The following is a 122001-nucleotide window of genomic DNA, read 5'->3' as shown; positions in this document are numbered from 1 at the left end:
AATACGGTTTTACTTTTACATAACCCCGACCCTAATCCTAACCTCGAAGCTTGAAGCTATCCATAATGCATAACTCTAACAATCGAATTCTGAATTCGTGTTTTACTAGCCTGTCACGTGACCAAAACACAAAATGGTTTTTTGCCCATTATAACTATCCAGGGAAGCATTTTTTACTTTACGTCATGCATGGGGCCGGGGGTGATTCGGAATCAGCGTCCAAAAATACATCGAATTAAATTACTTTCATACCCTCATAGGGCCTTTTCACAAGCATTTTTAAAATTTGGGCGAGTGATATAGTGGGATCGAAGCGCACAATTTTTGTTGCGCGATGCATTACTGGGTCGCGCGCGCATCAAATAATGCTTCTCGCAACCACAGATCGTATGCAGATCGGCGAAATGCGAAGGATTGACATCGTGAATCAAACAATTTTGAGTTTGTCAAAGCGCAGGTTATATTTTGTATCTGGACGGGCGCAATTAGATTTTGACCGTTTTTTGTACATTTGTAAATGCTGATTTTGATTTTAATTAACGGGTGATACTCGTAAAACTAAAATATTTGTTTCAAATATTAGACGAGCGACGAGTCCAACTAGGCGTGCACTTTGGTTGGCTAAGTTATAAACCTTCAAGATTTTAATGATAAGTATAATTACAAATTAAAGTCAAGGTGCACAAATTTGTACTTCAAATCTTTATATTATCTTCACTATTATTTTAAAACCAGAACTAACTTTAATTTTAAATGCTTAAAGCATAAACAGCTCAAATATCGTTTTAAAAACTTGTCACGTGCGCGCATCTGACAAAAATGGTTATTTGCTCATAACTCGTCAAAAAATGATCTTCATGCTATTGGCTATGTAATATTTATTATTCGGAATTTAATTGACGATGTCAATTCATGGCAGCTCGGCACGGCACAGTAGCGCATTTCGCCGATCTAGCCAGGAGAAGCCTCATTGAGTGCGCGGCGCGGCACAGTAACGCATCGCGCTACAATTCGGAATCAGCATAAACGATGAAAATACATTGGTATAGCTTAATTTTACAGTCCCACTGCACAGCTTACTCGTCACTAATAAAACAGAACCGTATAAACATGTACACAGAACAGTCGAAATCTAATCTATAATCGCGCTCTATCGTATACGACTTCACTGAAATACAAATCTCCAAATTGCAAATTGCACGCATTTGTACAGTAACTTCTTTTACATTCTTACATATTTACATATTTACATATTTACTTAACTCGTCGACGTTCTTTTGATATTTGGAATAAATATTTTACGAGTATCTCAGTATCACTCGTTAATTTTTAATTTTGTAGCACAATGCACTACTGAACCGCGCCGCGCATCAAATAACGTATTTCTGATCTTGCAACCACAAAGATACACCATTGGGCCAGGCCGAGCTGCAAAGGATTGACATCGTGAATCAATCGTTGATTATAGTTTAAATTTTTAGTATGATGCACTACATCCAGTGCAGTATTGCTTTGTAGCGCGATGCACTACTGGGTCGCGCGCGCATCAAATAATGCTTCTCGGTAGATCGGCGAGACGCACCATTGTGCCTCACCGAGCTGCGAAGGATTGACATCGTGAATCAAAGTATTGCTAAAATGCTTCTGTAGCTCTCGATTGGCAAAATGCACCACTATAAGGCCACGCCGAGCTGTGAAGGATTGAAATTTGACATTGTCGATCAAAATTTAAATCATTACAATGTTTTTGTGAACATTTGTGATGATCTTATGTAGCATTATGTTTTGATTTTAAATATTTATAATTTACAATAAATGACCTGGATGATTGATACACAAAATTTAGAAGACCTGACATAAAAAGTCCAAGTTATTCTTTTGAGAGATGAGTTTGAAGGGTATATTTTATTGTAGTCCGTGTCACTGGGAATAGAAGGGCTGTTAATATTCTTTTAGTTATCTTGCAATGAGTGGAAAAAGTGTGATTCGTAGCAGCTCAAACATTAAACTTGACGGATGTTACTCGTCTAAATTTCTTCGAAGTAGCGCGCGCCGCTTTTTTCTCGAAATATTAGCAAGGCCCGATGGCAAGTGCTACGAAGTAGCGCGCGCCGGGCCAGACCATTAACAATGGTCAAAGTTCAAACCCAAATCGTATGACGAAAAATGATATCACATATCAATTTATGATTTAAATTAAACACTGTTCTCAAATGCAAAATCATACCTAGAATGAAATCGGTCGCTTGCTTTTACAATGTAAAATATTTGCTAACTTTGTGTACAAATTATGTAAGATTCTTTAACAACATGCTGTATGTCACAATCTTATTTGCTACCTGGATGTTTTATTCATGTTCAAAAATATATTCGATTTTGGCGCAGGTTAAATCTCCACAGAAAGCACATCCAATTTGATACATATGACATATGTTTATACTTTAACTTGCTTATTATATATACTCCGGCAAAAAAGAATTATTGTTTTTTTGAACGGGAAATCGTTTAGGACCACTTTCGAGGCACATAGACAAAAGCTACTCACACTGTTGTGCCTTTTACAGAGAAATTGGACAGTTGCGCTTTTGAGCTTGTTTTTATCTTTCGACAGTATTCCAAGTGATTTGTATAAGTGCATATATTGATTCTAAACACATTGCGAAAGATTCGATCTAGATTTATGAAGTTTAGAAGAAGTTACTGCAATGCGTGCAATTTCGGGAGTATGTGAAAATCAAGTTATTCATCATCAACTTTTTGCTCCTTTCATCTATTTTGACCAGCATCTGACCCCCTTCCACCCCCACCACTTAATAATAAACAGCACATACTGTTTTGTGATTGAAAGGTTGCAGAATGAACTTACTATCAATTACTGGGGTGAGCTAACGACCTCATTATCCAATGTAAGGTTTTGTTTGCCCCAAGGTCGACCCTAACGAATGTTCAACGAGAAAGCTTTATCGAGGATTAAGCGAGGGGAACGTTGGGGACTGCACTGGACTGGCCTACATGCAAAGTTACGCCTTTGACCCCTGTACCTCGTCAACCTTAGCAGAAGAATTGCAGAGTAATATTTACTAATCAGGCCAACTGACAATCGATTTATCCACATTTGTTACATTATTTCTTCTAGGAGATTCGTTTAAAAATGATACTAAATTAAGAATTCTTGTTTACTTTACATTTATTATTTTCTTGTTACCACAGGCACATTTAGAGGGAATTCCATAGATCTTCCAACTATAACATAGACATTGGACGTATGGTTTATTGGAACTCTTGCCTGTTCAGAACATAGTTGTACCCCTTTAAACTATTATACACTCTTCTATACTACAACAATCCGCCTTCAACTCTGTCTTTAAAATTATACTCTACTAGAAACTTCCTTTGTACACAAAGCATTCCTTTATTGTTTAGTTATCGTCCTCTTGCAAAACTAATATCTATTTCTAAGTTGTCTCCCTTTTTAATGTTCTGATTTAACAATGTCGACAGTGCTAATTATAAGTTTTACCTCAATTGTAGTGTAAACTTCAATTAGCACACAGTTTTTAACAGTTATTATATTGTTTAGTGAATGACTAGTCAATGTAGAAATGTGAGTTTGTAACAGAACGGTGATGAGACAGATTTTTCTGGGGCTTCTTTTGGGACTAGCCAATGCTGAGCTTGTACATGTATCCATTGGAGAAGAAGTAAGTGTTAAGTGAAATGATCAGTATAATGGTTTAGCTTTAGATCTATGTGTAGCAAATTAATCAAATTTCTAATTTTTAATGATCATTTCTATTGCACAATTTTAATGAAGATATTTTACCCCATTTTACACCTCTTCAGTTGCCCATCGGATCACTTGTTTCCAAACTCATGTTTCCTGGGGAGTACAGTCTGTATGATGTAAATGAACAATATTTTGCACTCAGTTTTGATGGTAAAATCACAACAAAGTCAAGAATTGACCGCGAGAGCGAGCCATTCAATGATCCAGAAAACCCTTATGAACTAAAAGTCAGACACGGTCAAACTCTAATTCAAGTCCTGATAAACGTTATAGACATCAATGATAACAAACCTTTGTTCAAAATTAAACAAGACACATTTGCTTTCAGAGAAAATGCTCAGATAGGTGATGAAAAAACACTGCCTGAGGCAATTGATATTGATTATGGCATTAATTCAACCCAAGGTTACCGTATTGTATCCGGCAACACTGACAACACCTTTGAGATAGTGTCATTTAAAGCTGGCAATCGCAAGTTCTACTATCTCCGACTGAAGCGGGGACTTGATCGTGAGCGCACCCCCAGCTTCACTATAACTATAGAGGCATACGATGGAGCCTACCCAGCCAAGAGGGACACACTTGAGGTTCAGATTATTGTAGAGGATGAGAACGATTGCAGCCCCGAGTTTAATCAGACTCATTATTACGCATCTGTCAGAGAGGATGCTAATATTGGATACAAGATACTCACTGTGAGTAGATTAAGACAGATATTACTAGAGAGTGAACTTTTTAATTAGCTTTTTATTGTCTGGTCAGGATATCATTAGTCTTTCACATGATTATCAAATTTATAAACATATTATCTGATATTTTCCATGATTAACTTCCCTGATAAGAGCATGTAGAAGCAGGCTGTTAAGCATATTAACATTTAGGTGAAAGCAACTGATGATGATAGCGGATCTAACTCCAAAATAGTCTACTCGATCGACAGAGACTTTTACACAGACAACAAGTTTATGATAAACAAGAAATCCGGGGACATCACTCTTCAGGTAAGCCCTTGTATTTAATAGTTTTTAATTATTTCACTTGTATTTAATTGTTTTACTTGTTATCTTGTAACACTCTAGAGGACTTGGCTTTCTAACCCGAACTAATACCTCTAGTACTGCTAGTTGACAATACTTTATTATATGACAAACTGTTTTCAGGGCCCGCTCGACTATGAACAAGAGAAGGAGATATTCCTGGCTGTAAAAGCTACAGATGAGGGTACACCTCCTAGAGAAACAAAGTGAGTTTGCTATTAAAAACTGACAAACTGACAAACTGACAAGTTATACTGAGACAAGTCATAAAGCTGGCCCTTAAGTTTCCCTAATTTATACACTTCTATGTGCACTTATTATTTGCGACATTGTCATACCATTTTCATGCTAGTTTTATCACTTATCCGCTCTGACATGGTGCCTGGTGAGTAGCACTTGTGCCTCCTGCTATCCGGCGGGTTATAAATACATTATCTTATTTCAAAATTCAGTTTAAAAACGAACCACAAAATTCGCAGCACATTTTGATATTGACAAATTACGCTTGCAACGTGAATAAAATACTGGACCTGTACTGTGTACTCAGTTAATATGACTTGTAACGGTTCAATAGAGGCGTGCACATTGAAATCTAACTTTAAGTACTATTATAGTGCTATACTACTAGTTCTGATTTCAATAGTAAGCTGTTATCAGTCTGATACAACAGTCACTACTTGTTTCATCTTGTTTTAACTTAATATCTTTAACACATCACTTGTTATTATGTTCTCTAATCACGTTGCTTAGTAGTGTTAATAAAGGATTGACACTTGTACACCTTTGTTTAACTTCACAGATAAGTCCTACAAATCTGAACTGTTAAAAAAAGTTAAATTAAAGATAATTAGTTTGTTAAAATATGTAATTATGAAAAGTACACGCAGTTATAAGAATAAGATCACTGAAATTAAGACTAAAACTAAAACTTAAACTGAACTAAAATTTATACGGAAACTGAAAACCTCAACCGTTACTACAAGTCTGACAGTGAGAATGGTGAATGGTTTAAATTATGTATGATATATAAATAATGTAAACAAAGTTTATCATATTCTCACAATATTTCATCTCACTTATATCTAGGAACTAACTCTCGTAAAAGTGTTAAAGTGATGACACTAAACGAGCAGTGTAATTATTGTACTACTTTACTCTTCTCACACTCCTAGCTTATTACTGTATAACAAGAGTAGTAACTATATACTAACCTGTATAACCATTCTCACTATACTTTTTACTGTTATTTATATATTAGTGAGAGAGGTGTAACCTTGTATTAAATAGTTAGTAATTTATACACCTATCGGAATTTAATTTCAATAGAGTTGAGACACAGTTAATAAACTGCGGAGTGACTAAAATGCTATACAGCAAAAACAGAACGCTCCAACCAAACACTCCACCTACTGATCCTAACCACCCTAACAACTCTCTAGCTCTCTCTCTTCAACCCTCATTCCCTCACTCCTCTTGGTGCACAAAACCATTCTAACCTATGTATGTCCCCCTGACGGGTTCCACAAGCCCAACGGTACATAGTTAGACGAAAAACAGAGAAGCCTTGATTGCCAGATCAAGGACTGCATCAGTAGCAGCGAAATACGGATATACCTTCTCCCTTACAGTCAGCGAGCTGACAACTATCTGACTGTGTCTTTTAGGCCTTGTCACACCACCTTCGCTATTGCATCCGCTCGCCCGTATTCACTGACACATGCCACACCTGGGTTTAGTATGAAGATGTACGCATATTCACCCAAGATGCGGAGATGCCTCAGTTTAGCGAGTTGAGATACAACAGCAAACTCACAGGAGCATGGATCAGAATCATCAGTTACCAACCTGACACCGTTTCGGGGCTTTAATCGCAATACGGTTTCCTGTCAGGCGCCCCAGCAGTCCACCCTTGAACCACCATCTGATCCGAGAGTCACTTGAGGAGACCCGTTAGAGCTCGCAATTGGCGACGAGATAACGTTTATGGTACCTCTAGATGTTATAGTGAACTCTCAAGCTCCAACCTTCCTGAACTCCCACTCCCTCTTTCTCGATAACAAGTAGATCCATCTGGAACAGTGGGCTGCCTCTTTCCCACTGTCCCGTACCAGCTTCTTCAGCTCTCTTCCCCTAAAACCAATCCTCCTCGCAGCTGTCTCCAAACTCTGCGCAACCACTCCCCTAGCTCCAACTTCGACTGCGGCATTATAACAGCACCAACCTTCCGCCTGAATCTCAGCCTGCAGACCGCTGTATCGGTCGAGCTTGTACTCGTGCGATTCAGCGATCCGCTCTTCAGATGGTACTGTTAGCTCCCACCAAATAACTGTCTTTGCCGACCTTGAGAATATCACAAGGTCCGGCCTCAGCCGTGTTTCCACAATCTCACTGGGAAACTTAAGCTGCCCCTCAAGGTCTGACAGCACTATCCAATCCCGATACCCACTCAGGATCCCAAAACCACGACTCTCCTTCCGGTCGTCTGAACCTGCTTTTCTTTTCCCAGCAGGAACAAAATCAATGAACTGCCTTCCATCGCCGGCCTTGTTCTTATAAGTGTTCACTCGGCGATCACAATGGAAGACAACCTGTTCAGAGATCTGCTTCAGAACCTTGTCGTGCCGCCATCTATACCTTCCTTGACTAAGGGCCACCTTACACCCAGCCAAAATGTGCTGAATGGTGCCCATCCTCTCCTCACATAACTTGCACTTCCCATCCTCATCTTCACTCCACTTGGAAACCATAGAGGGGGTTAAGAGGGTGCCGTACACAGCACTTAGCATGAACCCAATAAGTGAGTCACCATACTTAAAAAGTGTATGCCAGCTCAAATCCGTCTTCATTACGAGCTCTCTCCACTCACCCCACCTGCTCTGCATCTCCAGAGAACCTACTTGCACCTCCCTCTCTCTTTCAATGTTCTCCTTCACTCTCAGCATAACCTCCCTCTCTCTTTCCCGTTCATCCATCCTCTCCCAAGGTTTTTTCCAGTCACCAAAACCGATGCCAACTCTTTTTTGAGGTTGCACCATCCCTCGCACCGATTCACAGACCAAATCTCTTCTGGCCTCTTCCAGTTCTGTCTCAGGCCTCCAAACTCTACCAGAACGAACTTGGGGCTGGACTGCTTTAATCAGGTCATCCTTAGATGTCTGATAGGATTGCAACAGTCGACACTTCTCTATCTTCCATGTATCTGTCAAACTGCTCACCGGTAAGGCCACACTGGATGATTGACTGAACAGACAAAGACCACTCAGAGTGTGCCCCACCCCTAACCACTTCCTGAGGAAACTATTGGTATTCTGTTCCCATCTGGTAACTGTTGTGATCGGAATATCATAGATGGCAAGAGGCCACTTCAGTTTTGGAAGGACCATGTACTGATATCCCCAGCACTTCTGGAGTCCAGTAAGGGAACTTTCATCGAGTCTCCGAAGAAAAGTGTTAAGGTCGACCTTGGTTGAGTCGATGACTGATTTGTCATTTCCTTCCACTCTTATCCATCTCCCAAGGAATTTTATCGGCTTCTCTGACACATTCGGAATCACCTCACCACCCAACTGCAAACACACCTCTTCTCTCTCCACCTCCTCCTCTCCTACCACTACCTCCTCAACCCACCTCACAGCCACTCCCTTCTTCAACACCAGTGCTCTGGACTTGGAGGACTTTAACTTAAATCTGGACCAGTCCACGTACTTCTGAAACACATTGAGTAACGTTTGCATATCCTCTGCACGTGCGGTCGTCAGACAGCTATCGTCCATAAACAGCTTCAGAGTTGGTATCGGTGTGTCATCCTTGATGTACTCAATGCTTCTCGGAACCTTAGACTTTAGGTGTTCATGCCCAAGGTTCATGCACAAGACAAACAAGATGACTGATATCACACACCCCATGAAGATTCCTATCTCAAACTGCTGCCAGTCTGATGTCACCGTTCTTGAGGAGAACCTTCCGAATACCCCGGAGAAGTACCGTAGGATAATATTGATAACCTTCTCGGGGACGTTGTAGAAACGGAGGGCCCTGGCAATCAGAACATGGGGTACCGCTCCGTAAGCGTTAGCCAGGTCAAGCCATACCACACTCAGATCCTTCTTCTTGACCTTTGCCTCCTTCAGTACCTCCCACATGGCACCAAAATGCTCCGTGCACCCACGGACGCCTGGCACACCACCCTTCTGTATAGAGAGGTCTACATATCCATTCGAGACAACAAAGCTGGTCAACCTCTTCGCCAGGATCGCCAAATAAATCTTCCCTTGAATGTTACCCAGGGAAATAGGCCGTCCTGAACTTGGTGAAAAGTCGCCATCCGCCTTTGGGATGTAGACACCCTCGAAATACCTACAATTGTCAGGATATTCTTCTAACTTATATCCAGTTCTTAACAGGTCCCAGAGATTCTTGGCAATACCAGGACATCTCTTGTACACTGTGTACGGGATCCCGTTGTTACCCGGGGCACTCTTGCTCCTTGCCTTCTTTACAACCTCCTCAAACTCCTTCTTGGATACCGTTGTGAGGTCAAAGGCAACAGAGGGTTCAGGAGCACACTCAGGCAGACCCTCAAGTATACCAAGGGGCTGCTGCCGGGCTGGATCTCCGTACGTTCTGGCCAAGTGATCATCTAGCTCCTCCTTTGAACACTTAAGCTCCCCCACTGGACTTGGATTTAGCACTCCCTTGACTGTCTTGAAAGGGTCGCGTCCAAAATCCCCTCTAACTCTCCTTATCTCTCTCTGCTTCTGTCTCCTTTTCTCAGCCCTCCTCAACTTCATCAAACGACCAGCCAACACTCTCAATAATGCCTCATAACCATCCTTCTCTATCTCACTCCTTGCCTTCCTTTTCTTCCTCCTCAACTGCTTCCTCTTTTCAATCAGGCTGTCAATCTCCTCCTTTCGCCTGTTCTTAAAGCTCATGGACTTCTTTCCACTACCAGCACCTACTTCAACAATACCAAACAACTTGACACCCTCGTCGTACACTACATCACAATGACTCACCATCTTCTCTTGAAATGGTTTCCGCTTGAGAACCACTGCAAACTTCTCTACCACACACTCATCAAACTTACTCCATCGACCATCATTGGACGCCGGCCACTTCACCTTGTCTCTTTTGCAATAAAACTTAATTTATTATAATACGTAAGTATATAAGTTAAATTATATAAGTTAGTTTATTTTAATATGGTGTAATGTGAGTGTTAAGGAGTACCTAGTCTGCAGTTTGCTAATAATCCTCGTAATTACAGGGCTTTAACTTTTAATTTGTAAATAACGACCTCTGTCACAGACTTGTTTTACAAAGGAGCACTATCATGTTTCTTAGTGCTATCAAGTTTCTCTGTGCAGCTTGCATGGTTTACAATGTAGTAGCTGTACTGTACGCATTTTGTTAAACTCAACTTCATAAACGCTGTTTTTTATGTTTTGAAGAAATAACTTCACTTAAAATAAACACATCCTATTTACAGACTGTCCAGTACATAATAATATAATTGTATTTTCTCTCACTAAGTGCTTGTTGCACATTGTTTGTGGTATCAAGTACAAGGTTATACACATTTTATAACCCTTGTCAACAAGCTATCTTGTAGTCATTTGCTCGATTATATATATGCTCTTCTTATAGTTGTATACTTCTACTATCTTGTTGCATACTTTGATCTTGTTCGTTTTTATCGTTATTTTCCAGTTTTACCCTCTTATTATAACTAAGGTTGAAATGCTTTTGTTTGTAAGAAGCACGTTGTTTTACTATGTACTATGTTGGTAAGTCTTGGTAAATATTTAGAGCTGTTAATATTATAAAGTACCTAAAGTTAGTAAGTAATATTAAACATGATAGCATAATATTCAATATTCATCTTGTACACTGTACAGTACACTTCATGTTCAGTTGATTAAAGTAGACTATAATATATAGTAGATAATAGTATATGATTGTATTATATAATACTATTAACAGTGGGCGATATCATGATATATTTGTAGAGTAGATGTTTTTCTTGCTTTAGTGGTCGCAAAGTTCAATCACATTATTTCGACTTAGTTTGACAGACCACACTCAAAAACTAAATTTCCAATGAAATACTGAGTTTATTTTTGCTCAGTTAAAAAAGTAGTTCAAGTAGACGAAAATATATTTAAAATCAAACGATTAATAGTTTGAAGTTAAACCCTGTCTTATTTTGGTAGTTAATATCAAAATTAAGCTAAAAAACAAACATTTTGCAGGGTGTTTGTGAGTATAACAGTGATAGACGTTAACGATAACCAGCCTCAAATAGAGATTATCTACAAGTCCGCTTCTGATACCGGTTAGTTTTATGAAGGAGCATTGTTATGTTTGTTTACTAGCTACCATTTATAAATTCTTACGTAGCCAAAGTACCAAATAAACCGCTCCCTCCTAACTAAACCTTCCCTCCTAACTAAATCCACCCTTCCAAAATAAACCCATCCTAACACAAACCCCTCCTTACTAAACCCCTCCTAACTAAACCCCTCCTAACTAAACCCCTCTCCGCCCCACAGAAGCACAAGTAGACGAGGACGCGTCACCAGACTCACCAGTAGTTACAATAAGAGTGACTGATGATGATGACGGGGAGGCAGGCCGGGTTATTTGTGAGATGGACAGTGAGAATGGAATGGAGTACTTCAAGCTGGTACATAATGATGATGTCATCAATATGTGGTCAGTATAATTTATATACATTATACATTATACATTATACATTATACATTATCCATTTTACATTATACATTATACATTATACATTATACATTATACATTATACATTATACATTATACATAAGACTCAGCTGAATAATAGGAAACTCGATTGAGGGTTAATTGAGGAGGGGTAAGTGCTAAAAGATGAAGAGTACCCCTTCAGTAAATCTGCACTGTAGTGAGCTGTAAACATAGTAAACAGGGATTGGCTAGTTAGAGGCGGTCCGTGTAGGCCTTACACTGTGCTTTCAGCAATACTCATAGTACTATTACTATAAATTACTATAATTAATAATTACTATAAATTACTATAAATTACTATAAGTATTATAAGACGGTACACCAAACAGACAAAGAAACTTTAAATTTCCTGGAGATCAATCTCGGAAAGAAGAACATAGTACGTATTTCATTTAATCTGTAAACTATCCCCAATGTTTAATGTTATCTATAACCAGGTCTAAAGTAACTACCTCGTAATATCAGGAACGTGCGAGTAAAAAGACCACCAAGGAGGGATTTAGTGCAGGAGTTTACCTTGTCAATAACATGCAGAGATAACGGCAGTCCTGAGCAGAAAATATCTCATATGGACTTCAAGGTAAGTCCTGAACAGAGCAATGCCTTGACTTTAAACTAAGTTTTATTAACTTAATAAACTAAAATAATAACTTGATTAGTTAATTATCTGATTACTCTCTCCTACAGGTGAAGATAATGGATATAAACGACCACTACCCTCTGTTTGAGTCAGTATCGTACGAGATATCTATCCCTGAAAACACTTCACCCGGTACTGATATAATCAGTGTATCTGCTACTGACGCTGATGATGGGGACTTCGGGGACATCACTTACAAGATAGCGTAAGTAACAGAGCTACTAAGAGAGTTAAGGGGAGGGAGGGGCGCGGCCGGGGGGGGGGGGAGGGAGGGGTGCGGCCGGGGGGGGGGGGGGGGGGGGGGGAGGAGGGCCGGAGGGGTGCGGCTGGGGGGAAGGTTTGTGAATAACACAGTTTCACTGTGAGTCTACTTTGGAGGGTTTCAGAGATTTGTCAAGAACAAACCTTGGTACACACTAAACACCATTTCCTTCCTTCGCACGATGTATACTTATATAATTAAGTAGGCTTTAATATTTAAATGACATGGAATGGGAATAAGACCTCACTGAGTAAATGGTTTTCATGTGGACCAGAAAGAAGATTTCAATTCTTTTAGATTTTAATATTTTAGTTTATGTTTAGAATGTCTTGAAGCGCAGGTTGATGTCGCTAAACGGCCCAATTAATGTATAATTAAGGACACGTGCAGTAATATAACTAAAATAACCCCTGGTCACAACATCCTGCCCACTCCACAGACTGCACAAGTTTGGAAATCAATTAGTGGTTTCCTGATCTGCTTGTGCTGTCGTTGGTTCAATGTCACGTGATACAGTTTGTATGGTCACGTGACTACATATATGTAGTGTTTACAACTTGCAACTTAAACATGTTCGCTACAATGCGTTAAAAGACCTGTAATTCTTCAAAACAGAGCGTGTTTCAGTAGAACTCTCTTATTTAACCTAGCAAACATTTAATATAATATGTTTAACATATTTCGTAAACATTTCAGCGCCTCAAAATTGAGATAAATGTGGGTTATTTAGTAGAGTTGAGAAGAAAGCAGCAGTTTAGTGTTGTGTTGTGAGACAGTTAGTATCATATAATGAGAGGAATAATCAAGTCTGGCAGTACTGGGAACTTTATTAGAATGAGGGGATTTACATTAATTGTTATTACCATTTAAAATTAATAAAACTAGAATTAAAGATCACAGTAATTATATAATGAATGTTATTCATCTGCTACTATATTGATCTGGTATATATACCATATAATATATGTAATAATATTCGCATATTATTTGTAATAATATTGGCATATTATTTCAGGTCGGTTTCAGTACAGGACACAGGAGCAGATCCCATGACCTGGTTTAGTATAACTCCTAAAGGTGGGGTCATCAGGAACCTAGTTAAACTGGACAGAGAGAGAACACCTCATATCAACATGGTTCGTTATTATTCACAGTTATTTGAGGGATCCCTTACCTAATTATGTGCCCACATATTATTATCTTGTGATTTGCAGTAGTTTTATTTGTTCTTGCTGAAATTTTATAGTTGTGGCGTACACAGGTTAGTAGACAAATACAACCTTGTCAACTGTGTTAAGTCATTATATTAAAATATACTGAGCTATCTAGTTATAAATATAATGAAATTTATTTATTTCAATCAGTCAATTACCTAATTACCTAATTAACTTATAACCTGGTTAACTAATTAACTCCCTCTTACCAGATAATACAAGCACTAGACGGAGGCACGCCCCCTAACGGGCCCCACATAGCTACAGCTACAGTGACTATTAACCTGCTGGATGAGAATGATAACATTCCATTGTTTAGTCAGGACCTAGTTGAGACCAGTGTTAAGAATAACGTCGTGGTGAGTACTTAGCTTAGATATATCCAGTATAATTACTTAATCAGCGTATAATTATATTATTATCATGATTATTATTATGTGATTAGTATGATTTAAATCTGGTTTACATAATCATATTTTGATGTTGTTAATCTTCGACTTTTTAAAACAATATTTAAAATCACGGTAGAAAGAAGCTATGATTCAAGAAATATCACACTCCCCTCTTGTACTGTAAAACCCCTATCTACCCGGCTTCTTCCGTTCCCCAACTCCGCGAGAAATTGGGGTTTTACTGTATCCTACCGTTGCTCCCACCTTATATCTATTAAACCCCAGGTTAACCCCCATTAATCCCAGGGCCCAGGTTAAACCCAATTAACCCCAGGTTAACCCAGGTTAACCCCAGGATAACCCCCATTAACCCCAGGTTAACCCCCATTAACCCCAGGTTAACCCCCATTTAACCCCAGGATAACCCCATTAACCCCAGGATAACCCCCATTAACCCCAGGATAACCCCCATTAACCCCAGGATAACCCCCATTAACCCCAGGATAACCCCCATTAACCCCAGGTTAACCCCCATTAACCCCAGGATAACCCCATTAACCCCAGGATAACCCCCATTAACCCGAGGATAACCCCCATTAACTCCAGGTTAACCCCCATTAACCCCAGGATAACCCCATTAACCCCAGGTTGGATACGAGGTTACGCAGGTCCGAGCACGTGACTTTGACGACGGAATTTACGGAGCGGTTGAATATTCTCTAGACACAAATACCAACACAGTGAGACTATTCAAGATACACAGAACCACAGGGACTATAACTGTAGCTCTGCCTCTGCCTGATACTGACTATCAAGTTATCTCTCTAACCGTGCTCGCTACTGATGGAGGTTATTAACTAATTAAATAATTAACTAATTAACTAATTATAATACGGGGAGTGGGCACTATACTGTATAACTGTAGCTCTGCCTCTGCCTGATACTGACTATCAAGTTATCTCTCTAACTGTGCTCGCTACTGATGGAGGTTATTAACTAATTAAATAATTAACTAATTAACTAATTATAATACGGGGAGTGGGCACTATACTGTATAACTGTAGCTCTGCCTCTGCCTGATACCGACTATCAAGTTATCTCGCTAACTGTGCTCGCTACTGATGGAGGTTATTAACTAATTAACTTATTAACTAATTAACTAATTATAATACGGGGAGTGGGCACTATTATACTGTATAACTGTAGCTCTGCCTCTGCCTGATACTGACTATCAAGTTATCTCTCTAACTGTGCTCGCTACTGATGGAGGTTATTAACTAATTAAATAATTAACTAATTAACTAATTATAATACGGGGAGTGGGCACTATTATACTGTATAACTGTAGCTCTGCCTCTGCCTGATACTGACTATCAAGTTATCTCTCTAACTGTGCTCGCTACTGATGGAGGTTATTAACTAATTAAATAATTAACTAATTAACTAATTATAATACGGGGAGTGGGCACTATAACTGTAGCTCTGCCTCTGCCTGATACTGACTATCAAGTTATCTCTCTAACTGTGCTCGCTACTGATGGAGGTTATTAACTAATTAAATAATTAACTAATTAACTAATTATAATACGGGGAGTGGGCACTATTATACTGTATAACTGTAGCTCTGCCTCTGCCTGATACTGACTATCAAGTTATCTCTCTAACTGTGCTCGCTACTGATGGAGGTTATTAACTAATTAAATAATTAACTAATTAACTAATTATAATACGGGGAGTGGGCACTATTATACTGTATAACTGTAGCTCTGCCTCTGCCTGATACTGACTATCAAGTTATCTCTCTAACTGTGCTCGCTACTGATGGAGGTTATTAACTAATTAAATAATTAACTAATTAACTAATTATAATACGGGGAGTGGGCACTATACTGTATAACTGTAGCTCTGCCTCTGCCTGATACCGACTATCAAGTTATCTCTCTAACTGTGCTCGCTACTGATGGAGGTTATTAACTAATTAAATAATTAACTAATTAACTAATTATAATACGGGGAGTGGGCACTATAACTGTAGCTCTGCCTCTGCCTGATACTGACTATCAAGTTATCTCTCTAACTGTGCTCGCTACTGATGGAGGTTATTAACTAATTAAATAATTAACTAATTAACTAATTATAATACGGGGAGTGGGCACTATTATACTGTATAACTGTAGCTCTGCCTCTGCCTGATACCGACTATCAAGTTATCTCTCTAACTGTGCTCGCTACTGATGGAGGTTATTAACTAATTAAATAATTAACTAATTAACTAATTATAATACGGGGAGTGGGCACTATAACTGTAGCTCTGCCTCTGCCTGATACTGACTATCAAGTTATCTCTCTAACTGTGCTCGCTACTGATGGAGGTTATTAACTAATTAACTAATTAACTAATTAACTAATTATAATACGGGGAGTGGGCACTATAACTGTAGCTCTGCCTCTGCCTGATACTGACTATCAAGTTATCTCTCTAACTGTGCTCGCTACTGATGGAGGTTATTAACTAATTAACTAATTAACTAATTAACTAATTATAATACGGGGAGTGGGCACTATTATACTGTATAACTGTAGCTCTGCCTCTGCCTGATACTGACTATCAAGTTATCTCTCTAACTGTGCTCGCTACTGATGGAGGTTATTAACTAATTAACTAATTAACTAATTAACTAATTATAATACGGGGAGTGGGCACTATTATACTGTATAACTGTAGCTCTGCCTCTGCCTGATACTGACTATCAAGTTATCTCTCTAACTGTGCTCGCTACTGATGGAGGTTATTAACTAATTAAATAATTAACTAATTAACTAATTATAATACGGGGAGTGGGCACTATACTGTATAACTGTAGCTCTGCCTCTGCCTGATACTGACTATCAAGTTATCTCTCTAACTGTGCTCGCTACTGATGGAGGTTATTAACTAATTAACTAATTAACTAATTAACTAATTATAATACGGGGAGTGGGCACTATACTGTATTATAACTGTAGCTCTGCCTCTGCCTGATACTGACTATCAAGTTATCTCTCTAACTGTGCTCGCTACTGATGGAGGTTATTAACTAATTAAATAATTAACTAATTAACTAATTATAATACGGGGAGTGGGCACTATTATACTGTATAACTGTAGCTCTGCCTCTGCCTGATACTGACTATCAAGTTATCTCTCTAACTGTGCTCGCTACTGATGGAGGTTATTAACTAATTAAATAATTAACTAATTAACTAATTATAATACGGGGAGTGGGCACTATACTGTATAACTGTAGCTCTGCCTCTGCCTGATACTGACTATCAAGTTATATCTCTAACTGTGCTCGCTACTGATGGAGGTTATTAACTAATTAAATAATTAACTAATTAACTAATTATAATACGGGGAGTGGGCACTATTATACTGTATAACTGTAGCTCTGCCTCTGCCTGATACTGACTATCAAGTTATCTCTCTAACTGTGCTCGCTACTGATGGAGGTTATTAACTAATTAAATAATTAACTAATTAACTAATTATAATACGGGGAGTGGGCACTATTATACTGTATAACTGTAGCTCTGCCTCTGCCTGATACTGACTATCAAGTTATCTCGCTAACTGTGCTCGCTACTGATGGAGGTTATTTACTGATTAAATAATTAACTAATTAACTAATTATAATACGGGGAGTGGGCACTATTATACTGTATAACTGTAGCTCTGCCTCTGCCTGATACCGACTATCAAGTTATCTCTCTAACTGTGCTCGCTACTGATGGAGGTTATTAACTAATTAAATAATTAAATAATTAACTAATTATAATACGGGGAGTGGGCACTATTATACTGTATAACTGTAGCTCTGCCTCTGCCTGATACTGACTATCAAGTTATCTCTCTAACTGTGCTCGCTACTGATGGAGGTTATTAACTAATTAAATAATTAACTAATTAACTAATTATAATACGGGGAGTGGGCACTATTATACTGTATAACTGTAGCTCTGCCTCTGCCTGATACTGACTATCAAGTTATCTCGCTAACTGTGCTCGCTACTGATGGAGGTTATTTACTGATTAAATAATTAACTAATTAACTAATTATAATACGGGGAGTGGGCACTATTATACTGTATAACTGTAGCTCTGCCTCTGCCTGATACTGACTATCAAGTTATCTCTCTAACTGTGCTCGCTACTGATGGAGGTTATTAACTAATTAAATAATTAACTAATTAACTAATTATAATACGGGGAGTGGGCACTATACTGTATAACTGTAGCTCTGCCTCTGCCTGATACTGACTATCAAGTTATCTCTCTAACTGTGCTCGCTACTGATGGAGGTTATTAACTAATTAAATAATTAACTAATTAACTAATTATAATACGGGGAGTGGGCACTATTATACTGTATAACTGTAGCTCTGCCTGATACTGACTATCAAGTTATCTCTCTAACTGTGCTCGCTACTGATGGAGGTTATTAACTAATTAAATAATTAACTAATTAACTAATTATAATACGGGGAGTGGGCACTATTATACTGTATCCAGTGAAAGCAGGATTAATGAACGAATAGTGTGACATTGGGTTCTCAACCATGGAAATTTAGAAGTCCCTACATGCTGTTCTTTCTGGCTCCATGTGCTAGTTAGGGGTCTGAGGTATCCGAAAAATCATGTTTTGAGTACCCAAAGTGTTCTGGGTGCCAGGAATGAGGTTATTAAAGCGGCGAAAATGACCGATTTTGGACTATTTATGAGCTTTTTTGCCCATTTTCATGAGATAAAGAATCAGGAAAGCTGCTCTAGATGATTGAAATGGTTGATACCAATGAGGATACACCCAATACACATAAATATTCGTGATATATGTGATTTTAATGAGAAAAATATGATCTCAGGGCCCATTTTATACCAAAATTTGCCAAAACCACTCGCACTTGTCAAAGCTTCCTCATTTTAGACACATTTAATGATTATTATGGTATCTAACTTATGGTGGATCTGATAGGAGTATGTCTTAGCTTCATTTTAAGCCATCAATGAGCATGCTGGTGTGTATGAAAGTACTTTTATCCTTCCGTGGCCGTCCATTGATATAGTCTGGGCCATGCGCGCGCGCGCGCGCGCGCGCTTTTACAAACATGAATTTTCTCCCTCAGTATCTATCTAAATCTTTTAAAGACATGATTTGAATGCTATCCTACTCAGCACATGAGTGCTACAGGATGGTGAAAGAATTTCTATAAAAAATCGTTAAATGTGGAAGATATGAGGTTATTATATGTGTGCGCGCGCGCGCGCGCGCGCGCTTTTACAAACTTGATATCCTCAGTCCTTTCACATATACTGAGATTTTGTTTCAAACTTAATTGACTCTGAACCGAAATTGCCAAAGGAAACAGATAGTGTAACTCAGAAAGACCACAAATGTATAGTTTGTGAGATATTGAGGTTATACTCCAAATAATTTACAATGATGTCACACCAGAAAACCTTTATTTTTGGTATATTTAACCTCATATCTTGAACGCGCAGTACTGGATTGAGCTAAACTTGGTCAGGTTTTGTAGCCCTGACTATCCTCGATCATATGGAACAGGAATAAAACTGTTTAGATGTTCTATCTTAATTATATTAGGCACTTAGTTCTGAAAAGTGAGAATGTCATTAATACTGCTTTCACTGTATAACTGTAGCTCTGCCTCTGCCTGATACCGACTATCAAGTTATCTCTCTAACTGTGCTCGCTACTGATGGAGGTTATTAACTAATTAACTAATTAACTAATTAACTAATTATAATACGGGGAGTGGGCACTATACTGTATAACTGTAGCTCTGCCTCTGCCTGATACTGACTATCAAGTTATCTCTCTAACTGTGCTCGCTACTGATGGAGGTTATTAACTAATTAAATAATTAACTAATTAACTAATTATAATACGGGGAGTGGGCACTATACTGTATAACTGTAGCTCTGCCTCTGCCTGATACCGACTATCAAGTTATCTCTCTAACTGTGCTCGCTACTGATGGAGGTTATTAACTAATTAAATAATTAACTAATTAACTAATTATAATACGGGGAGTGGGCACTATACTGTATAACTGTAGCTCTGCCTCTGCCTGATACTGACTATCAAGTTATCTCTCTAACTGTGCTCGCTACTGATGGAGGTTATTAACTAATTAAATAATTAACTAATTAACTAATTATAATACGGGGAGTGGGCACTATACTGTATAACTGTAGCTCTGCCTCTGCCTGATACTGACTATCAAGTTATATCTCTAACTGTGCTCGCTACTGATGGAGGTTATTAACTAATTAAATAATTAACTAATTAACTAATTATAATACGGGGAGTGGGCACTATAACTGTAGCTCTGCCTCTGCCTGATACTGACTATCAAGTTATCTCTCTAACTGTGCTCGCTACTGATGGAGGTTATTAACTAATTAAATAATTAACTAATTAACTAATTATAATACGGGGAGTGGGCACTATTATACTGTATAACTGTAGCTCTGCCTCTGCCTGATACTGACTATCAAGTTATCTCTCTAACTGTGCTCGCTACTGATGGAGGTTATTAACTAATTAAATAATTAACTAATTAACTAATTATAATACGGGGAGTGGGCACTATACTGTATAACTGTAGCTCTGCCTCTGCCTGATACTGACTATCAAGTTATCTCTCTAACTGTGCTCGCTACTGATGGAGGTTATTAACTAATTAAATAATTAACTAATTAACTAATTATAATACGGGGAGTGGGCACTATACTGTATAACTGTAGCTCTGCCTCTGCCTGATACTGACTATCAAGTTATATCTCTAACTGTGCTCGCTACTGATGGAGGTTATTAACTAATTAAATAATTAACTAATTAACTAATTATAATACGGGGAGTGGGCACTATAACTGTAGCTCTGCCTCTGCCTGATACTGACTATCAAGTTATCTCTCTAACTGTGCTCGCTACTGATGGAGGTTATTAACTAATTAAATAATTAACTAATTAACTAATTATAATACGGGGAGTGGGCACTATTATACTGTATAACTGTAGCTCTGCCTCTGCCTGATACTGACTATCAAGTTATCTCTCTAACTGTGCTCGCTACTGATGGAGGTTATTAACTAATTAAATAATTAACTAATCAACTAATTATAATACGGGGAGTGGGCACTATTATACTGTATAACTGTAGCTCTGCCTCTGCCTGATACTGACTATCAAGTTATCTCGCTAACTGTGCTCGCTACTGATGGAGGTTATTAACTAATTAACTAATTAACTAATTAACTAATTATAATACGGGGAGTGGGCACTATACTGTATAACTGTAGCTCTGCCTCTGCCTGATACTGACTATCAAGTTATCTCTCTAACTGTGCTCGCTACTGATGGAGGTTATTAACTAATTAAATAATTAACTAATCAACTAATTATAATACGGGGAGTGGGCACTATTATACTGTATAACTGTAGCTCTGCCTCTGCCTGATACTGACTATCAAGTTATCTCTCTAACTGTGCTCGCTACTGATGGAGGTTATTAACTAATTAAATAATTAACTAATTAACTAATTATAATACGGGGAGTCGAGTGGGCACTATACTGTATAACTGTAGCTCTGCCTCTGCCTGATACCGACTATCAAGTTATCTCTCTAACTGTGCTCGCTACTGATGGAGGTTATTAACTAATTAACTAATTAACTAATTAACTAATTATAATACGGGGAGTGGGCACTATTATACTGTATAACTGTAGCTCTGCCTCTGCCTGATACCGACTATCAAGTTATCTCTCTAACTGTGCTCGCTACTGATGGAGGTTATTAACTGATTAAATAATTAACTAATTAACTAATTATAATACGGGGAGTGGGCACTATTATACTGTATAACTGTAGCTCTGCCTCTGCCTGATACCGACTATCAAGTTATCTCTCTAACTGTGCTCGCTACTGATGGAGGTTATTAACTAATTAAATAATTAACTAATTAACTAATTATAATACGGGGAGTGGGCACTATTATACTGTATAACTGTAGCTCTGCCTCTGCCTGATACCGACTATCAAGTTATCTCTCTAACTGTGCTCGCTACTGATGGAGGTTATTAACTAATTATCTAATTAACTAATTAACTAATTATAATACGGGGAGTGGGCACTATACTGTATAACTGTAGCTCTGCCTCTGCCTGATACCGACTATCAAGTTATCTCTCTAACTGTGCTCGCTACTGATGGAGGTTATTAACTAATTAAATAATTAACTAATTAACTAATTATAATACGGGGAGTGGGCACTATTATACTGTATAACTGTAGCTCTGCCTCTGCCTGATACTGACTATCAAGTTATCTCTCTAACTGTGCTCGCTACTGATGGAGGTTATTAACTAATTAACTAATTAACTAATTAACTAATTATAATACGGGGAGTGGGCACTATTATACTGTATAACTGTAGCTCTGCCTCTGCCTGATACTGACTATCAAGTTATCTCTCTAACTGTGCTCGCTACTGATGGAGGTTATTAACTAATTATCTAATTAACTAATTAACTAATTATAATACGGGGAGTGGGCACTATACTGTATAACTGTAGCTCTGCCTCTGCCTGATACTGACTATCAAGTTATCTCTCTAACTGTGCTCGCTACTGATGGAGGTTATTAACTAATTAAATAATTAACTAATCAACTAATTATAATACGGGGAGTGGGCACTATACTGTATAACTGTAGCTCTGCCTCTGCCTGATACTGACTATCAAGTTATCTCGCTAACTGTGCTCGCTACTGATGGAGGTTATTAACTAATTAAATAATTAACTAATTAACTAATTATAATACGGGGAGTGGGCACTATACTGTATAACTGTAGCTCTGCCTCTGCCTGATACTGACTATCAAGTTATCTCGCTAACTGTGCTCGCTACTGATGGAGGTTATTAACTAATTAAATAATTAACTAATTAACTAATTATAATACGGGGAGTGGGCACTATACTGTATAACTGTAGCTCTGCCTCTGCCTGATACTGACTATCAAGTTATCTCGCTAACTGTGCTCGCTACTGATGGAGGTTATTAACTAATTAACTAATTAACTAATTAACTAATTATAATACGGGGAGTGGGCACTATACTGTATAACTGTAGCTCTGCCTCTGCCTGATACTGACTATCAAGTTATCTCGCTAACTGTGCTCGCTACTGATGGAGGTTATTTACTAATTATCAAATTAATTATTAAATACTAATTTATTAATTGGAAATTCTTAGCGGATAGGTATATAATTGGAACGAAGAATTGTTTAAATTTAATTGGCTTTAAGCAGACACTCCCCACCTCTTGTTTACACACGGCTTGCACGTAGAGGTAGAGGAACTGTGTAATATGATATGTAATGTAGATAAAGGTAGTGTTTACAGAGCAGTGGTTTTAGAGGAAATGGTTTTTATTAAACAGCAGATATTAGCCAATCAGAACGTCTCATCTAAGTCACGTGACTGCTATTAACCAATCAGAGTCCAGGGATGTGAAGGTATTGTTTGTGGTCGTGGGAACATTCCTTGTAATGTGTGATGTACATCAACTGTAGATTAGATAGATTTACAGTACAAGTTAACAGATAGCGGATAGTGGTTCTTACTAGCTACTGTATAAATAACTTCAGAGAATAGATAAGTTAGTTATTCTCCTCTTTTCCGTCCTATTACAAAGTGATTAAGAGAAAAAGAAAGTACACATGATCTGACAGCAGCTATTCAACTCACTGCAGTCTTATTGGCTCTCAGCTAGGTCTAACACAACACTCTAACCCTAGTACACAACACTCAAACCTCAATACACACTAACACGGTGTGGAAACGTGGAGTGAGTCCTCTAACTCAGTACACTCTAACCTAATGTTATATAATGTAGTAACTAACCTGCCTAGTATTATAGTAACCCTGTCACGTGACCTGCACATTAGATTAGAGTACATTATATAATGTTTTACAGTAGGCCGGGTTACCAGGAATAATTAAACTAGTTGAGATGAGGGGGTCCTGCTGGGGAGGAACAAGTAGAAACAAAAACCCGATCTAAATCAGACTTTGCGTTCTGAGATATCGCGCGCGAAAGTTTGAGGTTTACCTTTAATAAAAAGTAGCACTGTAACCTTAAACAGGGTTAACCTCCTCGGACTCCACCCCTCTAGCCTTTAAGATATTTAGTGATTAAATACCCGCTCTACTATCTCCTACCTTATACCTTAGAGTATAGAGCTGACTTGTTTGGTTGTTTTAGATCACGTGATCCTACGTGTTGTAGCACGTGTTGTACCACGTGTTGTAGCACGTGTTGTAGCACGTGTTGAAGCACGTGTTGTAGCACGTGTTGTAGCACGTGTTGTAGCACGTGTTGTAGCACGTGTTGTAGCACGTGTTGTAGCACGTGTTGTAGCACGTGTTGTAGCACGTGTTGTACAACGTGTTGTACCACGTGTTGTACCACGTGTTATGACAGTGTGGAGAGGCGTGCTCTGTTTAACCTTGCACAGGTTGTCAGTTCATTAATGTGTGGTTCATTTTATATCATTAATCTGGTATATTACAAGAGTTATGTTGGTTATTAATGAATCTAGCTGTAAGTAAGATCCTGGTAGTAGTAGAGGGGTCATTAATACATAAATACTATTGCAGGGTTTAGTTTATTATAAATAAAAATAAGGTACAATGAAACGGATGCTCCCTAGTCCTCAGCTAAGTGTGGTTATCAAAAATACAGCTGGAGAATACACGACATCTAAAACTAACTCCTTTTGATTCCAAAAATGGGGGGGGGGGGGGGGGGGGGGGAAGGTAGATCCCCATTGCTCATTTATTCCTCAACTTTTGGTCAAATGGGGATGGACGGGGTGTCTGAATGTCTGTATAATTTCAGGTGGACAGCAAGGTAGATGTGACGTAGAGGTCTCAATATTCGGAGAGAACCAGTACCCTCCTGTGCTGGATGAGGAAGAGTATACTATCTCTGTTAACGAGAACGCCATCCCTCCCAAATCTCTGCTAACTGTTTCTGCTACAGATCAAGATACTATGTACTTTGGGGAGGTTAGTTTCACTCTTACTACCAGCGAGGTGAGGTAGTAGTGAGAGAGTAGTGAGAGAGTAGTGAGGTAGTCTTACTCTCACCTTATTATTTTACCATGTTTTTACCTGATGTTAGTATGAAACTGGTAATTGATTTATTAGTCAGTCCCTTAGCACTAAAACTTAGGAAAACTATTGAACAAATTATTCCATCTTGTTTACTACTCCCTCTCATATTGCAGGTCCACTACGAGCTAGCAGGTAGTTACGATAACAAGTTCTCAATAGATAAAGACACGGGAGAATTGAAACTGATAAACTCCCTGGACTACGAGACCAAGAGAATGTTTAAGTTCGAAGTGAGGGCAGTCAACAACTACGACGGTAGGTGTTACCAGGTGTTACTAGGTGTTACATACTAGGTGCAGTTACTAGGTGTTGCTATGTGTTACTAGGTGCCATCAGGTATAAGGTGTTACTAGGTGTTACATACTAGGTGCAGTTACTAGGTGTTGCTAGGTGTTACTAGGTGTTATCAGGTGTAAGGTGTTACTAGGTGTTATCAGGTGTAAGGTGTTAGGTGTTACTAGGTGTTACTATGTGTTATTATATGTAAATAGGTGTCACTGTTAATCCCCGACTTGTTTCAGGAACTACAGACAAGAAGGAAGACCGCGCTAAAGTTATTGTTATTGTTAACGATATTAACGACGAGTCTCCTCAGTTCGCTTTCGACAGGTTAACTAAATTCTTGTTTCATTATCATAAACATGGTTCTATATTCTTTAGTATCCCATTTACATACTCTATTCTCAGATAAGTAATTATTATCTCCCTATATTTGCAGATACAATCTGACTGCCTTCTCTGAAGATAGTAATGGAACTGTTATCGGTATTATCAAAGCTGTAGATCCTGACAGTGCTGACACAGGCATGGTAAGTAACCATGGTAACTAGTAGTGTTAAGAGGGAGAGTGAGGGGGGAGGGGTAAGTAGAGTAGTGACATATTACCATGGCCCATTTGTATTGGTGATCATATTTGGCGCCTTTTTTGTTCAATTTCACTATTTCACTCATATTTTTATAATATTTGCCACAAATTGTCTCGAATAAAGGGTGGTTTTATTGTCAGTATCTCATCAGAACTAAATTATTCGTATTGAGAAAAGGGGTCATATTTAGTATGTCTGTTTTGACAGCTCACGTTATTGTGGGTGTTACTAGGTGTTACTAGGTGTTACTAGGTGTAACTAGGTGTTACTAGGTGTTACTAGGTGTTACTAGTATAGGTGTTACTTGTATAGGTGTCACAGTGGTATTATGTCTTCATGTCAGGTATTTATTTTTCTTATTGATTTGTAACATCTTGAAAACTCATTAGTAAACTGGTTTATACTGTAAATAGTCCAGCTAATAGCTAAAGCGACGTTACTGATGTGACTGTACTGATAATATCCAGCCTAACATCTCTTGATAGTAACATATTACCATGACAACGCCTTGACATAAACAGTAAACACAATACATAAGACTAGTTGTTAGAAAGATAAACACATGTAATTTTATAAGATAATGAGACAATGAGATAAGTATATTTATATATAGAATAGTATTTCTCCTCTGTAAAAACTAAATAGTTATATCTTGGGCAGGTTGGCTGCCTATGTTTTGTTCACCATGTTGAGGGGGAAAAGGTGCAGGAGACCACCTACTCCACGATAGCATCTGATACAATATAATACAATATATCTTGAGCGCATAATCAGTACCTTCACACTAACACTCCTTCATCAATACATTCACACAAACGCTCCTTCATCAAAGCCCAATCATAATTTTTTAGTGAGTAACCTTAAAAATACACTATGTTTTAGTGCTCCTTCATAAAGCTCTCTGTTTCAGGTAACTTACAGGATAGTAGGAGGTAACGAACAGAAGCTCTTCAAACTCTCGTCAACCCCTCAGGGTGCTGAAATCAGAATAAATGGTAAATGCTCCTTCATAAATATTATAACTATATGAGTTTCTCGAGATTAATTGTCCTGATCTTTTGTTGGTGGCAAAGGTAATCGGCCATCATTTCCTTTATGTACTGCAATCAGAGCGTTTTGTTAAAAACTCCAAAAATCACAGCAGAGAGCTCTCCAAAATAGAATGGGGAGTTTAATTATCAGAATTCTCAACAATAAAAAAGAGAGAGCTCCAAAATAGAATGGAGAATTCTGTCCTCAGACTTCTCCAAAATAGAATCTCAGCCCTCAATGACCCCCAACAATATGTCGACGCTACCATTGCCGAAGAGAGCAATAATTGTGGAGATCTCAGAATTTAGAACTCTCCAAAATGTCCTTATATGGGCATCACGTATAAATATGTCTAAATTTCCAACTCTTATCTTGAGTAACGCTCCATTTGAACTATCTCTTTTATTTCCGCGTACCCAGCCCTCTCAAAAGTGGAAATGTAGGAAGTCAGGAAGTGGATTATAGAGTTACTTTCTGACTTATTTATCAAACTATAGAAAGAACATCTTAGTTAGATTAAGGAATTGATTAGAGGAAACTTAGATGAACTAACAAAAGAGCAGCCCTACTAACAACAAACCCCATCCTCTTCAGTTCACTTATTGTTAATTAATTAGCTAATTAGCTAACAACATAATCCTCCTGACAGGTAATCTACTGTACATGATAGGGAAGGATGTTAACGTAATATTGGAAGCTCAAGATAACAACCAAGACTTCTTTAACGGACACAGAGTGAGTAACTTGTAGTCTGGAGGGCCAGGGAGGAGGGGGGAGGGGGAGCCGGGGGGATCCATCGCACATTCCATTCTCTCTATATTTTAACTGATAAGGACTATCACAGATGATCCTTCCTGCTTGTTTATATCGTTATTCTTACATGGAATGTGCGATGTATCATGGTGAATAGAATTGGTAAAACATAAATAAATCGGTGGTTTTTTAATTTTTTTACCCAGGATTTTTTTTTGTGGTTTCTATTAACCAATGTAAACAGTTCTGGGTGAGAAATTAAAGCTAGCACACTCAGGAGCTAACTTTTTCAGACAAGCTCAGACTCACACAAAACTTAGCACGAAGTTGTGTTTAATTATGATTAACATTCTCTAAAAATTTGAATCAAAAATATTAATCAGAACGTAAGTTATGGCGCTTTTCCATTCTGAAATAAAATAATTAGTGAGATCTCAGCGAGCTGTTACAATTTTAAGAGATAAGGATGGGTAGACTTTTGAGGCCCACCCTGTATAACAACAAAGTCGGTGCGATTATAAACTAATTACACTGGTTATAACATCAGAGGCATGGAGTTATACGCGAATCTAACTGCATGTATAATACGATTACACCAGTTATTGCACTCGGCTGCGCCTCGTGAAATAACTGCAATAATCGAACTCGGCTTCGCCTCGTGCGATTATTGTATCAATTTCCACTCGGCTGCGCCTCGTGCAATTAATAGTGTAATCGCATTATACGCAGTTAGATTAGCGTATAGTATTTAGTAGCACTTAAAAGGTTTTAGAGGCCCCTTAAAATTCCTAACTTATTTGTAGTATCAGTAACTAGTAGTGTTAGTACAATAGTAATATCTATTATTATTTATCAGTATTCAGTGGAAATTATAGCTTATACTTTGTTGAATAGCTTTATCAGATCCTTTCTCAGGGAGTTTAAACTCAGAACTTAAATCCTACCGCCTAAAACCTGCTCCCTCATTTGCCCCTCTAAAACCTGCTCCCTCATTTGCCCCTCTAAAACCTGCTCCCTCATTTGCCCCTCTAAAACCTGCTCCCTCACTTGCCCCTCTAAAACCTGCTCCCTCATTTGCCCCTCTAAAACCTGCTCCCTCATTTGCCCCTCTAAAACCTACTCCCTCATTTGCCCCTCTAAAACCTACTCCCTCATTTGCCCCTCTAAAACCTGCTCCCTCACTTGCCCCTCTAAAACCTGCTCCCTCATTTTCCCCTCTAAAACCTGCTCCCTCATTTGCCCCTCTAAAACCTGCTCCCTCATTTGCCCCTCTAAAACCTACTCCCTCATTTGCCCCTCTAAAACCTGCTCCCTCATTTGCCCCTCTAAAACCTACTCCCTCATTTGCCCCTCTAAAACCTACTCCCTCATTTGCCCCTCTAAAACCTGCTCCCTCACTTGCCCCTCTAAAACCTGCTCCCTCACTTGCCCCTCTAAAACCTACTCCCTCATTTTCCCCTCTAAAACCTGCTCCCTCATTTGCCCCTCTAAAACTTGCTCCCTCACTTGCCCCTCTAAAACCTACTCCCTCATTTTCCCCTCTAAAACCTGCTCCCTCATTTTCCCCTCTAAAACCTACTCCCTCATTTCCCCCTCTAAAAACTGTGTAACAGGATATGTCACTGTATAATCCAGAGATCCAGCCTGTAATCTATTGTCACATTATTACGTCATGTTCCTATTCAGCCTGTGTAATCTATTGTCACATTATTACGTCATGTTCCCATTCTCCAACATGTTATCTGATACTGACCCTATAATCTGATTAACCAGGTCGGTGTGTTGTGACTTTATTAAATAACAGGGAGCTTTATATAGAGTGTGAGAGTGGACTGTAGCCTAAAAAGGTAGATTTAGGTTGTGCAAGGCTTCTTACTCGTTCACTAGATTCTCAAAATACAGTGTGATTTCATTTCACTTATCACTTCCCGTGTTTCTGAATCATTATCGTTATATTACTATACCGTATTATGTACAGTATACTCAAAACAGTGCAGTGTGCATCAGAACATACATAATTCCATATAAGGTAATGTTAAAGATCACGTGTATACTGTATCTCTATTACTGTATTATATTTCAAAGGACAAAGGGATTTGTTTTCTGTACGACCGCCCACGTGCAAATTTAACAAAAAAATAGTAAGTTGCATTTTAACAGTGTTGGGACGCGCACGTGCACGTGCACATATTATTATTAAAGCAACATTATAATATGTTTTGTTGTGATGTCCAAATAAGGTAATGTTCAATTAAACCTCATCTGAAAGGCCATTACAAGCGTGTAACTAATTAGACTTATTATCACTACAAATACCGTGTAATGTGAGTTCAAATACCGTGTAGTGTGAGTTCAAATACCGTGTAGTGTGAGTTCAAATACCGTGTAGTGTGAGTTCAAATACCGTGTAGTGTGAACCTTGTGTAGTGTGTAACTCTCAGGTCTGAAAATGTTAGGAATGTTTAGACATCGTCTCCGGTGAGAATGATTTGAACAGTAAACAGAAACATGAAGAAGTAATGTTGTGTGTTACTACACTGTATAACACACACTACGTATTATACAGTGTAGTTACTTCAGACCACCACTGTCCACTAAGGAACCTGTATAGGTCTGAGAGTGTATGATAATATGTATTACACTATGTTAGTATAGTGTACTGTGCTTGTGAAGTATTTAGTGAAGTTAGTGTGAACTGTTACACTGTATTATCTGAGTTTAGGAGTAATTTCTCAGTAAGTTGTAGGGGTTTCTAGTTATCTATCTACTGTTACCATGACAACTATCCACTGTTACCATGCCAACTAGTAATCTATATGAAAAACTCTATCAGTCTAACATCTACATCAAATTAACTTGTACACAAATTTGATCTACCAATAATGGTGCTAGATCAGGACACTTTCCAGTATGAACAACACTAGCCCAGGTTAAGATGATGTAGTACACTTTAATAACAACTCCCCCTGGCCCTGCTCCCCCTGCTCCCCAGCCTACTAACCAGTCAGCCTGCTCCCCCTGCTCCCTTACCTAGCCTGCTACCCAGTCAGCCTGCTCCCCCTGCTCCCTTACCTAGCCTACTAACCAGTCAGCCTGCTCCCCCTGCTCCCTTACCTAGCCTACTAACCAGTCAGCCTGCTCCCCCTGCTCCCTAGCCTACTAACCAGTCAGCCTGCTCCCCCTGCTCCCTTACCTAGCCTACTAACCAGTCAGCCTGCTCCCCCTGCTCCCTAGCCTACTAACCAGTCAGCCTGCTCCCCCTGCTCCCTTACCCAGCCTACTACCCAGTCAGCCTGCTCCCTTACCTAGCCTACTAACCAGTCAGCCTGCTCCCCCTGCTCCCTTACCCAGCCTACTAACCAGTCAGCCTGCTCCCCCTGCTCCCTTACCTAGCCTACTAACCAGTCAGCCTGCTCCCCCTGCTCCCTTACCTAGCCTACTACTTCTTAGTAGTACGTTTACATTTTGCATCGATTTTAATAGCTCTGATATATCTACCGATATAAGCAATATTTGCTTGTAACGTGTGTAAGAGCTTAACCTTCTTATTACACCTGTTATACACGGTGTGTATACAAGTGTGCAACACAGTTGTTTTCGAAGGATTATACATATTACTGGATCGATGAGTGTACACGACTTCTCTAGCGATGAACTGCTCATCGGGAAGATTAAAGCTTTAACTCCAGAAACTGAGATTAAGGTCCTCTTAGATGCATACCAAAGCAACAAGTCCCTTGAGCAAAATGTGGACCTGCTAGGTAACTCTAGAACTATCCTTCAGAAACACCTAGCTAATGCGGTAAAGCTTCTCCAGTCTATGGATAGCGACTATCCAGTTCTTGCGGAACGAATTTCTACCCTAAAAAGCGGAAACCACCTAACCAAGGCGGTAGCTGCTACGGCGATTGTGCAGTTTATCCAAGACGCACGTGCAATTCGCTGTCTGAAGTGCAAGGCCGACTTTACCCCCTACTCCTCGGACAACTCGCCCAGCGAAGTAATATGCTGTCGTTGTAAGAGACCCGGTCACCGTGGTTGTTATACTGACACGCATGTTGACGAGGAAATAGGAGTTGTATTTCTGTGCGGCGAGTGTCTCTCCAGCTGGAGTCAACCGTCACCACAGCAAACGGAGCAAATTCTCCCTGTTACTGACCAGAAGGATGTGATAAGCAACAACATATGGTCAAGTTCGGAGACAACCTGTACATAAAATCAGTCACTAATTACACTCATTTCACTGCCATAAACGGTAAAATTAATTATAATTCCTCTGAAAGTTCAAGGGGTACATGCTCTTCAGATATTATACTCCTAACCTTTCTATAATGATATCTGGGTTCAAAATTTAAATAACTCAACCTTGGTGGAGACAGTGGCCACCTGAAAATTACAAAAATAAAGGAGCTGTAAATCACTTATGAAAAAAATATTTACTCCAAATTTCACAATTTAAAGTTACGTAAGACAGGTGGGTACTCAAAAAGTGCCGGTTGAGCAGGTTTGTCTGCTCAACACAGGTGGAGCAGCTCACTGACTACATGAGCTAATATAAGTGACTAGAACCAACCCTCTCATGCTTTTTAATTGCTCCAAAGTCCTAATATTTAATATTATGGGTTATACCAATCATATTTCATAGAATAGGATCCTCAGAATCGGCTCAACCGAGGTGGAGACAGCATAACATGCAGTTCAAAATCTGTTATTCTGTAGTTTAGGAGCTGTAGAGTGACTGTGGCAGTCCATTTGCAATACCAATGATTCTAAATCATCTACCAACTCATATTACAAGGCATCCTTGCTGAAAAGTACACTCAACATAGGTGGAGACTCAAATTTGGCAAATTTTGGCGTAAATTTGACCTCAGAAGTCAAGGTTCTCCACCGCGGTTGAGTGGTTGATGGCTAGTTTGATGAGTTGTATACATGCTAAAGGGTCACCCAATGTTATTTCTTCCTGAAATCAACTGCCAAAGCTCAACTCAACCCGGTGGGGCCAGTTTTAATGCATTTTTTAATGTTTTAATGTTTAATCAACAATTTCTCCACCTTGTTGAGCACTTTTTCACAACTTTGATAGTTTTTTCATTTGCTAGAACACTTTGTTTTAAGACAGAAGGGGTAACAGTTTTATGATCCCCTACAGTAGCAGTTAACAGAGCAGATTAGAATTAGTGGTAAAACCAATGAATTTAGGCATGTTTGACAGGCTTTTTACTGTTTCTTAATGAAAGATCTCCACCCTGTTGAGCGTCAATGGAAAAAACAAAATTTAACGGGAAGTAGAAAAGGCCGAGACGCAACTTTCTAGCTAACCTAGAACTCTCTAAAGCTTTCTCCACCCCTGGTTGAGCAGCTTTGAAAAGTGCATTTAATTTCTCCACTTCGGTTGAGCACTTAAATAAAATATTGATAAAACCATCAGATTGCAAATTTGATGTAGTTTGTGTTACCAATAACCTTTTCCACCTTAATCAAAAGTTTCTTCAACCAGAGCCAGTCTCCACCTTAAATCTCCACCTTTTAAGGGTTTGTTTAATACCACCTGTATCTGCTCAACCGTTCAACCTTTTAATTTTTTTTTTAAACTCAGAGAAAGTCCTGAAAAATGTCTTGTCAGCCATATAATCAGGGAGTTTCATTCTGTGTTGAGCTGGCTCCACCACACACTTCTAAAAAAGTAAAAAATGTACAGGTTGTCTCCGAACTTGACCATATCTATTAAGTCCGATGTGCAGGCTGAATCTGATTCTACCATCAATGCAGAAACCACTGCTAACGATCTGAAAACTAACACGGAGGACAAAGAGATCAAGTCTCCAATCAACGAAGTTTACGATCGCAACATACCAGTTTGTCCTCTACTCTTGAAACAGGAATGCCCGCATGGCATTACTGGACTTACTGATGGCAAGTGCCAACACTACCATCCCACGTGGTGCAAGCGATTTATGCGGAACGGTCCCGGAGGCAAAGATCGTCGCCGCGGTTGCAATCGTGGAGATAGCTGCCGCTACTTCCATACCCAACTTTGCCAAAATGGGCTTGTCTCTAACTTGTGCCTAAACAATGAATGCAAGCTCATTCATATTAGAGGTGTAAAGCGCATCAGCAGCGACAAACCACCCACTAAACCTGTTCCAACAGGAAAGAAAGGGGATGTCCCTCCTGCTCAAGACAATCACAAGCGCAGCAGGAAGAATACATCAACTTCGAAGCCGCCTCAAGAGAAAAATACTTCGAAATATTTTAGCAACAAGGATTTTCTCCAGCATTTGGACCAATTGAAAGCGGATTGGTCGAAAGAGATGTCGTGCATGATTCAGAAATCACTCGAATCAATGATGGCCTCTCATCTACCTCCGCAAACAAGCCCGAACCCCCAGTTATATCTTCGTCCGGGTGTTCAGTACTCAACTGCAGTTCAGCAACCCTACCAACAAGCCCCTCATCTTCCCCAGGGCTACCCTGCACAGCACCTGCAACAGCCTGCTCTCTACCAACCGCTGCTGGGAAAGTAGACCTCAAATCAATACTCCCGATCTCCTCAACATTTCTTCTTAACATACAAGGAATGAATCCTGGGATAAAGAACCAGCAATGGAAGTTGAAATCTCTCCACGAGAATTTAGCAACCAGTCCGCTCCACACTCCCTTCTTTATTCTGACTGAGACTCATCTGAAGCCATACCATGTTGAAGCAGAGACGTGTATCCCTGGCTACAGTACCATCAGAGCTGATCGAGACAAACGTGCTCAAGGCGGTGTAGCTATCTTCCTACACCACTCTATACCTGCTGACACGACAAAAGTGTACTCTAACTCCTATTGTGAAGTTGCAATGGTTCACATCGCTAGCAGTAACTTTCTCCTTGTTGGCGTGTACCGCCCTCCACAGGCACCATTCGACAAATTTGATGACTGTCTGTGTGTGATCCAAGACTTTATAGACCACCTCCCTGGCTCTCCTGAACTCTACATTGCAGGCGACTTTAATTTGCCGTTTGTAGACTGGTCCAGTAAGTCGATCAAACCAAACTCCAGCAAATCGGCTTCCGACACGAACTCGGGACTAGCCTTTATGGAGTTCATATCTTCAAACTTCCTAGAGCAGCTAGTCGATGAACCCACTAGGAAGGACCAAAACATCCTTGACCTGATCCTATCCAACAACTCCGACTTAATCCACGGTTTATCAGTGTCAAAGACGGAGAAATCAGACCACGACATAGTGACCTGTACTCTCCTCCACCCGCAGTTCCTACTTGAGCAACCAGCAAGGAAAGAGTACAGTCCTGCCACAGCACTTGATGACATCAACTTCAATGCTGCTGACTGGGCCTTGATTAACAAGGAACTCACTACTGTAGACTGGTCGACAGTAACCAACCCTTCAACTAGCCAAGATGCTGCATGGGATATGTTTGAAGGGATCCTTGTGCAGATCTGCAAGAAACACGCACCTTCTCATAGCCACAATCGTCAAGCCGCAGCATCTTCAAAAATCCCAAGGTCAAGGGTGGCTCTCCTTAGAAAGAAAAAGCGCCTTAATGCCAGGATCAACTGTATTAAATACAGATTTTGTGGCCCTTCTCCGCCTCGCAAAAATGTCAAGCTTCGCAAGCTGGATGAAGAGAGGGCTGCTGTCGAGATGCTCCTTAAAGCGGACATTAAACAGCAGCGAGCCAGAGAAGAACTTGTTGCTCTTAGTAAGATCAAGACTAATCCTAAGGCGTTTTATACCTTCGCAAAGAGGTTTAAAACCCCTGCTGCATCTGTCGGACCCCTATTGGATAGTGATGACAAGCTCCAGTCTGATCCAGCCACTATGGGTAATATCTTACAGGATCAAAGAAAAAGCGCCTTAATGCCAGGATCAACTGTATTAAATACAGATTTTGTGGCCCTTCTCCGCCTCGCAAAAATGTCAAGCTTCGCAAGCTGGATGAAGAGAGGGCTGCTGTCGAGATGCTCCTTAAAGCGGACATTAAACAGCAGCGAGCCAGAGAAGAACTTGTTGCTCTTAGTAAGATCAAGACTAATCCTAAGGCGTTTTATACCTTCGCAAAGAGGTTTAAAACCCCTGCTGCATCTGTCGGACCCCTATTGGATAGTGATGACAAGCTCCAGTCTGATCCAGCCACTATGGGTAATATCTTACAGGATCAATATGCGAGTGCTTTCAGTGACCCTAAAAAGGCAAATCTAGCCGAAGTCCGGACGTCCAAGGTCATTGAGCAACCTCATTCTATCACAGACATCGACTTTAATGAGCAAGATATCCTCGACGCCATCAAAGCGATGAATCGTTTCTCAGCAGTCGGACCTGACAAGTTCCCAGTCCTAATCCTCAAGGAATGTGGAATTGTCCTAGCTCCTGTGATAACCAAGCTTTGGAAAGCTTCGCTAAGCTCTGGTGAAATAGCTACAAAATTCAAGAACCAGAGTATTATCCCCCTTTTTAAAAAGGGGAAAAGGTCGATTGCTGCCAACTATCGACCGGTATCTCTAACATCCAACCTCATAAAGATGTTCGAGAGGGTCGTCCGCGCTAAGCTGGTTGACTACATTGTAGCTCAAGACATCATCAACCACGATCAACACGGCTTTCAAGCTGGAAGAAGCTGTCTTACTCAACTTCTTCACCACGTCCAAGACATCATGGATGACTTAGATGGTGACGAAAATGCTGATATTCTGTATCTTGATTTCAGCAAAGCCTTCGATAAGGTAGATCACGCTATACTATTGAAGAAGCTCCATATGTACGGTATCCAGGGCAACGCCCACCGCTGGCTGGAAAGCTTCCTCAGTGGAAGAACCCAACATGTCGTTGTCGATGGTATTGAATCTCTCGTCATAATGGTGCTAAGTGGGGTACCACAGGGCACTGTGTTAGGCCCACTGCTATTTATTTTGTATATCAACGACCTGTTCCTAGTTGTAAGACATTGCAAAGTAAAAGTGTTTGCTGATGACTCCAAGCTCCACAAAAACATCAGCTCCCCGTCCGACTGCAAATGTCTCCAGGAAGGTCTCTGTGCAGTATTGCGATGGGCAGTAGCAAACAACATGGAGCTAAACGAAAGTAAGTTCCAACTTCTCCAGCATGGTAAGAACCCTGAGCTAAAGAAACCCTACATTTTACCATCTGGTGCATCGATATCTTCTGATGATGTCGTGAAAGATCTCGGTGTGTATGTTGACAGTGATCTCTCCTGGCGTCAACACATCACAAGAAAGTCTTCTGAGGCAGCGAGCAAAGCTGGATGGGTACTGAGAACTTTCTCTACCAGAGACAAAGACACGATGATGATGCTCTTCAAGACATACGTCCGCTCTATTACCGAGTATTGTTGTGCTCTCTGGTCGCCTCACCTGCAGTGTGACATAATCATGATTGAGTCGATCCAACGCTCATTCACTGCGAAAATAGCAGGATACAAGCATCTTAGCTACTGGGAGCGCCTGAAGCAGCTTGATCTCTACTCCCTACAGCGCCGCCGCGAGAGGTACATGATCATCCTTGTCTGGAAAATTTACTACGGTGAGATTCCCAACAGTGTAAACATTTCTTTCCAACACTCTCAAAGAAGAGGAGTTACATGTCTTCGTCCTCTTGGCGGATCAAAATACAAAAGCATCAACACCATGAGGTTTCATTCTTTCCCTTCAGTGGCCTCTGCTTTGTATAACGTTGTGCCTCACGACATCAAGTCTATCCCAACCTTGCCAAAATTCAAGGCAGCACTTGATCGCTTTCTCCATACCGTCCCCGACACCCCTCCTACCCCTGGATATACAGGGGCAAATGGCAATTCAATCTTGGAATGGGCTGTGAGCAAGACATGATAACGGAGACACCGGTGGTGGAGACGCAAGATGTCTTGGCCTGGGCGTGCTAGCCCGAAACGAACCCAAGGTAAGGTACTAACCAGTCAGCCTGCTCCCCTGCTCCCTTACCTAGCCTACTAACCAGTCAGCCTGCTCCCCCTGCTCCCTTACCTAGCCTACTAACCAGTCAGCCTGCTCCCCCTGCTCCCTTACCTAGCCTGCTAACCAGTCAGCCTGCTCCCCCTGCTCCCCAGCCTACTAACCAGTCAGCCTGCTCCCCCTGCTCCCTTACCTAGCCTACTAACCAGTCAGCCTGCTCCCCCTGCTCCCTTACCTAGCCTACTAACCAGTCAGCCTGCTCCCCCTGCTCCCTTACCTAGCCTGCTACCCAGTCAGCCTGCTCCCTTACCTAGCCTACTAACCAGTCAGCCTGCTCCCCCTGCTCCCTTACCTAGCCTACTAACCAGTCAGCCTGCTCCCCCTGCTCCCTTACCTAGCCTACTAACCAGTCAGCCTGCTCCCCCTGCTCCCCAGCCTACTAACCAGTCAGCCTGCTCCCCCTGCTCCCTTACCTAGCCTACTAACCAGTCAGCCTGCTCCCCCTGCTCCCTTACCTAGCCTACTAACCAGTCAGCCTGCTCCCCCTGCTCCCTTACCTAGCCTACTAACCAGTCAGCCTGCTCCCCCTGCTCCCCAGCCTACTAACCAGTCAGCCTGCTCCTTGTTTCACCCCTCATATGTCATAATATCACTTAGAGCTGGTAATTAATCAGGTATTAATGACATTACTCCACTGCTACCATGACAACTAGTGACCTTGTAACCATGACAACTAGTAAACCTGTAACTCCATGAAACTGTATCCTTGATATGTAAGTAGTGGGGATTATACTGGGACAGTGAGGAGACACAACTAGTACACAACTAGTACACAACTAGTACACAACTAGTACACAACTAGTACCACTTGCACTGTTACCATGACAACTAGTACCACTTGCACTGTTACCATGACAACTAGTACACAACTAGTACACAACTAGTACACAACTAGTACACAACTAGTACACAACTAGTACCACTTGCACTGTTACCATGACAACTAGTACCACTTGCACTGTTACCATGACAACTAGTACCACTGTTACCATGACAACTAGTACCACTGTTACCATGACAACTAGTACCACTGTTACCATGACAACTAGTACCACTGTTACCATGACAACTAGTACCACTGTTACCATGACAACTAGTACCACTGTTACCATGACAACTAGTACCACTTGCACTGTTACCATGACAACTAGTACCACTTGCACTGTTACCATGACAACTAGTACCACTTGCACTGTTACCATGACAACTAGTACACAACTAGTACACAACTAGTACACAACTATAACTAGTACCACTGTTACCATGACAACTAGTACCACTGTTACCATGACAACTAGTACCACTTGCACTGTTACCATGACAACTAGTGACCTTGTAACCATGACAACTAGTACCACTTGCACTGTTACCATGACAACTAGTGACCTTGTAACCATGACAACTAGTACCACTTGCACTGTTACCATGACACCTAGTGACCTTGTAACCATGACAACTAGTACCACTTGCACTGTTACCATGACAACTAGTGACCGTGTTACCATGACAACTAGTACCACTTGCACTGTTACCATGACAACTAGTACCACTTGCACTGTTACCATGACAACTAGTACCACTGTTACCATGACACACAGTCTGAGAACCACTGTACTAATGTGGTTCTAGTGATTCTAGTGGACTGTGTGGTGTAAATAACAAGGCTGGCTGGTATCACTTTCTAGCTTATTTAAAGGCACATTTAGCTTGTAATAAATCAGAGGAGGATTTTTAGTGTGTAGTATTTGAGTGATATTAACGACTAAAGAACGCTCTAAGTGACAAGACTAAGGGACTAAGGGACACACTGTTAGTGACACACTGTTAGTGACATAAATAGTGTGTCATAGTGTGTCACTTAGTCATGTCACTCAATAGTGGACCGTGAGCTGACTTGTAGGTAACACAGTAACCGTTACTAGGTGTTACTCTCAATAAGTGTGACATTGAGCACGTTTGTAATGTATCTCAACTTACCTGTGTCATATTATAACATCATCAGCAATGTTACATCACATATAATATCATCTAGTTCCACTCCTTTCAGGGGGTGTGAGTGTGTGACCTCAGTAACTAAGATAACAGATTACAAATGTTTACCGCTGTAACCCTGAAGCGTGGTAATTACCAGGGACTAGTTGATCTGATATTAGGACTTTGTAATGTAAGCAAGGGGCGGGGACAGGGCAATCTAGTGTGTAACCTTGTGACATGTAGACATGGTAACCTGGTCACACAGAGTGACAGGGGGCACATATCAGGTTAACTGTGGGTTAGATCATCTCCTCGTATAGAGGGGCAGAGGGACTGTCGGCTCTAGGTAACAAAGTAAACACTGTAGTGGTAGTATTGTGTACACTAATACAACGTGAGGTGTCATGTTGTTATGTTGTACCTGAAATACAGTTGTTAACACAATCTAATGCTATTATAAGTTATCAGCTTTCAGTAGAATCTTATCTCAGAACACGAAATATTCGCTAACGCACAGGGCTCTAACCCATGTAATTGTATCATGTACTGGATTCCTCTACAGGTCCACACTGGCCAGGTCTGATTCCTCTACAGTAATCACAGTACTCCACTCAAGTGCTCAATAAATTGACAAGCAATTTGGGGAATTGTTCTAGGCTGACATTTTCAATTAGCAGGGTAAATCTAGTACTGAACTAACCCTACTACTGTAGCCATGACAACAGACCTAGCACTGAACTTAGCACTTACCTCACGTCAAGACACGGAAGAGAGAGAACATTCCTGAATAGCTCTCTCTCTCTCTGAATATCCGTCATCTACTAAAATACTAGCTTGCCAAATACTGCATGCAAATTAAATACTCGTGTATCCGTGATATTAAGAGTACACTATTACCATCCTGCTCTAGTCTCTTCTTAGACCGCAAGTTTAGAACGTGCAGGTTAATAATATTATATATACCTAATATTATATTACTAGTGTAACCCTGACCTCCCTCACCCTCACCCTCACCCTCTCCCTCTCCCTCTCCTCTCCCTCTCCCTCTCCCTCTCCCTCTCCCTCTCCCTCTCCCTCTCCCTCTCCCTCTCCCTCTCCCTCTCCCTCTCCCTCTCCCTCTCCCTCTCCCTCTCCCTCTCCCTCTCCCTCTCCCTCTCCCTCTCCCTCTCCCTCTCCCTCTCCCTCTCCCTCTCCCTCACCCTCTCCCTCTCCCTCTCCCTCACCCTCTCCCTCACCTTACACGTGTAACACCCATACTAACACCCTACGCGCGTGGGGTGGACTCCTGGGGTGGACTTTTATTCAGCGCGTATTTTGTAGCCTGTTCAACTTGACGTTTTGAATCGTTACTATCTCAATGTCACAGATACACAGAATGTGAGGTGATCATCTTAAAGAGAAACGTCTCAGCTTTCACCTGGTGTAAAGTTTATCTTTGTTCTCAAAATATAGCTCGCTCAGTGTGCAACAGAAGTTGACATTACAATAACCACGTCCGCGATCGGTCGTCAGATACCGGAGTCTTGCACAAAATTGGGTCCCTAAATTAAAATTTTATGACACAGTTACGATGAACTAGTGTCTAGGGAAACATTTGGTGAAAATTTGAAGGGTCTACTGTTAATATTGCAAAAGTTATTGAAAACAAACTAGCTTAATCAGAAGTTTTTGGGAAAATTTCAAATTTTGTACGTAGTGGGGTCTACTGGGGTGGACTCTCGCAACGCGCATCTGATGGCGTGGCTTTTTCAACAGCAGTCAGTACGGCCAATATCAGAGCACAAATTATTGTGAGTAAGACCTTAATGGTCAGCTATGAACCCCTCACTAGAATAGTAACCGTATCTAAAAACAAGGAAATGTTATTCCGTCAAAGCTCAAATTTTTTACTCTTCTCAGTGCAGTTACTATGAATGTACTAGCTAAGTATCGTTGATCGTAGCTGCATTACACAGTAGAAGGTAACCAATACAAGGAACAATATACAAGGAAGACTGCTGATTAACGAAGCAATTTCAACGTGAACAGTTCCAAAATACATAATCATGGCGACGATAGTTCAACTTGAACCTTTATAGTTTTTACAGTCTAAGATCACAATAAAATCACGTGAACTGCGAATCACAAAATCAAATCACTCAAATCTGATACAGTCCCGTTACAGTACGCTTTCGTGACAACCTCAACGCTTAAAAAATAAATATTCTGCAGTCTTGTGACCACCGATGGCCCTAACTCTCCCTTGTCCGCGAGGAGCATCGTTGCGACCATGGGTTTCAGTTCTTTGTTCTTCCCACTCGGCTTCGATAGATCGAATTGGCTGGAAGTCAATCTATCAGAAAGACCTTTGTCGATCTCAGGGGCGTGGTAAATTGTGGATGTCGGAGTATAAAGCTTCCTGAAAAGATTGAGACATTCACTCGGTCTGTTGTAAATATCGAATAGTCCTTGTAGGCAGAGATTTAATTTATGTTGGGTTTGATAACTAGAGAAGGCGATTTGATATTCATTGATAGTATAAGAGTATAAGCATATAAGCATAAGTGATAAGTTTATTATATACCCTTTTTATGGTACCTCGATATCAGTATTGAGTAATCATCACTCAAAATCTACTTATTAAATTTATTAACTAAACAAGTTAATGTATTACCGTCCTAGAGAGGTTTTCCTGAGAATTTGAAGTCTTTGTAGGTTGCTGACATGTCTACTAAGCTCTTCGATTGAGGAGTTTTGGACCCCTCGGCGGTCCAAATGATTTATAATGCTGTGGGCATTTTCAACATCTATCGAGCTAAACGCCCTCGCAGCATAACCTGTAGAGAATGAACATGTCAACAATGCAAAGTTCAATGATAAAAATCAGAGTGGCCGATTTCAACGGGCAGAATTCGAATATCATGGCCTTGGGGAATGGACTATTTTTTGTCGATTTTACTAACCAAACTGGCAAACGATTGTTGATTTTCGTCACAGTCTAAAATGAAAGCAAACGTTCGGCCGAACATTTACATGATTAAAAACTTACCGCTTTCTTTCGTTATTATGTACAGACATAGCCGGGCTTGGGTTCCGCATAGATATCTTCTATCAGATTAAAGTTGAACCCACACTTTGCACTGCTCGTGGGAGGGGGAAAGCAAACTGATACCTTTTCCATGAGCATCTCGTGTAGTACCATCATCATTTCGATTCTGATATCAGCTGCAAAATTCGTCTATTACTAAATGCAAGCTTTTCGAACTTCGTATCTTGGAAATAACAACTTCTATGAAAGAACACACACACACACACACACACACACACACACACACACACACACACACACACACACACACACACACACACACACACACACACACACACACACACACACACACACACGCGCGCGCGCGCGCGCGCGCGCACACACACACACACACACACACACACACACACACACACACACACACACACACACACACACACACACACACACACACACACACACACACACACACACACACACACACACACACACACACACACACACACACACACACACACACACACACACACACACACACACACACACACACACACACACACACACACACACACACACACACACACACACACACACACACACACACACACACACACACACACACACACACACACACACACACACACACACACACACAGACAGACAGACAGATACACACACCCACAAACACATACAGACATAGACACACAGACACAGCATAAACACAGACACACACAGACACAGACGGACACACAGACAGACACAGATACACACAGACATACACACACACCCACAAACACACCCACAAACACACACAGACACATACACACACAGACACATACACACACAGACACACACACATAAACACACATAGTTCACTTCAGTACACTACATTACAATTACAGACACACGCAGTACAATCAGAGACACACACTCGATACAAAGACAGACACAGGCACAAACACACAGAGTACACTTCAGTACAATCACAGACGCAGGCACAAAGACACATACAAGAAGAGCAGATTGAAGTACCTTCATTTGCAGATATTGACGCATTGATCTGTGGGATATGTTCTTCAGTCTGTAACTGATCATCTGCTAGAACTGTCTCATCTGGATCAACCGGAGGAGTATCTTCCGGCAGGAGTCTGAGTGGGTCTATCGGGACAGCCATGGATCACTCTCCGTACCTTGCTGAAATAAAGACAAAGGTCAACGACGGATGTCGCATGTCAGTCCTGTAACTAAATGTAATGCAAAATAGTGAATAAATAATTTTTACATCTGAACGATTGTTCATTGATTCTTTGAATCTGTTCATTGATTCAAAGAATCAATGAACAAAAGTTCAGGATTTTACCTTCTGTTAAGCTGTTAGCACTGACTCTAGCCCCCTCTCCCTACAAAACGACCATATCTCGGGCTGGAGCTTTCAACCGTCTTGCCTCAGCAGCCATCTAGCACAGTCGACCTGTCCTGTTAATTATGTGATCATCAAGTTACCAAATTTAATCCTTCAATATTCAAATAATTGATTATCAGACAAAACAGAGTTTAGAGCTCGACGTATGCTTCAGGGTTTCACACTGTGCTGTAATCAAACACATGACTAAAACCTCTTGCTACTATTACCAATGTTAGATAAACCCATATTGTTAAGGCGGTCAAATGATTTACCTGAGTTGATCGCGTCCATGAAAGGGTTCAACTGCGCTCTGTCCAGCTTGTTAATGTCAGCTCCAGCAGCCAACAGTGCCTCCGCCTCCGTCACTCTCCCTGCTTTGCATGGCCAGTGAAGCGTAGAGCTCCCCTCTAAGCTCTGTGACGATCCGACGAAGGATCCAGATTCCCTTCTTTTCTCTTGAGATTGCTTCAATTCTTCCTGGAGTATGCGGATTACCATTACCAAGCCTCCTTAAAGTTTATTTGGGTTAGAAACGACATCTGGGTCCCTACCCTCGCACAAGATTATTCTCAATTTTCTTGTTGTGTTCCACAACTATACTTCTGTATACTTCAGTGATTGGGCTGATGACTCCAGTGAAAGGGCTGGTGACTCTAGTGAAAGTGCTGGTGACGATGAGAAAGACCATAAACCAGGGATTCCTTCGGGAGCATGTAAGATTATATCCAAAGTTTGTTCGCCAATGGGGTGTGTCTGGGTGTCAAAGATCTTCAAGGTGGGTGCTACTTGTGATGAACTCTAGAAGGATGGGGTGGTAATACTCGGTCTGGCCGTCTGGAAGCCCATAGAATTCCAGTTCAGAAACCGAGTAAGGAGGTGCGGCTACTGATGAGAAGCCTCCTTAAAGTTTATTTGGGTTAGAAACGACATCTGGGTCCCTACCCTCGCACAAGATTATTCTCAATTTTCTTGTTGTGTTCCACAACTATACTTCTGTATACTTCAGTGATTGGGCTGATGACTCCAGTGAAAGGGCTGGTGACTCTAGTGAAAGTGCTGGTGACGATGAGAAAGACCATAAACCAGGGATTCCTTCGGGAGCATGTAAGATTATATCCAAAGTTTGTTCGCCAATGGGGTGTGTCTGGGTGTCAAAGATCTTCAAGGTGGGTGCTACTTGTGATGAACTCTAGAAGGATGGGGTGGTAATACTCGGTCTGGCCGTCTGGAAGCCCATAGAATTCCAGTTCAGAAACCGAGTAAGGAGGTGCGGCTACTGATGAGAAGCCTCCTTAAAGTTTATTTGGGTTAGAAACGACATCTGGGTCCCTACCCTCGCACAAGATTATTCTCAATTTTCTTGTTGTGTTCCACAACTATACTTCTGTATACTTCAGTGATTGGGCTGATGACTCCAGTGAAAGGGCTGGTGACTCTAGTGAAAGTGCTGGTGACGATGAGAAAGACCATAAACCAGGGATTCCTTCGGGAGCATGTAAGATTATATCCAAAGTTTGTTCGCCAATGGGGTGTGTCTGGGTGTCAAAGATCTTCAAGGTGGGTGCTACTTGTGATGAACTCTAGAAGGATGGGGTGGTAATACTCGGTCTGGCCGTCTGGAAGCCCATAGAATTCCAGTTCAGAAACCGAGTAAGGAGGTGCGGCTACTGATGAGAAGCCTCCTTAAAGTTTATTTGGGTTAGAAACGACATCTGGGTCCCTACCCTCGCACAAGATTATTCTCAATTTTCTTGTTGTGTTCCACAACTATACTTCTGTATACTTCAGTGATTGGGCTGATGACTCCAGTGAAAGGGCTGGTGACTCTAGTGAAAGTGCTGGTGACGATGAGAAAGACCATAAACCAGGGATTCCTTCGGGAGCATGTAAGATTATATCCAAAGTTTGTTCGCCAATGGGGTGTGTCTGGGTGTCAAAGATCTTCAAGGTGGGTGCTACTTGTGATGAACTCTAGAAGGATGGGGTGGTAATACTCGGTCTGGCCGTCTGGAAGCCCATAGAATTCCAGTTCAGAAACCGAGTAAGGAGGTGCGGCTACTGATGAGAAGCCTCCTTAAAGTTTATTTGGGTTAGAAACGACATCTGGGTCCCTACCCTCGCACAAGATTATTCTCAATTTTCTTGTTGTGTTCCACAACTATACTTCCATACAGGGCGCGTGAACAATCAGCAATGAATTATCAATTAATCAATCTAGTTTTTGAGTAAAAAGTCCACAGATTGTGATACATTGGATTTGATATTGGAAAAGACATGGCTTACCAAGTACCTTTTCATGTGCTTTTTGGAGGACAGGGATGACTTATTCCTGCGTGCCATTTCACCATAACTATCTGCTGTAACAGCAAAAATTAGAATTATGTCGGACATAATTCTAAAAAATTGGAACATTGTAGTTAATCAGTGTGGTGCTAACAACAGAGAGCGATTTGAACGGTAGGCAATTTCATAAATTTCATTAACTCGATATAAGGATGATTGGAACAGGCTAAAATCTACAATGTGGCATTAATAACTGGCTATATCGCTGCATTAAACGATTAAAGTATTGCTAACTATGGATATTCTAAGTGATCTAGGCAGAGGGGAACCGGCACAGCCAGATTGCGTTGTCTTCACTTTCAGTGACTAAGTTTCACGATAGAAAAATTGACCTTATGTATTTTAAAAAAAGGATGCACAGTTCAAGCAATAAATCGATCGGCTGCTCATATGATATTTGCATTTAAAGGAGGGCCTAGTGCAGTGACCAGTAAGTCTGTTAAGGCAACATTTAGATCTGAGACTAGCTGAGTCTTGACAAAGATAAGTGAGTTTCGAGAAAGTGCACACGGATAAAGTTATCAAGTGACAATGATAAGACTAAGTTAGGGTCAAGTCAACAGAATGGCAGCTGTAACAGAAACAGTTCATTGGATAGGGGAGTAGGGGATTATGACGGAGTGAAATTTATTTAGCAGGGCAAACAAAAAACAACTGACAGCACTGAGCAAGTGAACTGGAAAATTGAGGAACGAAAATAACAGTGGTTGTCAGCCCTTTCCGTAGCAATCAGGATTTCCCACCAGATCGATCAGGCAATCAGGATTTCCCACGAGAATGTTCGAGCCAACGCGCGCACTTGTGTCACGTGACGCTCTAATCGTTGTCACGTGGTACAGAAGGGAGGTTCCTAGAGCGTTGATCTCGACAAGAGGGAGTTTCTCACGGTTTATCTTCAATAACTATCGCTATTTTTATAGTAGAGAGTTGAAACTTTCACCAAATGTTTCCCTAGACACTAGTTCATCGTAACTGTGTCATAAAATTTTAATTTAGGGACCCAATTTTGTGCAAGACTCCGGTATCTGACGACCGGTCGCGGACGTGGTTATTGTAATGTCAACTTCTGTTGCACACTGAGCGAGCTATATTTTGAGAACAAAGATAAACTTTACACCAGGTGAAAGCTGAGACGTTTCTCTTTCAGATGATCACCTCACATTCTATGTATCTGTGACATTGAGATAGTAACGATTCAAAACGTCAAGTTGAACAGGCTACAAAATACGCGCTGAATAAAAGTCCACCCCAGGAGTCCACCCCACGCGCGTAGGGTGACTAAGTACCAGTTCTGTATTCACACATAAAAACCACTGCTACAGAGTACAGCAGGGTGTCATAATTATTGGCGCGTAGACAATTTTGCGTGAAATTTTAGCTTACCCAAGCTTTTAGAAACTGTATCACGGGTATTTTACTATCTAGTGTACACTAGACCACTAGTAGTGTACTATACTACTACATAGGCTATGTAACATAGCACTATACTGTACTAAACTACTAAACTACTAGAGCTGAGGTAGCAGGTGGTTTGACACTAAAAACAGTGTAATCCTGATTATAAAATATCGTGGTTATTATTAAGATTACAAAGTTTAGGGAGTAAGGATATTATGCTCCTTCATAAATCCTTTGTGTGTGTTACAGTGAGTCTTTATGAAGATCAGCCTATGCTTTATTACACTTCTTTTCAAGAATCATGACCAAATAAGGTCAAATCTAGTAGCTAGAAATGTAGTCACAGTTATAGAACTTATTGAAGCTACGTGAACTCATTGAATAACATCTCTATTTTTAATAATTATAACTCGTGCAAGTCCGAAATGGGCCGTGTGCTGCTTCTAGGAAGTACATATGACAGTGCATATCAGCACACTGTTGGCTTTCTTAGAGACCTGATGAGTACCAAGCGGAAATCATGATTGCCTGGTAAGCAAGTTCACACTCATTCCGAATGGCGGTAGACTTTACAGCTACACTGCAGCTTACACTGTAGTGGGAATCGCGTCACTGATATCCTCCGAGCATAATTACCAGGATAAATCCTGTACCAATCACAGCTTGGTGACCTGGCCTGCCTGCCTCAGACGGGGTTTGAACCCCGGTCTTCCGCTTGGGAGGCGAGTGAATTACCACTACACCACCCGGCCGACGAAAAATCTCTATATTATCTCTACATCTCTATATTTTAATATTTGTTATTTTCAGAACTTAGTGACAAGTACTAGAGTAATCCTATATTCCATATTTTTATAACGTGCTGTTAATTTTCATTATATATTTCAAAACACTGTCAACTCTCATTATCCAGATCACAATGTTATATATAGGATAGAATTTCCATAATTAGTTACTGATTAGCGCAGACTAACTCTAGCGCAGACTATAAAATATGTAGATATATAGGAAATAATATGTAGAAATATAAGAAATATGTATGATATTTAGTTCAATCTGTCTCAAACAGGACAGTCAAACTGATTTTATGATTTAATATCAAATTTACTGCGCATCCTTACAATGACATGAGCAAATATAATATCAGTATTATTGATTATTATACAAAATAATAATAATAAATAATTAATTAAATATGACCCGGCATCAGGTAACACATAAGCCCTGATCCCTAGCACAACATATTTTGTTTGTTTGTTTGTGGAAACTATATATATTATATAACATTGATTCTATAATATATTTTCAGACGCTGTTATGGATTTCTATAATGGCAGGTAAAGGTCCAGGAGATTACGAGAAAACTTCCTCTGAGAAAACTTGGCTGGACAGATACCTTCCTTTCTTGATAGGTAATTATCACGTTAATTAGTAGCTTAACCACTTTAGATTGAGTTTGACTAAGCCAATAAATAATATTGATTGATCTTCTATCAATTTCAAATAAACCAATTGTCTAAACATATCCATGTACTTGATCACCCAATTAACTAATCAACGAATTAACGAATTAGCTAATTAACTAATCACTGTATCTCTCTCAGGAGCAGTAGTGTTGATATCACTAGTGTTTATAGTAATTATAGTAGTGATCTGTAACAGAGCCAACAACCAGCACAAACTGAACTACGCTCCCACTAAACTACCCGCCTACGAGTACGAGTACGCCGACCTAGACGAACAGTACGGACTAGAACCGGACACTGTTAAAGCGTACAATATAGACGGAGGTAATTAGTTAATCACTTAATTAGTTAATTAGTAACCGAACAGTACGGACTAGAAGTTAGAACCGGACACTGTTAAAGCGTACAATATAGACGGAGGTAATTAGTTAATCACTTAATTAGTTAATTAGTAACCGAACAGTACGGACTAGAACCGGACACTGTTAAAGCGTACAATATAGACGGAGGTAATTAGTTAATCACTTAATTAGTTAATTAGTAACCGAACAGTACGGACTAGAACCGGACACTGTTAAAGCGTACAATATAGACGGAGGTAATTAGTTAATCACTTAATTAGTTAATTAGTAACCGAACAGTACGGACTAGAACCGGACACTGTTAAAGCGTACAATATTGACGGAGGTAATTAGTTAATCACTTAATTAGTTAATTAGTAACCGAACAGTACGGAATAGAACCGGACACTGTTAAAGCGTACAATATTGACGGAGGTAATTAGTTAATCACTTAATTAGTTAATTAGTAACCGAACAGTACGGACTAGAACCGGACACTGTTAAAGCGTACAATATAGACGGAGGTAATTAGTTAATCACTTAATTAGTTAATTAGTAACCGAACAGTACGGACTAGAACCGGACACTGTTAAAGCGTACAATATTGACGGAGGTAATTAGTTAATCACTTAATTAGTTAATTAGTAACCGAACAGTACGGACTAGAACCGGACACTGTTAAAGCGTACAATATAGACGGAGGTAATTAGTTAATCACTTAATTAGTTAATTAGTAACTGGACAGTACGGACTAGAACCGTATTTACAGTAGTCTATATTAATTAGAGTATTATACTGTTATTAAAGAATATCTCCCAGCCGCTTATCAAGTATAGAGAGATCACTACTTGATATTATTTTTGAAGCTTATTGTTGCCTTGAGAACTAAAACCACAGTTAGTTTTACACAGTAAATATTACACATAGACTACAGTCTATTCTTTTGGCGATGTTATCAACTTGTAACATATTTGTATGTATAGTAATGAGATAATTAATTAGAATCAATCAGCTACTAATTAGATAATTAATTAACTCTAATTACAGGAGGAGAGTGTGATAGACTGTCTGCTTTTGAAGCGCTGACGAACCAACTACAAAACTTACAACAGGACTACATTTCTGAGAAAGGATATAGGTAACTGGGCTAATTAGATTATTAGTTAACTAATTAGATAATTAACTTTATCATTTACTAATGTGTTTATAGATTTATCGATTATTTAACTAATAAATCTACTTAATAATTGATAAGTTTGTTCATTAATAACTAACAGGATATGTATGGATTTTGCTTTGGTACCAAATAATTACTAAACTAGCTAATCTTATCAAATTACTAAACCAATTACTCCCCAGTAACTACTACTAATTACTAAACCAATTACTCCCCAGTAACTACTACTAATTACTAAACTAATTACTCCCCAGTAACTACTACGGTTATAACGAGAAGAAGATGAAGTCTCATATCGACAGTGAAGGTTACTTTTCACTCAGTGATCCTGCTTTTAACGAGCCTGACAAGGTGCAGTGTGGAGACATTCCTGGGGGAGATACTGGTAATTATACAATTAGTTAATTAGTTAATTAGTTAATCCACTAACTACCCCCTCCCCCCCGGCCCCTCAGTCCCTCACTAACAAGTAACTGTACCCCCCCCCCCCCCCCCCCACTAACTCCCACTATAACAGGAGACAGGAGTCTAACTCTGAACACGCTGCTCAACAGTCAGAATATCTACAGTAACATGCCGCAAGCAGACCCTGTCAAGTGCGACAGTAGCAAATACGTTCCTCTTTCTCCTCCTCCTGATCCGCACGAGATATACAGGAGACATCAGGAGGAGCAGGAATATCTGGGCAGACCTGATGTAGGGGAGCAAGACTTCTTAGGTTAGTAGCTAATTAATTAGTTAATTTGTTAATTGGGAGAACAGCTGCATTGGGAAACTTGCTAAGTTAGCAGTAGGGACATAGAACAGATATATTATCTTGAGTCAATCAATTTCACAAACCTATATCAGTAATTATATAACTAGCTTATTAATTATAACTAATCTCAGGACGTCCCACCCCCGACTGTGGTGAGTTTGTGAGGAGCCTCCCCCCGCTAGATAACAACTTCCTGCCCATGTCCCCTGAACTCTCCCCGCCCCCTCTCAACAGCGACCCTCCGTCACGTGATGAGATCCCCACACGTGCAGAACACATCGCCTCTCTGTCGTCTCTTATCTCATCACAGAGCCGACCTAGTGAGATTAGAGGACTACCCACCTCCCTCATGGGGCCCAATCAGGACGCTCTATTATTGTCACGTGACTTTGACAATGAGAATCCCAGAACTGAGACTATTTCTTTAAATTCCGAACATTCCGTGGATTTTTAGCGTCTTGATTTACTGTCGATCTAAGTTGTAAAACACACGTGATTTTATCTAACACGTTTAATTTATTAATTAAACAGGTTTGATAAAATCGTAATAAATATTGAAATTGAGGATTTATAAGGAAATAAAAAGTTGTGTTTTACAACTTATATATTATCAGGATGCGAGTCGTATTATTAGTGTAATTTATTGATGATATTGATTATATATTTGTACAGAAAAGACTTAAACGAAAAATAATCGTTCAAAGGAGCATTTCCGTTTATAAATTATTTGATTTTTAGGTTGAACAGTTTCACATTTACAGGATGTTGCCTTTATAACGAGAAAAAACAAAATTGTCAGCCTGCCGACTGAAACAAGTTTATATTTACAGCACAATTGATTAAATCAGACACTGTTTTCCTTTTTTCACGGAGGTTGTCACCACTATTGACTAGGTTATTAAAGATTAATATTAAATTAAGTAAATAATAGAATATTTTTTAACGCGAATTTGGTTACAACCCTCATTTAACTGTCCGTGATAGTAGTGAATTAGAAAGTTGGTTATAATACGTTTTTATGTTAAGTTTATTCTTCATCGCTTTACAGGACGTGTTAATCAACACAATTAGTATAATTAATTTAATTATCCGCATAATTATTAGAATAATAATTAGTATAATAATTGACCTTGACATAATTAGTGAATAAAGCTCAGAACAGTTTGCTCTGAAGCAGCTCGTTTAAATGTCGAGATGATTATTTGTTTTAGTTTACAGTTGATTGGTTAAATTATCATTTAGTTGTTTACTGGCGTCGTTGCTCTTCTAACATATTGGTTATCAAGAATTCAAGCTGGCTGGATTATACTGGGTTTTAAGTTAATATCATGACTACTGGTTACTGGTTACTGGCTAATATTATTATTTAGAGAGTTAATGGAAGGGTTAACTAGAATATTAGATCGATAATTTACTAATTTAATAGTATAACGGTTGCTATAGTAACGATCCAATTTGAAGGAGACTTGACACTTTTCTACTATTCCATTATGATGCATTATAAGTAATGTGCTCCCATTAACTTTAACAACGAGGGAAGCAACATTTCTACTTTTACAGTAGTAATGTACAGTAAGTACAGTAAAGTACAGTGTGTTAGTCTCAGGTTTTATATGTTTAGCGGGCAGAAGAGCGTATTATAGATCATTATACCTCTTACACTGTAGCATATTATTATCATTACACTGGGAGACCGAGGTTACTAATTGGTTTACACTGAACATATTATGGAGAATCAGACTGAAATAAACTATAATCTACCCTGGATACAAAGTATCCTGGTATCCTGGCCTGGGTAGTGGATACAAGCTGACAGACTGCTGAATTGAGAGAATATTATATTATTATGATACCACATTCAAATGTCAATTTAAATTATTGGTTTTCAAGCGAGAGAAAACAAGACGTGTTTCATGTTGGTCCGATCGTTTTGTTTGCGCCAAATGTTATGTTTATGAAGCATAAACATGCGAATATGTTATTATACGTTTCAGTCTTTTCAGTAAAATGTTTTAAAACACCTTAATAATTGTATTCATTTTATTTCTCTTACATAAATTATAACATTGCTCAAAAAACACAGACAAGGTAATTCAGAACATTTATAATTTCTTCACTCCACAGTCGTTAACAGTTAGTAACGGTTAGTAACGGTTAGTAACGGTTCAGAGCACACAGTCTATAACCAGGAACCTTATTATTACCCAACCAGGAACCTTATATTACAGCTCGTCTCATTACACAGCTATCTTGAGAAACTCTATCAATTACAGGAAGTTTCAATCAATACCTGTTAGTAAAACGTCTGCCAGATGAGTTGACACCATTAATCTGATTGAGCAAAGTTAACACTGTTTAAAAGTTGATTGAGCAAAGTTAACACTGTTTAAAAGTTGATTGAGCAAAGTTAACACTGTTTAAAAGTTGATTGAGCAAAGTTAACACTGTTTAAAAGTTGATTGAGCAAAGTTAACACTGTTTAAAAGTTGATTGAGCAAAGTTAACACTGTTTAAAAGTTGATTGAGCAAAGTTAACACTGTTTAAAAGTTGATTGAGCAAAGTTAACACTGTTCTGATTGAGTGCAGTAAGGTTGCTTGCTAACCTGTTACCATGGTAACTGGGAGTAACCTGTTACCAATTACCATGGTAACAGTCACTGAAATACTAATAGTAGGGTGGCACTGTGTAGTAATAGAGGGTAACACGCTCTTTAAATAGGGGCTGTTTAAACTGGGAGTGTCTCAGTTAATGCATGGTAATGATATGGTAGTCTATACAGTACATACTGTTACACTTCTAGTAACATGTACAATTTGTACATTGTACATGTTAAATATAAAGTAAGTGTACTGCTCTAGTAAAAGTATTATTTGAAACCTGTGTGTGCTTGTCAAACTTATTATAGTTCATGTTACTCACTACCCCGTGCAAGGTTTACACTCTTCAAGTATATCGTACAGTACCTTAACTCTTCAATACTGTAAACAAATCCCTTTTTAGGTTGTCCTGGTCATTTGGTAAAAAATACACTTCACTAGAGTTAAAGAGAATTAAGCTGCTTTATGACCGGAGATAAAGGCTTAGTTTAAAACTACTGTTCTTACTGTATTCTGATTAAATACAATTTAAAACTGGTAACATTAGCCCTGATAAGATTGTTTTTGTCCTCTTACACTGATAATACTCTACTTTCATACTGATAATATGTGTTAAAACTGTGTTCCAGAGGGTTACACAAGAAAGTACAATTAATCCTATATAATGTAACAAAACATGGACCATTAATACACATATTTGATACAAGAGAAACGCCATTTTCGGACGTGAGGAGAGTTAGGACTCCTCCAACTACATTAAATCAATTCCTTCTGTAACGTCCTCAATAAATGTAATAGATTTGTAGTCTTTACTTGTAATTAGTTTAAATTGAACATATAACACTGCACAATTCACATGATAGTGGGTCACAATATAGCAGTGGTTATGTTTTGATTTGCTGCCAAGTGAGAACAGTAAAGAGCTCCCCAGCCAGCTGCCAAGTGAGAATAATGCCTCACATCTCTAGTCCCTGTACACAAACATAACCTCCCTCTGTAATAATATCCCGTATAATAACGTCATGTAACATTACTAGCCCCACTACTGCACTGCATGCTCCCTCAGCTCTATTCCCTCTATTGTCTCGTATTGTGTTATAACAATACTCAAACCAGGAAACGCTCCTGGATTGTTTAGAGTCGGTATTTGGGGTTCTCACTGACCAATCAGAGAGCTGCATTTGCTGTGGAGGACCAATGAGAGCTAGGTGTAGTATCACGTGATATTAGGCGTGTTCAGGAACATTAGTGTAGCTGCTGCATGTGTAGCGGCTTTAATTGGCAGAATTGTAAAATAATTGGGTCATTATTCCGTTATTCTGTTACACCCAGATAATATAAGGTACACTGGTTACATACTAGATGAGAGATTTATAGTCCTTTTTATTTTATAAAATTCATTACAGCTTCTATGGTTTACTAATACACATTTTACTAATTGCATTGATATAATTCAAAATATAATGGGGTCATGGAAAATCTCTTTAGAAGATCATAAAACGTGTTGTAGTAGTTCAAATAATGGTAACTTTAGTTGATGATTGCGTGGTTATCATTCTATTGCATGTTAGAACCAAACAAAGAGAAAACCACATTCTTATCAACAAAGGAAGATACTGACTTGTTACTAATATCTAGTGTGTTGTTATTTACTACTAGTGAATCAATGCTAAGCCCTACAATCTTGCTTGTCTATACTGCACGCCCCTACTCTGTACTCTGTACTCTGTACTGTATATAAATTATAACCATTCAACTACACATGATGCAGACCACATTCAGTGATCCATTAATACTGCCGGCTGCTCCCCCCCCCGGCCCCCACTATTGGCCCTACGGCCTAAAGTTTAAACAGCTCCGTGGAATAAGAGTCAGACTAGTGACAGTATGAGATTGACAGTTTAGTGAGATTTGCTGTGTGTCAGTGTACACTGTACAGGGAAATGTGGCGATGAAGAAGATAACCTCACATAGTTTTAAGAGACGTGGTGATTAGAGAATATGAGACAAGTTGAGACTTGAGACAAGTTGAGAGAAGTGGTAATGTTATAGTGGTAATGTTATAGTGGTAATGTTATAGTTATAGTGGTAATGTTATAGTGGTAATGTTATAGTTATAGTGGTAATGTTAAAGTGGTAATGTTAAAGTGGTGATGTTATAGTGGTGATGTTAAAGTGGTGATGTTAAAGTGGCGATGAGTGGTAATGTTGTTAAGTGAGCTGGTATTTTGTTGAGAGGAGAGTTTTAAACCTATAACATAAAGTTAGAAGTGTTAATGGTTGTTAGTTATGTTATTAGGTGGTGACGCGTGTTACATACATGTTACATGACGCGTGACCTTGTTATATTATTATGTTATGTTATATTATATTATAGGGAATATACTAAGGTTAACTAAGCAACTTCTTCAAGCGGATTAACATTGGGTATTGGGTAACTTATTGCCTTTTTTAGCTATATCGAACTGCCTGTTTAAGGGGGAGGGGGGTTAGATTTACCCCATTGATCTAAATAATGATCCTAATGTACGCCTGACTACAGGGGTTTAGATTACCTCTATAGGACTACTAATTACTAATTACTAATTAGTAGTTTAAATTGTGTACTCTAACTACAATCCTTAACCGGACTCAAACTAAAAAGATAGATTTGCTATATTGCCAATGAACTGCTCCCTGCTTAAATAGTAGTATATACTTGAGGAAAATACTGTTGGTCCTTGGTAAATCCCCAAATCTCAGCTAATACTCTACTTTGTAATCTAGTGTAGTCTACAAAATACCCATCTTTAGTGGCAAGTAAATACTTAATTACTTAATTGACCTTGGTTTAAGAGTCCACATTCCAGGTGACTATAATATTAGTCAGATCTACCTCAAATTCTGAGGATATAATTCACTGAATAGAATATGACCTGCATAATAAATTTACCTAGTATCTGAAAATATATTCTAATTTAATCCTGCTATCCACTGATATTGTCTGATTTAAAAACCATTATACACCTGCAGGTGGTTATCAGCCTGTTAATAGTACAATCGTTAGTATTACCTCTATACTACTAGTAGTAGTTAGGAGTTATAGTAGTTAGTATTACCTCTATACTACTAGTAGTAGTTAGGAGTTATAGTAGTTAGTATTACCTCTATACTACTAGTAGTAGTTAGGAGTTATAGTAGTTAGTATTACCTCTATACTACTACTAGTAGTTAGGAGTTATAGTAGTTAGTATTACCTCTATACTACTACTAGTAGTAGTTAGGAGTTATAGTAGTTAGGAGTAGGAACCTGGGAAAATGACGTCTATATCGTGCAGATACCTACAATCCTAACTTTACTAACGTTAATGGTATTGTTCAGTATTAACCAATCAGAACACAGTGCTCACACCACGTCATATACTGATATAACTCAGCTAATAGGCCACTAGGATAGCTGCTTATATACTGTTGACATTAACTACAGACTCTCTGTCAGAGTCTCTGCGTGTGTAGAAATACGGCATGTCAGATACGCACTGCTATCTGTGTCACGTGACAGATACTGTTATCTGTATTGTGTCACGTGTGACGCCGCGCAGCACGTGTCAGAGCACGTGTTGTGTCACGTGGTAGGTAGAGTGTGGGATGTGATGTAACCAGGTCGGGTAAGGCCGGGTAATGACTTCCCCTTGTTGGGCCGGACGCTGTCAGTAGTGTACTCTACTGAGCTACTAGGTTCACTGTCAAGTGTCAGTAGTGTACTCTACTGAGCTACTAGGTTCACTGTCAAGTGTCAGTAGTGTACTCTACTGAGCTACTAGGTTCACTGTCAAGTGTCAGTAGTGTACTCTTTTATCTCAAAAAGATAATTATTTGACGGTTAGCTGTCCGTGACGGTAGAGAGGAAGAGGGACGAGAAACATTGAGTTAACACTAACTCTTAACTAACTGACTAAGGGGTCCTTCATATATTACGTAATCACTTTTTGGACAACTTTTAACGCCACCTACCCCTCTGTAATCAGTTTTACACATACGCTATTGTGTCAAAATTACACTAGCGTAATCATTTGGAAACCCCCTCCGCCCTCGGCTGATTACGTAATATGTGAACAACCCCTAAACTTCTTTATTTCTCAATAAACTCTCCACTGTACGCAGATTAAGTGCTAAATATTAAGAGCTGGTATTACAGCGACGACACTTTACTCAGCTAGAACAGTAGTACAGCTGCTAATACAGCTACTAGTACAGTGACATATCTTATTTTAGCGTGTTTTCTAAATTCTCTGTTATAACAAGTTAATGACAGCCGAGCAGGGTTACTAATTACTAATTCTCTTGGGGTTCATTCCCTTACAGCAGTATCTTGAGGTTTGTTATTATTAGTTAGAGGAACCTGCCTAATATAGGATATGTTTAGTATAACACCTGTACTGATTAATACAGTAAAATCCCGATTTACCGCGGAGTTTTGGGGAAAGGAAACATCCGCGGTAAATCGGGGTTTGCGGTAAATCGGGTTTATGTTTGTTTACATTATACATGTTAAGCCCTATTTGGGGGAAAGAAGAAGATGGAGGCGGTAAATCGGAGCGCGGTAAATCGGAGCGCGGTAAATTGGGGTTTGCAGTAAATCGGAGCGCGGTAAATCGGGGTTTGCAGTAAATCGGAGCGCGGTAAATCGGGGTTTGCAGTAAATCGGAGCGCGGTAAATCGGAGCGCGGTAAATCGGGGTTTGCAGTAAATCGGAGCGCGGTAAATCGGGGTTTTACTGGGTATTTAACCTGAACCTACATGACACTATTAATTATTAATTACAAGTTTACTCCTTTGTTTCTCCTAGTAGGTACACACTTGTCTTATCATTCTACATAGAAGAAGACATTTTAATGAATAATAATCCCAGTAGATTGTCTCATCTTATTGTTCTGATATTAAACGTTACAATACTATCTATTATCTGCTTTAATGCACTTGCTCAAATCAAAACTGAGAAGATAATAGAATATGTAGACAGTACTATTACCAGACATAATCTACAAGTCACAACTGAGAAGATAATAGAAATTGTAGACAGCACTATTACGACATATATTCAACAATTTCGTACCTGTCTGCGTATCTGGGACATAATCAGATAATACTCTATCTTCACTCTCTAGTCTCTAATAGTCTCTACTGTTAAACACTCTATCCTCACTGGTATACTATTTCCCTTAGTAACATAGTAACATAATCTGCGGTCGTGTACAGTTTCACAGTGTCTCGCCAGATGGCAGCTCTAAGTTTCAATTTAAAGGTCAATTTGTTTTACATTAGAGATGTGGTGTAACTAAGAAAGAGTGCTGTCGCAACAGAGTGTACTAAGTCTGAGGTTTTGTAAAATTAACTTCTCGCATTTAAGAGATTTAGAAGAGATTATTCAAGTCTTGTAGTCTACTTAAACAACCCCTCCAGGCTTATAGTCTACTTCTTCTCTACTTCATCTCTACTTCATCTCTACTTCATCTCTACTTCATCTCTACTTCATCTCTACTTCATCTCTACTTCATCTCTCTTTAGAGTAGAGCTGTGTAATCAGACATGAGACCTGATTGGATCTCTGCAGTGTGTAAACTTGACTCACAAACACTAAGCTAGATGTAATTCTCCCCATCTTGGGTAATATATAAACTGTACAGGTAGGTACTATGTACAAGTAATCGTATAATTATTAATTGGCGATTATCAAGTTTTTCTCACGAGCGCGAGCAGGTCATTGATTTTAATTCCTTTTTCACAAAGATTTTGAAATTAATCACTTCACATTCTAAAGAGATAAGAAAACTAATTAGTACTAATTAGTACGCTATTCTACTAACACAGAGCACAGTCCAACTAGTAGAAACTGTAATCTCTAATTCAGTAAACACCAACAGAGCTATTACCTGTTTATTGTCACGTACAAATACATAATACAACCTCGTATTAAAGTCTTACTGTAGAACACCTGAACACTTTAACATGTTTAAGCCATGTTTGTATTTGCACTAAAATGGGGAAACTTGGTAAGCGTGCCAACTATTCAGATCAGCGGTAACTTTAAACGTTCTAAAACCAACCAATCAGAACTGCTTGTAGCACCAAATGACACAAACCAACCAATCAGAACAAGGCACTAAGCCCACGTGACAGGAACAGTGTGGACTGGTTTCTAACACTTAATAAAGGTGACAGGTATGAGAGGAGCTAGCTGCTCTGCTCTGCTAGCCGCCCTGCTCTGCTAGCTGCTCTGCTAGCTGCCCTGCTCTCCCCTGTTGGTGAGTGGTGTTGGTATGTGCGGCACGTGAAGGAAACTTGGTGGGTTCCTAGTGTGTACTGTGGGCACTGAGCCGTGTGTAGTTAGGTAGTTAGGTGGTACTGTTTACTGAACTTAGTTGTGTATAACTACAGGCACAGTTTTTGGAGCAATACTGTTAAACGCATTGTGAGTCTGATATGTGATTCTTGGGGGAGAGGAGGGGGTCTTTATGGAAATTAACAAACTTATTTAACATTTAAGTAAATTTGAGATAATACCATCTGTGAGGTTCTACCTGTTTGTGTTTTTATATCTGATAAGTAACACTATTGAAGTATTGACATGCTTCACGATAAAAAGAGAGCGGATTATATTTTAAAATAGCTCCTCCACTATTGCACACAGCCATGACACTGTACAATAACAATTATACAGTCCCACACACATTGTTGGTGTGTTGCTTGATCTTCCGATATTCTTCTATTATTGCTCTGTCACGTGATGGCTATATAAGGACATTATTCTACTAGAACTGCTTATTAACATGTCGCCTTACAAGTACCACTATTGACGGAGCGTTTTAACGTTTTATTGGTTAAATTCTCGCTATTCAGTATAGAAAGTAGTTAAAACTGTAGACAAGTAGAACGATGGGAGTTGTTTTAAAATACGCTATAAGAAATCAGTGTAGCATTTTAATGAAATCAATATTACGACAAGAAGTGTGTCCCGGAGAAGTTGTATTTAGCGTCACAGTGACAAGTAAGCTACTTGAACTCTTTGTAATAATGTAATCCATAAAATATTGAGTAGGAAAACAAGCAACTGTAATTTTAGTCTAGTTACCAAACACCCTAGATTGTTCCATGTTTTAATTAATATGATACTAAATGATAGCTAGATTAGCACATAATGTAGTGATATTCCGCACCATATCTCACATTAACCTCCTACACAGACCAGAGCAACTAATTAGCTAGTTACTAATGGTGTTCTGTAGTCTCACTGTAATTAGTGGAGCAGTATTATTATTAGTAGTGTCCAGATATTAACTGGAGTAGCAGGGTGTACTGCTACTGTAGATATTGGGCGTTTTAAAACAAAATACCAATCACTAATTAACACTTTAATTACAACCTATCAATGTTAATTCTTTCAGAAGTGTGCTGGAAACAGCACCTAACTGTTGTATTGTATTTGTAATGAATTTCTCTGACAAAAGGCCCGTGGGTCCGCTGGTTAATTAGTAAACTCTTTTCCTTAGGAAGCAACAATTCCAGGCCTATGATTGGCTTAGCTGTATCACGTGACTTATTGAGTGAGTCTGATTGGATAGGAACTAGTTGTTACTCGCTCCGCCTTTTATTCATTAAGTAAGATACATATATTTATACTTTGTGTCTCAGAATGATTGTATAAAGTCTAGGAATGTTATCTTTTTGAGAATCTGTGAAAAGAGAGAAACTCCAAAATTACCAGGTGTGAAAAGTTTTTGGAGTTGAATTTCTCATCCAAAATATTTGCAATAACATGTGTGTTCAGCAAACTGCTCTCATATTTCTATTTAAACGTACTAGAGAATAATTCTGTAGTCGCTAATATGTAACCTGCAATGTAAATGAGATTACAGATTGCAATCCTTCATCGCAGCTAATTGTTGACATGTAACGCTATTTAATACAGGGAATATTAACTACAGGTTCGGATAATGTTGAAGTGCTGATAATGAGATGATAACGATTTGAAATGTAGTTCTAAACCTCATGAGACGTATTAGTATTACACGCTCGCATCGTCGCGTGGTAATGTAATCGTCGTGACTTCATTGATGATCCGTACTTCTAGGCCTTATTCTAAAGTTGGGGCAGTATCATTGATATTAGAATACTGCATCCGAACAATAACTACAACTTACTGGAATTATAGCTGTGAAAGTTCTCTGATAGTTGTTATGTGGTGAGTATTGGAAGTGATTTAAGTTTATCCTGGGAGTTGCTGATCTCTGCTCGAAGTTTAATTCACCTGGGAATAAAGTCAGTTCAGGACTGAAACAATGTCTTTCTTTATTGCTGTTTAATGTAAGGCGCGGAGCTCTAGACTTCATACAAAAAGGACACACCAGCCGACCTAGAGCCGCGCAATATTAGGGTCAGCGCGCGGCAGATAGGCGCGGCCAATTTCTGTCATGGTGAGTGCTGAAAAAGCATATATTGTCTATATTATACGTTGCGTCGCCCACTAACTACGATAGAGTAGTGTGACCATTCGATAAATTGAGACCGAAAATTAAAAAAGCACACAAATTCGAGGGAATAAACTTTGACATAAGAAAATACAGTCATGGATTTAAACAGGTATTCAACTTGTTTTTCTCGGAAATTTCAATTCGAATTCAATAATTTAACAGTAACAGTTGTGAGTTCACACCTAATCTTAAATCTAATTTAATATTATATTAATTTAATTAATACAATTGATTCATTTCGGATGATCGATTATCAATATAAATATCAAAAACATCTTTCCAACAAATAACCTATTTTTCAAAAACATTAAATGCATATTTCTATTTACTTTTTTAATAATACCATTTTACTTATGGTAAAAACTTCAAAGTATTGATTCGATTGATAACACAGAAATATTTGACACTTTAAACTGAAATATTGAAAATCAGAGAGCTATGAATTAAGAACAGAATAATTTATAGATTAATCCACAAAAGTAAATACAAGGTCAATCATGTTTAAACAAAATCTGAAATTGTATAAATTAAATGTCGATATAAACAGATTGTATATTTATACTGAACACAAAAATTGAAATCCCCATTCTTACAACAGAACAGATATCATTCATCACCTTCAATTATATTGACAAATATAACACGAAAATATCAAACCATAAAATATTTTCCGTTAAAAAGCAGCCTAGTAACAACTCCCATTATACCTTTTAAAATGAAGGTGACGAATTAATATATTTTGGTTTCAGTTTCAACTCCGTACATTATGCACCATCAAATATTGATGATAGACAATGTTTGACTCATTAAGTAAAACCATGTGTATTCACAGTAATATTGCTTTGAAAATGACGTCATTAAATTTACTAACATAACATTGGAGAGATAATCCCATACCAAACCTAAACTTTCACGATCTAATTGTTCGATTCTAATTGTTCAGGTCCACATTCATTTCCTAACCTTGACCAGTGACATTAAATACAACTTTAACCACTTCCATTATCCTCCCCACACCCGTCACCCCCACTAGAGTGCACCCGTCACCCCCACTAGAGTGCACCCGTCACCCCCATTAGAGTTCACCCCTCACCCCCACTAGAGTGCACCCCTCACCCCCACTAAAGCGCACCCCTCACCCCCACTAGAGCCAGTGGCGTAACGAAAGGCCCTGCTGACCCCGCTGTGCAGGGGGGCGCCGTCTTAGGGGGGCGCCAAATCGTCGTTTGAATGTGGGACAATTTCGAAAACTTAACTAAAGTACTAGCAAAACTGCGCGTTTTGCTCTAGATACACACATTTTTAGAGATTTTACCGGCGTATTCTCTAAAATCACCTAATTTGTTCAATTTTAGGGAGGGGCACCAAAAGGCAACGTTACGCCACTGACTAGAGCGCACCCCTCACCCCCACTAGAGTGCACCCCTCACCCCCACTAGAGTGCTCCCCTCACCCCCACTAGAGTGCACCCCTCACCCCCACTAGAGTGCACCCCTCACCCCCACTAGAGCGCACCCCTCACCCCCACTAGAGTGCACCCGTCACCCCCATTAGAGTTCACCCCTCACCCCCACTAGAGTGCACCCCTCACCCCCACTAGAGCGCACCCCTCACCCCCACTAGAGCGCACCCCTCACCCCCACTAGAGTGCACCCCTCACCCCCACTAAAGTGCACCTCTCACCCCCACTAGAGTGCACCTCTCACCCCCACTAGAGTTCACCCCTCACCCCCACTAGAGTGCACCCCTCACCCCCACTAGAGTTCACCCCTCACCCCCACTAGAGTGCACCCCTCACCCCCACTAGAGTGCACCCCTCACCCCCACTAGAGTTCACCCCTCACCCCCACTAGAGTACACCCCTCACCCCCACTAGAGTGCACCCGTCACCCCCATTAGAGTTCACCCCTCACCCCCACTAGAGTGCACCCCTCACCCCCACTAGAGTGCACCCCTCACCCCCACTAGAGTGCACCCCTCACTCCCACTAGAGTGCACCCCTCACCCCCACTAGAGTGCACCTCTCACCCCCACTAGAGTGCACCTCTCACCCCCACTAGAGTTCACCCCTCACCCCCACTAGAGTTCACCCCTCACCCCCACTAGAGTGCACCCCTCACCCCCACTAGAGTGCACCCCTCACCCCCACTAGAGTGCACCCCTCACCCCCACTAGAGTTCACCCCTCACCCCCACTAGAGTGCACCCCTCACCCCCACTAGAGTGCACCTCTCACCCCCACTAGAGTTCACCCCTCACCCCCACTAGAGTGCACCCCTCACCCCCACTAGAGTGCACCCCTCACCCCCACTAGAGTGCACCCATCACCCCCACTAGAGTGCACCCCTTACCCCCACTCCCTCCCCCACTTCCACCCCCTCCCTTCCTCACCCCCACTCCTTCTTTGGAAATCTTTAGCATTGTTTAGCATTATTGTCGTCTTTGTGGTCCAATGAAACTGGTTACCCCCCAGAAACCTCAACACTTTCAAATAAAGTTCTCAAGAAAACTGCAACTTAACTCAGAGTCACCATCTCAATTCCAAAAGCAGAATCCACAAAATATAATGATAAATAATCCCAATAATCATCTGACCAATTAATAGCTTATTATCTAACTAATTATTCCTCGTTGACGTGAATGTTCCTGATTATATAGGGATGTAAAGATAACCGTGTGGATCTGCGTGTTAAACCTCTTCTCTTTGTGACTGGTGCGTCTGGTATTGGGATGGGAACAACTGAGGAGAAGATGCATTGTTACTCAGTGTATATTATTATATTCTTACATTTTGATTACAATATTTTTACCAATGTTTTTTAATTAGTTCTACGTTTGACTGATATTTCTGCTATAATCAGGGGTGTAGAAAAAGGGGGAGGGGGGGTCTGTAAACAAAACTAATTATTAAACAATAAATTCATCTAATTACTATTTGATGTGTACCTTTTAAAAAATCATTACAACTAAAAAGAGATCTCACTTTTAGAGATAGGGGGAGGGTAAGATGGAAACCCAGAAGCTAAGAGTCCTGTCTCCCTGAACATCTTCTGAACTAGCTCCGGGGAGTTTATTGGAATTCCTTCATCTCCTCTATCAGCTCCTGATTCTGCTCCTGAATTTAACTCAATCAAAATGTCAGTAACACCTTGCAACACCTTCACTGGTACACCATGCACATGGTTACACTTAGTAACACATAGTGACCAACAGCGTAAAGTATCTCGGAGGCGCATACATTTTGACCTAAAAGAGGGGCATTTAGAGGGGCGTCTAGCTCTAAATGAAGCTCCAGTTGCATTTAAATTCTACCCAATGGGACTTGTCAAATTGAAGTATAATGACATGGTCGGCAGTGTAGGGCCGGGGCCCCACATCCAGAAAGTTTAAAATTTCCTCCCAGATACAAATATTCTGTTTTCTGTGGCCTCCCAGGGCCGGGCTAGCACGGTGAGAGAAGCAAGCGCATAGCAAGATGGCCATGATAAATAAAAGTTACCATTTTGAATGTACAGGGTGGCCCAAAAGTGACTACCCACACGCAACCTCTTAATAACTCACGTAATTTGGAGACGAATTACGTGAGTTATTAAGAGGTTGCGTGTGGGTAGTCACTTTTGGGCCACCCTGTACCTTACTCACTATGTTCACCAAAAGTTACTAGTTTTGATATACCTTACTCACTATGTTCACCAAAAGTTACTAGTTTTGATATACCTTACTCGCCATGTTCACCAAAAGTTACTAGTTTTGATATACCTTACTCGCCATGTTCACCAAAAGTTACTAGTTTTGATATACCTTACTCGCCATGTTCACCAAAAGTTACTAGTTTTGATGTAACATTTTCGCCATGTTCACCAAAAGTTACTAGTTTTGATGTACCTCACTCGCCATGTTCATTGTTCACTAAAAGTTACTAGTTCCAATGTATCTTTCTCACCATGTTTACTAGTTTTGATGAAAAATGGTGATTGATTGTTTTGGTGAATCGAGTTTCTGAATTTTAAAACCTATATACTAAAATTTTAAATATAACGAAACACATGTTTAAATCTGAGTTATAATAACCAAATATTGTTGTAGAATTATAACACAAGGTCAAAACTAAAACTAGAAGGCAAATATGCTCGTCGAAAAAATGGTGAAAAATGGTGAAATTTTACAATTTTGATACTCAATTCACAATACAAATCATTTGCCATTTCACACCATTTTTCACCATTGGAATCCCCCCCCCCCCCCCCCCTGTGAATCTTTTTAAAAACAAAGGTTTTCAATGTAACGTTTTATTTCACTGATCATGCTAGTATTTGTCCTATTTAGCAACCATATAATCAGTAACATTATAAGCTATAGACCACTCTACAAACACCCAGTCTGTAATGTCAGGTAACCATATCTCCCGCCACTTCCACGCACCTACCACGGTTACTTTGTTACCAGCAGCTGTGTGTCCTGACATAGTATTATACATGAACATGTCATGTGCGGAGATAATATCGTGGAAATGTACTCCAGTGTCTGTATAATCCTCGCTGTCTGTACACAGTTCAAATGTCCATTTATTGTCTGACACAGCTTCTCTCAAGATAAAACCACATTTACCTGTCTCTGTGCAGGTTCCTGTACCAGGGTGTTTAAAGGTATACAGGTGTTTCCTCTCCTTATCTTCTGTTACTATAATGTACTTATCACGTTTTATGATAACGCTCTGATGACTTGTGGTGAGCTTATCATTACTCTTTATATCATTTAGCAGAGCTATTAGCTGATCAGACTGCTCAAGATTAGAATAATCCACAGCATCAGTGATGATATCAAGATATTCCTTCGATATCTTTTGAAGCATATTATTGCCGGGATTGGTACAAATGTTCTCAAGTGTGGTAATAAATGTTTGTCTCTCCTCCTCGTTTGGTGTTTTAACGTGGCAAACCTTGAGCAGTAGGTCAACTACCTCGTACATTGATTTAACACAGTCCTCATTTACAGATTTAATGATATCATTCGATGTTTTACAGGTATTCAATAAATCTTCATATTTCTTCCAATCACGCACCACCGTTGTCCCTTGTTTTAATTTTCGTTTCCTAGAACTCATTTCTCTTATAGTCCCGGATGTCAAGTTGTAAATAAACTTCAAATTAGCATTTGAAATTTCCGATAAGTTTGATATTGTGTCAAAAACTTCGAGATACAGTTTCTCATTCCGTTCACAACACAATGCTAAATCCATTTTCCGAAGGAGATGTTGAAGTTTATCGCTCATATCTTTCTTGCGGACTAGATTGTACAGCATAACACTTAGGAAAACATCAGAATCCCCTCCACCTAATTTTAACATCATATCAATCTGCTTTAGCTCTAGTTTCCTCAAGTCTGACATATACTTGGAGATAAATGATGAATTGTTTTTAGGTGAGAGACATGAAATCAGGGCGTCCATTGCATCTCTGTCTTCCCATTTTTGCAGCATATACCAACACTCATCAAATAAGAATGACTTGACATGATCTTCTGTTGCCAAGCTCATTTTGCTTCGTAACCATCTGTGGCAGTCGTTTTTCAGCCACATAACTTCAAAGACAACCGCCATCTTGTGAAGTTCTCTGAACATATCATTTCTTATCTCGCCAAGATTTTTGTCTTCCAGAATGGTCAAGAACAAAGTTACCGCTGCAGTTGAAAAGTCGCTCATGTCAATCTCCTCAAAATTGCACTCATCAATAAGGTTTCTGAATATACGACTGTCAGATGTAAGTCTTTGTTTCGAGACAAGTAGTGGGTCCCCTTCTTTTATCTTGATAACAACTGTTGTTTCCTCCATCACTGGATAAGTTTTAAGATGTGAAATCAATTATTACATTGTCAAACCCCTATTTACCGAACTTCAAGAGGAAGGTAGAAATACTCTGTAGTATTAGTTAGGGAAAGTAATAGGCATGGTTTATCGATAGTTGACTAGGATGGTTATTACTGTTTAATATAAAATACATGTAAAATACATGTAAAACAAATACTTATCAGAAGAACATGTTTGCTTACAAAAGCAAGGCTGAGCAAACAAGAAGTTTATTCTTACTCTTGAGACTTGGATTTTATAAAATTTGTTCTTTAAAAAGCCTGCAAACATTGTTTCACAGTTGATTGGCAGCCGGCAGGCAAATTTGATATCAGAAGATGCTGCTTTGACTTTTTCTTTTGTTTCTTGCACAAAAACACTCTGGCTCCTGCGATTTCGTCTAGTAGCCAAATTCGCTTAAGTGGGTTGGTTAAACACGAATTGAATGTAATATTGATCAATTCAATTACCCTAGATGCTGGGCCTGGGGAGCCAAATTTGTAATTAATTTGATATCAAAATTACAATTAACAAAATTATTTAAAAAAACCTTTTCTGTGCAAAACAATCTATTATTAGGAGATACAATAAAATATCGAAGAATCGTCGAGAAAGAAATTACTTCCATTCGTGCAGCAGACTGCACACAACAGAAGCACACAATAAAACGGTGATCTCATAGAGTGGGGAGTAAAGACTGTGCGGACCGTGTGTAATTCAATACTCACAGCTTCAGTGAGGCTCCGTATTAGGATGTAGAATGAACACGTCGATTACATTTATAGATTTATTATGTGCATATTCAATAGCGTGAAGAAGATAATTTGAAAATAAAAATTCAATAATTATCAGACTAAATAATCTGGTAGAGTTTGTGATGACTTAATAAACCAAAGTTCCATCGACAGGTTAATAAATTCAATAAGAGAATAAGGGTAAAACTGGGTTATTACTATTTTTAGACCTAGTAAGCATGGTTGTCATGTTATATTTTTGTCGCAACTTTAAGTCAGGTGTGATAATCTCTTCATTTCAGAGTCCAGTGTCGTTTACTGCGCTGTTATAGGAGAGTGGCCCCAACAGGGCCAACACTACCCGGCTCCTTACCATGGTTAGTTACTTAATTTATTGTTATTCAATTATTTAATTGATTTAATTGATTTAGGTTGTCTGCTCTGATTTCACTTAAACGCCCCCTTTTTACTTTACTTTACAACAAGATACAAGGGCAGGTCTCTCCCACAAGTTGGGATGGCCTGAGGTGCTTATCTCCTTTTCAGTAACCCTAAGCCACTCTGTGCTGAGGCACTATACTAGCTGTAGGGGGTTAGTCCTACGAGCCAGGGAGTGTGTATCACCAGCCGAAGCTGTACCAAATCACAGCTTGGTAACTGGCCGACTTGCATCCAACTGGGTTTGAACCCGGGCCTTCTGCTCCGTCGGCCGGTTGGTGTAGTGGTAACACGATCGCCTCCCCCTTTTTACTTTAGGAACATTTAATTTAATTTTCCTCATAAAATATATGTCACAGGTACGGTAAGCCGTATTACTTTTAATTCTGATAAAATGTATGTCACAGGTTACCCCCTGACACATGGTATCACCTGGCAACACCTGGCAATACCTAGTAACACCTAGTAACACCTGCACTGGAAACACCTGGTAACACCTGACAACAACTGCTGTTAACAGAGCTACTCACTTGCTCTCTTGTAGATTCTGTTCTCTGGATCAAATGTTTGTTTGTGGACTAGAGGTCGTTTACAGCTGAAACATATTTCGGTAAAACTTAAGTTTAAGGAACGCTAAGGCAAAGATAACACACAGGGAAAATAATAAAAATAGTTTTTGGAACATTTTGTTCAAATACTGAATATTCTAGCTACGAAGAATTTCCAGGAAACCAACCTCAACTGATTGTTTAAACCAGCGACAGCCGATAACTTCTTCTCCGGACAATCTTCACTTTTCATCTTCTTGTCTTGATAAAAGTAGTCCGAAACTTTCTCCACCTCTAAACACTCAGGTAACATTGTCACTACGTTATCAGAGTGACTGTGTTCATCTGTGGCGACATTCTCTTTAGCAGGAGAAGAAACAATAGCCTCATTTGTCTGCACACTCTTGATAGTGGTTGCGTTAGAGGTTAAATCAGTTACAATAACGTTATCAACTGACTGCAAGGCACAAGAAACTGGTTCCAACTTTTCATCGCTGACAATCTCTTGAAAACTAGTAAAGTCAACTGTTTCGGCTGGTTTACAGTCCGTAGAAACACTAGATACTGTTCCTCCTTCACGCTCTTCTACCAAATACACAGTATCTTCTACAGTGCACACAGTCTCTTCTACAACCATTGAAGGAACATCAATATCACAGATGTCAAGTGGGGTCTCCCCCTGCAACTTAACAATCTGTTTATTCGGAGTTTTGAGAGAATTAGCCACATTAAAGGGACCATTTGACTTGTCTCCACTTTCTCTGTTAGTAGCAGATACTCCATCTGTTTTTGCGGTGCTCTTAACTCGTACTGCAGAGTTTGGTTTCAGAACAGAGACTTTAGCCCACTCTTCTTCAAACGACTCCAATTTGTAATCATAATCTCCCAGTTCAGTAGCCTCCACTACCTCCTCCTCTTTCTCTTCCCTTCTCTCCAATACCTCCTCTTTCTCTCCCTCCTTCTCGTTAAATAGTTTCCTTCTTAGTGGTCTCACAGTAGTAGAATTACTCTTATCACAAGTCTTACCATACAAAACTTTCTTACGCTCCTCTGAGAGTAGTTTGTAATGTTTAGTCAGGTTGAAGTAAGTCTGAGTACTGTTAAGAGGTTCAGGTTCTAGTTCAACTCTTAAACACTTCCTCTTGATAGGAGAAAGGTTCTTCTTCAGTAGACTCATGAAGGACTGAGTAGAGTCCACAGATGGAGTGACTATGTTCAGCGCATTAAGGTTATCAAACCCCATACTATCCTCATTAACAAACATGTTGGGTTCTGGGGTTTCTGGAGATTTTAGTACTGATGTTTCCAGATCAGTAATCTCCATCTCATCTTCATCTGCTTCAAGAGTAGGAACTGAGGAATGCGACTCCTGGTCCTTTACACAATCCCCCTCCTCCTCTTCTTCCTCCTCCTCCAAGTTATTAACAATGTTATCTGGAGACTTGTATGGAACACAAGAAGAGAACAAGTCTTGTGATACTATGGGTGTTGATAATGAAGGGCTGTAGAATTTCTTTTCAGCGATATGATCCTCTTCCGTGGCCATTCTTGTGAGTACTCCTGAAATTAAATATCATACAAGTTATCAGTTTAAATTTCATTGAATTGATATATTATATATATATATATTTGAGACATTCAGTGAAACAGTAAAACACGAAATTCACATATATATAAACACAAAATTCATATATATATATATATATATATATACAAATTGAAACAACCGGTTGAGTCAGACAAATGTTTCAATCATGATACAAAACCATGATATCATCAGTGACAACTGTATATATATTATGCAAGGTGGCACAGAAGTAACTGCCCACATTTTTCTTAAATAACTCATGTTATTCGTATTGAAATTGCACAAATTTTCAGAAAATATAAATATGGGCAGTTACTTCCGAGCCACACTGTACAAATTTCATGAATTGAGTCTCAAATATTAGTGGTTATATTCATGGGAGGTGGGAGCAAAGGATAAACATTAAGTTGCAGCAGAGATGATTTATTATATTAACTTGGTAAAACCTGATTAAAAGTTATTGCGTAAGGGGTAGTCCACATATTGTGCAATCACATTTTGGCGGGGGGGGGGGGGGGGGGGGGCCAATGGCATAAATGGAGCATTTTATGCCATTTTATGCCATGGAAAACCTAAAAAATTTAGAATTTCGAGAAAAATTATTTAAAAAAAAGATATTTTCGGCCAATAATGAACAGAGTATCATAAAACATGGAGAAAAATGGTTTTCAGAAAAACTTTGAAAAATGTTGACTTAAAAAATGTTCGGTCCGAGTCATTTACGAAACGTACCTCCCGTATCGAGAGCTCCCGATTCCGAGCTCGTGTTGCAAAGGGGAGGCCTGCCTTCCGAGATCGCATTACCTCGAGTCCAAAATTGTGTATCGAGGGGAAGGTGTGGACTTCGAAAAACCGAAAAAATATTTTCGGCCAATAATGAACAGGGTATCATAAAACATGGAGAAAAGTGGTTTTCAGAAAAACTTTGAAAAATGTTGACTTAGAAAATTTTCGGTCCGAGTCATTTTCGATACGTACCTCCCGTATCGAGAGCTCCCGATTCCGAGCTCGTGTTGCAAAGGGGAGGCCTGCCTTCCGAGATCGCATTACCTCGAGTCCAAAATTGTGTATCGAGGGGAAGGTGTGGACTTCGAAAAACCGAAAAAATATTTTCGGCCAATAATGAACAGGGTATCATAAAACATGGAGAAAAGTGGTTTTCAGAAAAACTTTGAAAAATGTTGACTTAGAAAATTTTCGGTCCGAGTCATTTTCGATACGTACCTCCCGTATCGAGAGCTCCCGATTCCGAGCTCGTGTTGCAAAGGGGAGGCCTGCCTTCCGAGATCGCATTACCTCGAGTCCAAAATTGTGTATCGAGGGGAAGGTGTGGACTTCGAAAAACCGAAAAAATATTTTCGGCAAATAATGAACAGGGTAGCATGAAACGTGGAGAAAAGCGGTTTTCAGAAAAAATTTGAAAAATGTTGACTTAGAAATTTACCCCTCGGTACACAATTTTGGACTCTAGGCTTCCCCCTGGTAATGCGATCTCGGAAGGCAGGCCTCCCCTATGCAGTGCAAGCTTGTTTCGACTTTCGAGGATGTAGGTCTCACTTCTCAGTGCCTATTACTCTCCCCTATTACTCACTCCTGCTGTAGCCTGTAGAAATAACTTTACACTAGGCTTGAGTAATTATGAGTTTGCCTGAAGTGTGCCTCTACTAACCTAGTATAAGCATCTAGTAGCCTACTATGAGCTTTCATAAGCTTGTTACGCCCCTAGTAAGCGTAAATAAACATGTAAGGATGTCCAATTTAGGTGTTAAATGGTGTTAAAGATGAAATTTCGAAGACAAAATTCATGGCATAAAATGGAGAAAATGGAGAATTACTCATGGGTTTTTCCATTTTCTTCATAGAAAAAGTCTCCATTTTATGCCATTTTATGCCATTGGCCCCCCCCCCCCCCCCCCCCCCCCCCCCCCCCCATTTTGGCTAACCTTCCCCCTCTCCCCTCTCAGTGGCGCAACAAAGGGCCCCGCTGACCCCGCACAGCGGGGGGCGCCTTCTTAGGGGGGCGCCAAATCGTCGTTTGAATGTGGGACAATTTCGAAAACTTAACTAAAGTACTAGCAAAACTGCGCGTTTCCTCTAAAATCACCTAATTTGTTCAATTTTAGGGAGGAGCACCAAAAGGGGAAGGGGCGCCAACAGGGGGGCGCTTTTTCGGCGGGAGGGGGGGGGGGGGGGCGCCAACAGGCAACATTACGCCACTGTCCCCTCTGTAAGCAGTTTTACATATAATACTATTGTGTTACAATTGAAAGTTAGCGTAATCCCCTCAGCTTCAGTGATCATGTAATATGTGAACGAGAACTATAAGTGTTAAGTATTTATATATTACCTTTATTGAGGGTCCTAGAAATTTGAACTTCCATTGAAAGTTATCTCTTTGTTACCCTGTCTTTATGTAAGCTAGCTGTGGCAGAAACTTTTAGTTTAGTCACAATGTCTGCAATTCATGGTTAGCACATAAAAATAATCACAGTAAAAAGGTATGCTGTTTAGAAAGGCATGCACAATGGTTTTATGTTAACAACATTTCAGTTAACGTGATTCATTGTTTGCACTTCATTGGCAACTATCACTGCCTATGAAAGGTCGTGAGTCCATACCTTACAACATGACATGACTCAATATTACAATGGAAGGACTTTGTATATGCACCCGGCAGTCAAGTCAGGACTCAGGGCAATAATGTTATTCGTATTTAGTTCGCAAACAGTCAATCTTATCTATGTCGATATTACACTTTTACATTCGTTGCTAAATTGTAGCTCTCTTATCAGTAGTACTGTGTGCGCGTTGAATTATCTCTCTGGCTTTGTAGATTTGTATACATTGTTTGTACATTTTCTGTACAACGTGTACGATGCCTCTTCCGCTACAGAATGAACATATGGATATATTAGATGATGATATGGTCGTGAATGGCCAGTTTCTTACGGAATATGTGAATCAGATACAAATGGCGACTGAAAGTATTTTCAAGGAGATTAGAAGTAAAATCGGAGTTGAACACAACGATGATGTGGAGTTTGATAAACTGAACCAGAGAAGTGTGCTAGAGAAAGGTTATCAGAATGGTTAGAGACAGTTTGCTGTTTGCTGAACGATTATTGTGGTCCATTGTTACAATCCGCCACAGAAACAGCTAACGACAACAGAATTTTCAGGAAAGAAAAAATAGAAGATGCGACTAAAATCATTGAACTACAAGAGAAGTTGCTCTCTAAGCAAGAAGCAGATATGGCTAAAATCAGTGATTTGCAGGAGAAGTTAGCTTTGAAGAAGGATGATGAGATTGGAACTGTGAAAAGTGCAGCTCAGAAAGAGATCAAAACCTTTTCGTCTCTTTTGAAAAACACATGCAAAAACGCCTTTGCACCGAAGAAGATTCAAGCTGCAGTGAAAAGAATTTCCCTAGAAGAAGATCGAAGTAAAAGTCTGATTATCTTTGGGCTTCCAGAGACTGAGGCCGTGGAGAACCTGGATGCTAAGGTATCTGGTATTTTGTTGGACCATCTCAACGAAAAACCGAAAATTTTGAGATGTAAACGAGTTGGAAAGGACACAACTACAAGTGAACGAGTCAGGCCAGTGAAATTCCTTTTGTCAAGCTCAGATCAAGCTCGTACCATCTTGAGCAAGACTAAGCTACTAAGACATGTAGACGGGTTTAGTTCAGTTTACATTACTCCAGATAGATCAGCTGCAGACAGGATGGCCTACAAGAAAGTTGTCGACTAACTACTCAATAAAAGGACAGCAGAGCCTGACAAAGTTCATGTTATCAGGAACTTTAGAGTCATTAGCTCGGAGAAGGAGCCTTTAGAGTGATATATTTTCTATAAGTACAATATTATAATAAAACAAAAGTTAATAAAACAAAAGTTAAATTTATTACCAATTATTCAATCAATACATATCATAAATTCTAATATTGGAAACACAATGCAGAATGGATGTCTTAAACTATAATTTTGTTGTCACTAATAATCTATTTACTTTCAAAGTTGAAATTTAGTATTAATGCCACCACATCATAGTTAGGGTAAAACATAATTCTTAAAAATTTTAAAATTGAGAAGATTGCTCTATGACTTAAAATTTAAAATTTAGCAAAAGATATCTAATTTTTAAATAGTTGGTTACAGTTTATGACAGTACTGGCATGATCAATTTTATTGTGGCTGGTAAAAGGACCCAGTTGCCTGTGAGGGCTTTACCGAACCCCTGGGGACCACAATGTGATAGGATCAGGCCAGATGTTTCTATGTAGAGCAATTTATTTATTTCGGAGCTATGGTTACGTGGTATAGCTGGTGGTCATGTTTAAAGGTCAGTTTATTTTTGTGTGCTAATTATCCATCCAGATGCTTAGTGATGTGAGTAAATCATGCCCTTCTACAATATATAACGTTTAACTATAAATTTGTTTTTACCACAGAAACTGTGGCACTAAGGTCAAGAATTAAAAATTTGTACTCTCATTGATAGTTAAAGCGTTTTTTTCCCCAGCACTACTACACAACAAAAACCTGTCGGCCCACCGAGGAAACACAGTCGCAGAACAAGGAACCCAATTGTGCTCCTCTATTCTGCGATCGTGTGTATTTACTATAAACTAGCTAAATGCAGTTAGTAAAATTTTCTGGAATCATTAAAGTCGTTTGATTAGTTTATGTGTCAAAGTAATGTCCATGATAAACATATATTTGGATCCCCGGTGGGCAAACACTCGTCCCAAAGGCTAAGGCAAACCTTTCAATGTTTCACCATACGAAGTAAGGAGATTTGAACACATACTCAGCCTACAACTCCACCCATGGGACGAGACGTCGTGAGCCTCAAAATATATATGTTTTAATTCATTGATTAATTAATTTTTTGCTAGGGCCCAATGTTATTGCGGGTGTGGTATTTCTTACTGCACACTACTGTGTTTTGGTCACCCCTCTTTCAATACATAATTTGGGTTTCATACTGGGATAGTGGATATTAGGGCTATATCGGTTTTCTCCTTTTATAACTGGGTTTATTTAGAAGCATTCAATTCTGTATAATTATGTATTGTTTGAAAAGATTTAGATTTTTTAAAAAATTACCAATTACTATTTAGCCAGTCAGTTAAAAATTGCTATGCTTTTCCAACTCCAATAAATATAAAAGCTTCGTGTCACATTGACTAAGTTACATTGACCAAGTCATTTAGGCAGAAAGCGCAAAGTAATTATAAGAAGAACTAAGTAAAACAAAATTTTTAAGTAAAACAAAATTTAAATTTTATTGCCATTACAATGAATAATGATATCATAATAAATATAAGTAGACATCCGATAATAAACTTGTTACATCCAGTACAACCCAAGATGTCAGCCGACGCGACTTACAAAAATAAAGAAAGCTAGCATGTTATGTTATCAGCCACAGAAACCTGGACCACATTCTGCTACTATCCCCAAAGACTTACAAGTACACCAAGGGAATGATACAGCAATTCACAGAGCTACTTTGGCAAGAAAGTTTACAAAACCTACTACTTATGGAAGGATGGTCTGATATTCCAAGAGTCTCCTGCAACCCCCTTCCCATCCCCTTTGGAGTGAGCCGCGAAGTGGAAGTATTGGTTATGAGTCTCATGTACAAGAACAATCTACTGAACTCGTTTCTCTTCAGAGTTGACAGAGCAGCGGCCTCTCCGCTGTGCATCTGTGGCTCGGATGAGCAAACAGCAATCTTATCTCTAGTTATTTGTCTAATTGGAAACAATTTGTAAACGTTTTGGATACCAAATCTGATGAATTACCGGTCGAATTCGGGGTCCCTCAGGGTAGTGTATTAGGACCTCTACTTTTCCTACTGTACATCAATGACATATGCAATATAACTAAAAATGGTAAATTTGTCTTATTTGCAGACGATACTAATATATTTGTCGCTGCCGATTCGAGAAATAAAGCATATGAATTAGCTAATGAAGTACTACAGGCCGTAAACAAGTATATGGGAGTTAACCTACTGCACATTAATGTAAAGAAGTGTTGTTACATGTATTTTTCTCCCTCTAAACGTAATAATAACGAATTAGATGCCGATATAGATAGCCAAAACTTGTCCATTAATAACAAAATAATTAAACGTGTAAGTCAGACAAAATTTCTTGAAGTAATCATGGATGATAAATTGAGCTGGAAACCACATATATCATCCCTCAACAAGAAACTAAGAAGTGCTTGTGGACGTATCTACCGTATTAAGAAATGCTTACCAGAATCACTATATAAGCAAATATATCATTCCCTCTTTGAATCACACCTAGGTTATGCTATTTCTGTCTGGGGAGGTATTCCCAATAATCAGTTAAAACCGCTATTTATTACTCAAAAGAAGTGTATCAGGATTCTATTTGGAGACTATGAAGCTTATGTAGACAAGTTCAAGACATGTGCTAGAGCAAGACCAATTAATTCTCAACGTCTAGGATCTGAATTCTATGTTAAAGAGTCCACTAAGCCTCTATTCACAAAACATGAATTACTTGTTACAGAGAACCTGTACAGATACCGTTGTTTAATGGAACTTTTTAAGATCATTAAGTCACGAGTACCAATTTCGTTATACTACTTATTCAACATATCAAATAGGAAAGATAATCTGTTCATTACGCCCTCTCCAACTAATCAATTTGTTTATAAATCTGCATGGCTGTGGAATGAATTCCGTAAAGTTGGCCCGTTAAATTTCACCTCCACATGCAGATCTATCAAGAATTTACTTAAACAGTCACTTCTAAGAGCTCAAAACCGGTATGGAACTGAGTGGTGTGACAAAAATTTCACTGAATTCTGATTAAGAAGTGATATTTATTTGCCTGTGATCTGATGGGACATATAGTTCTAGGGGGTACCCGGGGTACGAGTTAACGAATAGTGTTCGTGTCCTTCCACAATCCCCTCTCATTGTGTTTTTGACGGAGGAGGAGCCTAGTTCATCCGTCTGCATCGCTTAATCGAGTTAAAAATTTAGCCAATAACAAACTAAATTACATGTTATACTGATATCAGATGTAGAGTTTATAACATACAAATTCTAAATTTTTGACGGCTGACGATGGTAAGTCGCTACGTTTAACTCGGGACTTTTATAGTCGTAAGTCTTGGAGCTCAAAATGTCTCGTGCTGTGGGCCGTATAAACGGCGCACACCACCGCCCCGCCTTACTGCTTACATTACTTCATGGTTGCAGGGCGGAGCCGGTGCCGTTTGTCTCGGCCTCGAGTGGCGAGTGCTTGCCCATCGAATACACGATTGAAACACAAATTATAATTATTTACTGGCATTCTACAGTTTCCAAAACGAAGTACGAAGGTATATTAACTTTGAGCTTTGTTTTGGCGACTGCTTCATCGATGGGCGAGTAGGTATTTGTTGTTTAGCAGTGTTGAATATTGGAGCAATTATATAATGTATATCTCCATCATAATATAGGCTAGTGTAAACATATATAATCAATAATACAAACAAATAGTATTATATTATTGGTAACTCGCTAGATTATAAATGTTATTTAAACACATATGTTTACGTCAATTATTACTAAAATTAATATTCTTTTTGCTTTAATATAATTACATGTCACATAATTGATTAGTTGAATGAAACGTGTGCTACAAATGTCTACGCCTCACGCAGAACTGCGTACCGCTTAGTACTTCATGCTTGAGCGGTACTGCTGTTCACAGAGGCGCGCATATAATAGCACTCAATTTAATCACAAATAACGAGCGCGCGGTTTTTGGAATTTCTCCATTATTATTTTTCGATCTATTAATTAGATCGCAGTGCTCACGGCCTGTACTGCGTGAACGACAGAAATATGTTTTAAATTATTTTGCTTCTGAAATTTTGGCTCTAGTAATTAAGAAATGCGACATGTAATTGTAAGATAACAATTAAATAGATCCTGTGCGCGGCGCCTACAGGGTTCCAATTAGATTTAGACCTCTTCAGGGAAACACAGTATTCCAGTATATTTATTTCTAGTTCCTGGCATCCAATAATTTAATTTTATTCCCCTTGATGGTTCCAATTAGATTAAGACCTCTTCAGGGAAACACAGTATTCCAGTATATTTATTTCTAGTTCCTGGCATCCAATAATTTTATTTTATTCACCTTGATGGTTCCAATTAGATTTAGACCTCTTCAGGGAAACACAGTATTCCAGAATATTTATTTCTAGTTCCTGGCATCCAATAATTTAATTTTATTCCCCTTGATGGTTCCAATTAGATTAAGACCTCTTCAGGGTAACACAGTATTCCAGTATATTTATTTCTAGTTCCTGGCATCCAATAATTTAATTTTATTCCCCTTGATGGTTCCAATTAGATTAAGACCTCTTCAGGGAAACACAGTATTCCAGAATATTTATTTCTAGTTCCTGGCATCCAATAATTTAATTTTATTCCCCTTGATGGTTCCAATTAGATTAAGACCTCTTCAGGGTAACACAGTATTCCAGTATATTTATTTCTAGTTCCTGGCATCCAATAATTTAATTTTATTCACCTTGATGGTTCCAATTAGATTAAGACCTCTTCAGGGAAACACAGTATTCCAGAATATTTATTTCTAGTTCCTGGCATCCAATAATTTAATTTTATTCCCCTTGATGGTTCCAATTAGATTTAGACCTCTTCAGGGAAACACAGTATTCCAGTATATTTATTTCTAGTTCCTGGCATCCAATAATTTTATTTTATTCCCCTTGATGGTTCCAATTAGATTAAGACCTCTTCAGGGAAACACAGTATTCCAGTATATTTATTTCTAGTTCCTGGCATCCAATAATTTTATTTTATTCCCCTTGATGGTTCCAATTAGATTAAGACCTCTTCAGGGAAACACAGTATTCCAGAATATTTATTTCTAGTTCCTGGCATCCAATAATTTAATTTTATTCCCCTTGATGGTTCCAATTAGATTTAGACCTCTTCAGGGAAACACAGTATTCCAGTATATTTATTTCTAGTTCCTGGCATCCAATAATTTTATTTTATTCCCCTTGATGGTTCCAATTAGATTAAGACCTCTTCAGGGAAACACAGTATTCCAGTATATTTATTTCTAGTTCCTGGCATCCAATAATTTTATTTTATTCCCCTTGATGGTTCCAATTAGATTTAGACCTCTTCAGGGAAACACAGTATTCCAGTATATTTATTTCTAGTTCCTGGCATCCAATAATTTAATTTTATTCCCCTTGATGGTTCCAATTAGATTAAGACCTCTTCAGGGTAACACAGTATTCCAGTATATTTATTTCTAGTTCCTGGCATCCAATAATTTAATTTTATTCCCCTTGATGGTTCCAATTAGATTAAGACCTCTTCAGGGAAACACAGTATTCCAGAATATTTATTTCTAGTTCCTGGCATCCAATAATTTAATTTTATTCCCCTTGATGGTTCCAATTAGATTAAGACCTCTTCAGGGTAACACAGTATTCCAGTATATTTATTTCTAGTTCCTGGCATCCAATAATTTAATTTTATTCCCCTTGATGGTTCCAATTAGATTAAGACCTCTTCAGGGAAACACAGTATTCCAGAATATTTATTTCTAGTTCCTGGCATCCAATAATTTAATTTTATTCCCCTTGATGGTTCCAATTAGATTAAGACCTCTTCAGGGAAACACAGTATTCCAGAATATTTATTTCTAGTTCCTGGCATCCAATAATTTAATTTTATTCCCCTTGATGGTTCCAATTAGATTTAGACCTCTTCAGGGAAACACAGTATTCCAGTATATTTATTTCTAGTTCCTGGCATCCAATAATTTTATTTTATTCCCCTTGATGGTTCCAATTAGATTAAGACCTCTTCAGGGAAACACAGTATTCCAGTATATTTATTTCTAGTTCCTGGCATCCAATAATTTTATTTTATTCCCCTTGATGGTTCCAATTAGATTAAGACCTCTTCAGGGAAACACAGTATTCCAGAATATTTATTTCTAGTTCCTGGCATCCAATAATTTAATTTTATTCCCCTTGATGGTTCCAATTAGATTAAGACCTCTTCAGGGTAACACAGTATTCCAGTATATTTATTTCTAGTTCCTGGCATCCAATAATTTAATTTTATTCCCCTTGATGGTTCCAATTAGATTAAGACCTCTTCAGGGAAACACAGTATTCCAGAATATTTATTTCTAGTTCCTGGCATCCAATAATTTAATTTTATTCCCCTTGATGGTTCCAATTAGATTAAGACCTCTTCAGGGTAACACAGTATTCCAGTATATTTATTTCTAGTTCCTGGCATCCAATAATTTAATTTTATTCACCTTGATGGTTCCAATTAGATTAAGACCTCTTCAGGGAAACACAGTATTCCAGAATATTTATTTCTAGTTCCTGGCATCCAATAATTTAATTTTATTCCCCTTGATGGTTCCAATTAGATTTAGACCTCTTCAGGGAAACACAGTATTCCAGTATATTTATTTCTAGTTCCTGGCATCCAATAATTTTATTTTATTCCCCTTGATGGTTCCAATTAGATTAAGACCTCTTCAGGGAAACACAGTATTCCAGTATATTTATTTCTAGTTCCTGGCATCCAATAATTTTATTTTATTCCCCTTGATGGTTCCAATTAGATTAAGACCTCTTCAGGGAAACACAGTATTCCAGAATATTTATTTCTAGTTCCTGGCATCCAATAATTTAATTTTATTCCCCTTGATGGTTCCAATTAGATTTAGACCTCTTCAGGGAAACACAGTATTCCAGTATATTTATTTCTAGTTCCTGGCATCCAATAATTTTATTTTATTCCCCTTGATGGTTCCAATTAGATTAAGACCTCTTCAGGGAAACACAGTATTCCAGTATATTTATTTCTAGTTCCTGGCATCCAATAATTTTATTTTATTCCCCTTGATGGTTCCAATTAGATTTAGACCTCTTCAGGGAAACACAGTATTCCAGTATATTTATTTCTAGTTCCTGGCATCCAATAATTTAATTTTATTCCCCTTGATGGTTCCAATTAGATTAAGACCTCTTCAGGGTAACACAGTATTCCAGTATATTTATTTCTAGTTCCTGGCATCCAATAATTTAATTTTATTCCCCTTGATGGTTCCAATTAGATTAAGACCTCTTCAGGGAAACACAGTATTCCAGAATATTTATTTCTAGTTCCTGGCATCCAATAATTTAATTTTATTCCCCTTGATGGTTCCAATTAGATTAAGACCTCTTCAGGGTAACACAGTATTCCAGTATATTTATTTCTAGTTCCTGGCATCCAATAATTTAATTTTATTCCCCTTGATGGTTCCAATTAGATTAAGACCTCTTCAGGGAAACACAGTATTCCAGAATATTTATTTCTAGTTCCTGGCATCCAATAATTTAATTTTATTCCCCTTGATGGTTCCAATTAGATTAAGACCTCTTCAGGGAAACACAGTATTCCAGAATATTTATTTCTAGTTCCTGGCATCCAATAATTTAATTTTATTCCCCTTGATGGTTCCAATTAGATTTAGACCTCTTCAGGGAAACACAGTATTCCAGTATATTTATTTCTAGTTCCTGGCATCCAATAATTTTATTTTATTCCCCTTGATGGTTCCAATTAGATTAAGACCTCTTCAGGGAAACACAGTATTCCAGTATATTTATTTCTAGTTCCTGGCATCCAATAATTTTATTTTATTCCCCTTGATGGTTCCAATTAGATTAAGACCTCTTCAGGGAAACACAGTATTCCAGAATATTTATTTCTAGTTCCTGGCATCCAATAATTTAATTTTATTCCCCTTGATGGTTCCAATTAGATTTAGACCTCTTCAGGGAAACACAGTATTCCAGTATATTTATTTCTAGTTCCTGGCATCCAATAATTTTATTTTATTCTCCTTGATGGTTCCAATTAGATTAAGACCTCTTCAGGGAAACACAGTATTCCAGAATATTTATTTCTAGTTCCTGGCATCTAATAATTTAATTTTATTCCCCTTGATGGTTCCAATTAGATTTAGACCTCTTCAGGGAAACACAGTATTCCAGTATATTTATTTCTAGTTCCTGGCATCCAATAATTTAATTTTATTCCCCTTGATGGTTCCAATTAGATTAAGACCTCTTCAGGGAAACACAGTATTCCAGTATATTTATTTCTAGTTCCTGGCATCCAATAATTTTATTTTATTCCCCTTGATGGTTCCAATTAGATTAAGACCTCTTCAGGGAAACACAGTATTCCAGTATATTTATTTCTAGTTCCTGGCATCCAATAATTTTATTTTATTCTCCTTGATGGTTCCAATTAGATTAAGACCTCTTCAGGGAAACACAGTATTCCAGAATATTTATTTCTAGTTCCTGGCATCTAATAATTTAATTTTATTCCCCTTGATGGTTCCAATTAGATTTAGACCTCTTCAGGGAAACACAGTATTCCAGTATATTTATTTCTAGTTCCTGGCATCCAATAATTTAATTTTATTCCCCTTGATGGTTCCAATTAGATTAAGACCTCTTCAGGGAAACACAGTATTCCAGTATATTTATTTCTAGTTCCTGGCATCCAATAATTTTATTTTATTCCCCTTGATGGTTCCAATTAGATTAAGACCTCTTCAGGGAAACACAGTATTCCAGTATATTTATTTCTAGTTCCTGGCATCCAATAATTTTATTTTAATTTTTTCGGACAGATGTCGCCCAATCAATTGGAACCATCAAGGGGAATAAAATAAAATTATTGGATGCCAGGAACTAGAAATAAATATACTGGAATACTGTGTTTCCCTGAAGAGGTCTTAATCTAATTGGAACCATCAAGGGGAATAAAATAAAATTATTGGATGCCAGGAACTAGAAATAAATATACTGGAATACTGTGTTTCCCTGAAGAGGTCTAAATCTAATTGGAACCATCAGATTGGGCGACATCTGTCCGACAGCGACATCTGTCCGACTCAGAAAATAGGTTATTTGGACAATAGTTTATGTCGGATCCTACCGTACGATTTTCTTAAAACTTTCCACAAAGTATGTTGGTTATAGGACGAATAATCTGTGTAAGTTTGAGCGAGTTTCTATGTGCCAAGTTTAAGATATTACCTTAAACACAAAAAATATATGCAATTCGGTTGTTTCAGTGGTTCCAAAGCATATATCTGGAGATCCAACGATACAATTTTCTTGAAACTTTCTAGATAGTAAGATAGCTTAAAGACAAATAACTTGTGCAAGTTTGGATAAATTTCTATGTGCCAAATTTGAGATATCACTTCAAATACACGAAAATAGTGCTGTCGGACAGATGTCGCTGTCGGACAGATGTCGTGTTACCAAACTGGGATTTATTGTTATTTAATTTTGGATCTATTAAAATTATTATATTAACTGAATTACATTGTATAGACTGCATAGCAAAAGTTTGGAGCTTTGTCTGCTGAAAGTCAGTTTTTAAACGATTGAATGAATGAGTTACTGACTGATATCATAAGCTACAGTAGGGAACGTAGTGGTGAGTCTTTGTCAAGTTATGCAATTAAAATATTGTAACAAGTTAAGTTAGGAAGATTGTTTGTGATTGATATCATCGATTTTAATTTTAAAGGGTCTAAATTTCAGGAACTTGGACTCGACAGAATGATGACGTGGTGACCATTATATCTGATATAACAAACGTGAAAAGTTACATGTTTTTTTACGTAAAGGTATGAACCAAAAGTGTTGCTTTTATTGGTGTTTCTTAAAACAAGATTTTAGTGGGGCCAAACTATTTCCTAATACTTTAACTATCACGATAGATTTTGATTGAAGCTAATGGGACAAATCTAACCACAGAGTAAACCTTTAGCCGATGTAGTAGAGACGAAATCCATACCTCAGAGGTTGCCAGCTAAACCAGTTAATCATTAAAATTGTTATTGTTAAAAGTGCAACGACCTGAGCCTTTGCGCCGTGACATGGTCGGTAAGTCGGTAACACGACTCGTGTCCGACAGCGAGATCTGTCCGACTCAAGGTACCAGAAAAAAAACGACATCTGTCCGAAATTATCATCTGATTTCAACACATTTCCACACATTTCCATTTAGAGACATGATCTGAACTCATGAACTGTTACTCACTAATTTGTATACGTAACATTTCCAATTTGAGATATGATCTACCCAATGCTCCGCGTCCGCCATATAATATATGATCTGCTTTCTTAGCAGTCCCTTAAAGGAAAGATCGTCGAGTATTTTCGTCCCATCCAGAGTCCCAGAGCATCACTGGTTCATTGTCAGTAGAGAGCATATAGTTTGCAGGAATGGAGAGTGTTTCCAGATTAGAAGGGTTGGAAGGGTGTCTGTTTGCTGCTTTTCTGCAGCTCTGTACCATTCTGTTGAGGGGTGATAGCTGGAAACCAAGCTTTGCTCTAGATTCATAACCCAATCCACCAACTGATTCAGATACGAGGTATTTCGTCGGTTGATCTCCACCAGAAGCTTTTCTTTTCAAGTTCTGTTTGCTGACGTGGACGGTCATTTCAGCATGGTGGGCAGTAGTACTGTAGTAGGAGTGATCAGTTGTTTGTCCACGGTAGAGATGCGGGCTCTGCAACCCTTTCGGAAATCCGAATATTTCTAGTGGGTGGATTACACAGTTACACAGGATTACACAGGATTACACAGGATTACACAGGATTACACAGGATTACACAGGATTACACAGGATTAAAATTAAATTATAGATCCATTATCATGGACCGTCATAATTGTGGGTGGTGTCGTCTCTTCGTTTGTCGAAGACGTATCGGAAGCCATTCAGGACAGGGTTCTCCGAGCCTTGTTTGGGTCCAGGGATAAACTGAAGATTAGTTGCAATTGTGGATTGCGATAACTAATCTCCATACCGCTGTCTTATATGTACTGTGATGTGATCGCCAGCTTGTTAGTTTACGGCTAGCACGATCTGACGTTCCTGTTCTCAACTAGTCAATCATGTATCGAATCATCGATGGATCATATCTCAATGGATCACATCAGCATTAGAACAATGGGAGCAAAGTCACAAGATTTGAAGATTACCCGTGAGCTTCTGAAATACGAATGTGAACCGAAATTACAATATGATCCGAAATTCGGACAGATGTCGCCAAAAACGACTCCTGTCCGACAGCGATATCTGTCCGAAATCCCTAATTCGGCTGTCGGACAGATGTCGTTGTCGGACAGATGTCGCCCAATCGACATGGACACGGTTGGACACCACCTATGCCATTATTTGGTTGATCAACTTAATAGATTTACATGGTTTTGACTTACATTCCAAAACTTATTTAATTTAACTGTTACCTGCCCAGGAACAATATTTCATCACAAATGAACAAATTGCTCCAAGAAACATACAGTTCGAGCTAGGATGATTTTCTCCCTGTAAGTATATCTTGTCAAATGTCAAAGAATCGATGTAACATAGCTATAGTATGAATGTTGTAACGTACGCTTCATAACTTATCGCAGCAATGTGTACTATCCTACATTCGTTTTCATTTGGTATAAACATTCATTGAAATAACTATTGTTTTTCAGCCAAAGAGTAGTCCGAAGATTGAGAGCATTCCTGCTATCAAGAAACCTGTTATCAAGAAACCTGATATCAAAAAACCTGCTATCAAGACATGCAGCACTGTCAAATCGGTTAGTACAAGTGGAAAAACTGTTCGTGAACACGTGTCGGCCATCGGGCTACTTGGATATTGCCGGGCTTATGTGTGATCTCGAGTTACATATGTCGTCACTCGTCATGCTCAAATCCATCTAAATAACTTGTTTCCAGGCTTGATAATCAGCTGTTACCCGGGTGAAACTTCAGTTTATCTTCTATGCAACGTTTATAATTGATCTCACAAATGCTTGATGTTTGAATTACATTTTATCGTACATTTTGATCTTAACGTTCAAAATGTACGATACAAATTAAAAACTTTACCAAGCCGAGTTTTACCGAGGTTTTGCAAACATGTCGACAGTAAGAATCCATCTACTGTTCATGATCCTACCCTGAATCAGGTTGAGACTGAGTTATCTGCCTCGGGGCTGCCCCTACAATATCCACCAAGGGGTGATTCAACTGTAGAGCGTATGCTAAAACATGCGATGGAAAACAAACGCATTCCACTGAGTGGAATCCACTCGTGTGTAAGACGGAATGTCAGTCAAGTCCCTGTCAAAACTTATTCCCTCCAAGAAAATCTGCACCCACTGTAACCAGGGCAGGTGGTTACAGAAGGAGGCAGTGACGACTGTTGACATACATGTTAAGTTCTGTTTCACCTGTCAGACTCCATATCGATACACATACACAGATGTCTCGGAAGGGGTGTTCACTGTTCAATAACAACAACCATACAATTGTAGACTATCAGCTTCTGGAAACCATCTTCACCACCTTTGGACACCCCATATCCAAGACACTAGTCGATACTTTCCGAATGGAGTCTGACAGCCCCCACCTTACCACCAACACCCTAAGGGATGCCTTCCTCCTCTTTAATCTACCTTACAAGACATATTTATAACGTACGAAATGTGGCGGTTTTCCGAAAATTTCGCCATATTTTCGGACCGCCAAAATTTCGGTCGTCATAATAGAATCCGTCGCATTATCTTTTATTTTAGCTTATTTCAATGACTGTGCCTTCACTGCTTTATTTTGTTTCTAAAAAGTAATATCAAGTAAAATAAATAAATTCTGGCATCTTGGGACAAATTATCACCACACCAATGACGAATTGAATGTCAAGCAATACAGTTTAAATTTGCATTAAAATACATGTATGTGCTAACATGAAAGTCTTACAGTCTTAATACAGACTAAGTTTGAACATGATTTTACCGATTTCAGAAATTTCCTTACTGCTTACTGTCACAAAAAATGATGAAAAATACCCTTATTTTCTGTGACGTCCGAAATTTGACGGTTTTTGTTCAATTTCGCCATATTTTCGGACCGCCAAAATTTCGGTCGTCGCAAATTAGGCCGCCATAAATATGTCTTGTAAGGTATATGGGCATGAAGGAGACACCTCTAGACTTTCTGTCCTGTAGAGAGTGTGGGAGACATTCCCCTGTCATCCTCTTTGATGTGAAAGCAATAGATAAAGGCTCTGACGGCAAACCTGATGTCTACCCCATACAATTTGATGACTTGTGGAACATCACCAAGCAGAAACCCGGATCTAACGTCATATACGGGATGATTGACATGCTTAAATTAAACAAGAAGGGGACACTGAGACAACGGGTGGAGAGAATAATAGAACTCGACTGACTTACTGACTTGACTGACCTAAGGCCCCACAGCCAGAAACCATAGCAGATAATCTGCAAGGAAATTTTCGATTTCGGAGGAAATTTTTGGTGCCAAAGAGGAAATTTATAAAGTCTACGATCTGAATTTTTTACCATGAATTTTCTGGGGTAAAGAGGAGATTTTCTAAAAACAATCCAAAATTGTTGACAAATGAAAGAGGAAAAAACTAACAGTTCTTTGAATCGTTCTTGAAACTGTGTTTGAAAATGATCTCTATTGCCAAATTGCTTCTAGGCCTTCTGTGTGGGAAAAATCATCAAGAATTTTTGCCTGCGGCGAACATATCTTCAATTCCTGTCTGTGCGAAAGTTTAAGTTGTATGCACTCTATATTTCTCAGGACATGGTTGCCTCTACTCTGCAAGGCACATTACACATATAATAATAATTTGTGATAACTACGACAGATGGTGCAAGCTGGCCATGTTTTACTTGTGGGTTGTAGGAGAAAGCCGTTTTGTAATACACTATTTTGAAGGACTTCAGATATTTTGTTATTGTAGATTTTAATGTGGCCAAGCAAAAACGCAAAAAAATGTTCTGGGGCCTAGCTCCGAATGCTTAAGACTGTCTTGCTTCACTCGCCGACATTGCAAAAAAGGAAAATTTGCGAGCGAAGCGAGCGGGCCACAGAAAACAGAAAATGTGTATCTGCGAGGAAATTTTTAACTTTCTGGATGTGGGCTTAAGGCGGCTTCAGCGTCCGAGTATTGATGCGCTGTCTCTGGATAGAACTCTATCCGCCATAAGTCTGCTCATTTCTCCAGTGTCGTTGAGACCCGTGTCAGCTCGTGGGCTATCAACATAAGTCATGGCTGGTCTCCCCCTACTCCGTACCCCATGAGTTGGTTCCTAGAGTAGCAAGCGGTTTGCGACTAGTTCTGGGTGCCGGTGGATATGGCCTGCTAGTCGCATCCTGCGCTCTTGGATCTTCATGGTTGCTCTCGGTAGGTTGCCATAGACTTCTTTGTTGGTTTTGCGCTGCTTCCAATCCACATTTAGTGCCATCCTTATCATTCTAGTGTTGCAGCCATCAATGCGTTTCTTCAATTGCTCTGTCAACGTCCACGTTTCAGAACCATAAAGAAGTATTGACTCCACAGTAGCAACAAACAATGCCAGTCTGGTGAAGATGGTTTCCAGAAGCTGACAGTCTACAATTGTATGGTTGTTGTTATTGAACAGTGAACACCCTTCCGAGACATCTGTGTAATGTGTATCGATATGGAGTCTGACAGGTGAAACAGAACTTAACATGTATGTCAACAGTCGTCACTGCCTCCTTCTGTAACCAACTGCCCTGGTTACAGTGGGTGCAGATTTTCTTCGATGGAATACGTTTTAACAGGGATTTGACTGACATTCCGTCTTACACACGAGTGGATTACACTCAGTGGAATGCGTTTGTTTTCCATCGCATGTTTTAGCATAGTTGAATCACCCCTTGGTGGATATTGTAGGGGCAGCCCCGAGGCAGATAACTCAGTCTCAACCTGATTCATGGTAAGATCATGAACACAACACAGATCACTATTCGTTCACTAAAAAGTTTGTACAGATTGCTGGGAAGAGTGGTGGACTTCTCACAGTTATGTGTCCACATGAATATGTGTAGGGTTTAAGGTCCTCTACCTGCATGAAGGGGCATCGGATTACGTTCAGTTCCTTAGATCATGGCAGCATATTCCGTCAATATCTGTTGTGGACTTTGCTCCCCAAGTGGCCCGCTATGCCGAGAAGCAGTTCCCTGGTATGCTGCCACCATACGGAGGAAAGCTGGCAGACTCTTCAAAACCGGAGATCCCGCAATTCATCAAATCCGGCGGCCTCATAAGCTTCGATGAGCTGTGGCACCACAAAGCTTAAACTGTGAAATCCAACCCTAGAGACCATCCTGTAACCAAGTTAAGCCACAAGTTACCTGGGGACCTCAGGCTATTATATTTATGTCCATAATCATAGATAGAGATTCGGTGGAATGACAGTGCTGGCTGAGCGTCGCCCAGTAAGCCATAAGTACATCTTATTTGACAGATATCATGAGGTGACTTTTAAAAATCCATTAGATATATTTCATCTGTTGGATATTTGCGCACAGCTGCTACGGAATAGAATAAACACATCAATTTGTGAGCAAAATCACAAGGAATGAGCTTAATAGGTACAGATATTCATTATATAACATGTCGGGGATGAAATTCCTGCTGTTACATTCATATATCTTATGAGAAACAGGTCTACTATAGAAAAGAAAAAGAAGTTTGAGAAAAACCTGGGGTATGAGCTAGATGTGTTTGAGGAGACCGTTCAGTGGGTGGAATAGGGAGTGAAGCCTGTTACCATTTCTCCACTCTTTAGGAAAATAGAGCCAGCATCGAAGATTAATAATCGCCTGCCAGTTAGTTCCTGTAGCAACTAAATCATCTAGTGAGTGCGTGAGGATGGTGACCGGATTTTTTGAAGAGAAGAACATCCAACAGCAAGGAATGTGAAATATATCAGTGTCTTGCCGTGCCAACAGCAGTCTCAGCAGACGGATAACTTCTCATGTGGACCTCTATGCTTTCTCTCCTAGCTCCAACTACAACCGAAATACTGTAATATAAGACCATCACCCTCTTCATCAGCCTCTGGAAAGCCACTTGAAGTACCTACAGGTGTATCTATACTAGTATACTCATTCCACTAGCATGTAACATGTGCACGTAATCATTATAATGAGCTTTCTTCACTTCTTCACTTATCACTCAACCCAGCTCTCTCTTCCAGTGCTCTGGATTTGGAGGACTTAATTAATGATACACTCAATTAATATACTTGTTAATTGATCTTTGATGTAATTTCTATTCGGTCTATTATTTTAATTTTGTTCGTGCATGGAGCGAGTCATATGTGTATTAAATTTCGTAATGAAGACTGCTTTCAATTCCTAATTGAATTTGTTTTAGTTCTTAGTACAATATTTTAAGAGATCTAGAGAAAAGGAAGTTTTGATATTATGGTTTCGTACACGCTGCTTTGCCTTTAAAGCTTTAATAACTTAACTTCCTGGGTTGATTTTATACAGGTGGGCTGTGTAGAATAATTTTAAATTTGCTTTTAAGTTGTAAAACTTTTACTTAGCAGTGTGAGAACAACTGCAAAAGAGCAAACTGATATAAGTGCCACAATAACTCTATCCTAAATTAACAGCCTTCCCAGCAATGCACGATAAATTAATATAAAAATAGTGTATAGTACGAATAGAACACACTACACCGTATTATGTACTATATTAATGCTAATGGTACACAGGCACATTCAATCATTTAGTAACCTGAAATGTTTAGCCAGTGAATTATTTTAATGTTATATTTTACACACTGTTCCGCATGATGAGTGGTATATTAAAGCTTCGTTACCGGGACTACTGTATTTCGTTTACTTGTTAATCCGACCGACTGGTTTAAACTTTTTAAAAAGTGTGTTATCTTCAAATTAATTCTGAGACCCACTCAATTAAATCAATACGATGCTGTATTCCATGTTTACATTGTTCCTAATTACATTGTTATCTTCATCCATGATCACTAATAAGCTTAATGACATTGTTTGTAATTTAGTACTTCTTTTTCACTTGTTTACAAAAGAAATATGACTCTGAATTTTTCAGCTCCAGTACCTTGGTCGAGTGAAATCGTTTCTGCTCAGATGTCCGCTGGAGTGCTTCGTCCGCTGGAGTACTTCGTGATGTAATTGTTCTAAGGATGAACAAAGGTAGTACAAAGTTTTAGATTGTAAATCTTTAGAATCATACTGTCTAGCGCCTAATCGTTCAAAATCTGGCGAGTAACTGAGATAATTAAAACCTGATTGAGATTTGAAAAGTCTCAATTATACCATTGTAGAGTCACGAATTGTATTTTTTAAATTTCAGCATAATGATGAGAGAGGGCTATCAATGTCTGGGATTTCTGCTGCTTTGTTACAGTCATCTGACTTTTTACTCGGTGACTTTCCGAGGAAAGAGTTCTGCTAAAAAAGATAAAGAAGATATGCACGCGAGACATGTTTACTCTGAGATTATGCTGATACCGGATGCGTCACAAGCACATACTATTCAAACTGCAAATCGGAGAACTTTTTTCTAATCCTGAACTTGATTTAAAATCCTTACTTAAAATCAGTTCTCGTCCAATACTTTACAGAGATTGCATCTAAGAGAGTAACAGGACGCTCGCAATATCTTGTATATATATATATATATATTTCGTTGCTGTACTCCTACACATTAAAAGTCGGTGTTGATAATATATACAAGATATTATATAATATATATTGTTAGTCAGCCACAACTGTCAGTAAAACAACGCCTTGACTTCAAATGTCGGTAAAATGTACCTTTACAGTCATCCTCAATAAATGTAATAGATTTGTAGTGTTGTAATTAGTTTAAAACTATATATATATATACTTTCTTGTGTTTTAAGTCATATCTTAAGTTTGGCACATATAAATACTCCAATACTCTCACACATTATCCGCCATATAACGATGTAACTATCTGGAAAGTTTAAAGAAAATCTATCAGTCAGACCGTGAGAAAATCATTAGAAATATATTCTAAGTTATTCACAAAAACACTGTATTTTCGAACTTTTTAACTTTTCATTTTGAACAGATTTGTCGTTCTGGTACCAAAATGCTTTACCATAATAAACGTACGGCGCGAGAACATTTCCTTGTCCAAAGTCTGACAGTTAACAACATGCGTAGGATTCCCTCAAGAGGTGAAATCGTAATCGCCACCCGCCTACAGCTGACCTACGAATTTCTGAACAATTGAAAATTGTGGCTGTGTGCGCGGCGTACTGTATATGTGTTTGAAATTGAAATTTGAATTTATTTATGAATATAACATTATGTATTGATTGTTTTGTGGTAAATAAAAAATTTTTCTTTCCTAAAAAAAAAAAATTTTTCTTTCCTAGCACTGCACCTACTATCAAGTTGTGAGCTTGTGGACACAAATCTACAATTTCAAGCGGAACGAATCATCACCCTGTGCAACAGCGGTAGGCCCATAGTCGATCTAGCAACTGAGCAGGGCTCCATCATATTGAACTGTTCAAGTGAAACAAATTTTAGTGAAACAAATTTAAAATTTTATCCTTTATTTTACAATCATAATATAATAATATTTATAAGCCTCCGTTTTGAAAGTTTTAAATTATAATATATTCACATTTCTATTTAAAATTCAATTTAATGTATAAGTCAATAACTGGCCGCCAAAGCCGCGCATTCTTAAAAACATGATTAAATTGTTTATGATTATACGACAAATAGAAATAAATTTAAAATTATCCGTGGTTTTTTAAAAAAACAAATTATAATCTTACCTAAATCCAAAGCCAGCTTTGTATAATTTACTTTTAGATCAAAATATATCGTCAATTCTAAATATTTACAATGCAACATTTCATTAATTTACATACAAGCGTACTCCAGCCCCTGCACGCATCCGTTCTTATGCGGCGCGGCTCAGGCCGCGCACGCACGTATTATTTTATACTTTTTGCTTTCTAATAAATATTGTGTCAATGTGTACGTCTAAATGTTCATGCTTTGTGTAAACCGAATCCAATTGAGATTAGTGACAAGGATAAGGACCCAAGTGCCTGTACGGCTTTTTCGGACCCCTGTGGACCACTACTCTTGAAGTCGCTCTACAACTATTGAACATTTATAACTGTTATATAATATATAACGACATTTGACAATTATTATCATTAATCTATAATCTAGCTGTCTTGCTGAGGGGGAGGAGTAAACGCTTCACAAACTAAAGTGCTTACAACATACAAAATTTAAAACCATCAAAACGGTTATAGTTCATATGGGGGGGGGGGGGGGGGGGGGGGGGGGGGGGTACCAATGGCATAAATGGCATAATGGAGAATTGGCCAAGCAAAATTTCCATTTATGCCATGAAATTTCTATGCCATTTGACGATTTTTATGCCATTTGTCTCCATTTTATGCCATTCGAAATATGAAATTTTAAAACTTTGAACTGAGAATTTAATAACGAATAGTCTGCACCCCACTAGTACTGTCCACCTTTATCTCTATTTGTTGTACTGACCCTGGTCATTAGAAACACCCCTAAAAGTTCGTTTTTTGACAAAAATTTAAAACTTCTGTAATTTCATTTCTGTTTTAGTTACGCATTTGATTTTTGGTATGCGTATAGAAAATCGATACGGCTTTAAAATGAGATGTTCGGCGACCTCCAAGCTCACTCACTAGACTCAGTAGGAGTGATTTAACTGCGAGGGACAATTGAGGCTAACAAATTAGCCTCACCACTTTCAAAAAAGAACTTTCTCATGTTACGTCCATGATATCCAAGTTGCAAGTATAATCCATAGTGATTATACTTGATCGAGATCTAAGCTTTGGGGGTCGTTGACGTTCAGCTAAGGATCCTGAGTGGTCTATGCAGCCCCCCGGTCTACTCAGCCGAATACTCGAGAAATCGGGTGTGAGGGTTAAATGAGGAGCTGCACATTGCAGCAAAGTCTCGGGCGAAGAAAGTATGGTACACACTACCTTAACCGTCACTGGCTAAAAAAAACAAATCCTTCGGCTTCCTGTAATTGGCTGGTTGCACTTGTGTAACAATGTGGCTGTTGGAATACTCCGAAGTAAAATAAGTGTCTTGATAAAAAATAAAAAAAAGGTGAAAATGAGGCTAACCACCTTTTGAGAGGGTGAAATGAGGCTAACAAGTATACTTTTGTTTATATTTTCGAGTTGGTTCGGTATTGTGACTATCTAATATGTCAACAATAAAGATTGATTCATCCTCTTCAAACTCAACATTTCAGAAATCGCTGAGTCTACTTGTAGGAGGCCAAAATGAGGCTAATAAATAATTCGACCGCATTTTAACTTTAATGTACGGAAACAGGTTAACAGCTCACACGTTACTTGATATCCATGTTGCACATGCAATTCCTTGGGATTATATTTAATCGGTATTTAAGCTTCAAATATTCGAGGTGAAAATGAGGCTAATCACCTTTTGAGAGGGTGAAATGAGGCTAAAAAGTATACTTTTGTATATATTTTCGAGTTGGTTCGGTATTGTGACTATCTAACACGTCAACAATAAAGATTGCGATTCATCCTCTTCAAACTCAACATTTCAGAAATCGCCGAGTCTACTTGTAGGAGACCAAAATGAGGCTAATAAAAAATTCGACCGCATTTTAACTTTAATGTACGGAAACAGGTTAACAACTCACAAGTTACTTGATATCTATGTTGCACATGAAATTCCGTCGGATTATAGCTTCAAATTTTTGAGGTGAAAATGAGGCTAACCACCTTGTGAGAGGGTGAAATGAGGCTAACAAGTATACTTTTGTGTATATTTTCGAGCATGTTCGGTATTGTGACTATCTAATGTGTCAACACCGCATTTTAAGTTTTAACTTTAATGTACGGAAAAATGTTATAGACCCACTATAAAACTTGTAATTGTAGCCCGAAGGTTATTGAGACTTTATCGAAACTTATGTGAGGTTGGATTGAGGCTACCTTCCCTCCTTGAGGCAAAATTGAGGCTAACAGATACACTACGCAGACAATTGTCACTGTGCCAGCTGTCAAGTAGTTGCTGAGCAGCAGCAGCAGTTAGATGAAGAAAATGAAGTTGAGGAAGGAAATGTATTAGAGCTGTTGGCTAGAGTAGGCCCCTTACTTCTATGGAGCTCTCTGGCCAACTGCTCTGGCAATGCTCTCCATGGGGATTGGGCCATGTAATATCACATGATCTGATATCATGCCAAATTAGACTCTAAACTATAAAGTATAATAAAAATGGAACAGTTTGAGAAAAAACATTTTTCGTTACTTGGAAAGAGAATACTTACTCAGCTGTCAGCATAACGAATCAGACGTACCTTGATCTTATATGTACTTGTGACGGTCTTGTTTTGTATTTAACTCTGCTGAAGAAGCAATTCCCTAATGCTGAAATCGTCACTTATTACCTTGGAAGTGATCAGAATGAGCAACTGTTTGCATTTATTCGGGTTTCTTTTTCATCTGGTCGCTCAAGAAATATGGATGCGATAACTATGGCCCATGGAATGGAGAGAAAGAATGTGTACAGTGCTTTATCATTACATGAAGACACATCTGCAATTGCACATGCCGGGGAAGTACAGTTTTGCATCCTACAGTTCACCTCAAAAAGGTTAAATCTACAGGCCAGAAAGCAGAACGAGTGAATTGTGAAATGGACTGGTGGTATGATAAGCCTAGGCAAGTTGGCAAAAACGCTGGACAGGGCATCGAGGGACTGCATTCGAGAAGGGAAAAGAAACAATTTCCCTGTGTTCGCCGCAGTCGCAGATCCTGAAGAACGGAGTGGGAAGCCAATCGTCCATGGCCAAGAACTTTCTTGGGAAGCTGTAGATGATGAAGCTGGATGCCTCGAGTATGAGGACGACTTAGCTTATGAGGTAGAACCTGGAGTTGATGATTGTGATGATGGAGAAACAATATCAACAGATAAATATGGAACACTATCCTTCCGGTCTTTTGAGACACTCACGCTCAATGGAGGAAGAAGCACTTTATCAACAAAATCTCGTCTTTCAAGATTCAAGGGGGACGCGTTTGGAGTGTCTTCTGATGTTCGCATATATACAATCAACCTGAATGCGGATGTTCAACAGTTTTGAAAGCTGGCAGTACAGAAACTCTTAAAGTCTTCAAATCTCAGCAGAACTTTGCAACAGGAGTGGTTAGATTTATTTCTTATAATCATGCCCGATGAAGTAATACTGCCAGGAACATAGCCTAATCAATGGATCTCCTAATGTATGGCTACTCGTCGAAGACAAATACATCAGATGCATTGTTCCTTGATGACATTCAAAATCGTTGTGTTGTCAATGTTTGTATTCTTGAATAGTGAAATGTTTGGTATATATTTGATATAATACATTTCTATTTTCTTTATTTAGTTATTTGTCATATGAATCTTTGACGTTAACGATCATTCCAAGCGTTATAAAGCATGAAACATGTCTCTTATTCAAGTACTAATAGTATTTGCGAATCTAAAGTCATCCTAAAGGTCAAATATGAAGACCTAAATTAATGGCATAAATTGGCATAAATGGAGAATTGGCCAAGCTAAATTTCCATTTATGCCATGAAATTTCTATGCCATTTGACGATTTTTATGCCATTTGTCTCCATTTTATGCCATTGGTACCCCCCCGTTCATATCAAGGGCCAATTTGGTATACCTCTATTTCGTTGTAATATCTAGTATATTTTACATCTTAATACTATAATGAAATACAATAGGATACATGTTTCGAGAAAGAAAGGTTGGTCCGATTATTAACAAAAGTAAACAAAAGTCCATCAGGGACTCCACGGAGTCGAAAAAGGTACACGGCTGCTGTTTGGTGCTGCTAGGCATTTATTGATCAAGATGTTTTATTGTATTGGTTTTTGATGATTCTATTGTTCGTGACTAATCAAGTTCTAAGTGGGGGTATAAAGTGCTGCTTAAGATACTTCGTCATCTCATGTCCAGTATAATGAATAAGATAGTAAACAATATAGTTTCAGTAGTTGACCCATACAGTTAAGTCCGTCATAACTCACAATTGTTTAGTCATCTGTCAATTGTCAAAGTCGTTGTGTGTTTAGTCGCTGAGTTAGCAGTAAGATAAGTTGTTACGCGCGCGCGTGTTTAATCCCGTCGACGTGAGATGTGACAATGAAAACGCTACAGAATTATTGTTTTCGCGCGTTACGTAGAATTTACTAGTGTGTAATACTGGTTAACACTGGGTGTACACTGAGTGTAAGTCGCTAAGTTTCATATACGAGCCGAATATTTCTAATTTTGAGTGTATCGTGAGCATGTTTTACAGTGCAATTGTTCGGTACTAGTGTGTTTGTGTGTATATATAAATATATCATCTGTGGAGTATGGTGTGTGGACTGTGGTAAATAATGTGTTTAGTTGGAGTGCAGTGGTTGCATGTATGAGGAAAGATAAGTGGTTATTTTAGTAACTCACATTAATCAAAACTTGAGCTTATTCGTGGCAAAATTAAGCTCACACCAATCAAGTGTATCATGCTTGAATTGCAATTCTTGTAAAGCAATTTTCAATGTATTCTTAAACCCGTTTGTCGGAGTATTAAAACTTATCTTACTTGATGTTTGTCGACAGCTGTTCCACATGTAGGATGATTGGTAGATGAATTGTGAGGATGGTTGTGATGTGATGAAATAATCCTCTCGTCGTGGTGACCTGTTAAATGATGAGTACAGTGATAATGGTTCCTCTAACTTATTAATTTTGAATAGTTCTAAGAGACAAGTGTACTTGTACAGGTTGTGAACAGTTAACAATTTCTGATTCTTAAACAATGAAACTAATAAATCAATGAAACTAATAAATCAATGTTTTAGCTCATTTTACAAAGTCAAATATTTAAAACAATTAAAATTGTATAGTGCTCAATTTGTAAATGACTAGTTGATCTTTGCTATTGGAAGTTTGTCAAGGACTGGCAGCTAGCGGGGCAAGGAATGCACGGGCTTAGGGGCTTTTGTGCACACCAGAACACTAGCTCGGTAGATTTTTGGAAACTAGAGAAAAGACAATTTTTTGAGAAAAGACAATTTTATTATTTATCACCAATTCAATACATAATCAATAAATATATATCCGAATAAATTTGATTAAAAATTAAATGATACAAGTATGCTAGCAGCTAGCGCGCTTATATTTGAGAAATATTCACGCTGTTAAAATGGGTTTTACCATTTACCACACCGCCACTCACATTAGCACAGTTGGTGAACGGACCCAGGCGCTGTTAAGCTTTTATGAGCCCTGGTTGACTGCTGAGAGTGGCGAAGGGGCTGATATTAATTTTATCTTAGTTTAACCTAGATTCCAATAAAATTTTAGTTTTGTGTTATAATTATATGATTTTTATGCGATATTTAAGTTACAGCTGCTCGCAATACATTATTGCTTAAAAATTGTTAAATATGCTCGCTATACGCTTAATTTTAGATACCGTATGTATATATACATATCAGCTCATAATACCAAATAACAATAATAAATAAATTAAAAGCATTGAAGAGGTCCAAAACCAATTCAAGCATGACACAAAGTTGAATACATTTTCATCGGAAGCTGCAAGCTTATTAACGTTTGATTCCGTACGTAGAAGGACTGAAAACTAAAATTGTTTTTGATGGAGGCTGAGGCATGTTTTTGAGAGGGACGGTATAATAGCTTGTGGTAACAACTGGCCTTTACTTTAATAGGATGAAGTTTTAGTTTTAGGACAGGAAGAAGGCATTAAGAAGATTTGCTCTTTGTTTACAAGGCAGAATATAAGCAATGTTGGTTATAATATGTATCAATATCTAGATCTTCGTTTATCAATTTTCACTAAATGGGTTTAAAATTTTAATAGGGAGGGAAATTCATCAACTTTATTAAGTACCTATCAAAAATAAATCTTATATCAATGTAATATATTAAAAATCATAATCCTAAGTCTAATAATAAATCTGTTAAAAACACTTTCTCACTACACTGCGCTCACACACGTTAGTAAGACAAAGGAAAATGCACACCCAGCTAATTTTCAATTTCAAGATAATCATTTTGGATGTGTGGACCCTAGGGTGGACTTAATGTCAAAATTTATATTAGAGCATTCGAAATCTTTGTTTGTCCAATCAAGATCAGCATGGTTATGCTGGTTGACGAGCAGTGATTGCTTCATCCTAGACTTCAGGCAGGCCACACTTAGACAGTAGTCACGTATACCAAGCTTAGGCACAATTACGTTCCAAATACGAGTCGTTCTGCTATTGAAGTTGTCAGGGGGGTCTGCTTGGCTTAGTATAAGGGTGGGTTTCCTACTTGAGCAGGTGAAATTTTCATGGAGGGAAATCGGAGCACGGAATTTCATGATTTTATAGAGCTCAAGGAAACAATGGTAAGTGTACAGGTTTTGGACGGCAAGTATTCCGTGTTCCTTGAACAAAGGTTTCGTGTGCTCTTTCAAGAAAAATTTTTTGTTCAGATTTTGGTTGCCAAACGGTCGAGCACGAGCACAGGTCTTAAATTTATCTAGGTATGCCTCCCTGTCGCCAAACAGTACCCTGAGACAATATTTTTGTGCTTTGAATACAGAACTTATACGAGTTTTGGCTGCCCCACCCCAAACCGTGATACAATAGGAGAGGTGTGATTCAAATAGAGTGTAATACAACTGGCGGTGTAAGAAATCTGGGAGGGAGCAGCGTAGGCGGCAGAGAGTTGATGTTGCATGGCTGAGAGAACGCCTAAGTGATTTTATATGTTCTTCCCAGGTTAGCTTTTCATCGATGACGACTCCCAGAAACTTAGCAGATGCAACTTGTTTTATTGGAAAGTTATCAATGGTTAGAGTATATTCAGAATTATTGTCAGTCTGGGAGGACGATGCTGGTTTAAAGTGAATGAAACAGCATTTAGACAAGTTGACATGGAGTTTGTTTGCTCGCATGTAGGAATATAAACTAGCTAAAAGAGAATTACCACGCATATATGCCTCCTTTTTAGATTTCCCAGTCACAAATATATTGGTGTCATCAGCGAAGGTGACAAATGATCCCAAACTGGAGCTGTTGGCGATATCATTAATATATAGGAGAAATAAGAGAGGTCCAAGAATCGAACCCTGAGGGACTCCAAACTGTATTTTCAAGGCGTCAGATTTCTCACCAACAACTTCAGTATATTGTGATCTATTTGTTAAGTAACTTTTTATAAGATCATTTGCCACCCCACGTATCCCATAGCCCTGTAATTTGACAAGTAATGTACCATGATCTATTGTATCAAAAGCTTTGCTAAGGTCTATGAATATGCCTAAGACATGATGCTTAAGTTTTAGAGATTCAGTTATAAGGTTTACTGAGTGATTAACTGCATGTGAAGTAGAGTGTGACTGCCTGAAGCCAAATTGTGTTTTAGATATTATACCCTGTGAGCTAGCAAACGAATATATTCTTGAGTAAATGATCTTTTCAAAGATTTTACCAAATATAGAGAGAGTAGAGATTGGGCGGTAGTTTTCTATCTCTTCAGGGTTTCCCTCTTAAATACAGGAGTTATTCTACAGTCTTTAGAACGTCGGGGAACGTGCCATTAGACATTAAGATGTTGATGTATCGACTAAGGATCGGTGTAATTACGTGAGATGATCTTTTGATTACACTAACAGGAATATCACTTGCTTTTCCATTTTCAAATCCTTTTATTATTTCCGTTATCTCATAAGGTGTACAGTCTTCTAACATAATCGATTTTTCATTAGTCTTTCCAAGGAAATCATAGAATGTTTTTATAGGGAGAATTGGTAAACCAGAGGCCTCACTGCTACTAAGTGTTTCATTGAGCTTAGGGGCAATAGAAACAAAGTAAGAGTTGAATCCATTGGCTATGACTCTACGATTCATGATTCGTTCGTTGTTTATGATAAAGGGAGGCTTAGTTTGCTTCTTTTTCTTGCCCCTGAGCTCATTGATTATCTGCCACGTTTTTTTGCTGTTTTCTATATTTTTATGGATTTCATTGCAGTAGTACGATCGTTTGGCGACCTTGATAATACTTTTAAGCATTCTTCGGTAGTCACTGAAGACTTTATATAGCAGTACATTACCCTCAGGGTTTCTATTTGTTACAGTGCTTGACCAGTCTCTACAGAGTTCATGTTTTCTTTCAACTGAGACAATGATTCCATCGGTAATCCACGGGTTGAGTTTGGGAGTCCTTTTGGTAACTTTTGGTACATCAAGCTTACAGTGTTTATCAAGTGTTTCATTGAAGCAGTCCAAGAACTCATTGAAGTTTACCGAGGGAGTCAAGTCATTCACCTTCACCTCGAGTTCATTAACAAAATTAGTGAGTTTGGAACTTGAATAATCATAGTAGCGAACATGTTTAAGTTTTTCAGTACTGTTTTCGGTAGGAATTGACGTGAAGGTGAATATAAAGGCATGGTCACCAATCCTATCATTCAATACACCGGAGAGAAGTACATGATCTATCTCTGATGTGAGGATATTGTCAATACATGAGTTTTTACAGTTAGGACGGAAGTGGGTAGCAAGTGATATAGTAGGATACATATTGTTACGAAGTAACGTGTCCTCAAATAGCTGGCTGGAGGTTTGTACATTGAGGAGGTTAGAGTTAAAATCGCCAAGAATATGGAACTTTTTACCAGCCAACTGCTTAGATATATCCTCAAGAGTTTGACAAAAGGTCTCACTACAGCCATTTGGAGGACGATAAGCAACCCCATATGTCAGTTTATCACCCGAGCTAAGAGTAATTTCAACAAATAAGCACTCAATATCTTTTGTACAGTGAGATAGATTTTCGATTACTACAGCATTCAGGCGATCAGAGACATATAAGGATACTCCTGTTCCTTTTTTCTTATCAGGGAATGGTACTTGACAAAATGTTGTATAGGAGGGGATTTGTATAAGCCTTGTTGGCTTGGATCGATGTTGGTCTCAGCCAATCCAATGACATCAAAATTACACGGGAGGGTCTTATGTTCTATTAAAAAGCTGTCAAAATTACTAGCAAACCCATCTATATTGCAAAACAGAGCGGGCAGATAAGCAGAATTTTTATTTTTCTCAGGAAAAAGTTTGCTGATTGAGTTTGCTAGTTCTTGTTTTGTGTAACGCTTACAGTCTTCAAGTATTGAAGAGAATTTAGCTATGGTGACATCTTCCTGGTTGTTTGTATCATAGAATTTATCTGAATCATCATATCTTTGGCTGCTTGGAAATGGGCAATACCTATCTTCTATTGTACTACAGCAATCACTGCACATCCATAGACCGTTTTTGCTTGTAAATTTCGCGGATCTGAAGCACTTAGTATGAACAACTTTGCTGCAATTTTCACATTCTAAGAGTGGCTGGCCAATATTAATGTATTTACTACAGGGGTCGCACACATCTTTAATAAGTTTCATAATCATGATAGACTAAGTGGGATAAACTCCCACTGGTCGGGTGGCCTTCCTTTGTCTTACTCTCTCCTGTCTCTCCCTCACATACACCCACTGTTTCAGACATCTCACAAATTTAGCAATACCAAGCTCTCCGAGATGGATTTCATCACCATTTCTCGTGAGTTTCATAGCAAGCAACCCTTTACCGTCTAAAAAGTGGCCACACCAAGGTGCCATACAGTCTGGTTAAAGCTAGAGTACAACATTTCATCAACCAAGCTGTTGAATGCCATAATGTTTTTATTCATCTTAGGGAGTCTAGACGGTAAAACTGCTGTGACAAACAACTTCGCCTTAGGGCACAGTTGCTGGATTTTCAGGTGGAGAATGTCTACCAGCTGGTGTATATCACCAGGTGACTGCACATTTTCAACTCGTAGATCGTTGGTCCCACAAACTAAGATGACGTTGCTATAACCAATGCAGAGCTTAGGGTCTATTGCACTGACCTTGTTGGCTTTAACACGTTCACCTGGGAAGGACTGTCCAAGGGTTCCAGTACCGACACCGAACTTGATGGGCTTGGTGTTAGAGTCGCCCATGATGATGCAGCTCCGGCTAAACTGTTTGCTCACAGTTCTCAGTGTGATGGAGAACCTTCCTGTCTGCACAGAAGACTGAGTTTCAGCTGGACCTGTTTCATCAATACCGTGACGATACCAGGCTTGTGACGATCGTGTCATCACATACACTGAGTTAGATTCTGGACTCACACTATGAACATACTCAGTTGAGGCTTCGTTTCCGGTCTCATAGATGCACTTAAAGCACACCTTCCTGACGTCGCCTATGCTGATAGTAGCAATTTCTGAGTTAGCAATAATCTCAGACTCATCGTCAGAGTGAAAAGGGAGCTTGCTACTAGTGGTGGTATCAACTGAGGGAGGGTAGTAGTTTATTAGGATGGAGTTGGGCTTATGGGTCAGTCTGCACTTTGATGTAACTGCGTCTATGGCTGAGGCAAGGGGTGCTGGGATTGTGGGGGATAGGGGTGGGTCTGAATCACCAGTATAAGAGTAGTCTTCCCCAAACTTAAGGACCTGTCTTCCATTCTTCGGGATGAACTTATTACTAGCTTGGCTCTCCAGGAGAAACTCTGTAACTTCTTTGAGGATCTCAGCACTTAGCACATCGACCAGGTAATCACACACTGGAGGTTCTGTGCATTTAGGGAGGGGATTTCTGTAGCAGGTGGTGCTTCAGATGGACTTCTGGACTGCTGAAATTCATGAATCTCTTGACTCAGCTTCTTCAGTCTTGTCTCCAGGGATACAATCTCCACAGTAGGCATACTGTTACCAAAAGCATTAGAAATAGCATCTGATATAGCCTGTATGTTCTGGCTGTAGTCTACAGAGCTCTTTAGGTTGTTGTCCATCTTGGCTGACATGCTGGAGCCTGGTCTGGGGAATGATGTATCGAAACACCATGGACATAGCCATTCTGAGAGAATCATATTCAGAGAAGCTTCAAGAGGTGTATCGTGCTGAATGTTGTTAGCACCCTTGAGATTGCAACAGGAAGCATGCCAGTGCTGAAAACATCTGGTACACTTGAACTTCCATTCCTTACCATCTGATGTTGATCGGCAAGGACAATCACTCTTTGAAGCCCGTTGTTTTACTGTAGGTTTATCCTGGATTTCAAGTTCTTCAGCAGACTCTTCAGCACGGGAGAATGGAGGAAAGGACAAGGGCTTAGAGTGTTCTTTTTTGTAAAAGTCCACACCTAGTCTTTGCTCACCAAATGGTCGTGTCCGGGCACAAGTTCTAAATTTTCTAAGTAAGCTTCTCTATCCCCAAATAGAATTCCTATACACTTTTTCTGTGTTTTAAAGAGAGGTTCGAGTCGGTTGTTGCTGATACCACCCCATACAGATATTCCAAATCCCAAATGTGATTCGAATAAAGTATGGTATAAATCCTTATAATACTGTTTAGGGACAATGTGTCGTATTCTGCATAACTTACCTACTTCACATTTAAGTTTTGAGTTAAGTGACCGTGTGTGAGTTTTCCAATTAAGTTGATCATCGATAATGACACCTAGAAATTTAGCTTCTTGGACTTTTTTAATGACAACATTGTTCAAAGTTAATATGTTCTCGTCATTTTCTACTTCCTCTTTGGCACGTGACGGTCTAAAGTGGATAAAACAGCATTTCTTAATGTTAATATGTAATAAGTTTAGTTTCATATACTTATAAACAGATGCTAAAACTTCATTTCCCTTTTCGTACAGTCTTCTGACACATGTTTCTTCAATAAATATGTTAGTGTCATCGGCAAATAGTATAAACGTTCCTATAATTGATGAGTTTCGGATGTCATTTATGTAGATGATAAACAGCTGGGGACCTAAACAGGACCCTTGGGGCACTCCGTAGACAACGGGCAGTTTCTCAGAGTCTTCACCTAATACTGAGACATACTGGTATCTATTCGACAGGTAACTTGCTATAAGGTTGTTTGCATTTCCACGGATCCCATAATTTTCTAACTTATGCAGTAACTTTTCATGTGAGATTGTATCAAAAGCTTTGCTAAGAGTAATTTAAAGCATAACTAGTCGAATGATTTTTACGGAATCCATACTGGTTTTCATACAAGGAATTCTGTGAATGAAAGAAGCTATATAATCTGTTGAATATAATTTTTTCAAATATTTTACCAAATACTGCAAGTGTCGACACAGGTCTATAATTTTCAAGGAGTTCCTGGTTATCTTTCTTGTGAATTGGACTAATCCTTCCAATCTTAAGGTCATCAGGGAATATGCCATCTTTCATACATTCATTGTACAGTACAGTAAGTAGAGGAGTGACTATTTTTGAGGACTGTTTTACAACATGAATAGGAATATCACTTGCCTTACCGTTCTTAAGTTCAGATATGATTTTGCTAACCTCGTCTGTTGTGCAGTCATGCATGTAAATGCTGGAGGTGTTTGAGAGCGGTAAATAGTCATAGAAACTAGGTAGATTGTTTATGTTCATTTGACCAAGTTCATTGTAAGCAGTATTTAGGTCAGAGGCCAATGATACGAAATACTTATTGAATTCGTTTGCTATGATCCTCCTGTTCGTTATCTTAACGTTGTCTATGGTGAACAGCGGCTTTATTTCACGCCGCCGTTTTCCTCTTATACTATTAATTAGTTCCCAGGTCTTTTTACTATTCCCGCTATTTTCTGCAAATTTACCAGAGAAGTAATCTGTTTTCACTGTTTTGACGTGTTTTCTTTAGGACTTTTCTGTATTCTTTGTAGATAAGGTAGCGACTACGTTTTAGTGAGCATTCAGGGCACTGGCAAATCCCGCCCTTGTTATCAGTTTCCCCGAGTTTACATTTTCTATTTCTTATCTCAACCTAATTTTCGTACAGTTTATGCTGATTATTAATTGAGCAAATGAGACCGGGAGTTATCCAAGGGTTAACCTTAACAGTTCTCTTAGAGGTTTTCGGGGTTTCTAGTTTAAACGATTTTTCGATGCAGTTTTTGTAAGTGTCATGCAATAGAATTCAGTAAAGTTATGGATTATTTTAGTTTTAAGCTCATCTTCAAGATCCACTAGGAAGCCGTTAACATTTGATTGACAGAAATCGTAATACTGTTTAATAGGAGTTTTTCCAGAGTTGACTTCAACATTCCAGTTAAATATGTTAAAAATAGGCGAGTGGTGAGTTATTCGTTCTTTTAGGGTGCCTGAAGTAATAACATTCTCAATGTCGTTGGTAATTATGTTGTCTATGCAAGATGCTTTACAGCCTGGTTTTTCGTGAGTTACATACATGTTACATGGTAAGGTCTCCTCCTAGTCGTTGGAGTGGCCTGCATCACACACATCGCGTTGGCGGCGTAACATATGTCTCCACTGTACTCGGTTGGTAGCCAAAGCTTCTGTTGTGTCGTTGTCGATGTTTTCAACACCTGTAAACCTAGCAGCATCTTCGAGTACGCAGGACTTCCAGTTCTTACGGGGTCTGCCCCTTGACCTCTTTCCATAGTTTGGCTTCCAGTTCAACAGAAACCTCGGTAGTCTAGAGTCTGCATTCTAACTACATGTCCATACCTACTTCGTGAGTAGCAATAGATATTAACGGACAAAATCCTTTACTGAACAATATTTCTTCATATTTTTGTACATTTTGTTATCTTTATCATGAAGATCGATATTAAAGTCTCCAGCTAGATAACTAAACTTCGGCATGTGATCAAGAAGGTTAGAAAGTTCAACTAGAGCTTGGGAAATACAGCCACTTGGTGGACGATACAAAACACCTACATTAACAGGTTGATCTTCGTTACTTAATGATAAGACAAGTATTTCTAGATGTTCTCTGACTTGTGATATATTTTCAATTACTGTAGCATTTAATCTATCGTCAACATAAAGGGCTACTCCAGTGCCCTTTTGTTTGTTAGGTGCTGTGTCCTGATAGTAACTATTATAACCGTCGAGCTGAAATAGGTTGCTTAATTCTTTCCCAGTGTTGGTTTCAGCAAGGCCTATTACGGAGAATTTTGTTTTGTACCTACAGGTTTCAATGGCAAGGTTGTCAAAATTTGATTTATTTCCATCAATATTTTGAAAGAGAATAGATGATTGTTTCTTTACTTGGTTGCAGAGAATATTGGTAAGGTCAGATGCAGTGTATGAGTTACAATTATTTAAAGTATTCGAGATTTTGGTTGTGTATTCGTCTAGGTTGTTGTCGTCGTTGTCATTGTCAGTGAGTAGTTTAAATGGGTTGTATTTAACCTTGTCTAAATGGATACAACGAGTACAGTAAAACTCATTAGATTGGCTATTTGTATTGGATTTGCGATAGCATTTATGGTGCATTATGCAGTCACAGTGGAAACATTCAACTATTGTTTGGCCGATGACTATGTTCTTAGAACAGACAAGACATACCTCCTTAATGAGGGGAGTCATGTGGTTGGTAGCCATCCACGTGACCCTGACTAGCAGCAGCAGGAACAACAGGACCAGTTTCTCTTCCAGCAGTCACATCCCTGAAGGATCTACTGTCTACTTTGTGGACCTCCTCTTCCTTTTGTCGATACCACCGTTAATCCTGAGAAGAACAGTGTTACGAATAAATTGACCTAACTTTGCTAGTCCCCTCCAGTTGAGGTGAAGGAAGTCTGGTTTTTGGTGTTTGTTGAGGTCGCGAGAGAGAGAGAGCGGTCAAGTAGACCATCTCTATCACAGAACTCATCAAATCCATCCACATAACTGACACCAAAATTGGACGGGAGCAGCCTACGTCGAATCAAACTGTTAAAATATATAAGTTTTCTATTTAAGTCAGCACGTTTAGAGGGAATTGCTGGACAAACAAAAACATGTATACACGGATTGACAGATTGTATCTGTGCAATCTTTGAAGCTAATGCGTTATAAATAATTTCAATATCATGTTGGTTCTTGACGTCTTCGTTTTTGAGGTCGTTGACCCCGCACAATATTACACAGTTTCTATACCCCAACGTGACATAAGGATCTATATTATCAATGACCGGAGCGAAGATGCGTTTGCCAGGTAACCACTTGCCGAATGACTTAGCAGGATCAGTACCAAATTTCAAGCCTCCAGTGTTTGAATCCCCGATGATGCATGTGGCATTTCTGTTCAACGAATTCACGGATCTAAGTGTGATGCTGTAACGTAGCCCTTCTATATCACCTGCATCAATACGATGGTCGAACAGTGCTTGGCTATGACGTGTCATAACATACAAGGACCGTGGGTCACATTGCTGCTTGTGCTTATCAGTGCCTGTGTGAGAGTCAGAGAAAGAAACCTGACATGCAGAACCAAGCGAGACAGTGAATATTTTAGACTCTGGATGGATGGTAGCCTCGTCATCAGAGTGTCTAGGTAGCTTGCTGTCTGTTCCTTCAAACCGATTTACTAAGCAGCTGTTGATCTGAGGTAGATCACCCTGGCAGAACTCATTATTGATTTTGTCAATGAGTTCCTTGAGAACCGATGGTATTTGCCTGTGGCTTTTCAGATGACTTGGAACCTGGGTAATCATACCTTTCCCCATATGTTAGGCAGGAGCGGTCGTTCTCAACTTTGAAGTGACTGCTGTCCTTAACAAAAAGTTCTCCTAAATCATTTGCTGTTTGCTGATCAATGTAGTCATCTTTGAACATTTCCACAGGTTTCTGCTCATGATTGGGTAGCTGCACAGGGACTGTAGGGACTGGAGAACGAAGGTGCTGAGTAGGAGGTCCTGGATGCAATGGGGTGGGAGGAATGCAGTGGCCAGGATTATGCAATGGCTGTAATGAGTCTAAGGATTGTTTCAATTCACTTATGCCTGCAGCTGCAGTGTGCTCATTGGCACAGAGTACAGTGAGCTGTTCAGAGATGTCCTTCAGAAACTGCTCAGATGAAGCTGAGGGTGAGGATGGTTCTGTAGATGGTCTGGATGACAGAAGTTTCAGGTCCTTCTGAAGTTCGGCAATATTAGTATTGATTGATTCTAATGATTTGTCATGAAGCTTTATTTCATTATTTAGCCCATTAAGGGAGTTCTCCTTAAGAAGCAGGTGTTGAAGGTGAACGTCGAACTGGGAGAGAGTGTCAAGGTTCCTAGAGAACTGTTCGAAGTCAAATTTTTCAAGAGCTGAGCCTGCTGAGCTTGCTGATGCCACGAGTGCACTGACAGTTTCAAGATTCTTAACAGCTGTAGATGCTTCAAAATCTGAGTTGGCCTGTTGCAAAGCCCTTGTGTTCCTGCAGCTGTAACAAAATTCACCTCTCTGTTTCTTCAGTGTTGATACTGGTGCCACGAAGCAGTATGGGCACAGCCATTCTACCATGGAGTTGATAGCTGACCTCGTTATACCCTTCATAGACAGGCAGTCCACATGCCACTCTTGATGACACTTAGAACAGTCAATGAGGTAAACTTTACCGTTAAAAGAGCGTTGACATGGACATTTCTTCTTGTCCCTATGTTTCCTGTTTTCCTGATCTTCATTGTCCACTGTAGATTCAGCTAAAATGTTGCGAGACAAGCTATTAGATGTTTTAGGAGTACCTGAATTCTTCCTAGTATTTGTCGCCATTCTCAAATCAAATATAAGTAATACTGACCAAATAGATCCGACTTGGGGTCGGCTCCCGTTAAGTGTTTTGTTTTGGAGGGGATTAGGACTTCAGAGTTGATGACCCTAGTAAAGTGTAGATGACCCTAATAGAGTGTAGATGACCCTTAGCTTAGTACGCCCCTTCGGGGGAGTTGTAACATACCATTCCTCAAATTATTTGTTATATAGTAGTGTTGAAAGTATTACGATATTGTGATGGAGTACTAGTTTGGGTTTTTTCTTCAGTTTGGTCAGCTCTGTTGGGAGGAATTTCTTTATTTTCCGGCTGTTGTTCAATATTGTTAGCTGTAGCCCTACAAGTGGTAGATCTCTGGTTTGGCGAGGGCGCTTCTCTGATCATAAGGATGGTCTGGGTTTCTTTGCTTTCAATCAGAGATGGTGATGTATTATAAGCTGGTTGATCTGTTTGACATGATGTTTCGGTATGAGTCCCTCTGTCATTTATTTTGTGATCATGGGGGTTTGTAGTTTGGGTTTCTCTGTTCATCATTTGTTTGGGTGGATTTGTAAGTAGAGCTTTGGAAGTCCCAACTTGTTGCTCTTGAGTCGATCTTTGATTAACAAGGTTGTCAAGGGTGCTTTGCTGAATCTTTATCATCTCTAAGAGAGATAGCACTTTGCTTTTCAGGTCTGACAACTCTGCGTCGACGCTTTTGGCTATTTGGTCTTTCTTGAAAAGTTCCAGCTGAGCTTGTTGATTGCTCGTTGTTTCTTGGAGCTTGAGAATACTATTCTCAAGTATTTTGAGGGGTTTTTCAAATGCTGGATTGCTCATTCCAAGGCTTCCAGTAGCTTGATTTGTTGGGTCTGGTTTTTTTTCCTCTGTTCTTCCGATTTTTGGTTTGCCTTTCTTGGGGACAAGTTCATGTGGTTCAGCAGATTCTTCTGGTGTGGTAGGAAAACACCTAGCAGTCTTTGAGTCTTGTGCAGACGGTTCATCGGTGTTTTCAGTGATTTTATCATCCTCTCCGTTCTGCTGAGTGGCATGTAATATAGCATTGCTATCCGAAGTGACATTAGCACAATTTCTCGTTTCTGCGGTAGTGTTAGCTGCATTGTCGTTAGTTTTCTTGGTTGCCCTAGTCTTTTTGTTGCTCTTGTTTTTTTTTCCCTTTGGGTTTTGTTTTTTTGTCTTAGGGCTTCCGATTCTACTTTTTTTCCAAGCAACAGGTTTCATTGAAGTCACTTGAGTTAAGAGTACTGAATTCATTATTGAGGTAGGTTTCAAGGGCGTTTTTACGCATTCTAGCACTTTGAGGCACCTCAAGACCCATGTTCATCAGTTCGGCAGTGACTGCTTCATCATTAAGTCTCTTGACAAGTTTATCGATTAGACTCGGCTGGAGTTTCACTTTTCCTTGCGAAGCATCCAACAGGTGGTCAAGAACCATCTTCCTGTTTTGTTCTGAAGTATGCGCTACTCTCATGTGGCACAGCTTCACCAGCTCGATGATTTTAGATTTCGAGTTTCGGTCAGCAAGTTGCACCAATGTTTCTTTACTCAGAAACAGTTTAAGAGTTTTGGTATCAATGAATGCCGCGTCCGGTGCCGACTCTTTCGAGGGGTCGATGGTGCTCTGTGTCTCCACACTCGGTGGGGCAGGAGCTGTCGTCTCCTCAGGATGAGAAGTATTTGAGGCAGTCTTTATAGTTTGTTCTGCTTTATTGGAGTCAGTAACTGTCGCCTTCTCAGGGGTAGACGAATTTATGACAGTCATAGCGTGATCTGCTTCTGCGGACTCAATTGCTGTCGTCTTCTCAGGAGTAGAAGTATTTGAGGCGGTCTTAGTTTGTTCTGCTTTATTGGAGTCAGGAACTGTCGCCTTCTCTACGGGGTCATTTGCTGTCGTCTTCTCAGGGGTAGAAGTATTTGAGACACTTTTAGTTTTTTCTGCTTCTGCGGGATCAGTGTCTGTTGTCTTCTCAGGGGTAGAAGTATTTTGGACAGTCATAGCGTGCTCTACTTCTATGGGGTCATTTGCTGACGTCTCCACAGGGACACAAGAATTCGAGACAGTCTTAGTTTGTTCTGCCTCATTAGGATCAGTAGGTGTCGTCTTCTCAGGGGTAGAGGAGGAATTTGAAACAGTCTCTTCAGGGGTAGACGAATTTGGGACAATTTCGGTGTGTTCTACTGAACAATTGAGGACTTCGGTTTGTTGCTTTTCAATCGCAAGATCCAGAGTGTTCTCTGTTTTGACAAAGCAAGGTGTTATGATAATACTAAAATCTCCTTTGCCCTTTGGATGAATCCCTTCGCTAGGCAAGCTGATGTTCATATGCTGGTAGGTGTCTGGGAAGATTGTTAGGAGAGAGTTGTTCTCCAGTTCGATGTCATAAACACTTAGGCGCTTCTGGTCGAGTTTTTTTGCAATGATGTTGACGTTGACGTAGGTTTAAAAGAAGTAGAGCCTGGGAGCACTACAAATCAGTAAGGGATGGCAACAAATCTACGGCCATCGGGAAGCACTACCTAGAGGAGCATGCAGACATTTCAATGCCAAACATACCGTTTCGGTTTACAGTTCGAAAAAGATGTAAAGACTATGTGGACCGTCAATTGTGGCAGTCGGTTCTAATAAAACGTGAAAACCCAGAAATAAATACTCAATTGTCTGAGTCCGTAAATGAAGGTGATTGGATAAAATATACTTGGAAGTTAATGTAATATTGAACTTATAAACCTATATAATTTTTGATTAATCAGTTTTATGAAGGAGCTATCTTGGTAAAATGTTTGTAGTACTATGAGGAATTGTTCACGGCTTGTTGCGGTGTGGATTCTTTTAGCCGTTATATTTTATGTTTCTTTTGGAAAAATTTGTGGTTGTTGTTGTGTTTCAAGATGTTATTTGTTGTTGTTATATTTCGTAGTATTAATAGATTATTTTAACATTGTATCTTTGCAGCTATGTAAGTTTTCAGTACGTCCTGTTTATGACAAAGGCATGTAGCCGAAACGTCGACAAAGAATTATGTTTTAACACACTGAGTGGAGACTCTCATTTCGTCAACTACAATTAAAAATAAATGATTGATCCACTCATAAGAGCAAAACAAGATTACCAATATTTCATATGTATCAAATTATATGTGCTCTTGTGTTTTGGTGGATCACTGGAGATGTAACACGCGCCAACCTATAAAATCCACTTAAAAATGATAAATTATGAAACTATTAAGTCCACTTAAAATCCATTCAAAAATCTCGGAGTTGAGACACAGTTAATAAACTGCGGAGTGACTGAAATGCTATACAGCAAAACAGAAGGCTCCAACCAAACACCATATGATGTTTTCAAGGGTCACTTGGCGGAAAAAGTCAACGAAATTATGGCACTCAACAACATAGTTCATGAGCTAGTCCCCGCTAATACGGTAAATCGTGTTGCCAATGACATTGTCCGACGCTGTTATAGTTCATATTACTCAGGGGAGATAATGAAACAGTGCTAGGAAAGCTCCACGTGATGTTAATTGTTAAGGTTAACCTAAAGTTGTCTAAGATAAAAACCACTTCACGCAGAAATTTGAATGGCTTGTAAAAGTAAAACTATAAAAGTTAACACTGAAATGCAGGACCGGGGTAGTTTGATAAAAAAAGGTTTCCATAAAGCTTGAAAATACTGATGCTTTAAGCAGCATGGACTATTAGATGTTAAGTGAACTCTCAAGCTCCAACCTTCCTGAACTCCCACTCCCTCTTCCTTGATAACAAGTAGATCCATCTGGAACAGTGAGCTGCTTCTTTCCCACTATCCCGTACCAGCTTCTTCAGCTCTCTTCCTTTAAAACCAATCCTCCTCGCAGCTCTCTCCAAACTCTGCGCAACCACTCCCCTAGCTCCAACTTCGTCTGCAGCATTATAACACCAACCTTTCGCTTGAATCTCAGTCTGAAGGCTACTGTACCGGTCGAGTTTGTACTCATGCGTTTCAACGATCCGCTCTTCAGATGGTACCGTTAGCTCCCACCAAATAACCGTCTTTGCCGACCCTGAGAATATCACAAGGTCCGGCCTCAGCCGTGTTTCCACAATCTCACTGGGAAACTTAAGCTGACCCTCAATGTCTGACAGCACTATGTGGGATCCTGGGTGGGTCTCGGGATTGGATATATCCAATCCCGAGACCCACCCAGGATCCCAAAACCACGACTCTCCTTCCGCCTTCCGGTCGTCTGTACCTGCTTTTCTCCTCCCAGCAGGAACAAATTCAATGAACTGTCTTCCGTCGCCGGCCTTGTTCTTATAACTATAAGTGTTAACTCGGCGATCACAATGGAAGACAACCTGTTCAGAGATCTGCTTCAGAACCTTGTCGTACCTTCCTTGACTAAGGGCCACCTTACACCCAGCCAAAATTTGCTCTCCTCACATAACTTGCACTTCCCATCCTCATCTTCACTCCACTTGGAGACCATGATAGAGGGGGTTAAGAGGGTGCCGTACACAGCACTTAGCATGAACCCAATAAGTGAGTCACCATACTTAAAAAGTGTATGCCAGCTCAAATCCGTCTTCATTACGAGTTCTCTCCACTCACCCCACCTGCTCTGCATCTCCAGAGAACCTACTTGCACATCCCTCTCTCTCTTTCAATGTTCTCCTTCACTCTCAGAATAACATCCCTCTCTCTTTCCCGCTCATCCATCCTCTCTCTCCCAAGGTTTTTTCCAGGCACCAAAACCGATTCCAACTCTTTTTTGGGCACTATCCGTCGCGGAGTCGAGTCCGCGGCGGAGCCGCCGGACTCCGGGCGGACTCCGAGCGGACTCCGGCGGAGCCGCCGGACTCCGAGCGGACTCCGGCGGTGCTCCGCCAAAATGTATTTACAGTGGACTCGAGTACATTTTGGCGGACTCCGAGCGGAGCCGAGCGGACTCCGAGCGGACTTTAAAGTCCGCCGCGGACTCCGAGCGGCTCCGCGGCGGCTCGGCGGAGTGTCCGCCGCGGACTAAGCTACTAGGCGGACTCCGGTCCGCCGCGGACTCCGGCGGAGTGCTTGGCGGACTCCGCCGGACCTCTCCGCCAGACTTGAATCCGGCGGAGTCCGGCGGAGCTTGGCGGAGTCCGCCAGCTCGGCGGACTCCGCTCGGAGTCCGCCGGACTCCAACAGAGTCCACTGACTTCCGACCTCCGTCTTCCGACCCTCGGCTAAATTTGTCACGTGACATACAACATAGCATTTTGCAATATTGTGGTCAGATGAAAAGGTCGCTAGTGATAAACCTTAACCATTACCCTCACAATGTCAATAGTGTACAACTCTAGTCTTAACTTTGACCCTATAATGTATAAACGTTGACCCTAACCCTCCACCAAACCGTCCGCAGCGAAATATCAATGTCATTGACTGGTCACGTGACCAAAACAATTTTTGTCATATTATCTCATATGGGGAAGCGTTTTTAGCAAGCAAAAATACGTCGACCATCACAGGACGACGCCAGCCAGCACTCTCTACGCTCTTCGAGCTCCGATCGTCCTGTGACGAAGTAAGGACGAAGCCTGAGGTCCTCAGGTAACATCGACCACCGATTGAAAATTCAAAGATTTTTTGACATAAAGGTCAAATGTAAAACTAAAATCTTGATGTTGATTGATTGACGACGTCAATTTTTGAGCACAGCGCGAGCGCATATTGCGGAAAAGGACCGCGTAGCTAGTCAAGATGTTGATAAATATTTGGCTTGTGGCGCGATGTGTTGCTCTAACTATAGCCCTCTCGCTTGCAGTAGCGCGCGACCGCCGGAGGCAGAAATGACCTGGTTAGCTAGGTAAACGCGATGTGCCTTGTAGGATGAAATCCTACTAGCTGACGCCATTCGCAGCTGTGCTGCTCGCTGTACGTCAGCGATCGAAATTCATACGCGTATCCCCCGTTAAGATGTGCCACTCGACGCGCCACACAATTTTTTTCGTTGCTCGTCGCACGTCGACGAACAACGAAGCTCGTTGCGACGCGCCGCGCAATGAGCTGCCAGGCTAGGACATCGTCCTGGTCCAACAAATTTTGGCGAGCGATTTTCTCCAAAAATTTAATGAGGTCGTCGACGTGCGACGAGCAACGAGAAAAATTGCGTGGCGCGTCGGGTGGCACATCTTAACGGATGATACGCGTATAAATTTCGATCGCTGACGTACAGCGAACATCACAGCTGCGAGTGGCGTCAGCTAGTAGGATTTCATCCTACAATGCAAGGCACATCGCGTTCATTTAGCTAACCAGGTGCTTTCGTGTTTCGCGCCGCTGCGGGCGCACTTGTTCATTGTTCCACAAGTCATTTCCGGCGGTCGCGCGCTACTGCAAGCGAGAGGGCTATAGTTAAAGCAACACATCGCGCCACAAGCCAAATATTTATCAACATCTTGACTAGCTACGCGGTCCTTTTCCGCATGCGCTCGCGCTGTGCTCAAAAATTGACGTCGTCAATCAATCAGCATCAAGATTTTAGTTTTACATTTGACTTTTATGTCAAAAAATCTTTGAATTTTCAATCGGTGGTCGATGTTACCTGAGGACCTCAGGCTTCGTCCTTACTTCGTCACAGGACGATCGGAGCTCGAAAAGCGTAGAGAGTGCTGGCTGGCGTCGTCCTGTGATGGTCGACGTATTTTTGCTTGCTGGGATCCGGCCGAATGACGCCACATGCAACGTGTAGGGTAAAACTAAAAACGCTTCCCCATATGAGATAATATGACAAAAATTGTTTTGGTCACGTGACCAGTCAATGACATTGATATTTCGCTGCGGACGGTTTGGTGGAGGGTTAGGGTCAACGTTTATACATTATAGGGTCAAAGTTAGGACTAGAGTTGTACACTATTGACATTGTGAGGGTAATGGTTAAGGTTTATCACTAGCGACCTTTTCATCTGACCACAATATTGCAAAATGCTATGTTGTATGTCACGTGACAAATTTAGCCGAGGGTCGGAAGACGGAGGTCGGAAGTCAGTGGACTCTGTTGGAGTCCGGCGGACTCCGAGCGGAGTCCGCCGAGCTGGCGGACGTGACTCCGCCAAGCTCCGCCGGACTCCGCCGGATTCAAGTCTGGCGGAGAGGTCCGGCGGAGTCCGCCAAGCACTCCGCCGGAGTCCGCGGCGGACCGGAGTCCGCCTAGTGGCTTAGTCCGCGGCGGACACTCCGCCGAGCCGCCGCGGAGCCGCTCGGAGTCCGCGGCGGACTTTAAAGTCCGCTCGGCTCCGCTCGGAGTCCGCCAAAATGTACTCGAGTCCACTGTAAATACATTTTGGCGGAGCACCGCCGGAGTCCGCTCGGAGTCCGCTCGAAGTCCGGCGGCTCCGCCGCGGACTCGACTCCGCGACGGATAGTGCCCTTTTTTGCAGTTTTATTGATTCTTTACTACTGACAGACTGGGTCCCATCAAGAATGCAAAGAATTATAACATTCTTGAAAACACTCCTATTTTTCTCCATTTTTTCCTTTTCACCCTTTTGAAAAAAGGCAATAGTGAAAGGTTACAAATGGTTACCTGAGGACCCCAGGCTATTATGTTCATTAACATACGAATAAAGATTTGGCGGAATGACAGGCTGAGCGCGGCCCAGTAAACAAATGGAGGTTTTTCCAGAAAAACGTGGATTTTGGAGAACGAGATAGGTGGGTTTAAATATGTCGTGTGTCCTTCCTTCCGTTCGTTACCATGCAACGAAAAAGTTGGGCGCGCGCGAGGATTGCTTGCGGAGATGTGATGTATAGATAGCCTGTGATCTATGATGTATGAATGCGCGGCGCGACTGTGTTTTAATGTATATGATGCATGTAATGTATAATATTACTATTAGGTAATACGCCCAATTTGTACGTGGCACGCGTAGTGGATTACACAGGATTACACAGGATTAAGGATTTTACACAGGATTAAAATTAAATTATAGATCCATTATCATGGACCGTCATAATTGTTTACAGAAGTTAATGAAAACAATCATCTTTGCTTGAAGTCAGGGCCAGGGTTATCCTTAAGTCTTAATTATGACTAATTCGCGAGGTTCTTACCAAATTGATAGTAAAATTGTTTAAGTTTCGTGCATTTGAAATACGCTGACGCATATCTTCGGTGAAGCTATTTCGCTCTTCGGAGCAGCGAAGGAAATAAGTGCACACACAGTTGACAGCATAGGAGCGCCTTTCTCTTTTAAAAAAAAAAAAAAAAAAAAAAAAAAAGGAAGCAACTCACGGTATCACTCTCATAGGAGACATGTTTCATCATTTACCGGAGTTGCAACCAAATATACACAATAAGGTTTGGTACTTTATCTGTACCTCCCCTTTCATAGAAATAATAGCAAAAATATACACCTATCTTTAAGAAATCAACATCTGATATAAAACATTCGATCAACCAAAATTAAGACAATTTTCCTGTTAATAATTTAACGGCACTCATAAGAGGTCATATTAGGTATAAGTCCAAATGCTGTGTCAGCAACCGTTTTTGTTACTTTCTTTTCTTCTTGACTCCTCACACCATGAACTGATACCACTATGCTTTTAAGCATAGCAAAGCATATCTTGGTCCTGATGTAGTTGTAGGAGCGCCTTTCTTGAAATTGAATATACTGTGGGGTGTTTGGTTGAATATCAAGTGAGCGGTGGCAGTGAATATGGAGGCTCTGGTGATTTTGAGGAATTACAGTTGAGTAAGGAGACAAAATTTCCATGAGATGATCTTTGAGATTTGTTTCATTGATATTGCTGGAGTCGGTGATTTCATTGCTTATTTCAATGATTGGCATTTGAGAAAGATTTTTGACTAATTTCGACCTCTGTTTTGAATACAAGTCACATATGTAAAGAGCATGCAACAGTAGTGTAAGGGGAGTTTTTCGAGCTGTATTCACCCCAAAAATTGAGGTACATTTAGCTTTAGCACAGTTGACTAATCTGCCAGATTTTTTAGCCGGAGATTACAAGTTCGAATCCCAGTTGAAGCCATTCTTTTCTGCTTGATTGGTGCAGCGGTTTCAGGTCATCATCTTCGCCTGTCACATGACTTATCTAATCACGTGACTTGTGTAATTGAAGATGAAGCTGTACATTTATTTAATTTGATGATTCGTATTCTATTACAGATAGTCTCTAGATATAAATGAAACACCAAGTATCACTATCAACAGCGTTAACATCTGGCACGCGGCGACCTTTTATTTGTAAAGTGTGCTGATAAAGTGAGATAATGAATAATGTGCTTTCTAAATTTAACTAGGGACAGAGTGTACCGTTTCAGGACAACACCTGCAACTTTGCTTACACTATCATTCAGCGTTCAACTGTGTGTTGCGTAAATTTTGACTCTGCTTCAGCTTTAATTGTTATTATCTTTAACTTTAAGGTTAAGTTTTTAATTGTTTTACCGTAGTCGGTCACGTAACACTGACTGTTTGATATGAAATCTAATTTATAAAGAGCACTTTCAGGATGCGGATGGTTACTCTACAGCAGCTCAAGAATACTACGTCATTGTATAGCCATAAGCCTTGTACAGCATAGTTACAGTAACATCTGTGCAATGTATTTGACACAAATCTCTTGTCAAGAACTGGTCTAGATATTTTCTACTTTCTAAAATTATATCATATGAATGAATACTGAATGATAATTATAATGTATTATTTAAATAAGTTATAATGTAGACAAGGAAACACACGTTTAGATTTTTGAAGATAACTTTAACAAAACTATATTCAATAACTCTATATCATATATATTATATATGTCCAAATACTTATCAATAGTTAACAACGTTTTGGTTATAAAGTTCATGAATCTTCCTAACGATATTTTTGTTCTCGTTCATTAGTTTGTTGACATCAGATAGACTAGTAGTCGTGATAACTGCATCCAATAGAGCTCGCTCTTCCATACTTAAAATTGTGGTGATATCTTGTCCACAGTCAACGAGAAGCTGCTCCAATGTCTCAAAAATTTCAGTTTTCATTATGTAAGAGAATAAAAAGTCGAAACATGTGTCTTCCTCTTTACATAATTTTCTTTGTAACAGGACGTCTAGAGTTTTGAGTAATTTCGACATCTTCACCTTTTTATTTATTTGCTTGATTACTACACCTTTTCGCTTGCCTTTGCGTTGTCGAACAATACTAGATTCTGTTTTTGACTCATCATCACCGCTTGTTTCCTCAGAGTTAGAACCGTC

General features: G+C 39.4%; 3 protein-coding genes across 4 annotated transcripts; 2 read left to right on the top strand and 1 right to left on the bottom strand.

Annotated features, from left to right (window-relative positions):
* Window positions 1–3565: 3565 nt before the first annotated feature.
* LOC134813693 (protocadherin gamma-A4-like) lies at window positions 3566–53919 on the top strand. The gene is made up of 23 exons (XM_063821538.1): window positions 3566–3701; window positions 3844–4482; window positions 4669–4788; window positions 4948–5030; window positions 11079–11161; window positions 11379–11541; window positions 12067–12181; window positions 12289–12446; window positions 13519–13639; window positions 13930–14076; window positions 14757–14958; window positions 25074–25243; window positions 25465–25606; window positions 25873–25960; window positions 26070–26160; window positions 27128–27212; window positions 27899–27984; window positions 49459–49561; window positions 49754–49939; window positions 51004–51094; window positions 51388–51518; window positions 51651–51851; window positions 52022–53919. Exons 1-23 carry the CDS (start codon window positions 3627–3629, stop codon window positions 52342–52344), a joined length of 3603 nt encoding a protein of 1200 aa, XP_063677608.1. The 5' UTR covers window positions 3566–3626; the 3' UTR covers window positions 52345–53919.
* Window positions 53920–65403: 11484 nt separating this feature from the next.
* LOC134814009 (uncharacterized) lies at window positions 65404–93974 on the bottom strand. The gene is made up of 6 exons (XM_063821967.1): window positions 93947–93974; window positions 74499–74575; window positions 70752–72123; window positions 70546–70610; window positions 65982–66113; window positions 65404–65738 (listed from the first exon to the last, which is right to left on the bottom strand). The coding sequence occupies exons 2-6, from the start codon at window positions 74530–74532 to the stop codon at window positions 65620–65622; spliced, it is 1722 nt and encodes a 573-aa protein (XP_063678037.1). The 5' UTR covers window positions 74533–74575; window positions 93947–93974; the 3' UTR covers window positions 65404–65619.
* On the top strand, window positions 85610–93731 carry LOC134814010 (uncharacterized). 2 transcript variants are annotated; one of them, XM_063821970.1, is made up of 5 exons: window positions 85610–85711; window positions 85819–85904; window positions 87770–87877; window positions 93204–93307; window positions 93468–93731. In XM_063821970.1, exons 1-4 carry the CDS (start codon window positions 85663–85665, stop codon window positions 93279–93281), a joined length of 321 nt encoding a protein of 106 aa, XP_063678040.1. In that variant the 5' UTR covers window positions 85610–85662; the 3' UTR covers window positions 93282–93307; window positions 93468–93731. The 2 variants fall into 2 exon arrangements, with proteins under 2 accessions (XP_063678040.1, XP_063678038.1); XM_063821968.1 differs by having other exon boundaries at window positions 93204–93731.
* Window positions 93975–122001: the final 28027 nt, after the last annotated feature.

The sequence above is a fragment of the Bolinopsis microptera genome, chromosome 4, assembly GCF_026151205.1.
Source record: "Bolinopsis microptera isolate Bmic1 chromosome 4, MBARI_Bmic_1.0, whole genome shotgun sequence".
In the NCBI taxonomy this organism is placed as follows: domain Eukaryota; kingdom Metazoa; phylum Ctenophora; class Tentaculata; order Lobata; family Bolinopsidae; genus Bolinopsis; species Bolinopsis microptera.
The sequence above is the reverse complement of the archived record's forward strand: the minus strand, read 5'-3'. Positions and strand labels throughout refer to the sequence as shown.

Bases quoted from the DNA above. Each gene is read 5' to 3' on its own strand.
- LOC134813693 (XM_063821538.1), top strand. From the start codon at position 3,627: ATGAGACAGATTTTTCTGGGGCTTCTTTTGGGACTAGCCAATGCTGAG. The intron at 11,542-12,066 runs GTCAGTATAATT...TCGTAATATCAG, and splicing joins GATGATGTCATCAATATGTG to GAACGTGCGAGTAAAAAGAC. The intron at 25,961-26,069 runs GTTAACTAAATT...CTATATTTGCAG, and splicing joins CCTCAGTTCGCTTTCGACAG to ATACAATCTGACTGCCTTCT.
- LOC134814009 (XM_063821967.1), bottom strand. From the start codon at position 74,532: ATGGAAGTTCAAATTTCTAGGACCCTCAATAAAG. The intron at 72,124-74,498 runs GTAATATATAAA...ATTTAATTTCAG, and splicing joins TTCTAGGACCCTCAATAAAG to GAGTACTCACAAGAATGGCC. The intron at 65,739-65,981 runs GTGAGATCTCTT...TCTTCTCCTCAG, and splicing joins CCCTCCCCCTATCTCTAAAA to TTGTTCCCATCCCAATACCA.
- LOC134814010 (XM_063821970.1), top strand. From the start codon at position 85,663: ATGAATGAGTTACTGACTGATATCATAAGCTACAGTAGGGAACGTAGT. The intron at 85,712-85,818 runs GTGAGTCTTTGT...TCTAAATTTCAG, and splicing joins CTACAGTAGGGAACGTAGTG to GAACTTGGACTCGACAGAAT. The intron at 87,878-93,203 runs GTTAGTACAAGT...TGAATTTTTCAG, and splicing joins CATGCAGCACTGTCAAATCG to CTCCAGTACCTTGGTCGAGT.